The sequence below is a fragment of the Trypanosoma brucei genome, assembly GCF_000002445.2.
Source record: "Trypanosoma brucei brucei TREU927 chromosome 11 chr11_scaffold01 genomic scaffold, whole genome shotgun sequence".
NCBI lineage: Eukaryota > Euglenozoa > Kinetoplastea > Trypanosomatida > Trypanosomatidae > Trypanosoma > Trypanosoma brucei.
In genome coordinates this window covers 5,137,557-5,261,801 of record NT_165288.1, presented here as the reverse complement: position 1 = coordinate 5,261,801, position 124,245 = coordinate 5,137,557, and the positions used below count along the sequence as shown (strand labels likewise).

At 43.0% G+C, this 124,245-nt stretch overlaps 9 protein-coding genes and 22 pseudogenes across 9 annotated transcripts, besides 51 other annotated features; all 31 read left to right on the top strand.

Moving 5' to 3' along the window:
• Window positions 1-9,487: 9,487 nt before the first annotated feature.
• Window positions 9,488-9,511: a microsatellite.
• A 4,138-nt stretch (window positions 9,512-13,649) lies between these two features.
• Window positions 13,650-13,679: a microsatellite.
• Window positions 13,680-15,808: 2,129 nt separating this feature from the next.
• Window positions 15,809-15,972: a microsatellite.
• A 670-nt stretch (window positions 15,973-16,642) lies between these two features.
• Tb11.v4.0044 lies at window positions 16,643-18,094 on the top strand (annotated as a pseudogene).
• A 1,833-nt stretch (window positions 18,095-19,927) lies between these two features.
• Tb11.v4.0043 lies at window positions 19,928-21,397 on the top strand (annotated as a pseudogene).
• Window positions 21,398-21,554: 157 nt separating this feature from the next.
• Window positions 21,555-21,575: a sequence feature (AT_rich).
• A 127-nt stretch (window positions 21,576-21,702) lies between these two features.
• Window positions 21,703-21,727: a microsatellite.
• Window positions 21,728-23,265: 1,538 nt separating this feature from the next.
• Window positions 23,266-24,195, top strand: Tb11.v4.0042 (annotated as a pseudogene).
• Window positions 24,195-24,429: a repeat region.
• Window positions 24,195-29,450: a repeat region.
• Window positions 29,205-29,450: a repeat region.
• A 2,012-nt stretch (window positions 29,451-31,462) lies between these two features.
• Tb11.38.0007 (variant surface glycoprotein) lies at window positions 31,463-32,911 on the top strand (the record flags this gene model as incomplete). The annotated part of the gene is made up of 1 exon (XM_824705.1): window positions 31,463-32,911. One exon carries the CDS (start codon window positions 31,463-31,465, stop codon window positions 32,909-32,911), a length of 1,449 nt encoding a protein of 482 aa, XP_829798.1.
• A 363-nt stretch (window positions 32,912-33,274) lies between these two features.
• Window positions 33,275-33,323: a microsatellite.
• Window positions 33,324-33,371: 48 nt separating this feature from the next.
• Window positions 33,372-33,407: a microsatellite.
• A 1,178-nt stretch (window positions 33,408-34,585) lies between these two features.
• Tb11.38.0006 lies at window positions 34,586-35,978 on the top strand (annotated as a pseudogene).
• A 71-nt stretch (window positions 35,979-36,049) lies between these two features.
• Window positions 36,050-36,071: a sequence feature (AT_rich).
• Window positions 36,072-37,313: 1,242 nt separating this feature from the next.
• On the top strand, window positions 37,314-38,843 carry Tb11.38.0005 (variant surface glycoprotein; the record flags this gene model as incomplete). Its single annotated transcript, XM_824704.1, has 1 exon — window positions 37,314-38,843. One exon carries the CDS (start codon window positions 37,314-37,316, stop codon window positions 38,841-38,843), a length of 1,530 nt encoding a protein of 509 aa, XP_829797.1.
• Window positions 38,844-39,253: 410 nt separating this feature from the next.
• Window positions 39,254-39,653, top strand: Tb11.38.0009 (annotated as a pseudogene).
• A 91-nt stretch (window positions 39,654-39,744) lies between these two features.
• Window positions 39,745-39,779: a sequence feature (AT_rich).
• A 221-nt stretch (window positions 39,780-40,000) lies between these two features.
• Window positions 40,001-40,026: a sequence feature (AT_rich).
• Window positions 40,027-40,968: 942 nt separating this feature from the next.
• Tb11.38.0008 lies at window positions 40,969-41,165 on the top strand (annotated as a pseudogene).
• A 247-nt stretch (window positions 41,166-41,412) lies between these two features.
• Window positions 41,413-41,461: a microsatellite.
• A 1,219-nt stretch (window positions 41,462-42,680) lies between these two features.
• On the top strand, window positions 42,681-44,161 carry Tb11.38.0004 (annotated as a pseudogene).
• Window positions 44,162-44,171: 10 nt separating this feature from the next.
• Window positions 44,172-44,200: a sequence feature (AT_rich).
• Window positions 44,201-44,424: 224 nt separating this feature from the next.
• Window positions 44,425-44,465: a microsatellite.
• A 46-nt stretch (window positions 44,466-44,511) lies between these two features.
• Window positions 44,512-44,540: a microsatellite.
• A 2,060-nt stretch (window positions 44,541-46,600) lies between these two features.
• Window positions 46,601-48,142, top strand: Tb11.38.0003 (variant surface glycoprotein; the record flags this gene model as incomplete). Its single annotated transcript, XM_824703.1, has 1 exon — window positions 46,601-48,142. One exon carries the CDS (start codon window positions 46,601-46,603, stop codon window positions 48,140-48,142), a length of 1,542 nt encoding a protein of 513 aa, XP_829796.1.
• Window positions 48,143-48,203: 61 nt separating this feature from the next.
• Window positions 48,204-48,262: a sequence feature (AT_rich).
• A 168-nt stretch (window positions 48,263-48,430) lies between these two features.
• Window positions 48,431-48,465: a microsatellite.
• A 931-nt stretch (window positions 48,466-49,396) lies between these two features.
• On the top strand, window positions 49,397-50,926 carry Tb11.38.0002 (annotated as a pseudogene).
• A 198-nt stretch (window positions 50,927-51,124) lies between these two features.
• Window positions 51,125-51,146: a sequence feature (AT_rich).
• A 1,599-nt stretch (window positions 51,147-52,745) lies between these two features.
• Tb11.38.0001 lies at window positions 52,746-53,774 on the top strand (annotated as a pseudogene).
• Window positions 53,774-54,027: a repeat region.
• Window positions 54,028-54,031: 4 nt separating this feature from the next.
• Window positions 54,032-59,039: a repeat region.
• Window positions 58,791-59,039: a repeat region.
• Window positions 59,040-60,022: 983 nt separating this feature from the next.
• Window positions 60,023-61,651, top strand: Tb11.09.0011 (annotated as a pseudogene).
• Window positions 61,652-61,880: 229 nt separating this feature from the next.
• Window positions 61,881-62,060: a microsatellite.
• An 811-nt stretch (window positions 62,061-62,871) lies between these two features.
• Tb11.09.0010 lies at window positions 62,872-64,490 on the top strand (annotated as a pseudogene).
• A 201-nt stretch (window positions 64,491-64,691) lies between these two features.
• Window positions 64,692-64,722: a microsatellite.
• Window positions 64,723-64,872: 150 nt separating this feature from the next.
• Window positions 64,873-64,894: a sequence feature (AT_rich).
• A 329-nt stretch (window positions 64,895-65,223) lies between these two features.
• Tb11.09.0013 lies at window positions 65,224-65,448 on the top strand (annotated as a pseudogene).
• Window positions 65,449-65,460: 12 nt separating this feature from the next.
• Window positions 65,461-65,498: a sequence feature (AT_rich).
• Window positions 65,499-67,316: 1,818 nt separating this feature from the next.
• Window positions 67,317-68,808, top strand: Tb11.09.0008 (annotated as a pseudogene).
• A 51-nt stretch (window positions 68,809-68,859) lies between these two features.
• Window positions 68,860-68,912: a sequence feature (AT_rich).
• A 142-nt stretch (window positions 68,913-69,054) lies between these two features.
• Window positions 69,055-69,092: a microsatellite.
• Window positions 69,093-70,217: 1,125 nt separating this feature from the next.
• Tb11.09.0007 lies at window positions 70,218-71,628 on the top strand (annotated as a pseudogene).
• Window positions 71,629-72,965: 1,337 nt separating this feature from the next.
• Tb11.09.0006 lies at window positions 72,966-74,492 on the top strand (annotated as a pseudogene).
• A 296-nt stretch (window positions 74,493-74,788) lies between these two features.
• Window positions 74,789-74,869: a microsatellite.
• Window positions 74,870-75,642: 773 nt separating this feature from the next.
• Tb11.09.0005 (variant surface glycoprotein) lies at window positions 75,643-77,163 on the top strand (the record flags this gene model as incomplete). Its single annotated transcript, XM_824702.1, has 1 exon — window positions 75,643-77,163. One exon carries the CDS (start codon window positions 75,643-75,645, stop codon window positions 77,161-77,163), a length of 1,521 nt encoding a protein of 506 aa, XP_829795.1.
• A 261-nt stretch (window positions 77,164-77,424) lies between these two features.
• Window positions 77,425-77,480: a microsatellite.
• A 510-nt stretch (window positions 77,481-77,990) lies between these two features.
• Tb11.09.0004 lies at window positions 77,991-79,071 on the top strand (annotated as a pseudogene).
• A 465-nt stretch (window positions 79,072-79,536) lies between these two features.
• Tb11.09.0003 (variant surface glycoprotein) lies at window positions 79,537-80,967 on the top strand (the record flags this gene model as incomplete). Its single annotated transcript, XM_824701.1, has 1 exon — window positions 79,537-80,967. The coding sequence occupies one exon, from the start codon at window positions 79,537-79,539 to the stop codon at window positions 80,965-80,967; it is 1,431 nt and encodes a 476-aa protein (XP_829794.1).
• Window positions 80,968-81,666: 699 nt separating this feature from the next.
• Window positions 81,667-81,882, top strand: Tb11.09.0012 (annotated as a pseudogene).
• A 5-nt stretch (window positions 81,883-81,887) lies between these two features.
• Window positions 81,888-81,913: a sequence feature (AT_rich).
• Window positions 81,914-83,844: 1,931 nt separating this feature from the next.
• Window positions 83,845-85,338, top strand: Tb11.09.0002 (annotated as a pseudogene).
• Window positions 85,339-86,998: 1,660 nt separating this feature from the next.
• Window positions 86,999-88,428, top strand: Tb11.09.0001 (annotated as a pseudogene).
• Window positions 88,429-90,121: 1,693 nt separating this feature from the next.
• Window positions 90,122-91,609, top strand: Tb11.v4.0041 (annotated as a pseudogene).
• Window positions 91,590-91,619: a sequence feature (AT_rich).
• Window positions 91,620-91,742: 123 nt separating this feature from the next.
• Window positions 91,743-91,821: a microsatellite.
• A 749-nt stretch (window positions 91,822-92,570) lies between these two features.
• Window positions 92,571-92,599: a sequence feature (AT_rich).
• A 131-nt stretch (window positions 92,600-92,730) lies between these two features.
• Tb11.v4.0040 (variant surface glycoprotein) lies at window positions 92,731-94,212 on the top strand (the record flags this gene model as incomplete). Its single annotated transcript, XM_824700.1, has 1 exon — window positions 92,731-94,212. One exon carries the CDS (start codon window positions 92,731-92,733, stop codon window positions 94,210-94,212), a length of 1,482 nt encoding a protein of 493 aa, XP_829793.1.
• Window positions 94,213-94,777: 565 nt separating this feature from the next.
• Window positions 94,778-95,008: a repeat region.
• Window positions 94,778-100,030: a repeat region.
• Window positions 99,782-100,030: a repeat region.
• On the top strand, window positions 100,012-101,220 carry Tb11.v4.0039 (annotated as a pseudogene).
• A 1,930-nt stretch (window positions 101,221-103,150) lies between these two features.
• On the top strand, window positions 103,151-104,695 carry Tb11.v4.0038 (variant surface glycoprotein; the record flags this gene model as incomplete). The annotated part of the gene is made up of 1 exon (XM_824699.1): window positions 103,151-104,695. The coding sequence occupies one exon, from the start codon at window positions 103,151-103,153 to the stop codon at window positions 104,693-104,695; it is 1,545 nt and encodes a 514-aa protein (XP_829792.1).
• Window positions 104,696-104,708: 13 nt separating this feature from the next.
• Window positions 104,709-104,740: a sequence feature (AT_rich).
• Window positions 104,741-104,916: 176 nt separating this feature from the next.
• Window positions 104,917-104,953: a microsatellite.
• A 977-nt stretch (window positions 104,954-105,930) lies between these two features.
• Window positions 105,931-105,961: a sequence feature (AT_rich).
• Window positions 105,962-107,498: 1,537 nt separating this feature from the next.
• Tb11.v4.0037 lies at window positions 107,499-109,193 on the top strand (annotated as a pseudogene).
• A 208-nt stretch (window positions 109,194-109,401) lies between these two features.
• Window positions 109,402-109,552: a microsatellite.
• A 2,239-nt stretch (window positions 109,553-111,791) lies between these two features.
• On the top strand, window positions 111,792-113,312 carry Tb11.v4.0036 (variant surface glycoprotein; the record flags this gene model as incomplete). The annotated part of the gene is made up of 1 exon (XM_824698.1): window positions 111,792-113,312. One exon carries the CDS (start codon window positions 111,792-111,794, stop codon window positions 113,310-113,312), a length of 1,521 nt encoding a protein of 506 aa, XP_829791.1.
• A 249-nt stretch (window positions 113,313-113,561) lies between these two features.
• Window positions 113,562-113,638: a microsatellite.
• A 17-nt stretch (window positions 113,639-113,655) lies between these two features.
• Window positions 113,656-113,712: a sequence feature (AT_rich).
• Window positions 113,713-114,046: 334 nt separating this feature from the next.
• Window positions 114,047-114,067: a sequence feature (AT_rich).
• A 188-nt stretch (window positions 114,068-114,255) lies between these two features.
• Window positions 114,256-114,304: a sequence feature (AT_rich).
• Window positions 114,305-114,971: 667 nt separating this feature from the next.
• Window positions 114,972-115,192: a repeat region.
• Window positions 114,972-120,188: a repeat region.
• Window positions 119,969-120,188: a repeat region.
• Window positions 120,189-121,981: 1,793 nt separating this feature from the next.
• Window positions 121,982-122,002: a sequence feature (AT_rich).
• A 446-nt stretch (window positions 122,003-122,448) lies between these two features.
• Window positions 122,449-123,855, top strand: Tb11.v4.0035 (variant surface glycoprotein; the record flags this gene model as incomplete). Its single annotated transcript, XM_824697.1, has 1 exon — window positions 122,449-123,855. The coding sequence occupies one exon, from the start codon at window positions 122,449-122,451 to the stop codon at window positions 123,853-123,855; it is 1,407 nt and encodes a 468-aa protein (XP_829790.1).
• A 168-nt stretch (window positions 123,856-124,023) lies between these two features.
• Window positions 124,024-124,052: a sequence feature (AT_rich).
• Window positions 124,053-124,245: the final 193 nt, after the last annotated feature.

Here is a 124,245-nt window from a genome sequence, read left to right as displayed (position 1 = left end):
AAAAAAGAATAATAGAAACAAGACAGAACAAAGGGTAAGATCCTATTTATCGCCGGTGTGCCTTCATTGGCAAACCTAACTCCTCAGAAGGAAACCGTCACAAGCCACGAAGCGCATGACGCATATGATTTCCATCACTCAGGTACATGAGGTGGATTGCATGACGTACCCACCTTTTAGGAACACACCATCCGGATCGCCCTATTAAAACAGAAGAGACACTATAAGGTTTAAAGACGTTTTTTCATGAACCTTCACTTTATTCGCAAGGATGCATGCGCAAACAATGACAACAATGGCAATGCTAGCGAAAACAGTGATGGACCGTGAGGATCCTAGAAAAAAAACACGTACTTTTTACATTAAGGAAACTTAATAAATAACAAAATATTAATGTGTCCCACACAGAGGCATGGAGAACGTTCGCCAACTTCGCAACGCTGGTCAAAAAGTATTCAAATGTATAGACCATTAGTACAGTCAGTTGAATAAGAAGTAACATGCAATGCACACACATATACAAAAAAAACTTACAAAACCTACAGACTCGAATGTCTCATCGTTATTCGCCCACTGAAAGTGATGTTAATTTCATGTTGAACAAAATGGAGACCGATACCGTAAGTGCACCTCGTCCAAAACATATAACGCATACCATTTGAATGGAAGATACAATTTTTGTGCCCACATAATCTGCTTCATGCCATCACGTCAACACAACCAGGTGTCCGAATACTCCACAAATGTCTTCACCATTTGCAAAACTTAGCATTGCTTCACATTGGCCTACACATAGCAGCGTCCACCAAACAACTAGTGTGGGCAGCATGTGATGATCAGAACACTATGCACTCCACTTACGAGAGGCCTTCACCTCTTTAAGAACCAGCATAAATTCAGTGAATCAGATTGGTAACATTGTCCGACGGATTCGCTTGTGAGCTGCACAGATTTTTAAAGCGATGAGAACAGCTATTAGGATACCAGCGGTGTGTTGCATTCCAGTGTCAATGCCAACCAAGGGCGATACAACCGCTACATTTCGACTCGTGGGTGGCATTGACACTAGAAAAAGAACAAACCAAAAACACGGTAGCGTGCACATACACGATTTACCGAACGAACACCGGGGACGGCGGACAGTCGCGTTCAATGGCACATCACTAATCAGTTACCTTTGGGGAAGGTTGAATACATGTTAAAAGCTAAACACATATTGATACTAGGGGACAAGAGAATATCTTTTCATTACACCAAAACGAACAATCTTATCTGCCTTTGTCTTCCGTTTGCAATTTAAAAAGGAGACGTTAAAAAAACATGTCAAAGCGTATGCTACTAATCATCATTTACAAACGTAACCGTGAAATGCTAACACATATAGAAGGTAATCAGCCATGAAGTGTAACCCATGCCTCTATGACGGCATCCACACATACTCGGTGGGACTCAACCTTGAAGGGCGGACAAATTTCGATTGGGACGGGCGCGAGATCACGGAAACACGTAAGGGGTAATTGCAATATTAACCCACTTGTGGTAAATCAGCACAGGATGGCGGTAAACACTGACATCCAAAATAATGTTTGGCAAGCAAATCTGGAATAGCAAGTCATGAAATGATTCAGTATTTATCTCAATTGCCTGCACAACACACTGTATTTCCCCAATATAATCACCTTAGGCGCGACCTACCTCTGCGCTGTATCAAAGGTGTTCCATAGACAAGAAAAAGTGAAAAAATTATAATCTTGCTTGCGTTTCTGTAGCTTTCCCATCGCTAACATTATGCATGCCATATTGATTTTACGCGCATGAACAGGGACCAGAGTTCGTATCACATTTTTTTTTAATCACCATCACCTCTTTCTCTGACTTCGTTTTTCACGTTGATTCAAAAATGCATGAAGGCTACAATTTCCACTTGATACGGAACTTCAGCATCGTACAGTTCCGTGTAAAGCGAGCGAGCAAACAAACGCGTTTCACCTTGATGTTCATTGTAAATGAGAGTCATTGAAGTTTCACAGATTATGAGTCGCCCACGGGAGTTGTGCGATTACTACAGCGGTCGAGGGAGAGAGAGAGAGAGATGCGGCCGCTAGCAGGGGTGTCCGGATATAGTGGAACTAAAACGCATTTGCTACTGTATTTCTGAGGACTCGTCCTCACCTTTCTGTCAAAGTGACGCATGTATCATATGGATTATGGAACAGGTTCGGATGCTCTCATTATAACTATTGCGTGCGCAGTTGTTAAAATGACGTCCACAGCTGTTCAAATCACTTCGACGGCAGTTTCTTTCCTTGGAATAATCAGACATAGTTAGGTGGGTGCTATTTCTTTTGCCTCTTTGGGGTAGATTTTCTGTGCTCCGCGGTGGCATGGTAAATGAATAAATGTATTCCTTCCTTCACGAGCACACATACAGCGCAGTGTTCATTCCACTACTTTTGGTTGGTTGTATAAGCCCTTTTTTTTTAACCATGCAGTCACAAACCCATCACAGTAATGCGATGTGACAATTTCATGCATCTGAGGTTTGATGTTTCTAATTATTTCCTGTATGTGCTGTATCTTTGTAACCATAAATATGAATATCCGCGTGCTGATTTTCATCCACACAAACAGTTATCTGCAACATTCCTGTACTCAAATAACCTTGAACAGTGGAGATACGATTAACACGTGACACTATGCACACATTTCCAACCACCAATGCGCAGGTGCAAGTAAAGAAAGTTAGAGCATTAAGGTCGTTAAAGATGACTTGCTCTCATTGCTTCCAAATCCTTTTTGGAGAAGCAATTGTGATACTGAAACATACAGACCTGGCAAGTAGTACTCATCTGAGCAGCAGAATCTTACCTGGTGTGGCAGCGGTTGGGGTCATCGCAAACGGAATCCAAAACAACACATCGGAAATTCAGTGTGAAACAACAACCTATCTAGTTTCAAAAACAGCGGGCTCAATACATCGCAAGAGGGGAACTGTTGGCACACAACCACCTTCACATGGGTACTTATAAGTTCAAACAGCGCTCCCGAATACGACACTGCATCGCCAATGTCTAGTTTTTAGTGCAGCAAAAACAAAGTAAATTTGCGCGCCGCTTGCCTGTCGGTTTGCAGTGAAATGTCGAAGCCCGGTTTTTCCGCGAAGCTTATGCACGTGCAAGCCTTAACCAGCGTCTGGTGCCTGTCAAAACTTTCGAATCTTAGCTAGGATGCCAAGGAAAAAACATTCGCCGCTCCTTCGCGACTTCAGGCGACGCCTCGGATGAATAGACATCACCAATCGTCAACGCGCTCCGCCGCAACAATGCAACTTTCTTTCCTCCCGAAGTAGAAACGGATGGAGTTTAAGGAAAATACGCCTCCCGCCCGATATGGCCAAGAACCCATTAACGCTCGCTATTCTAAAATGAAAGCTCACGGAGTGTCGACGCTCGTTCGGCACAGCACGGAGATATTCGGGGGCCAGAAGGCGGCGAAACCTTTGAAAGGCACGACTGCTACACTTGCGCCCGCAAGCGGCAACCGACCCTCAGTGACCTCTGGATGCTTTGGACAACCCCTGACGCAAGCACGGAAGGGTTGGGGGCAAGTGAACTAGATCGAGTGCCCAACAATTATTAGGGCAGATGCGTACTCACACTAACGTAACCAGGGCTTCTGCGTACCAAAGGGTTAAGGTTGAAATCCTGACATCGCACTTGTAGCTTGATGGTGGCTTTGCAGTCGCCGGTGACAGAGCTCAAACCCGACACATTAATTGGAAGCCCGTACCCTCTCCCCGCTATTACCGACATTAAAGGATGCGGTGCGACACACTGGAAAGTGGCGAAGACCTCAAACAGCATTCAAAAGACGGATCGCCTTCGGTGCGGCAGTACGAAGCGCCATGGAAGGCTCCGCGCACTGTGAGTTCCGCGTCGCCAAATTTTTGTGGGAAAGGGGATAGATCAGCTAAGTTTTCGGAAACAATGTGCTACGAAGCCTCGTCAGCATTTTCTTTTTTTGAAGAAGAAGAAATCGATAAAGGAAGCGGACGAACTCAAGGGCACCAATACACTTGCCGTTCGTGACGAGGATGTCCAAAAGGCTGCTGAAAACAAAGGCATCACACTGCCTGCAAAAACAGAGGGCTGATCGCGACTGAAAATAGACACCGATGAAAACTTTGTAAAAAGGACGAGCGGTGGGTATATCTTGAGACTGTTCGGCGAATGTAAATAGAGAAACCTAGGGTGCCGCTTGCTTTCTCTAGAGAAAAAAACTTCCTTTCAAGTTAGTTGTCGCACTGCGTCCATCGCCAACCTCAACTTGGGCTGCGCATGGGCGGGCTGATGTCGAAGCACCTGCGGATGCGCTACTTAACGGAAATGTAAAGAAAAGGGATCCAAAGCACACGGACGGGCCAGCCAGTGAACATTCCAGGAGCCGATGACTGACCATTTTAACCGTTTTCACGCCCTGAGTTAGCAGAAGTGGTTTGGGGAGCTTCCCGCCAACTGATGGGGGTGAGGCTTGGTTCTGAAAGCGGTAGGAGCTAAGCAAAGGTGCTGCGCGAAAGCTGACTTATCTTCGTAATCGATGAACTTCGTCTAGAGAAGACTGCTGAAAAATGCCTTCACTGAAGGAAAACTGCTTTTTCATTCCCTAGAGAAATCGACTAATAATGTCGAGTTGTATTGACTTGTCGCTGTGGCCGTTGGAACGTAGAAACTCAACGGAAGGGTTGTCGCCAGAAGGAAAGAACGCGTGCTTGAGCGAGCCGGTGCGCAACAATAATATCTCTTCTGGTGGAAGTTTGCCGTCAGCTCTCTCGAGCAAGCGGCGGTCTACACCAAACTCGAGGGAATGCCTCCAGTGCAAAAGTGGCGCTACCGGATTGTATGTCAGTACATTATTCTTGAGGATGAAGGAGGGGAGCGTGAACGTCTCATCCTCCGCTCATGGCGTTTAGCGTGAATCCACGTCTAACGCAACGGATGTGTGGCTCCTTGTTAGAGAGGGAAAGTTGAGCAAATGGGGATCTTAACGTAACTGACACTGCGAAGATAACAGGCATGACGTTTTAGGGACCTTTGTAGGCCCTTATTGTCATTCATGATCGCAGGAAATATATGGGCGAAAGGTCTGAATAGCAATCCCGGATGTGGGAACATGCGTTGTCTTACTTTTTTTTTTTACGAACTGTGCCGGCCTTTTTGAGATGTACACCATAAGGCGAAAGATATGTGATACAGGACCAAAGAGACTGGACAGTGGAAAGAAGTGGATCCAATAAGTTTTGAAGCCTAATATTCTGATAATGATATGGAATGCATACAATACCGACTGCTTTGTAACAATGATATTGTCACATCACAGCACTGCAGGACATATTACAAATGCGTTCCTTGACAAAAAAAAAACGCTTGAAGTGAACCGACAAGTGCTCCATCCCCCTTTTAGTAAACCAAAAACCGAAACATCAATAGGTAAGCGCCGTTGTCCACTGAAAATAACGGACGCGAGGATGCTAGCAAAGCAACCCGTTGGCGTGTATATGGCGGTTGGAACTGTTCCTCAGAAAAAGTGTATCTATGCGGCAGCTGCAGCATCAAAACCCAAGGTTTGAGCACCGGTGAAGAGACAGAAACGTAAGAGAGCACTGCGGCGGGAAACCGTTCGGTTATTAGCGAGAGAAAGTTATCCAATGAGGGTGGGCTGTCAATGAGGTTTCGTTGATGCATGTGAAGATTAAGCGTCCAATGAAGGAGAAAATGGAACACAGATTGCTGGTGTGGACAATGTCTGTGTTTGAGACCGTTGAGTATTACGCCTCGCTTAGCCGCTTTTTATCTTACTCCAATTTCATATTAAAATGAAAATGAGAAGACTTTGAACCGTGTCTTATTTGCATTATTCTGAGCGGTGGTGGTTCAATAACATCCACCTTTCTCCGTTCCCAGCTCATTCGAAACATTTTTCTGGGGAAAAAAATCCCGGAATGCTGTAACACAGTGAAGCAAATGATACTTAAAACATTGTTATGATTGTATGTGTGTGATTACTGGGAGATGCTCTTATGCTTTCTTTGATATTACAACTTAAGTGATATGCGTGACTCGCATGGTGTAAGTCTGTGCTTCTCCATGTATTGAGCAAATTTCAGAGAATCTGTATATCGCCACCGATGGGCTTAAAATTCCTAAGCACTATGTGGAGGTGATGACAGGCGTGCATATCAAAATTTGTTTTTGCGAAACTCTTCTTTATGCCCTTGGTAATTTATTATGATACTTCTTGTAAGGTTCCGTATACACTTGTGTAGTAGCAGCTTGTGAAGTAAAACAATGCTTAAAATTGCAGCAGTCATTTTTTTGACGCTGAGGACGTGTAACCCCAGTGTTGTTTTCACACGACAACCGGACGTGCAGGTCACATATGGAGACGAAGGGCCGAGAGAGTACTTCGCTCCTACAGCAGAACAGTTGGCACGGGGAAAGATAACTCCAAAACACGAAACTCAGCCGATGGTGGGACCTTTGACCCATGGCAGTATACCCGATGAAAGGAGTGAAGGAGGTGAAAGTGAGAATAAAAGTAGTGAAAAAGTCAGCCCTAAGGCAAGCGATCTTGAGAACGAGGATGGTACAGTGGTTGAAGTATTACACCAACCAGAGGCGAGTGGGGCACCTGTTGTTGCAGGTGAGGAAAGCACATATAGATCAGCACAAAAGTCAGAAAGAACAAAAAAACAACATGGCGAGGACGATGAGGGCAAAGGAGGGAAGAACAGAGAGGATATTTTAGGAATACAAGCAAAAAATCGTAACTACAGCCATGATGCACATCCTGCACCACGAGGTGCAGTCTCGGTGGTTAACCAAGGAAGCACACAAGGGGTGAAAACCGTGAGCAAACGATCAGTCGATGAGGAAGGAAAGGAGATTTCGCAGCAGCAAACGTCGAGGCAGTATGAAAGCTACGTAGCGTTGCCACTGCGAAACGGAATGTCCGAGCATGAAGTGAGTAGACCTTCAGAGGTGGCCTTGGACGATGTGGGTGAACCCTCGTCCTTAAGTGAAAGTGTACCGAGGGGAAACGGTGCGAGTCGCAAAAGGTATGCGATATTACTCTACGCAGGATTAAGTGTTGTGTTCTCCTGAAAATCATTGCCTTGCGCTGATACATAGGCATACAACCAATGAATAAAGTGAGAGTTTGTCGAGGTAGAACTAAGGGTAAGAATAGGTGACTAAGCTGCTACTTTTTCCACCAAAGGGCATGTGTATGTAGCTTTGTGCTGACACATGATAAAAGGATCGAATAACTCCAATATAATTATAAATAGGTTACAGAAGTGGAGCGAGTGACTGGAAGAGGGGAAAAGTAAATCAATGTCCTTCATTGTATAAGCAAAAGGTCACCAGTATTTGAAGTGACACAAATGCAAACCAGAAAACGGTGAACGCCCGTAAGAAAATTGGCCATGAGAATAGTGAACTTAACCTCAATGCTACTGAGGAAATAGTGGGTGATTTATTTTTTAAGATATGTAACGGGAACTGGTTGGCACCCAGAGGGAAACGCACCATGAAGAAAATGGGTAAGGTCTCGGTGAAAGGTGTGGCGGCATCACAAACTTAAAATGTGATGGCAACACAAAATTCCTCGACCACCAAATTGGAAATCGTATCTGTGAATATTTAAGTATTTTTTAGACAGTGCTTGTTACGAGTAACACATAAAGACATAAATGATTTAATCGAGCAACGAATGGGTTGGCGAACTGCTGAGGGTACAGTTATATAAAGATCCTTAACTGATTGAGAAAAATTTGCTAAATCAGGCAATTCTTAAAAAGATATGAAGGACTGTTAAAGCGATGCTTGACGGTATACGATGAATTATCTAAGGTAAACTACCAAAACGGGTACCCCTAGTGTGTGTACTTGTTGTGTTTTTTTTTTTTAAGCTTGTTGTTGCGGTCTATTTATCTAAACGAAGAGTGTACACTTTCTGCAATCAGTTTTCGAAGTAATTACCTTTTCAGCACAGAAACAATAACAAACAATAGTGATGCGACTGCAAAATGGGGGATTTTGGTAAATTTGGTACGAGCACTCGTTTTTTATCTCCATGGTTAGTTGTGTGTTCGTGTATTTAAGCAAAGCTTGGCTGTAATAGGAACCAAGACTTGGATTTTGTTTTCTTTCTTGTAACTATGAATCTTTTACTTTGAATGCTATACATTTTCTAAATGTTGTTGCGTTAATAGGAAGTTGAAGTATTCCGCTTACTCCAGAGGGAAAAAACCGGCTGCTATACGGTTTAGATGGTGGTGTTTGATGATGCTGAGAAATAGATTGGAGCATTGTGGATGCTAAGCTGCCACGTGGCCGCATTTATTACCGTTCAATTTTTAGACGTGCGTGGCGTTCGTCCGTTCCTCAAATTTGATAAGGGATACGCGTTGTTCTTTGGGAACGTGGTTTCCAACGACGAGACGCAGGTAAGGAAATAGTGAAACAGGCTGACTTTAGGTGGTGATTTTTTTCCATAAAATAAAAAGGTTGACTTTTGTCAGTGAACTTGTTATTGCGCGCTATTGTTTCCCACCGAACCAAAAAAGAACGGAGATATTTCTGCAGACTCCCCAGCGACGCGTCCATGGGATTACTATGATGACAGTAGTTGGCGGACGGCGGATGTATTGTGCATTACGCTGTAAAGCAATTACTGTTTTTCCACTTCAACACATTTCTTGCGGACGATATCATAGGTGGTTGGTTTTCCATTTCTGTATGAGTTACAGGTTGCTGCTATCACTTTGAAACCGCTAGAATCACGAGGGAAATGTCATTTTTGTATTGCACTTACATTCAAAACCAATTGGGCAGCGCTTTGAAGGCAGTGAAGTAGCGTATGGAAATATTTGCGTATTGGTGGTTCTTTAACGTATGAGTGTTACGTTCCTAACGGTGATGGAAAAAAAATTAACATATGAATGTGTGTTCAATAATAATTATTATTAAATGCCAAGTTCTCTTACTTTCTGTATCAAACAGTGAGTCTTTTTTTTTATTTTAATCTCACTTTTTCAAATGCGTATCGAGGTTTAGGAGGCACAATGTTGCTTAAAACTCAACTCTCACGAAAATGACACAAATTAAGGGAAGCCTCTATCGCACCCACCATTTCCATGTGTGCAACAGTAAGCGAGTCATCGTAACAATTTTTTTTTGCGCGTGTGAAGTGTGAAATCCTCATGAGAACTCAAAATTCACCACAATAATACTCATTATGCAAGGTGCTTTGAGTGGGGAAGGCGGCGCAGACTCAAATATCCAAAACAATTTATTTTCCCATATGGCGGAGCGAACGGAAGCTGTAGTGAAACACACACTGCAAAGCGAGAAAAGTATATCTCCTAGTGTCGACACTCTCCAACGATGTGAGCACAAAACCCTTCATTTACGAACAGGAGGCTTCAGTTTGTTTATTTGTTTGTTTGTTTTTGAATCCATTCCTCACATCAGCGTCCAAAATTTAATACAGGGAATTCAGAACCTTTATCATGACCATTATTGTTGTGTCTTGTGAGAAGGTACATATTTTATGATAGGAACTTACTGGGCACCAGCAGCCAACAAAGAAATACGAAAGAACACAACAGTGATAAACATATATTACCTTGAAGCTACATGTGTACGTTTGCACGGAATTAGCTCAGTGATGTTTGCGAACTCAGAGAATGAGGAAAAGCGACAGTCAGATGAAATGAATAAAATACCAAATGTCGTGGATCAATTAATATGTTTGAAAATAGAGTCTCATGCTGTATAGTCCTTGGAGGCATGAAAATAGATTTAATAACGCTAAGGCGTGACGGTGTTGAGGCATGTGTTTTTCAACATGCGTTGAAAGGGGTGGGAAATGTCAGTGAATACCTGAGGAAGCGCCAAAACTATTTTTTTTTTTAATGGCCACAAAATGCTGCAGTGGAGCAGTGTGGAAATAATTTCATTGGATAGAAAACTGTGTGTGGAAAGCTTATTAAAATTATTTGAAATTTATAACTGTTCTACCTGAGTAACTGTGTGCGTGCTTTAGTACAGGAATCCCTTTGTAGTAAAGCTTCTGTATCCTTTACAAAGAAACACTAAGAAGCCGAATTAGTTAGAAAAGTAAAGCAAATATTTTCATCAAGAGCAATACTCAACATTTTGCTTCAGGACAAAAAAAACACTCATTCTGTGAGAAAAGCATCTGAGGGGACGTGAAGCAAGAGGTGATAATGTTTTCAGTTTATATGGCTCCGTATGCAATGCAAAGTGGAGTCACATTATAATGGATAACGAAACTCAACTGCTCGGGATGGAGTTTGTAGATAGAACGCGTGGTGGCAATGTAATGTGGAAGGATGAAGAAGTTAATGTTGTCCCCAAAATTGAGGAAGCTGTTGAGAAGAAACCAGAGTGCAGGGAAGAAGTTGAAGCAATGGTTCTAACATCTCAAATGGGGTGATAATAAGCCAAGTTTACCGACGGAAGTAACAAAAACATATTCATCCGTAGAGAAGAGCTCTGTGTATGGAATGTTGTAAGGAGTGGAATTGAATTATGGCGTACACAGCGTGCTTTACCGGAATGTCTTTATTTTCCACGATCATACGCTGCCATTGTTAACCTTGGGATTGGCAAATCTCAGAATTTTGGTTCTTTCATCCTCTACAAGTTATTGCATTGTGATGCGGAAGAGTTGCCTATTGTTGCGTATTTCTGCGGCATGGCAGTACTTATATTTGAAACCAACTGACGGACCCTTCGGCATGATCAAGGGAGATAGAAGGTACACAGCTTTCATGCTGGACGGAAGCATGCCAAGCATTAGTCATTTTTTCTGCTACACCTTTAATGAAAGTGTGCATTTATCTGAGTTGTCTGTGAATTGGGGAAGCGCTTCGACCAGTTCGTTTAATGAGCAAACTCCCATGGCAGAGTGTTGAACACACCTCATTGCGATGTCGGAATCCGGTGCATCTTCGAGAGGGGACGAGATTAAATGTTCGCGCGCATCCCGTCTTAAGGATTGCGGCAGTCGGACGGTAACGGACTGCCAGGGGGAGAAGGGAAAGCGGCGAAACCGTCGGTTTTCGGGATGGTGGGAAGTATCGGCGTGATCCTCCACGTGTGCAAACATGATTCTTTCGGTATCTTTAGAGCGCTCTCAATGTTGAGATCGGTGGTGTTGAGCAGGACGCAGGTATGATCTCAAGTGAGTCGCAGCGGAATTCCGGGGAACTCTCCTCCCCGAAAAGGATCACCTAAGCAAATAACTGCGCGAGAAAAGGGTAGCTGCCACATTTTGTAGTAAACGTTATCATCAGGCCCGGAGGCGGAATCCACAGTGATGACTGGGTGTTGGAAGATTGATATGGCATGGCCTCCTAAGGGTTCATAAGCGTGGAGATTGGCAAAGGATGGGATCGGTGTGTTGAAGGTTTCGCAAAAAAAAAAAAAGACAAGCGAGTACGAAATACGATCGGTTGATCTAGCTGTCGCACCGGAGCCGCTAATTGCATCTGTATCGACGTTTTTACACGAACGAAAACAATAACAAAGGAGGAATCGGGTATACGGTGGCCGACATAACGTTTCAAAACAGCCGGGCACGGGGTTCAGCCACAACATCTATCAACGGATGATGATGTGCTGTGCAATGGCCCTCGCAGTACATGATGGAAATAACCGGTACGAGGAATGACGCGAGAACGTCCCATGTGTAACTGGTTTTCACCTCAAGTCATGGTCTTCTACAGGTTATGTGGGGGGAACGAAAATATCAGGAAATTGCGGAAGACAAGGTTTGAAAAGAGTTTTTCGCTGTCATCGTCATCATTCTTCGGAAAGTCAGTATATGGGTTGTTATTATGGCGGTGCGAACTAGACCAGTCCGACGACGGCCACTGCATTTTCTCCCGGCGACTACTGATATTTTCTCCGCCTTGTCCCTTTCCAAACACTTTTAACTCCTGAAGGTTTCGACATCTTTTCACTTCTTCAGCTGTGCTCGCGTCTTCCTTCTGTTCCCGATGTCAACGACTGCTGTCCTTTTTACCTTTGCAGAATTCGCACGCTCTCAAGAATTTCCTTACATTTTGCACCTCTTCCCAGTTCTCTCGCCCACATCGTGGTCATTCCTATGCCTTCGCCACGATAGCGTGACGGTTTTTACCATACGCCTCGTCACCGAATCTAGCGCCGGTGTTTCCCGCGCCTGTGAACTTTCGCCCATGGTGTCCACGGCAAGTCGTTTCTCAACGATCCTTATTTCGCTGCATTTGCAAGTTGCCGTTGGCTCTCTTTCCCACTTGACGTCATGACAACAATGGCTGCGTTCGGCTTTGGCATATGGCTTGTGCACAGCATCTCTTGTTTTGCTTATTTCTTCCGTGTGTCGAGTGAATGCTGCCGTTGGCATTGACGTTCCTGAACTCAGCAAGCTCCTGCGATCACTCACTTTCGTGAGTTCCATCAGCCGTAACTGTTGTGCTCTCGAGTTTGGCATAGTTCTTTCGCTCGCTTAGCGTCAGTTAAATGCCACGGCCATGGGCGTCTCCTGCGCAACAATGCTTTTCTTTATGTCAGCAGCGTCGGCCTTACATATTTAAGCCGTACGTTGCGTGGGAAGACGCAGCTATGGTTTCAGGGTGGTGAACTCCGTTCGTTTGTTTTATCATCAGCGACGAATTCGATTACACAATTTGTTTTATCCTTCTGTAACTTTCCCTTCCCCAGTTTCAACTGTACAGGTTTTCCTGAAAGCCACTCCCATCTGACAAGTTGGTTTGTTTTTTCCTCCCTTTACCGCTTCCAACAAACAGAACGCCGTCGGCGACACAGCTACATCTCTTTTTCACCTTACCTTCCCCACCGAACAACATCGTTTAAAGATCAATACTTTCGATACAACTTGAGCGCAAGAAGTTTTTCGGCAGAGATGGCCAAGAATAGTCAAGTCTCACTTCCCTATAACATAGTAATAGAAAAAATATACCATAAATATAAGAGTGTTTTCGTACAAATGAGTTTTACTGAAATATGAGTCATATCTCAATTAAACTTTATTGTCACATATTTAATCCATTCCTTATATTACTCACGAAGCGGAAGTTTCTGAAAGCGCAGTTTACTCACCTCCCGTGCTCCCCTTTACTTGCCCTTTGGAGACAGCCGCGTGGTTATCTTTCTGAGATCACGTAACTCCATGCAGAATTAATTCTTCCATCACACAGCACCTTCTCCCTATGGCTAAAGCCTCATGAACCATTGGCATTGGTATGTGTGTTGCAATTCTTACCATATTTTTTAAAATAATAACATGCATCATAGTAGTGTTGTTCACGCATACATATACCAAACTCTTCAACCTCTTTCAGAAGGCAAATATTCACAAGTTAGCTCTAGTTTCACAAGCACCACTTGCAATTAAGAACTTCTTTCTTGAGTTGAGGAATTATAAAACCATCCCCATCATATTTGTATGGAAGCATCCGTTACCATCATGGCCACAGTTGCCGCAACTCGCTACCTGCTCACTGGTGTTTTCTTTACCAAACTTCACATCCATTTTTGCGTCAGCCGTAACGCATATGTATATGTGTGTGTATGTGTGTGTGTGTGGTGGCATGGTTAAATTATTGGGTCGCATCAGGACCGTATTGCGTCATTAAAAATATCACGTTACCATTAAAAAAAAAAAAGTAGCAGTATTATTAAGGAGAAAGCTATTGTTTTTTCTCACTCCTGCTGCCGCGTACATCATGCGTGATACAACAGTTTCCATTTATTCTATGGTAGTTTTTTTCATATAGCAAGGGATACTCGGAATTGCTGTATCACTTTCGTTGTCCCAGCCATACTGTCTGCTTTTCATAGTTAAACTAAAACTCCAATGAAATCACATTGTTGTGTCATGCTTTGCAAATCACCAATGATAGTATGCCCCACATTTCTTCACGTTCGTAACTATTTTGTTTCCACGACATTTAACCACGTCATGTGCCTCACACTGATACATATGTTGCATATCCATGTTTGAGTCCTTAATATTTCAGGGTTCGCTTGCTGCAGTTTCACGACATCGGCGTCTTCTAAAAAGAGCTTTGTAATGGTGTGTGAAACTCCAGGATTCTCCTTTATTGACTGATGGGGAGTTGATTCAAATTCAATAGTTCCTCATTTTCGCTAACGTATCGGAACCTCACCCGAATATCCTCAGGCAACTTCACTTGGGAGAGAAATGACTTTAGATCAAACACTGCCACCGACTGGTCATGGAGAGTATTTAGATACTGGGAAAAGTGACACAATGGGACATATGCCTCACAATCATCCCTGCTCTTTTTAGCCTTTGGTCATGCAATAAATCAACGCCTTCTTCCAAATCTGTGTTTCCTCCATCACAAAGAATAGCACACAACTCATCCTGTCGTATGTCTCTCTGAAACTGGGCCAATGATACGCGGCTGCTTCATTATTTGGGACTTCTTTTTCCACAATGTGCAATTTCAGATTCCCTGTTTGATACTTTCTCTCTTTGTTTCTCTCTTTCCACATCATCTGTGCTATTCTTAATGCTCCAAACCTCATCAAATCGTTTACTCGGTGCTTGCATCATCCTCTGTCAAATCCACGGAAGGAAAATCATTCCCACATTCATTTCCTATTGGAGAGGTGAAGTCTTTTTTTTTCCTCCTCTTCCCGTGAGGTCACCTTTGTTTTCCCTTGTGAGTGTCAAGGAATGTTGTGCCCTTAATAATTTGGAAAGGTATTCCCTGTTATAAGTCCCGTCTTCCCTCACACTGACGCTGCACATTCCTTCCAATTATATCTTACATCAAAAACACTCAAAGAATCGACTTGCTGACGGCAGTTGTCACACATCTGAGATACCGCACTGTGCCTCGTGGAAGTTCTATTGTGTAGATGTGCTTTCCCAATTCTATTAATAATATGTTGTCAATGTCGTGTTCCATTGCAACTACTTCCGCTGCGCGTGTCAGAAGTGCTCTTCTCTTTATGGGATGTTCTATCATTACGTATGGTCGTTTCAGTATGGTGTCACTTTTCCCTTTTGTGGTAATGGCTGTGATTTTTCCTCTTTCCTCCAGAGGTTCCTCCCTATGACTTTTCTCACACTGGCAATATCCTTTTCCCAGTTGATATTTACGCATCGGGTGACTCTGTGGGTATCGCTTTTGAATTTCTTTAGATGGTTCCCTCCCAAAAAAATACACTATTGAGGCTTTTTTTTCGTGTGAGTGTGGTATAACATTTTTCTCTTTTTTGGGAGCTGTATAATTACTTTTTGCCATCGCATGGCTGGGTGTAATTCATTCCATTGATATTGCGGCTGGATACCACTCTGGACGGAACTTCCTGCAAGATATTATCGAACCTCCATTACAACATGTGTTGTGTTTGTTTGATGGGTTCACCTGTTACCGTATTGTAAAGACAGACCCCAAAACAACATCCGCGTCGGTGTGTCCAATAGAAATGATGGAAGAGCTCTCCTGTACTGAAATGGCAATGCTCTTTACGAGTTGTAAACTTACAACAACAAATAGAAGTGCAGTTGCTCCCTATGCTGAAATGCGGTAATGATTTTCCCACGACACATAAAAACTCCACATGACGAATTCCCTGTTGCTCACATGTTTTAGTCCTCGGCCACATTCACTTTGCTATTCTGTGGGGTCCTGAAACCAATGTCATGATGTACGGATGGCTTTGTGTGGGAACTGCAGTAATAATAATAAATAATAATAATAAATAATAATAATAATAATAAATAATAATAATAATAAATAATAATAATAATAATGATAATAATAATAATAATAATAATGATAATAATAATAATAATAATAATAATAAATAATAATAATAATAAATAATAATAATAATAATAGGAGAGTGTTGTGAGTGTATCATTATTGTAAAGAATGTGATAGACAGCTCACGATACCAAGCGGAGTTCAGACTCCAGAACCATTTAGATTTTATTTAGATACGGTTCGCCGCATTAAGAGAGTTGCACCTTCTCGGCCTGCAGTGGTTAAGCCAACCAAACCATACACAGGCAACTGGGGAATGAAACAGCCACGAATAATCAACGTGAATCTAGAGGCGGGGGTGCAGCTGCAGTGTCTCAATAAGTCTCGAAAAATTGGAACTGAAAGCGAACTTAGAAGCTAAAACATCCAAAGGTGTGAAGAAATGGGTATTGCAAACTACTTGATCAGTTCCCGCGGTGACTTCGATTGATGGTAGTCTAGAGAAGTGAAATGTCTAGTATTTTTAACAAAAATATGACATTTTATGGAAACAGATACAGTGAAAGAGCTTAACGGGCTCAAGGGTTGTATATAATAGTACCACAGTTTGAAAGAGTTTTAACGTCAACATTATAACCGTCCCGAAGAAATCATAGAAGACACACGGTAACTTCCTTGGTCAAATACAGAGATTTGGTAAAGCAAAGCAATAGCGTACACTATTTTTTAGCATGTGCACGGAAAACAATACATATTTATACTTGATCAATAACATAGCATACCTTTCAGTTTACCTCTCTGAAGCTTCAAGAGCGCCAGCACATGCACCGCACATCCATGTGGCCCGAACAATCTCAATTGACAACTTATGCACTAACTTTTGCGTATATCTTGCACATAGTGTGCAGCAACACGGAGGCGACGACGAAAAAGCCGTTCAAATGAACCGAGGTTGAAAAGTTGTGCACACTATCGGCGTTTCTAAGCAAGATAGGACAGCATGCAAGTCAAAAAGCGCAGACAATAAAGAACGCAATTGCAGCAGCAAACAAGGTCCAAGTACAAGCACTCGCAGGAGCAGCGGCGACACAAAATACTAATACGAGCCCGGTGTACTATGCCATGGCCATGGCGGCCCAGGACTGCGTAGATCAAGCAACCGAACAGCATGACGACATTGTGAAAAAGGGCCTCGCAGCAACGGCCAGAGCCGCAAGCACAGCGGGCGGCATTGCCGAATTTATCTCTTTACTCAAGGCAGTTTCTAACGGTGGGGCCACGACGGGCTATTGCCTTAGCACGACAAAAAATACGACAGTGACGGCGACAAAAATTGGCGATTTCGAATGTACGGCACCAGAATTCGCGACAACTGGCGAACCGCAACCCTTTGATGACAGGCTAGTATCAGCAAGCGGCTTTCCAACCATGAATTCAGGTAGTTTGCTCGACGGGACAGACAATACAAAATGCATGTTTCTGCGCAAAAGCGGCGGTGTGCCGGCAGCGGCCGACCTATTCCAGTCATCAGGCCCCCACGACTTTGCGTCGCAGCTGATAAAGGTCACTGCGGCTGATAGCGGCAACAACGCAGCAGTATTCAGCTCGCTGCACGCCATAGCATCTCAATGGCAGCTCAACGGTGGAGCGGCCAACACGATGCCGAAAAAGCTTTACAAAGCCCTAGTAGACCTCAAGACAGCCAACCCATCAACATGCGGTGAAACGGCTGCCAACGTAATCGAGAATTAAATTCAGGAAATAAAGTGACATCCATGATAATAATAGTACTACAAGAAAAGCATCCCCAAGCAAAACCGCCAGACGGTGAAGGGTGGGCTCAGCAATTAATAGACTCAATAGCACCAAAAACAGGCCAGCAACCAAAAAAGATCATGGAAGCACTAGAAAAGGTGGCTGTCAAAAAAATCGAGGGCAAAAACACAGCCGATAAAGCAGTCAGCACGGTTGGCGATGATGGTGAACTAAGAAAAAGCATACTTCTTCAGCATATAATGAACAGAGAAGCCGTTGCAAACTTAGCAAATCAATTGCAGGAAGAAAAAGCAAAAAAAACACAGAAACCACAAGGATTACCGAGACAGATGAGAGTTGTCAAAAGAAAGGGCCAGGAGATAACTGCAAAGAAGGCTGCAAAGAAGTCGAAGAAGGTGGAAAAAAGAAGTGCGTAAAGGATTCAAATTACAAGCTAAAACAGGAATATGGAAAAAAAGAAGGTGGGGTAGCAGTCTCAGATTGCAAATCTAATCAAAAAGAGGCAGAATGCACAGAAAATTGCAAATGGAAGGGCAAAGAGTGTAGGACTCCTGTTTTCTTGTCAATAAGAAATTGGCCCTGAGTGTGGCTGCTGTTTTTGTGAGTTTTGCAACATTCTAGCATTTTGAAAATTGTTGCGGAAATTTATTAAATTTATAACAATTTCTTAATAGTGGTAATATCAGAAGGGAAAGAATGTTATGAGTGTGTATATACTAATATAATAATAAGAAGAATCAGAATAAAAGAAGAGTGTTTTGAGTGTGTCTACCGGTATTATAAGAGTATTTAGAGAGCCGAATGGATGCCTAAAACAGAAACACTTACAAACATTGCAAGGGTACAATGGTGGTAAGTGAGTGAGTGCAAGATCAAAATTAATTTTATTCAAGAAAACGCAGAAAGGATATTGAATATTGTGATTTCAAAGAAAGCTTGATTTTGAGCGTCAACATACACAATGATAAGACTGATTGGACGATAATCTAAAGACATAATCTAGTAAAAATTCTAAATGAATTGCTACTGTAGCTGCGTAAGCAGGGAAAGGGGTTTATAAAATGGGATAAAACGGAAGCAGGACAATACAAAAAAGATGATAATAATACTTCAGGATGAGACAATTATTCCATGCATTTTACACAATGATGGATATGTTGTACTGCAAAAATGATGATTCTCACTGTGTTTATTAATCTGACCAGAGATTATGATAACAATATTTGAAAAAATCAGGGGCAAGAGCAGGAAAAAGAGATTTGGGAGGCATAAGGTGCTGTCTAATTCTTCTTTTCATCAGATATAGTACTGACTAAAGCATTTGTGGAATCAACATAATATTGTCTGGAGGATAGTTTGATAACTAGAACTACCAATGAAGTTGTGGCGGGAGAAAAAAAGGAATAAAAACGTTGAATATTCTTGCAGTAGATCATGTATAAGAAGTACTTTTAGAAGTAAACAAAGTAGAAAAGTTTGTAATGATATACCACCACTTCAATGCTATCATAGAGGTAAAAAATTAAATGTATTCAATAATCTAGTGCTACACATTACATGCATTAGAAAAAACATTCAATTGAGCGAACAAAGAACTTACAACACTCAAGAAATTTGCGAATGGCGCCACAACTACCAAATTTAAGTGTAAAAAGGAAGAAAAGAAAGAACAATATTCCAAGGAATCCCAACCAAGATAGCGGATACATACAAAACAAAGGCGTTATATGGTAACAGAATCTGGATGTACCAGCGGCAAGTTGGCGACAAATAAAGTAGATCAGAAGCACCGACATCTGACTTCTTAGGTGAAAAAGTGTGGGGAATTTTCGCAGCATAGTGGTGACAATCTAAAAAGAGCAGAGAGAAATGTTATAGATATTGAAAGCCTAGGTTAAATTTAAATGTAGAATACTCTGCACAACTAACGCATCATTTTTTTTATTTTACCATGGAATTTAAATTGTACCTTAAAAAATATGGTGTACACTACAGAAGGACGAATACAAAGCACAAGAAATATAACGAAGACAATATTATACCAAGGTAGCGCAGTCAATGATATAGAAGCCGTGTAAGAACGCAAAATTTTTCTCGAGAGAAAGTAAATGCGAAACAACAACATGGGTAACTGTGCATTTTAATTAAACATTCAAGTATACGTCACAAAAAGACTAAATTTTGAATTCAAATCAATGGTGCTTTGTAACCGAAGGCGCGAAAATAAACAATTAATATAAGTCTCCTTATCTTGTACTTTAACATAACAAGCCTTGTCGCGAATCGTTAATAGATTGTCCTGCTTCACCTCTAAACCATTTACAGATATGCAATGAATCTCCTTATATTATAAAAGTTCAAAACAACAAGAAAAGACCAGGATAAATGCACATAATCGCCAGGATCATAGCTTTCACATATGTCGCAGTCCTGATGTGTACCCAACGATCAGCCACAACCGGGGCAGCTCTGAAGAAAGCAGCCTGGAATAAAATGTGCGCAACAGAAAAAGAGCTCAGAACGGTACCAGCAACGGCAGAACAAAAGCTAACAGAAGCACAGGGTACAATCGAAGCATTGGAAAACCCAGCCCTTAAGATGGCGGCTGTAGCGGGGGCACACGCAGACGCCGGAGAAGCTCTAATACTGGCGGCGCTGGCGGCGGAACTAAGGAGCGAGGCGCAGACAAAACTGCTGAACCTAAAAGAGCTTCGAAAAACAGCGCTCGAAGCAGCAGCGGTGGCGGCGGCCGTTTACGGCGGTGTATCCGAGTTCTTTACGCTAATGACTGCCGGGCAAAGTGGGACAATAAACGGCTGCCTAGCAGACACGGATGGATCCAACGTCATTAGCGGCAAAAGCGGCCTAGGCGATTGCCCGATAGACCAAGCAATAAGCCTAACAGACACTTCAGAAACACTAACCACAACTTTCACGGAGAACGGCATAAGCTCGCTAAAGGCAGCAGATGTCAAGGACGACTCAACAAACGCGAACAAGTGCGTACTTTTCCAAAACGCGCAGGCAGGAAACGACAGACTCTTCCAGCATGGCGCAGCTTTCTTGGCTGCAGGCGGCACACTCAGCGTCAGCACGGCGGCGACAACACTCAAAACAGGGCACGGGCAAAACATTAAGGCCAACTCAACAGCGACGGGGGCGGCGCTAATTAAGCAAGCGCACTCGGCAACACTCGAACTGCTAAAACATGCAACGACGGAAGCAGAGCACGTAGGAAAGAATAAAGCCAAGGAACTAGCATCCGACTCACATTTTGCCGCTACCGTAGTAAAAAAACTGAAGCTAATAGGCATGAAAGGGTCTGACAGCACGCTAGAAGCCTACGCCAAAAGCAAAATCAAAAGCCTTCTGGCCGATGGCGGCGAAAACTTCGGTTCCAAATGGCAAACCCTTATAGACACGCCAATATACGACGGCAAAAGCGAAGAAGTCAAAACAGAAAAGGCGTCGTCTATTACCTCCACAAAAGAGCTAATCCAATCGGTGTTGTACTACCAGATAGACCTCAAGACAAAATTTAAGCGTGCCAAAGAGGAACTCGAAAAGACACAAAACGATTACGAAAAGAAACCACAGAAACCAGAATGAAATGGCAAAGAAGAGGGAGAATGCGGCACCACTAAGGGTTTCGAATGGAATAAGACAGAAGAAAAGTGCAAACTCACAATAGCCGCACAAAAAGAGGCAAAAAAGCAAAACAGGAAATAGGAAAAGATGGCAAACCCACAAACACCACAGGAAGCAATTCTGTTTTAATAAATAAGGCTCCTCTTTTGCTTGCAGTTTTACTTCTCGCATAACATTTGTAGGATTTCCCTTCACTTGTAGAAAATTAAGAAAATTACTTAATTTTTGAGAATTTGCGGCAATTTCTAAAATTTGAAATATTCTAACACTTTTCGATGAAAGTGAGCAAATCTTTAAAAATTAATAATTAAAACACTGGTAAAAAGTGTATTATAGTGGGCTATGGGTGTAAATTAATAGGGTTATAAATATCAAAATGTTACCGTATTTTAATTTTGTTTATTTTATGGTTATTAGTTAAGGTTATAAAGGTAACGTAGTGATGATGATGATGATAATAATGATACGAGAGTGTTGTCAATGTGTAATTATTAATATATAATAGAAGTATTTGTGAACCATGGATTCAATGACAAAATAGAGGAGCACTTAAAACAATATAACTGTTCAATTGGAGGAAGTAAGTGAGATAGAAAGAGATATAAGATGCACAGGTTCATACATAAATGTGAAAATGACCATCACCATACACATGAAAATGATAAAGGTGAGAGTAAAGGGGAAACAAAGTCCAGTATACAAGTATAATGGAGTCGCTTTTCCATCCGCAGAAGCAACCGATAGGAGAGGAAAAATAAGGAAAGAAAATACAGGATGCACAGATCCGCAGAAAAGTACACAATGTTTCAGGAGTTGGCTGTGCTTCACGGTTAACACAGCAATAGCGAGATGCAACGACTGAGATGGTGCTGCCTGTAAACTTTAATGGGATTATAAATTCTAATGTCCAGCTGTAACTATGAGCAAACCCAAGCAGAAACATACGGCATAAACTAGATAAGTGTAGGGAAATGTCGAATTGTTTTTATTAGATACAGCAATAATGTCAACATTTTAGGCCAACTTTCAATATTATTTGGAGAAACGTTTTAAAAATAGAATTGCTATTAAATTACCGTGGGCAGTAAAATATAAAAATGAGGAAAATGCATAAAATACCGCGCGTATGAAACTACAGACCAACTTTATATGTGGTACTAAGAGCTGCTAGTAATACTCCACCGCCTCTATATTGGTATAACGGTGACACTTTAAGTACTTTAAAACAGTGGGGATTCCATATAAGCATAAGGGCCGACGAAGTCTAACTGAAGCAACAACGTATGAGGAAAAAGACGTAATAGTGCAATTCACACAAAAATTACAAAGTCTTAACCGCAAGCAGGCTTTTAAAAAATGAACCTAAAAAATACTGTATTGCGCATACAACCTAAACAAATACGTTATTTTGTCACCTTAGCTGACTATAGAGCCAAAAATTGAAAAAAAGTTATAAACAACAAGATTTGTAAATTTATATATGGAAATTTGTGCTGTTTTATAAAGAGGTTATGTATTGGGGTTGAAAAACTGGAGAGCTACGGCATAGATACAAATATATAGCGGTCCTATTGTAATAAAGATCTCAAAATATTCGCCTAAAAATAAGTTTTATTTACGAGGCCCACACACGTAGACACATTATTGGATCCTCTCAAGCTGAGATGATGGAGAAAGAACAAAGTAGTCTAAACAACCAATTTCAAACCTCAAAAGATTCAAGTTGAAGAACATAACACCAACAAACTCCGAATAGAAGTTGTCCTTCAATGGAGAAGTGTCTACCGCCGATAAATAATTGAGACAGAAAACAACAAACTTAGTAGACGCAGTGGCGTCCGATGTTGATGCACAGTCCAACAGCGTAAAGATCGAAAAGAAACAAAGTTATGGCATTGGTAAAATATTTATATGTAAATGTTGCACCATCCGTATACACATCCTAGGCGCTGCCAATGACTAAACTTACTTCTTCATACACTTTTTTTGATGAAATTTGAAGGTAGTAGCGGTGGATAAAAAGCTAGTCAATGCGCGCGGAAACCACAGGCTTTGTACTCTTTACTCTAACCGCCAAATTGGCGGCAGCACAACCGGCAAAGAGAACACTCACTGATGCTGTTAATACGCCGTGAAAGGAGATTGGATACCTACAGAAATTAAGCAGCGAATTTAGTACGCAAATCACAATGGCAGACAACAGGCTACCAGAGCTTTCAAATGACATCATACAACTTTCAACAGCAGCCACATTAGCTCAAGATGCCGAAACCAAAACAGAGTACGTGGCACTTTTTGCACTAACAACGGTGGCGGGCGCAAGAACAAGCACAGCAACTCAGCACAGGACTGAAAGCCCTGGAAAACGCGTTTCTAACCCTGAACTCCAGAATAGCACCACTTAAAATGGCCATCTACGCCACCGACAGAGCACAAGCCGTCATCTCAAACGGCAAATCAGGGACAGGGCAAGACAATTTACTAGCGGGCACAGAAAAAAATGCGACATTGCCGTTACATTCCAACAAACTGCAGCCAAAGACTACCAAGCAGATCTTACTAGCGGCCCCCACATAACGGCGGCAACATCGGAGCTAAAAAAATAGGAGTCATGAAGCTACATCCCGACGAGTTGTTTCAACTACCACAAATGAAACTCGATACGCGCGGCAAAGGCGACATCAGCACCTCCAGCAACAACGTCTTCGAAACTGGCGGGTGCCTCAATAGCGCCAAGAGCCTTGGGACGGCAAACGCAGGCTCGGTGTCCAGGAAGCCAAAGTAGCTTTTGCAGCCGAGGAGAGAGCATCAACATGCACGCAGCATATCAAGCAGACAAACCGTCCGCAAACCATGTTATACCGCCAAATGCTAACCACGGCGGAGGCAGTAGCAAATGAGTTATGCCAAGCTAAAGGGATAACAATAAAAATTTTTTTTTGGAATTTTCTCCCTGCCTTCGTGGGAGTTTCCCCTCACTGGCGCGGCCATCAGCCATCACCGTAGAGTCCTGAGATGCTATCGGTCTGGCGACTGTGGCAGAGTCTCCCTTTTTTATTCACCCTAACACACTCTCTATAACGTTTTGTTGTAGCTCCGCAGTTGAACGGAATACAGCAGATGGGGCAAGAAGCCCCCCACTCCGGACTCTCTCAAAGATGTCAATTACCAATCCTTCTGTTTTGATTTTTGTTATTCGTTTATTATTCTCTCCCCCTCTTTCTGTTTCTGTTGCTTGTTGACTGCATACCTCCTCTGTCTCTGAGGGTGTCTGGACTATTCCTGCGTCCGGTGCTTTTCCTGCTAGCTCCACACTCGGCAATAAGGGGGGAAGTTGCAGAAGGGAGAGTGGGTTGTATGACTGTTACATTAGGTGAGGACTTCACCTGCGGCCGGCTCCGTTCAACCGCAATGAGAAACTGCGCCAGCCTTTTAGAGAAACATACATCCTGCACACACACACCTTCTACCGCAAACCTGACACGTAACTCCTTCAAACCGGGACAGCTCATCAGGTGCAGTGACGTTTCTTCGCAGTCGCCGCGTTGGCTGGTAACAGCGCGCTCTACCTTCATACCGTGCATCTTCTTTTGATGTAGGGTGAGGCCAGTTTTGCTAGCACACTGCCTTCCGCATGTCGGGCACACCAAGATGGATGCGTTTGTATGCGGGGAATCAGTGGCACACAATTTTGTGCTTTTGCTGCATTTAAGCTCCACTCCCTCACCTTTGTGGAAAGCCTTACAGTGTCGGATGAGGGAGTCCCTGCAACTGAGCACTTTTTGGCACACACCACACTGCACCTCGCCCTTCCCCGGGACGTCAACGTTTCCCTCACGGGCACGCTTACGAGGGAATTGCACCAACACCACGGTACCGTCCTCCGTCACTATGCTCTTATGTTTGAATTTCTTGTGTAGTGACAGGGAAGAACGTGTACCGAAGCTCGGCTCGCACAGGTCACATTGAAACGGCAGCTTCCGTGTATCCTGAGGGGCTAGCGCTGCTGGGGCTCTACCATCTCCTTGCAATGAGTCTTCGTTCTCTCGACCCCTTTTCACGCGGCAACTACCGCTGCCTATGCCATGTATTGTTCTAAGGTGGTGTAATAGTCGGCCTGGCACTGCGAATTTGGAGGTACAGAGGGTACAATGAAGCAGCTGCAGTCTCATCGGGACTCGTGTGCTCGATGGTAGAGGAACGATCGCCACCACTGGAGGGGACTCCGGGGGGATGTCCACTGCAGGTGTTGCATCGCCGTATTTGATCCTCCTGAGGGCATCAGCTCGCACAAAGCCGTGTTTGTTTACCATGTGCGTTACAGAACTCGAGCGGCATTGGTATGTGGCATCACACTCCGTACATTTGGTCGGTTCGGAGGTTCTCTGAAGAGTGCGTGTCGCAACAGTTGGGGGCATTCGTATTGTTGGCCCTATCGCTGCATGTTGCGGGTTACACCATCGGCACTGTGGAGGCACACTCGGGTTGATCTTTCGCAACATCCATCCATAGTGTCTTGAAGATCCAACCCGAAAGCGTGCCAGTGCCGTTTCTTCCTCCCTCGTCAGTTCTTCTTTCTTAGGTTTTGTTGGAAAGTGGTTGCCCGTGATACCAAACCTATGAGTGTTCTCATAGACTTCTTCCGACCTAAGCACTCGCTTCGCATAAGCAATGATGTCGGGGATCCATGTATTTCGCAACTGTGGTAAATCAGCGGCCTTTTTGGCCATGTCATCGCAAACCTCATTCCGTTTCACGCCACAATGGCCAAACACAAATTGCAGTCGGATACGTATCTTCCTTCTCTGAACTTGAAGCAGAAGCCTCCATAGTCGTCTTAGAATTGGGTCCGTTACGGCTAGGGGGCCTGTCTGCAGTTCTGTTAACATTGACAGCGAGTCAGAGAAGATGGACAACCTGCTCGTTGTGCTTCTGTATGCCGGAAGCCATTTCAGCAGCCGTTGCAGTCCTATCTCTAATGCTACGCATTCCGCTCTGTAACTGCATGAGAGTTCCCCTGCTCCAGTTTTGGGTGCGCAAATCAGCGTGTTGTTTCTATAGAGCAGGGCAGTTGCTCCGGACTTCTCACCGAGGGACACGCATCCATCAGTCCACAATTCGTAGTGCTCTCGCCGCTGTGGCTCCTTCCCCCTCCGTGCAAAATGCCGTGCAATCCACTTTTCGGAAGCCTCGCTTTTGACATCGTCAGGGTCATCAGCGCACACAGGCTTTATCTGCGTGTGAAATAGCGGTCGGCAGCTGTGGCGGAGCGTCGATGTCTCTAGTGGTTGCTCGCGTGGCTCAATGCGGAGGTGGGGGTAGGACAGCATGATGCGGGAATGTAAGACTCTGACTGGGTGTTTGCTGTGGTATACTTCTTCAGCACTGCGCCGCAAACATCCGCCTCGTGACTCACACATCAGCATGAATTTCATGCTGCGCACAAGAGTGGTCGTCTTGAGTGGCAGGAGGTTTGCTTCCAGCAGAGAGTCCTCTTTGCGCGTCCCATGTGGTATGCCGGCTATGATGCGACTGGCTTTGTGTTGTGCTGATGCAAGGAGGTCGCGACTTCGTTCCGAAGCGTCCCAGTACCATACCTCAATGCCATACATGGTGTGTGCCTGTACGAGTGCTAGATAAAAAGCTCTCAGTACTTGTCGTCTTAGCCCCCATGTAGAAGCTGAGATGGCTGCTATCTGCAGTAGTCTGAAATCCATCTTGCGTCTCGTTTTGGCCGCATGTGTTGCCATCCCTTGCAGACTCTGGAATGTTACTCCTAGAAGCTTCGGTGTCCTGTCAGCTCCTATTCTTTCGCCGTCCAGTTGTAATGTAAGGGGGTGACGCTCTATACACCCGAAGAGTGTGCACTTTGTTTTCGCTACGTTGACAGACATGAAGTACTCTTTTGACCACCGTAACACCACGTTTAGACCGCATTGTAGTGTGTGGTTGATGACATCCCTCTCTGTGTGCCTCGCAAGTAGCGTCAGGTCGTCTGCAAAGAATCCGTGCTGCAGTAACGGCACTTCTGCAAGGCGTTGGCTCAACGAGTTCATGACAATAATGAACATGATTGGGCCAAGGACAGTTCCTTGTGGCACTCCTCGCTCAAATGTTCTGCTTCTGGAAAGCTTCTCCTTGAATCTCACTCTGCCAGTTCGGTTACTCAGAAATGATACGCACCACTTCACAATGTGGGGTGATACCTTCATTCTGTGCATTTCCCTCGCAATTTTGTCGTGGTCTACTGTATCGAATGCCTTCTCGTAGTCGACAAATACAGCACCCGTACGAGATTGGTGCGTGGGGAGGCAGAGGGCAGCGTGGACGTGCAGGAGTTGTTCGAGCGTTGAGCATCCGGGGCGAAAGCCTGATTGCTGCGGCGTCAGCTGGGACTCAACAGTGTCTCTAAGCCTCGCGGCAATTATGCGCTCCATGACTTTGCAGAGACAGCTCGTGAGCGTCACTGGCCTGTAAGAATCGAGGTCCTCCGCCTTTTTTCCGGCCTTCAGGATGGGGATGATAACACCAGTCTTCCATGCAGGCGGCACGACTCCCGTTCGTAGGCTCTCATTGAATAGCCTCAGAACAACATTCAACGCTGTTCTACCGAGATGTTGTAGTGCCTCGTTGTATAAGCAATTAGGTCCGGCTGTGGATCCACTCGGAAGTTGTTTGATCGATTTCCGTAGTTCAGCCATCGTGATGGGACTGAACTCACTCGCTATCGTCTTTATTGGTGCCGGTGGGTGTGAGTCGGGGTGCCTTTTTGCGCGGGACGAGTACAGTTTAATGAACCTCTCAGCTTGACAGTAGTCCGTGATGGCCGCGTTATCAACAAGTACCGCCGGTGTGGTTAGTGGTCGTGGCGGATATACCTTCTTGACAATGTGCCAACTGCAGCGGTCTGACACCGCAAGTCTGGAGCATAGCGTGCTCCATTTCTTCTTTGTGGTACGGTCCAGGATCTGCTTACGCGTGGCTACCAACTTTTCCCTTCGGTGGGAGGGTCCGCATCCAGCGATCTCTTCATCGAGTTTCGCGAGCTCAGGTGTCCAATGTGGTGCCGTTGCTCTGCAGCCACGGGGGACGGAGACCTTCGTCGCAATGCGGATGGCGAAGCTCAATTTCTGTTCCAGGGTGTTGACGTTCTTCTCTCTATTAATTTTCCTGCAGAGCTCGTCAACCTTGAGACGGATATTCCTCCAGTCAGCTTTTAGCCATGCGTACATGGGCTTTCGAAGCCGCGGGCAACTCAGTGCATCTGTGTCGTCTCCAACGATAACGTCGAAAAATATGTGATGGTGATCGCTATCGGGAGAATACAGCGATGTCCACGTGTACACTGTGCAATTCCTTGACAGTGTCACATCAGGGGTGGACTCCCCGTGGTGGCGCGCGTACCTGGTGCACTCACCAGTGTTGCAGACCAGAAACTAATTGTCAATGCACCACTGTGTGAGGGTTTCACCCCTTGTATTTGGTGGGCTCGCGCGATCCCATGCCAACGCGTGTGCGTTAGCGTCTGCACCGATGAGCTGGGCACCGTCAGTTGTCAGAAGCGTATCTAGGTCAGTTGCCGTGAAGGTGTGTTTTGGTGGGATGTATGCCGACGTGACAGTCAGCGCCGTTCCACGTGCAAGGTGAATTGTTGCATGCACTTGTTCAATGCGACCAACAACGGCCATACCGGTCTCGACTGGTAGGTCCCCCCTCACTAGTATTGATACACCACCTCCTTTGAAGTTACGAGCTATTCCGTGATGTTGGTAGCCAGCAACGCTAAAGCAAGCCGCCTCTCCAGGCGTCATCCTTGTCTCGCTCAACAGACAAAAGGCGATCCGCTCATCAACAAGGGTTTTGTGGTGTGCTAATCTCTTTTCTTGAGATAGCCCGGCGCAGTTCCACTGCATCCCGCGCAACGATGGGCCGGGATTCTCTTCCACATCACCGGACAGCAGCATCTTAGTGCGGATGATACTGCTGATGGCACGCTGGCACGTGCCCAGGGACCGACAAATGAAAAACGGTGTCCCAGCAAGACGCTGCTGATCCCTGTGCTGTATGATGCCGTAGCCGGAGCACAGCAGTGTTCCCCATGAAAGGAACGCTGCTGGCTCTTGGCTTCCACAGATGATACGGGGTACTGGACCCTGGCACCACGTTGAGGTGGCCGGCATCGCCAGGGGGTTGGATTGAAGGCAAGCGCCAGGATTCCAGTTTCCTGGTCCATAAGAAATTGTTTCTGAGTATGGATGCTACTTTTGTGGCCTTGGTGTTTTAAAGTTAATGAAAATTTTTATAATATTCTCAAATTTGCTATTTTCAGAGAAATTTATAAAAATTCTAAAATGTGAAGTACTTTAACATTTTTTAATGAAAATGTAAAAATTTGTAAATGAGTAAGAAAGTGGCTTAAAGCTACAAAGTAAGAGGGTATGAAAATTGAGCACTATTATAAACTAGTTTATTTTGTTTTTTTATGGATATCAGTAATAGTTATGATAATGAAAATAATAATAATAGGAGAGTGTCGTGTGCGTGTATATACTATTATTATAGTGTCAGTGCTGTTGCAGCACGACTGGAAAATCTTTTTCAAGGTGCAGATTGATGACCATCGTGGCCACCATATTCCAGCGAAGAGGAAGAAATGCATTTATGAACGCCATGACACATGACATAAGGCTGTTGGAATCAGCCTTCGAGAACGAGCCACTGCCGACTAAAACCCTCTTAAGTGAATATTATTTTCAACCCAGTTCTCCAGTACATGGCGACCATGATTCACACGTTGGTCTAAAGGGACGGTCTCCAGTGCAGCCCGCTATCCCTTCCTATATCCACTGTGGCATATCACCCTGTAAATTCACCACTAGCTATACGGCTAATGGCGTGTATACGACTTCGATGGGTTCCCCCTGGACAGAGTACTCAAAAGCGGAACATGAAGTAGAAACTTATTAGCGGATTCATTTGCACTGCATACATATAAATATGTTCAACATCCACAAGTGCACTTGCGCTGGAACAACAGATATCACTTACTGTGGCTGATATGCCAGTGTTCATGTGATAACAGTTAGCTTCCGCAGAAAATTAAATTTTTTTCTGTACTAAACTCTGGCACTACAATGAGGATGCTACCACTAACTACGGGGATATTAAGTGTTCTAAATACAAGTGTTAAAAGGTATATTTTTAGAGTTAAATGTGGAGACTATTTGCGTTAAACTGCGTGTTTTTTGGCAACTTCTCCAACAAACACAGCACTCAAAACAGCGCTCAAAACTTAGAGAATAAAACTAACAGTGGAACACGTAGGCGCTTCGAAATTGGATTATAAAAAATTACAGCAGAATTTTAAAAAGAGGATAAGATAGAATCGGATAGAATGACCAACGGCATTTTCGACTTTAGATGGCAATGAAACGAAACAAACAGAGAACGTCACGGAGAGACAGACTCCCAGCATAACGCGGTGGCAATGTCGATTCGAAGCTAAAAAAACAGCAAATAAAACCCGTGGAAAAGACGTGACTATAAACTTTCTAAAACCTCCGCTACCTCGGCGGTACGCGCTCCATCAGGCCGACAAGACCATTAATAATGCAGCGACTCCCGTCGCCCGTCATCATATTTACCAAAATAAACGACCGAAAAGACCTTGCTCAGCATCTTTTTACTAGATCAAGCGCGGAGAAGCGGTTGAAATCCAATCAAAAGCAAACAGACATCAATAAGCAATACCGCCCCACGGAACGTAACTGTAGTTAAGCCAAAATTGTTTTGTTAGAGGATATTGCAACAACTCAACTCACGACGCAAGATCACCTTGGAACAAAACAATTTTTTTTTTGGAAGTCAGGTGGTGAAGATCCAGCGGAAACTGCACTGAATACTTGTTGAGGCGGCAACAACGGCACCTGTATGCACTGCACTGCACTGTTTCACAGACCGTGACTGCATCCAGCGGTGGCAGTGCATAACGACGACCACTGCTGTGCGTGAAGTTGACGACAGAGGAACCGAAAAAAACAAACTGAATCAGACCATTACAAACCAAACAGTCAGTGAGCAAAAGAACTCACCTGACAAACGGCAGTACGAAAGTTGCTGCACAAGCGATGGCGACTTGACAACAAAAAACAAAGCAACGAACTCTGCCCTCTAAAATTATATCACTAGGAAGAAGCAACGATGCTGCAACGCGCAAGCGACAACCGAAGTGTGCCAAAAGCCTTACTAATAGCCACAGCGGTGGCACAACTAATTATAAGACACGGCAGCGCAGAAAGCACCCAAGAAGCCAAACAGGGAGATGCCTGCAGTGCCGCGGTTTACATAATGCAGCTAGCAAATTCGATAGACGAACAACGGAGCGAACTCATCAACGAAATATCAAAAGCCAACGCAGACCTGCTTCAACTAGAAACGGCACTAGCACTGCCTCAATGGAACACGAAACCAACTGCGTTGACCCCGCTGATAGGCCTAGTACTAGCGGAGCAGCAGAAGCTGATTTCAAGACTCGCAACATGCAACAAAGCGGCGGCCGACGCGGCACGCTCAGCCAATATCCAAGCAGGCAGAAACTGGGCAGTGGCAGAACTAGCAGAAATTACAACGGCTTCGTCTGCAGGAACGGCAGCAAGCACGTTAAGCGCCGGCGGAAAGGTACAAGATACGGCGACATTCGAGACAATACACGGAGATACGTGCACTAACAAAGAAGCCGGCAGCATAGCAAAAGCAGCAACGGGTGTAGCCATATCAGCACTCAAGACGCTAACCCTCTTCAAACTAAAAGAACACTCGACACCTGGCAACCGGCAGATTTGCCTAGGGCACTGCGACGGCCAGGGGAAAGCGTGCACGGCACAAGCGGCAAGGCACAAAACCAAGACTCAAAGCAAGAAATTTCTCGAAGAAGACACAAGAGACACGATCGATATGCAAGCATCAGCCCACAGCCAACCAGAGAAGGCAAGCGAGGAAGAAAACGGGAAAACGTATCTCAAAGCCCACAAGCGCCACCTTAACTGGCGTCTATACAACTTCAACCTAAACAAGCCCTGCAAAGCAACGTACACAAGCCTAGACAAAGCGGCCACGACACAAACGAATGAGCCACTACGGCGCAGTGTACTAGCAGTCGTAAAAGGCCCGAACGAAAAATACGACACGGACAGCAAAGAGCAGCAGAAAGTAATCAATACCTTTATCGAATCAAACTACGGCAAAGAAGAAAGCGACTTTAAAGAAAAGGTATGGAATAAAATAAGAGAACCTGATTTTTCTTGCAGTATAGGAAGCAAAGACTTCAAAGGCAAGATTACCGCTATCACAACTAGTGATCATATAACAATAGCAATTGGAGCAAGTGGATATACAGCTCCAACAAGCAAAGAGTGCAAAGAAACATCCCTACAAGCTAAACCAACACCAGAAAAATGCCAAGAAGAAACAGAAAAAAGTAAATGTACAGCAGATAAAGATTGCGAACACAGCGATGGCAAATGCAAACTTAAAGAGGGAGTGAAAGCGGAAAATGATGCCAAACCTACAAATACCACAGGAAACAACTCATTTGTCATTAATGAGGCCCCTCTTTTGCTTGCGGATTTGTTTATATTGCTAGGTTTCTAAGTGATTATTGTTTAATTTAAGGAAAACTATGAAATTTTAAATTTTTGAGAAAAGTTTCTAGATTTTACAGAAATATGATATAGTTAAACATTTTTTATTGTTTAAATCGGTACAAATGAGTAAAATATGTTAAAAGTGACGCATTGATGTAAAGAAATAAGATGAAAGGATAAAATGTGTGCCATTATGATTTTCTCTATTTTTTTATTTTCTTCTTCAATGGATATTAGCTAGATTCAAAATAATAATAGTAATAGCAGTATAATAAGGATAGAGAGGGTCGCTATACTTATATAAACAACAATAACGTCTAAAATTATCGTGCTTGTGGGGCTGTGTTCTAGGTGCGTGTATACTAATTTGATAATAAGAGCAGTAATAATAATAATGATAACGATAATAATGATAATAACAGGAGAGTGTTGTGAGTCTGCATATACGAATATTATAATGAGAGCAGTAATAATAATAATGATAACGATAATAATAATAATAACAGGAGAGTGTTGTGAGTATGTATATACGAATATTATAATAAGAGTTATGCTAAATGCTAAACGCACTGTTGAAATAGTAAAAGTTAAATAAATGAAATGGGGAAATGAGAGTAAGTGAGTGGGATTGACAGACAATAAGGAGAAAGTGGTGGTGTAATATGCGCAGCTTTAACCACAGAAATGACAATAGACATCATTATATACAAAGAGATGACAGAGAGAACATTCTGAAAAGACGTAATGCAGTGCCCTGGATAGATGGACTCGCTATATGATCTGCAGATTCAACAGAATAAGACAAGGGACAAAAATGCGAAATTAAATGAAAGAGCACCTAAAAATACAGTGAGTAACAGGGGGAAAAGATATAAAGGGAGCCAGTTATGTCACGTATTTAAAGGAAAAAGAATAAATTATACTGCAGAAATGATGACGTCTACTGTAGCTTTTTTTTGATGGTGGACATTCCGCTATACATTAATGACAAAAATCAGCAATATTTATGTAGAAGCGTCATGCATTTATTTTCTGTGTGAACGCTGGCATAACTAGAGGATTTCAATAGATTATGCTGATAAGTTCGTTATAATTTTATTAAACTGCGTAAATTAGGAATTGAAGTGCGGCAACTTTCAAAGGAATATAATTCAGTGAGCATACTACACACAGTCAAACGAGACATTCTAGAGGTTCATCAAGGCAATTGTCCTAATGGTTCTGTTACTCGCAGTGAAAGCTCTTCATTTCCGCACAACTTATTGTCGAACAGCTTGGAAAAAACAAAACCTAGAATAAAGAACAGCAGATATGGTAGCCACTGCTTCAACCAGCGGAGTCACCGCCGGCAGACTGCTGCGAAAACAGGAGTTCAATAGCTGATCAATGTGGCGTTGAACTGGAACAAAATGGGGGTTCCCTTCTGCCCTTTTTGTGCCCGAAGGACCTGTCCGACGGCAAAAGGAGAGGGAGTGTACAGTAGACTAGCCCAGCACAGCAAAAGATTCATACCGATGTCGAAAAGTATAATCTTTTGCGACAGCGATAAGGTAACACTAACAGTAGGCGTGTAACGCACATCCTGGAGACCAACTAAAATGTGTCCTTTCACTACGAAAAACTATGCAGATTACACCTACAGGATAAAATAGCAGACATACACTAAAATATAGCGAGAACAATGAGAGTGAAGAGAAACATCAATAAAGGTGAGGTGTCGCTATGGATATTGATAACACTAGTACAGGTAAACATAAGCGAAGCGAAAACAAACGGTGCCTGCTCAACTCCATGCGATTGCAAAGAACGACTGGAAAAAATAATAAAATACTACGACATACGCATAGCAAGCGCCCGACAGAATTCAGAAGATAATTTGAAACAACTGTTAAAACTTCAAATAGCAACGTTAAGCGGCGACAGGACTCTTGCTAAAGCAGCGGTGCCAGTAATAGGGGCAGCCGGAGACATCTTGGATCAATGCAAGGCAAAACTGGACGACGCCCAAAAAAAATTTGACACGGAAGCACGGATCGCCGCCAAGGTCGGAAAAACTTACTCCATAATGCAACATTTTGTGAAAGCGACTTCTCAACTGAAGCTGACAGCGGACGGCAGTGGCTACTTTAAAGAAAATGCAGCAAAGACCAAGACACTGGGCAAAGTAGATAAAAGCAATTGCGACGGCCCAACAGAAGAAGAGAGGGGAGCCGACATAACAGACACAACGGCCGGCGACGAACCGGACATAAAGGAGTTCAAGCTAAAGACGAAGACGCAAATAAAGTGTTCGTCAGTCACGTCGCCAAAGACCTGTCATAACGCAGCGATCAGAAACGGCGGCTGGATTGAAATTGACGTAACACATACGACAGCCACCGTAGCAGACACAACAGGCGCCTGGCATTCAAACACGCATACCAGGAGCGCGGATTTTGGCAACGAAATTGCGCTTCTTGATGATAATATAACAAACCTAAACGCTGCTCTCAGGAAGCTAAAAGAAGTGGACACGAGCACATCGTGTGAAGCAAAGATTACAGACTACAGTACCATAGCAGGAACAGGACTGTTCAAGCGGCTAGCAATAAAGACCCTATTGCAAAAACAGGGCAACGAAAAAAAGAAGACAAGCCCGGCCGAAACCTTAGAGAAGGCGCTCACCACAGCATACGGCGAAGGCGGCAAAAACTTCAACAAAGTAGTGTATGAGACCCCAGGAAATAAACAAACCGAAATCTCCGCCGACGGCAAAAAAAAGACAGAGCCGCTGACAAGCGTAGAAACTTTCACCGACCTTGCTGACGCTTTAGCAAGGGAGACACTCAAAAGACTGGCGATAGAAACAGACCCACAAGCGAGCGGCGAACCGTCTCTCAAAGGCGTCCAAGGATGCAGTGACAAAAAGGGTGATGCGTGCACAGGAGAGTGTGGATGGGAAAAAACACAAGAAACTTGTAAACCTAAGAAAAATAGTGGGAGAAAACAAAAAAACTGGAACCACAAATACCACAGGAAGCAATTCATTTGTCATTCACAAGGCCCCTCTTTTGCTTGCAGTTTTTATTAAATAATCAAATTTTAAGAATTGTTGGTAAAAGGTTTTTGTTCCATTTTGTGAAATTTACAAAATTTTGCTATTATGATAAAAATAAATAAATTTAATACGATTTGATACATTCTAAAACTTTTTGATAAAATGTGTAAATATAGAGAATTTGAAAATTTTTAATTTTTTGTATGACTGTGGTCTATGGATAAAACTTTGTAGGGTGATAACGTATGAAAAATTGGTGTCACTAGGAAATTTTTCAATTTGCTTTATTTTGTTTACTTTATGGGTACTTGGTACGGTTATAATTTATAGTAATAAAGGTGATGATAATAATAGGGGAGTTTTTGGAGTGTATATACGAATATTATAATGATTATGGCACCGAAAACTAAGTGGATGAGAAAAATATAAGAACTTAAAACAATGGGAATAGTGTAACATAAGTTAAATAATGAGGAAGATGGAACGTGAGTATTTACATAAATGAGCGTGACAATGGGAATCATTATACGAGAAGATAATTGATTGGCCAATATGGATAGACAGAATGCAGTAAACAGTCTAAATAATTTTTTTATGTCATTCGTACAAGTAGCGACAGAGATTGAAAAAAGGGGAAGAAAATACAGAGTAAAACTACAGAATACGTAGTAGCTCATCACGTAAAAAATGATATAGGAAGAGGAGATTTTACACCACATTTCCCACAAAAATGAATATGTGCTACTCTATCGATAATTGTTCCGAATGGGGTTTTAAATTTATGGCAAGTTCCTATCTTAATCGACAAGACTAAGTCTGTGGCGACAGATAGATTGAATGTGGTTTTTTTTAATGGTATGAGAATGGAACATTGTAGATGGGGAAAAGGTGACAAAGATGTTTTCTGACTGTGTCAGACACAAACCCAAGGACAGTAACAACTACTAAAATAAGAAGGAACGTAACCACCGACTATTTATCGTCATTTCGAAACGAGTGCATACAAGTAACAACACAAGACACCGTAGCAGGACCGCACACACACCTTAACACCGCGGCGGACGGCAACGACCAGACCATAGACGACAACACCACGCGAGCCACTAACTTCAGCTAAGCAGATACCAAAATGCCATTTGACATGGCAGACCAACAACTTCATACGGCTTTGGAACAGGATGCTCTAAATAGGGCTTGTAGCTAAAAACACGACCAATCATAATTGCTTTTCTTCTGTGTTTCGTAGATTGCACAAGAAAGTTCCGGTGAAAGCACCTGCAAGCGGCAGTAAACAACTTTTAACCAAGTATAGCGGCGAACAACTACGCCGAGGACAACTGTAAAGCAGGTAAAACAAAAAACGAAAGCCTAAATGACGCCCCAAGCGACGGCGCTGCTGGCCTTAGCACTAACGGCAGAGCAAGCAAGAGGCAACATACCGGCAGGAGCAAACGAGCAGGAATTTGGTGCATTGTGCGCTATTGTCGATCTTTCACGATCGGACATAACCATTAACCAATTTCCGGATCAGACAGCTGCCCTAGAAGGGGCCGTTCTAGCCCTTAACATGAGCTTAGCAGATGAGTCGTGGCAGAAGCGGTTCAGTAAGGACGGGGCGAAAAAAGAGTGGATAAAAGAGCTTCCGGCAGGCACAGCAGACCCTGGCCACTGGAAAAAAAGTTGGCCAAAGTGGGCCGCCGCCGCGGCCAGGTTAGCCGACCAAGGAACGGCAGCAGAGATAAAAAGCAGCGGCTTCGAAACCTTAAACCCAATAGAAAGGGCAGGGGCCAAAGCAAGTGTAGCACAAATAGCAGCAGAAGCACAATTCCTAACACAACAAATCGCCGAAAAAGAGAACGTAGGCAAAAAGCATACAGCGGCCACCGTTAAAGCGGCGCTAAACGAAGCTATATACGGCGTCAAACAAGAGGCACCACCAGACTTTGAGCCAACGAGAAACTATGACGGTCTGAACACACAAGCAAGGGAAGCGATCTGCGTCGGGCTAGGCAGCGAAGCTAAAACAACAACAATCGCAGGCGCTATTTACTGTATCTGCGGCCAAGACAACGCCCAAGCAGAAAAAGTGTGCGCAAGAAACCAGGCAGATACTCACAAGTGGACATCGATCACCAACGCCATGACCAAGGACGGATTCGAGGAAATAGTAAAGCACTGCGCCGGCCCAGCAAAAACGCACCTAACATCCAGCCTATTAATGGGTCTCATAACCAAGATCAAAAACCTAATAAGAAGAGTAGGCGCCAACGCCTACATGGGGGCTCTCAAAACAGGAAGCAGCTGCAACGGCGACAAAACACAAGGAATATGCATAAAGTACGCTGGCTATGACGGGACGCCCACCAAGGATTTTGCGGCGATCCCCTGGGCCCAGAAGTTGCTAGCTCTCCACGACGATCTGCGCCAGCAAGAAAAAGCAATCGCAGAAGCGACGGCACTCGAACAGCAACTTGCTGTGGCCAAAAATAAAGCCTATGCGGCAGCACTGCTACAGAAGACCGCACCTCCAACAGCCGGTCAGACAAGCAGCGACAATGTCAACCGCAAAGGCGACCAGGGGACTCAGCCGACTAACAAATGCAATCAAATAGTTACGGAAGAGACATGCAACAAAGAAAATGAATGCAGTTATGAAAAAGAAAGCGATGGTACAAAAAGGTGCAAATATAATGCAACGAAAGCCACAGCAAATGGTGTCCCTGTAACACAACCTCAAAAAGGACCGGCTAAAACAACAGAAAATAAATGTAAATGGAAACCGGAGAAAGATTTCAAATCTCCTGACTGTAAATGGGATGGAAAAGAGTGCAAAAATTCCTCTATTATAGCAAACAAACAATTCGCCATGATTGTTTCTGCATTTGTGGCCATGGTTTTCTAAAAGAATTTCCCCTATACGTAAAAAATTTGCTGTTTGATATATTTTAACACCTAAATTCAGCGGAGATTTTTTGTTTGTTTGTAAAAATTCTGATTCTGTAAATTTTTTGTTGATGGCTCAAAAATTCCCCTTTTATCTATTGAGTTTTTTAAAGGTTTTAATTTTCCTTTTTTTTTGGTATTTTTTGTAATTTGCCATGCCTTTAATGTAATGCAGCGGCTCTTTCTTGACGCGGACCCTAACGCTTATTTGCCTTCCGCACGTGAAGCGGTGCTTAATTTGTTTTTTAAAAAACTCTTGTACGTAGGCGAAGGCGCTGCACGCTGTTCTTTTTAAAGCTGGCACGCGGCAATTTCGTTGCGCAGAACGATTTCCTTTTAAAGGGAAAATTAAGGAAATAGGGAAATATTCGTCACCAGCAGATTATGACAATAAGCAATTAACCCTCAGTGGCACAATCTGTGGCTGGCGCCAGACGTCTAAAGCCGCTCAACTGTCAGAGGTGTGTTTTTAACGGTGTCAGAGACAAATGTGAGTTGAAAAAGGAGTTGACACAAGAACTAGAAAAGGCAAGCCAAGAATCGTGAGGGAAAGACTGGCAAACTAATTTCTCTAGCCACCAGGATCAGACATCTGGTGAAAAACAAGAATGAAGGACTGCCAGTTTGTGCCCCTTGTAAATGTGGTTGGATAACTTTCACAGACAAAGAAGGCAAACTTCCCAAACCTGAGTGACTCTCTTTCAGTATCCTTGTCAATAAGAAATTGGCTCTGAGTATGGCTGCTGCTTTTACTGCTTTGATGTGTTAATTCCCCTTTTTTTCTTGTTAAAAATTTAATGTATTTTAACACATTTATCAATCTCCTAGAAATAATTATTTTTTTAGGCTTCCTGCGCGTGTAAAATATTTTTATGAATAAAATTATCATTTTTTAGTTGTTGGTTTTTTTTGAACTTTTAAGGTTAGGATTTTAGGTTTTTTCCAATTTTCAATTTTAACAAATTTTTAAATCTAAGTTTATTTTTTCTTGTCGAATTTTTTTCCAGAAACCAAAGAAGGTAGAAGAAAACGAATAGTTAGAGAGGTTAGGGTTAGGTTTTTAATTTTCCTTTTTAATTTCAATTTTTTTATTACCCGATTTTCCTTTGCAAAAACAATTTAATAATTTTAATTTTATTTTTGACCGCTGCAGCGCTCCTTTTTTATTCAAACCATAACCCTTGTCCGCTACCAGCCGTGAATCGAACATTAAAATTTTAACTGTTAATTTTTTACATTTTTAAAAAAACTTGATTTTCGTGTTTTTCGTCTTTTTTTTCTAATTTTTTTGGCTTTTTGGGGAGGGGGTGACGGATTTAGAATTTTTTACCATCAACTTTTATTCCGCCCACTTTTTTCAAGCACCTGCAGCGGCTCCATTTGTTTTTCCCTATTTTTTGATATTTTTGGTTTTGGATTTTTTGTTTTTCGGGTTAATTTGGAATTTTTAAGATTAGGGTTTTTTAGGGTTATTAGGGTAAATTTTTTCTTTATCTTTTGACATTTTTGAGTATATTTTGTTTTTTGTTTGGTTTTTTCATCAATTTATTTTTTTTGTTTTACGCTGGATAACTAATTTTTCAAAATTTTTGAATAATCTGCCCGAACAGCAATTGGACTGGCAAAAGCGAAAAAGAAGAAAGCCAGGAAGGGTTATCCTGGTTAGGGTTGGGAATGTTTCTTTTTTAAGTGATGCAGCGGCTCTTTTTTGGTGCGGACTCTAACCTTTGTTTATCCTGAAGACATCTTTATTTTCATATTTTTTGCCTAAAACATCTCCTCGATTTGTTACGTTTTTGTTCATTTTTCTTTTGTAAATTTCAGCTCTGCATTTTGAGCTGCAATTTTTTTGTTTCAAACTTACTTTTTTCCGCCGTCTTTAATTAAATAATGACACACCGTTTTTTTTAGACGCAAGCCCAAGCCCTCGTCCGAGCAGCAGCTGATCAACCTTTTTTTTCTAGACTAAACTTGACAAAGGCAACAGCAGCTTAACCAACGCTCGAAAGTGGGCCAGCCGTCCACACAATATTCAGGAAACAAAGGAGGAGAAAATAAAGAAGGGGATAAAACATCACGGGTAAATTGCTCTAGTTACGACACTCCTGAGAAATTCAACGGTGTCCGGGCACTGCTCCTGCTGGCAAGAAAGCTTTTTGTTGAGTGGATTACCTACAACGAGTGACAGGGCCCAGTAACTCCAGCTTGCCGCTCCTCTAGTTTTCTCGTAACTAAAAAGTTTGCTCTGATTGCCGCTGCTTTGGTGGACTTTCTGTTTTAAGGATTTTAGTATTATAAGAATTTTCGTTCAGTTTTATGAAATTTATGAAATCCACTAAATTTCGGAAATTTTTCTGAAACCTCCAAAATTATTACATTTTAACACTTTTATAAAATCTTTGAGAATTTTTTAAAAAAGTAAAAAAATGGAATATGGGTTCAAATTAGTGTGATTTAAGACGAAAACTTCGTAAATTCTCATTTGATTAAGTTATTTTATTATATTTTCTTGTGAATATTATTTAGATTAATAATAAGAGCAGTAATGATAATAATAATAATATGATAATAATAATAGAAGAGTGTTGTGAGTGTGAGTATGCAAAAAATATAATAATGGCTCTGTTGGAAACTAAATTCATGGACAAAATATCAAGCACTAAAAGCAGTAAATCATTTAGAATGGAAGGAAGTAACTTAGTAATGATGAATGTGTGGGGATGGAGAAGAGAAATGTCTAAAAAACTAGAAATAGAGTATATGCAGCGTTTTTAGTAGAGCTAGTGTGGATATCATCATCATACGGAAGAATAAGGATGCAGAAAGCACGAGGACGCAAGGTCGATCCTCTGTGACAAAGTAGGCTTACCTCGTCACCTGTATAATACCAGCAGAAAAGAGTAAGAAATCGCGTCTATTAAAAAACGGAAGATCTCTGTGCTGTGGCGAATATCAGCGGAGATACTCCTCCAACTTTTTGTTTGTATATTTCATAGTCACTAAGACTTTTCAAGGAACAAGTAACTCATATAGAAGTTGCTGTTTATACGAGCAAACCAGTCGTATTAACAAAAGAAAAGTCAGCGAAAAAGCGATGCCTGGATCCATTTTACTTAGTCTTAAGCACAGGTTACAAGTAGCGGAGAAACAAAGTCTAATACAGAAACAGTAGACGAATCGCATCCGTGAAAATCCCAATCTTTACTTTGTTATAACTTTATCATGTGGTCAATGTTAGCCGCAATGTAGAAGCAATAACAAAACATAAACGTTGAATTTTTGTGTACAGAAATGTATAAATTATTTTCAAAATTTAACATAATGATCGTTAACATATGAACAGTAAATTTGTGCAATAGGTTCTGAGAGGAATTAGGAAAACATTAATAACAGACTGTTTAGAAATAGAAATCAAAAGTGAAATCTAAGCGACGCTCCCATACATGTGAAGATGAACTTGAAAAACGTTTTTTACCCGTCACGAGGTTGAAAGAACTGCAGTGACAGGACAGCGCCGCTAACATTTTGCAGTAAATGAGCAGACACCTATTCGATGTGCAGCTTAGACAACGGTGACCTGTCGACAGAGACCGGTGCCCAAGGCAACTATAACACAGACACAAAGCAAACAGCACAATCAACAAGCAAGCCATTGTAACTGAAAGACGCCAGCCGACACAAAGGCCCAAGACTATGTAAGGTGAACATAACTTATATCATCAATAGCGAACGAGTGCGTCTAGCCATTCTGTCTTTCCCCAAAGGAAAACATAGCAGTAGCCGCGCAGAGACTTAAATGAACACAAAGGCCGTCGTTTCCGCACCGGTGATCGTAACGCTATTGCCCTACAAAGGAAGCGGCGCGGCAAACGTCAACGTCCGCGAATACGAAGCGTTCTGCAATCTTTTTACCATTATATCGGCCCGTAACACGCTTGATCAACTGAAAATATCAGAAGAAGAGCCGAAAGAACACAAAGAAATAGTGTATTACAATGTTTCAACGTAGACGGAAAGCTATTACGCCGACAAGGACGGCACATTGCCAAAAGGACCCGACGGCAGCATACAACAAGCAGCTGCAGATTCTTGGAAAACCGAGAAGACTAAAATAGAGGCTCTGGGTCCAAAAGAAGACAAAACATACGAAAGGCTAAAAGATACACCGGCTAGAGCCGCCGCCAATGCGCAAATTCAGCACTACGCAACTGCGGCGAATATATTAAAAGACGAATGTAAAAAAGCTGTCAAAGACATCAATAGCGACGTTGAAGACGCCAAGAAGCTTCTGGCGACAGCACTCTACGGAGACAACAATACCGATCTCGACAGAAACAACTGCAAAGGCAACTGGCAAGAGAAGTGCACAAAAGCAGCAAAACAAGGGAAATCAATAGCAGAATCACGAGCGGTAGCAATTTGCTGCATCTGCTCCAACACAGCCAACAGCCATGGTCACTGCGGGGCCGGCATAAGCACCCAATGGGAAGACGCAAGCAAAAACGACGGTAGCAGATGCCTAAAAATCTGGGAGCAAGTAAAAACCGGCTGCGAGGGAGAGCCACACCAAAACAGCTAACAGTAGGATTAATTAGGCAGGCCCTTACAAGACTAACGGCGGTTTGTGGCATGGGGCAGCAGAAGGCACGAAAACGGCAACACTCGTCTTAGGCAAGGCCGAAGCTGCAACCTGAAAAGATGGCATACCTAACAGCAAATGCATTTCGCTAGCACCGTTCCTTAGGTCCGGTAAAAACGGTATAACATGGGAAGCGAACATCCTAGTAGCTGCTGAGAATATTGACAAACTGCACACAAAGAAGCAGCGTCTAGCAATATTAAAACAGGAGCTTTCGCTTCTTAGAACACAAGCCGCTGCCGCGTACACACTAGCAAAGCTCGCCATCGCCGCCCCCTCACTGCCTGTTACAGTTCAGAGAGTAAATTCAGCGGAACTAAACCACCAAGCAGAAAAATTCAAAAAACACACAACTAACAAAACTGCGTGCGAAAACTCTGGTAAATGCAAATGGGAAGGAAACACTGAAACAGAAGGGAAGTTAGTAGCAGATAAAAGTAAATTTACACAAAAAAACCACATGAACAGGAGATGAAGTCGAAACAACACAAATAAGCAATGGTAAGAAAAAGGATGACTGCAAATCTACGGATTGTAAGTGGGAAGGTGAAAGTTGTAAATATTTCATTTTTCTTGTAAATAAAAAATTTTCTTATGGTTGCTTCTCCTGCAGGTTTGGTAGCATGGCAGCACTTTAAGGTTTTTTGCTTAATTTTATAAAAATATATAAAATTATTGTTTTTGAGAGAGTATTCTATATTTGGTAAAATATGCTATATTTTGATACTTTTTGATAAGAATATGAAAATAAGTGAAAGTGTAAAATTTGAAGAATCTGAAAATTTTGTGTGATGTGCGTGGCTGTGGTCTATCAGTATAAAGCAGTGGAGTAAGAAGGTATGGAAAATTTTCCTCTATGGCTTACTATGTCTCCTTGCTAACTATAATTAATTTGCGACTGTAATAGTAATGATAATGATAATGATAATGATGATAATAATAGGAGAGTGTCGTGTGCGTGTATATACTATTATTATACTAAGAGCAGTAAAAATAATAATAATAATGATAATGATAGGAGAGTGTTGTGAGTGTGCATATACGAATATTATAATGAGAATAGTTGTAGTTATAAAATATTGGATAAAAAATGGAAGTAATTAAAATGATAGTGATGGTGTAATAATAGTAAGTGAGTAAATGAGAAGTGAATGAGTTAATAGGAAAGAGAGATAACGAAAAAAATATTGTTGGAGGAAACCCTAAAGGACAAAGAGATGGGGATGGAAAATGCGCTATTTTAAACATAAACATGACGAAGGAAATTATCTGTCACAAGGATATGATTGAAGGGAAAATCATGGAGAGGCAGGGTCCTTTTCCGAAGGCAAATGAAATTGCTACGCCATTTAGGAAAAACCGCTAAAGTATAAAGAAGAAGAAAAGAAATTTTGAAAAGAGACATTAGACTACACGAAGTCACAACACAAAATTACATGAAGCAGAAACCAGTAATGGTTTGTACTTTACTGAAAATGGATAGATGCCATTGAAACAAAAGCAGTAGCATATGTAGTTTTAAATATAATACCGTACGCTAATATCCAGCTGGAAAGAGAAAAATTAGAGAAAGGAAAAGTGAGCAATTGGATAAGTACAAGGTAATTCTGATGTATTTTTATCATTAATTATAGTGATAGCCGCTAAACTTTGCGGGAAAGATTTATTAATATCAGGGGGAGGATTTCAAAAATGAGACTACCAATGGATTACTGTGGGCACCAAAAGAGAAAGAAAACTCGGAAGCTGCTTAAAATGGCACATATACAAAGCTACAAAAAATCTATGAATTGTGGAGAATCAATGGTGATATTGATACAATTCGGTATTGTTATGTATGTGAGGAATTAACAGTGGTCAAGGAACGTATAATTCATATGAGAGTACGATCTGACTCAGAGTTAACCTGGACACATAATCATAAGAAAAGAAGAAAACTGATAACCTGAGTCGGCATTGCAAAATTTGTCCTGTCCACCACCAAATCCAGAGAGGCCTGCCACAAGTGTAATAATAAAAACAGCCAAGGAAAACCAGAAATAAAGTTGTTATTTCACCAAAAGGAAGTGCAGAAACAGCAACCATTAGCGGCCTCTCCCGCTAGTTGGAAAATTTACTATATAAAATTGAGTTCCTCTTTGTTTAGAATGATGTCAAAGGGAGCTGTGTAAGTAGAGTTTAAATGGAAAATGTAGTATGTTAGAACATGCAAGAAAAAAAAGAGAAAGCAGCAGAAAGCAATTCTCAAGCAAATAAAAACCAAATATCACTCTATTGGCACGAGTATTTCATCTTCTTTTTATGTTTATGCTTCGTTAGCAAACGTTACCACCGCAGCGACGAGGAGAAATTTGAGAGAAGGAAGAAAGAACAGGTTATATTTAGAAAAGGTCAACCAGTGGCATTTAGATTAGTCACTTATATCACATCGAGCACTGGAAAAAACAGGAAAGAAAACGTCTGACAGCATATAGCAAGGACGGTCGCGACTAGCCTTCCTTACCAGCACCAACGTAACACGCGCACACAGTGTTTACAAAAAATGGTAAAGAGCAGCAGCGGATGTTCAGGCAGACCTTGCACGTAAAAACATAATATTGGCGGACTGTTGAGTGAACAAGAGACTAGGATTGGCAGGACTCCAAACCAATGAGGATAGGACCAGCAAAAACGGAAACAATATAAAATTACAGCCAAAGACAAAGTATGTATGTAGTATTTTTTGTAAATAATGGGAATATACAATGGGCAATTACAGCTTAAAGCCACAATTGTGCAAAATATACACGTGCAACCTCCATGTAGAGGATAAAAATGAAATATGAAGAGCCAGTTGGCAGGCCAACTGCATGTCTGTGCAAAAGGTACAAATGACTGAGGGGCTGTGACGATCATGCTGGAGAAAAGAAAAGAACGCAATGAAGAGAGTTAAGATTGGTAACGCATGTAATTTGTTCATTTTCTGTGTTTTATATGCGATCAACCGATCAGTTCTGATTCTATATTGCTGAAACAGGAGGAAGATTTTGACTCGATTCAACCTACAATCTCGAGAAAGTTCAAAGATAGCCAGAGAGATGCACCAGAAATTTAAAACAGCCGCAGTTGTGTTAGTTGTGGCAGTCGCAACGTGTAACAGAGCTGTCGAAGCAGGCGATGTAGCAAGCGGCGACAACCGGCACACGTTTGAGGCCCTTTGCGCGATCTTCCGGGCAGCCGAGGCGACAGTAGAGGTGCCGGCAACATCTGTTGACCCACAAAAATTGTACCAATACATTCAGAAGTTAAACATGAGCGTTGCAACCAAAACTTGGCAGGACATGTTTGTTTCCAAACCGGACCCGCTAGAATTGCACACAGACCCAACAAAGGCATCCGTCAAAGGACGGGGTTTCGAAGGCAGCTGGCAAGACTGGATGGCCGCAATAACAGCTGTGAAAGACAAACAGCCCGACGAAGAGTTAAGAAACAGCGGCTTCCTTAAGCTAAACGACGACGACAAGTCGGAAGTGAGGGCCGTAATGGCAGACGTAACACGACAAGCGGAAGCCCTAATAAGCCACTTCCGCGCCCAAACCAAACCAGAAAGCGAACCGACAGCAACCAGCATCGAGGCAACACTGAAGGAAGCGGCATACGGCGACAGCTCGACAACAGCAACGTCAGTAACACTCGCTCAAATGTTCGGGACGACACCAGCAGGAAGCGCCGCGCGGGAAGCCACATGCAAGGCAGGTAACGGCGGCGCCAACCCAAAATCCATATCGGCGGTCATAACATGCATCTGCTACGACAATAACGCCGGGCTAGCGGACCCCTGCATAGTAACCAAGACGGCCGGGACACCATGGAACGCAGGTGCATCTCAGCAACCGGAGCCAACACAAGCTAAGGACATAATACAGCTTTGCGGCAAACAAGATACTTTCATAGCAACGGCCGCAAGTGTTGAAAAATTAATTCACGGGGTTACTAACGGCATAACAACGGTCAGCACAGCAGGATATATCGGGACATTCAAAAACACCAACTGCAACGGCGCAGCGACCAACGGAGTTTGCGTCGAAATACCAAATTACGCAGCAGGACAAGCGGCAGCACTCAAACAGATGAACTGGTACATTAAGCTAACACAAACACTAGAACAATTAAAAACAACAGAGGCTCGACAACAACAGGCACAGCACGTAGCAATACAACTAGAAGCACTAAAACACCAAGCCAAGTACCTCGCCACCAGACCAAAAATGCCGTTGGCGGCGTCGAAACCACACGCAAGCGGAGCAGCATCAAAAGAAACCAAAGAAGACGCCACGGATTGCCACAAGCATGACAATAAAAATGCCACTTGCCCAAAAGACAGATGCACGTACGATGAAAAAGAAAAGAAGTGCAATCCAATCAAAACGGTAGAGGGATCAGAAACACCAGCAACAGGAGATGGAACTGCAGGAGGAGCGGCAGCAACAGAGAAATGCAAAGGGAAACTAGAACCCGAATGCACTAAGGCTCCTGAATGCAAATGGGAGAATAATGCTTGCAAAGATTCCTCCATTCTAGTCAACAAAAAATTCGCCCTCAGCGTGGTTTCTGCTGCATTTGTGGCCTTGCTTTTTTAAAACAAAAATTTCCCCCTCTTTTTCTTAAAGAAATTTTGCTCAATATAATAAAATTTCCCGGAAATATTTTTTTTTGTAGAATATATAATATTTTCTAAAAAAAAATAATATATTATATTACTTTTCATAAACCTTTAAAAAATGTGAAACATTTTTTAAAAATATCTGAAATTTTCATATGAAAGTGACATCTTGGAACAAAAGTGTACCGAAATATGGTAATGTGGTTTGAAAATGAGTGCTACTCTAATTTAATTTGTTTGCCTATTTTATGGATATTAACTAGTGTAATAATAGTGATAATGATAATAATGATAGTGATAGGAGAGTGTTGTGAGTGTGTATATACGAATATTATAATAAATATGGGAAACTAAATTGAGTAACGGTGTAGAAGAAAATAAAACAGTATAAATGGTTGAATGAGCGAAGAGAGTACTTGAGGCAATATAAGAACCTGAATAATTCTATTAACGGAAGGGCGGAAATGGAGATTAGATATATGAACAATTCCAAACACGAACATGACAATTGTAAATACTATAAAAAGGAGGTTGAGAAAGGGGACAATCAGTAAGTGACTAAAAACAGTGTACAATCATAATGAAGTTTCTTCTTTATCAACACAACTACTGACATAAAAGCAAAAAATAGGTACAAAAAACACCGTATAAACTGATAAATAATGAGCAGCACAACATACAACAAAATGATACAGGAAGAGAAAGAAGTGATGCGCTAAATGTTATGCGGAATGAATAAGATGCTGCAGCGGCAATAGTGTGCGCAGTAGTTTTCAATCTCATAGTCTATTAAAATGTTAAACTTCAAGGTAAGGGAGTTGTACGAGCATAGAGAGAATTTGATCTTTTTATTTTAGCGGTACAGTAGAGGGGATATAAAGGGAATTTTTAGATTAGAGGGAAAGGTGGGTAGAGTAGTGCAATCGTTAAATGATTAGAATTTCAAAGGAAAACGCATACTTAGCGAGCAAAAGTAGCACTTTCCGGTCTTTGAGGGGCGGCGCTAAATATAGAACAGGTGGAAGACCCGATGACTCTTTGCAGACAGTATGCTAGACTATAGTTTCGCGATAACGTGGCTATGCGGTAATTGTCCCTTGAAAAGTAGTCTAAATTGTAGTTTGTTTCATGCTTGTGGTACCTTACTGCCTGTTCACATTCATTCATTACCCACATTTAATTGTCACCTAAATAAAGTTTCTTCATCGAAGATACGATTGCAAAACAAGGGATGAAAGCGACGGTGGCCCAAGCAGCAGCGGCACTGGCGCTTTTAGTTTTTATGTACAGCAACCATGCCGACACAGCCCAGCCTGCTCTTATAGACAAAATGTGGAAACCTTTATGTAGGATCGCCGGCGAACTAAGGAAAATCCCAACAATAGCACATGGAAAAATAAAAAAATTACAGGAAAGCGCCAAGGCAGGACGGGAGCTGGCACTAAAACTGGAAATACTAGCAGAACAAACAGCACCAGAAAGCAAAAACACGGCGTTCGTGGCTCTTGCCGCAGGACTGACAGCACAAGCAGATGCAAAGGCGTCAGCAGTAGAAACTTTCACGACAGTGGCGATGAGGGCAACGGCCACAGCAATGGAAGCAGTGGGCGGGATTGAAGACGCGATCCAACTACTAAAAACGAGCGCAACCGTGGGAGAGTATTGCCTCGGTGCGGACGAAACGGCAAGTAGCAGCGGCTCGGCTACAACAAAAGCAAACGGCTGCGAGGGTGGCGAACCGCAGCTTGACGGCACTGAACCGAGCATAACAGATACGGTCCTGTCAGCCACAGGGTACGCACAAATTGACACAGTGACAGCAACCAACGGAGTCGCAGACTCCGACAAATGCGGTATGTGGAAAAAGCAGGCGCTCAGCGGCGGCGCGGGACATTCAACGGCAGCCACGCCGCTCCTCGAATTTGGCCTACTAAAGGTCACGGCAAACGAGCAAGTAACCCGGAACAGCCTGCAGCAGATAAACAGAGCCAATCGCCAAGCAGCAACAACGCTTCTAGAAAAGGTACATTTTGACCGCCTAGCAGTGCAGGCAAAGGAAACGACAAGCGCATCAACCGATGTCGACACCCTCCTAAAAGCAGCTGCACTCGACGCGGCAGCTCTAGCGGAGGTAAAACGCGCACTTAAAGACACAAACCCAGATATAACAGTAGCAGGCTTGGAAACGGCGGCCCCCAAAAAACTAACAGAGTTATTTAAAGCTGATGGAAGCAACGCCCCAGAAATATGGAAAGTAGCAAAAAAAACACCAGTAGCCGATATAACCGCAACTGGAGCCAAAGCCAAAGAGATCGATGCGGTGACAGGAATAGAAACACTGCAAGCAACTATGAGTTACTACATGCGAGCAAAAGCGGCCGAATTGAAAAAACTGGAAGCTGAACTTAAAAAGCTAAAAGAGGATAAGGAAAACAAGAAAGCAGAAATAAGTGAAGAGAAAGAGTGCAACAAAGCAGAAGACGATAAAAATGAATGTAGAAAGAAAACAGGATGTACTTACGACGAAAAAAGAGATAAACCAAAATGTAACTTGACAAAAAGTGAAAAATAAAGAAAATAAAGGCAAGAAACAGGAAAAGATGAGAAAACTGACCCTAAGTGCACATAAAAATTGGAACCAGACTGCACCAAAGCTCATAAATGTAAATTTGGGGGAAAACAATACAAAGATTACAGTATTCTTGCAAATAAGAAAATTTCTGCAAATGCTGCATCTTACATGAGTTTCTTAGCATATTGAGGTTTTTTGCTCAATTTTATAAAAATTTACGTAATTTTGCTGCTTTGATAGAATTTAATATAATTAACAAATTTTCCAAGATTTGATATGTTTTAACGCTTTTTAGTAAAACCACTGAAAAACTCAAATTTAAAATTAGATATCATTGTGGCCTGTGTCTGTAAAGTAGTAGCGCTATATTGTATGAAGGATGAGTGCTATTTTAAATTTTTAATTTAATCAACATTATTTAGGGTTATAATAAGTAGTGAAAAACGTAAAGATAATGATATGAATGTGTTGTGAGTGTGTTTATACTAATATTACAAAGGTGGTGGTGAAGATCAAATGGAAAAAAGTACAAAAACTTAAAACAATGACAAGAGCGCAATCAGAGTAAGTGAGTAAGTGAACGGAAAAGTGAAAAATATGGATGGATAGGGTCCAGGATAATTATTTTTAAAGGAAATGAAATGAAGGAGATGTAATATGCATACTCTCAAACTTTAACATGATGATGGGTATTATGATACACAACGTAACCCCGAGGGGACAATGATGATTGGAAAAACGCAATGTATAGACCAACATAAAGCGCTACATGTTACACAAACAAGCACTAGGGGTACAAAAGATATAAAACCACTATTACTAATATGTTCTCAATAACTCTTTGAAAAATACATTATTTTTACTGAAATCGTCGTCATGGATGCAAACCGATCTAATGTAGAGAATTTAGCTTATAAATTGTGCACAATTCTTGTAAAAGTGCAGCTATGAACAGAATTTGGAACTTGAGAGAAGTGAACAAACAAGCAGCTAATGATTGTACCTAAACATACGTGTAAAGCTCAAAAAAATATCACAACATTTAAAGATGTTGAAAACTATCCGGAAAACCATAGAAACGGCAAATGAAAAGAGACGAAAATAAAATTATTGCATTGAAAGGCAGTGTAGAAACATTTAACCTTATTAACACCCTATAAAGTAGAGTTGGTAAAAATATTCGATAGAACTAAGAATTTCATTGTTTTTCTATGGCCAAGCCATTAGAGGTGTGTAGGCACAACTTGAATAGCTTATTTAGTAGATTAGAAATGAGGTGACGTAAAACAATACAAGCAAATCTAACACAGAGGGAATAAATCACCATAGTTGAGCCATTTCTCATGAGACTTTTATCCTGTTGCAGCTTTCTCTATCGTTTATCTTCGAAAAAGCACCAAGTATCAGATAATTATTTAAAGTAAAACAAATGAAACAAAAGTGACAATCTAAGTTACAAATGTAAGAAGTTTCTAGGAAGATAGAGTCAAATACCCTTCCTCAATGCTCATAATTGTCCATACACAAAGCACAGCATAAAGCACATAAAGTATAAAGGGGGATTGGCGGCACAACTGGGGGCCGAAATTGCAAATTAACATATGATGCGGCGGATGGAAGTACCATGTGCACTCAAAAGAAAACACCACATCACAAAAATGAATGGGCGCAACAGCGACGATGGTTGTGACTGTATTTCTTAATCTATTATTTGATTCTCATGTTATGTATTGATTTCAAGTGGGGGAAAGTAATAGTGAGCATATAAAGCTTTTATTTTAGTGGAAAAATAGGGTGTCGAAAGAGGATATTTCGTAGATGAGGGGTATAGGTGGCTAGAAATAATGTGAATGGATATAAATCGTATTCATCAATCCAAAAGCAACGGGCGATAATCAACAGCAGCTTGCAAGAAAAGCAGTGGACTTTCTTGTAGCCACTAAGGGCACTCGATTCTTACTTTGTTTCTGAACATCCAGAGTTAAGAAGTCACGACTGAAAGGTAGGGATGATCAGATACGGGTATGCAATGTCGGGATGCGCTATATTCGCCATATCAAAAGCATTGGCCCTTCTACTATTGGCAGCTCAACTTGGCGCCGCAGCGACCACAAAGAACGGCAAAGAATTCTCTGTATTTTGCGAAATTTACAAGCTGTGCACATCGGAACCAAACACAACAGACTTAACGCGGAGCGACACACCTGAACCGCCAGACGACATAGAGGATTTGTACATTGTAACGCTGCCAACAGTTAATTTCACAGCAAAAATTTTTTCGACGTTCAACAAGCAAGCGTGGGAGCAAAAAAAGAAAAGTTTGCTGGAGGCACATACACCAGAAGCAAAAACAAAATATTTACGTATCGGAGACGAAGAAACCCGGCAGCGTGTACAATGTGCGATGGACAAAATTCGAACAGCAGCAGCCGAAACCAGAAAACGGCTCAACGATGCACAACAAGCAATAACAGCTTTGGCTGGCGGTGTAAGAAGCCACCTGAAGCAAGCGCTAACGGGTGATACAAACAAGGAGACTACGGACGACAGCATATATGGCAACCACGCGAACAGGTGCAAAAAGGACAGTCCGGCCGAGCAGGGAGCCAGCCTAGCATCGGATTTGGCTTGCCTGTGTTCCTCAGCGGGTGCGACCAACCTGTGTGTGGCAGGCGGCAACGAACAAAGCTACAAAAACAGCGGTGGAGACACAGCACAGAGCGCTAAGAGAGCACTACAAACGATAGTAACAAAGTGTCCACCCTCAGCAACCCAGCGGCATGTGACACCATCAACCATCGACGCGGCGCTTGCCCAATTCGCAAGTTTGTTTGGCACAGCACCATCCACCGGCGCAAACACAGAGAACGTGATAGGAGGCGGAGAAACCAACAACGACTTCGACGGACAAGACGAAGCATCCGCTTGCATAGACTACAATGGCGTCGTACGGAACAAGGATATTACAAAACTCCCCTGGGTGGGACAGTTTCTTGCTGCCCAAAAAATGCTCGTCGAAGCAGAAAAACAGAGGCATTTTTTTTTTGGAATTTTCTTCGTGCCTTCGTGGGAGTTTCCCCCCACTGGCGCGGCCATCAGCCATCACCGTAGAGCACTGATATGCTATCGGTCTGGCGACTGTGGCAGAGTCTCCCTTTTTTATTCACCCTAACACACTCTCTATAATTTTTTATTGTAGCTCCGAAGTTGAACGGAATACAGCAGATGGGGCGAGAAACCCCCCACCCCGGACTCTCTCAAAGATGTCAATTACCAATCCTTTTGTTTTGATTTTTGTTATTCGTTTATTATTCTCTCCCCCTCTTTCTGTTTCTGTTGCTTGTTGACTGCATACCTCCTCTGTCTCTAAGGGTGTCTGGACTATTCCTGCGTCCGGTGCTTTTCCTGCTAGCTCCACACTCGGCAATAAGGGGGGAAGTTGCAGAAGGGAGAGTGGGTTGTATGACTGTTACCTTAGGTGAGGACTTCACCTGTGGCCGGCTCCGTTCAACCGCAATGAGAAACTGCGCCAGCCTTTTAGAGAAACATACATCCTGCACACACTCACCTTCTACCGCAAACCTGACACGTAACTCCTTCAAACCGGGACAGCTCATCAAGTGCAGCGACGTTTCTTCGCATTCGCCGCGTTGGCTGGTAACAGCGCGCTCTACCTTCATACCGTGCATCTTCTTTTGATGTAGGGTGAGGCCAGTTTTGCTAGCACACTGCCTTCCGCATGTCGGGCACACCAAGATGGATGTACATGTATGTGTTTGTATGCGGGGAATCAGTGGCACACAATTTTGTGCTTTTGCTGCATTTAAGCTCGACTCCCTCACCTTTGTGGAAAGCCTTACAGTGTCGGATGAGGGAGTCCCTGCAACTGAGCACTTTTTGGCACACACCACACTGCACCTCGCCCTTCCCCGGGACGTCAACGTTTCCCTCACGGGCACGCTTACGAGGGAGTTGCACCACCACCACGGTACCGTCCTCCGTCACTATGCTCTTATGTTTGAATTTTTTGTGTAGTGACAGGGAAGAACGTGTACCGAAGCTCGGCTCGCACAGGTCACATTGAAACGGCAGCTTCCGTGTATCCTGAGAGGCTGGCGCTGCTGGAGCTCTACCATCTCCTTGCACTGAGTCCTCGTTCTCTCGCCCCCTTTTCACGCGGCAAACTACCGCTGCCTATGCCATGTATTGTTCTAAGGTGGTGTAATAGTCGGCCTGGCACTGCGAATTTGGAGGTACAGAGGGTACAATGAAGCACCTGCGGTCTCATCTGGACTCGTGTGCTCGAATGGTAGAGGAACGATCGCCACCACTGGAGGGGACTCCGGGGGGATGTCCACTGCAGGTGTTGCATCGCCGTATTTGATCCTCCTGAGGGCATCAGCTCGCACAAAGCCATGTTTACCATGTGCGTTACAGCACTCGAGCGGCATTGGTATGTGGCATCACATTCCGTACATTTGGTCGGTTCGGAGGTTCTCTGAAGAGTGCGTGTCGCAATAGGTAGGGCTGTTTGTATTGTTGGCCCTATCTCTGCATGTTGCGGGTTGCACCATCGGCACTGTGGAGGCACACTCGGGTTGATCTTTCGCAACATCCAGCCATAGTGTCTTGAGGACCCAACCCGAAAGCGTGCCAGTGCCGTTTCTTCCTCCCTCGTCAGTTCTTCTTTCTTAGGTTTTGTTGGAAAGTGGTTGCCCGTGATACCAAACCTATGAGTGTTCTCATAGACTTCTTCCGACCTAAGCACTCGCTTCGCATAAGCAATGATGTTGGGGATCCATGTGTCTCGCAACTGTGGTAAATCTGCGGCCTTTTTGGCCATTTCGTCACAAACCTCATTCCGTTTCACGCCACAATGGCCAAACACAAATTGCAGTCGGATACGTATCTTCCTTCTCTGAACTTGAAACAGAAGCCTCCATAGTCGTCTTAGAATTGGGTCCGTTACGGCTAGGGGGCCTGTCTGCAGTGCTGTTAACATTGACAGCGAGTCAGAGAAGATGGACAACCTGCTCGTTGTGCTTCTGTATGCCGGAAGCCATTTCAGCAGCCGTTGCAGTCCTATCTCTAATGCTAAGCATTCCGCTCTGTAACTGCATGAGAGTTCCCCTGCTCCAGTTTTGGGTGCGCAAATCAGCGTGTTGTTTCTATAGAGCAGGGCAGTTGCTCCGGACTTCTCACCGAGGGACACGCATCCATCAGTCCACAATTCGTAGTGCTCTCGCCGCGGTGGCTCCTTCCCCCTCCGTGCAAAATGCCGTTCAATCCACTTTTCGGAAGCCTCCCTTTTGACATCGTCAGGGTCATCAGCGCACACAGGCTTTATCTGCGTGTGAAATAGCGGTCGGCAGCTGTGGCGGAGCGTCGATGTCTCTAGTGGTTGCTCGCGTGGCTCAATGCGGAGTTGGGGATAGGACCGCATGATGCGGGAATGTAAGACTCTGACTGGGTGTTTGCTGTGGTATACTTATTCAGCACTGCGCCGCAAACATCCGCCTCGTGACTCACACATCAGCATGAATTTCATGCTGCGCACAAGAGTGGTCGTCTTGAGTGGCAGGAGGTTTGCTTCCAGCAGAGAGTCCTCTTTGCGCGTCCCATGTGGTATGCCGGCTATGATGCGACTGGCTTTGTGTTGTGCTGATGCAAGGAGGTCGCGACTTCGTTCCGAAGCGTCCCAGTACCATACCTCAATGCCATACATGGTGTGTGCCTGTACGAGTGCTAGATAAAAAGCTCTCAGTACTTGTCGTCTTGGCCCCCATGTAGAAGCTGAGATGGCTGCTATCTGCAGTAGTCTGAAATCCATCTTGCGTCTCGTTTTGGCCGCATGTGTTGCCATCCCTTGCAGACACTGGAATGTTACTCCTAGAAGCTTCGGTGTCCTGTCAGCTCCTATTCTTTCGCCGTCCAGTTGTAATGTAAGGGGGTGACGCTCTATACACCCGAAGAGTGTGCACTTTGTTTTCGCTACGTTGACAGACATGAAGTACTCTTTTGACCACTGTAACACCACGTTTAGACCGCATTGTAGTGTGTGGTTGATGACATCCCTCTCTGTGTGCCTCGCAAGTAGCGTCAGGTCGTCTGCAAAGAATCCGTGCTGCAGTAACGGCACTTCTGCAAGGCGTTGGCTCAACGAGTTCATGACAATAATGAACATGATTGGGCCAAGGACAGTTCCTTGTGGCACTCCTCGCTCAAATGTTCTGCTTCTGGAAAGCTTCTCCTTGAATCTCACTCTGCCAGTTCGGTTACTCAGAAATGATACGCACCACTTCACAATGTGGGGTGATACCTTCATTCTGTGCATTTCCCTCGCAATTTTGTCGTGGTCTACTGTATCGAATGCCTTCTCGTAGTCGACAAATACAGCACCCGTACGAGATTGGTGCGTGGGACGGCGGAGGGCAGCGCGGACGTGCAGGAGTTGTTCGAGCGTTGAGCATCCGGGGCGAAAGCCTGATTGCTGCGGCGTCAGCTGGGACTCAACAGTGTCTCTAAGTCTCGCGGCAATTATGCGCTCCATGACTTTGTAGAGACAGCTCGTGAGCGTCACTGGCCTGTAAGAATCGAGGTCCTCCGCCTTTTTTCCGGCCTTCAGGATGGGGATGATAACACCAGTCTTCCATGCAGGCGGCACGACTCCCGTTCGTAGGCTCTCATTGAATAGCCTCAGAACAACATTCAACGCTGTTCTACCGAGATGTTGTAGTGCCTCGTTGTATAAGCAATTAGGTCCGGCTGTGGATCCACTCGGAAGTTGTTTGATCGATTTCCGTAGTTCAGCCATCGTGATGGGACTGAACTCACTCGCTATCGTCTTTATTGGTGCCGGTGGGTGTGAGTCGGGGTGCCTTCTTGCGCGGGACGAGTACAGTTTAATGAACCTCTCAGCTTGACAGTAGTCCGTGATGGCCGCGTTATCAACAAGTACAGCCGGTGTGGTTAGTGGTCGTGGCGGATATACCTTCTTGACAATGTGCCAACTGCAGCGGTCTGACACCGCAAGTCTGGAGCATAGCGTGCTCCATCTCTTCTTTGTGGTACGGTCCAGGATCTGCTTACGCGTGGCTACCAACTTTTCCCTTCGGTGGGAGGGTCCGCATCCAGCGATCTCTTCATCGAGTTTCGCGAGCTCAGGTGTCCAATGTGATGCCGTTGCTCTGCAGCCACGGGGGACGGAGACCTTCGTCGCAATGCGGATGGCGAAGCTCAATTTCTGTTCCAGGGTGTTGACGTTCTTCTCTCTATTAATTTTCCTGCAGAGCTCGTCAACCTTGAGACGGATATTCCTCCAGTCAGCTTTTAGCCATGCGTACATGGGCTTTCGAAGCCGCGGGCAACTCAGTGCATCTGTGTCGTCTCCAACGATAACGTCGAAAAATATGTGATGGTGATCGCTATCGGGAGAATACAGCGATGTCCACGTGTGCACTGTGCAATTCCTTGACAGTGTCACATCAGGGGTGGACTCCCCGTGGTGGCGCGCGTACCTGGTGCACTCACCAGTGTTGCAGACCAGAAACTAATTGTCAATGCACCACTGTGTGAGGGTTTCACCCCTTGTATTTGGTGGGCTCGCGCGATCCCATGCCAACGCGTGTGCGTTAGCGTCTGCACCGATGAGCTGGGCACCGTCAGTTGTCAGAAGCGTATCTAGGTCAGTTGCCGTGAAGGTGTGTTTTGGTGGGATGTATGCCGACGTGACAGTCAGCGCCGTTCCACGTGCAAGGTGAATTGTTGCATGCACTTGTTCAATGCGACCAACAACGGCCATACCGGTCTCGACTGGTAGGTCCCCCCTCACTAGTATTGATACACCACCTCCTTTGAAGTTACGAGCTATTCCGTGATGTTGGTAGCCAGCAACGCTAAAGCAAGCCGCCTCTCCAGGCGTCATCCTTGTCTCGCTCAACAGACAAAAGGCGATCCGCTCATCAACAAGGGTTTTGTGGAGTGCTAATCTCTTTCCTTGAGATACCCCGGCGCAGTTCCACTGCATCCCGCGCAACGACGGTCCGGGATTCTCTTCCACATCACCGGACAGCAGCATCTTAGTGCGGATGATACTGTTGATGGCACGCTGGCACGTCCCCAGGGACAGACAAATGAAGAACGGTGTCCCAGCAAGACGCTGCTGATCCCTGTGCTGTATGATGCCGTAGCCGGAGCACAGCAGTGTTCCTCATGAAAGGAACTCTGCTGGCTCTTGGCTTTCCCCGATGATACGGGGTACTGGACCCTGGCACCACGTTGAGGTGGCCGGCATCGCGAGGGATAAAGCCAAAACTAGACCACGGCGAAACACATCGAAGCGGCGCAGGCAATGCATATAGCACGGCGGGTACGGTGAATACTTAGGAGTAGGCAGCCGACCAAACCCCCGACTGGCAGAAGCAATGAGGGAGGAATAATTCACGCAGATGGAACCGCAGCCTATTTCTATAAAGTATAGAAAATTAATGGCGATACCAAAAAATCCGTGTTGATATACGGGCCGACGATAAAACAGTTTAAAACAAGCGTATCTTATATAAGGCTAGCCGCAAGACCAAGATTAGCAGTACGCGTCAGCACATAAATTTCCAATTTCGAACGTCTGAGGAACTCAGTATCACCATCCAAAAAAAAAGAGGGAAAGAGGGGCCACGTGTGCGAGAAGCAACAGTGTTATCTTGTTCTTCGAAGTTCAGGAAAAACATAGGAGGAATAAGTTGATAGAAGAGAGTGAAAATCATAAATTCTAATTTTTTTACATTTACAGACCTATCTAAACTTTTTTAAAAGCAAACAGGTAGGAAATTGGGAATGTGAAGGAAAGATGCAATAGTTATAGATATAGAGTGACGTATATTAGAATTAAGAGTTAAAATATACCTAAAACCAATATTTAAGACGTTTGTGAGTGTAATTTAATAAATCCAGTGTTCAAAGGATGCGTTGGCTGCTGTAGGTGTAAAAAAGACACCAAAAGCTCAATTAGTTTTTAACTTATGGAGATTGCCCATAGAAGGTCACATTTATCTTCTTTAATGCGGCAAGATCATCTTACTAAACCAGCACAAAAGATAAGCACTTCCATTTTATAATAGTTACCGATTCAGCGTTAAACAAAAGAACTCTAGCTGTGGCTGCTCTAAAAGGTTGGCAAGGCACTGAACAGCAAATGGCAATCTTCTATAGCACCAAACTGTAACAAAAAAACCAACGACTCAGCTTGAACGCACATCCTTTAAAAAGAAGAAACTAGTAAACGTCGTAATGCCGCCACTGCCACAAAGACGCGGCAGTCATCTACAAGTGGCGATACTTATTGCCATAGTTCTAACAACAGACACCGCGCGAGGAAACGTAGCGGCGGGAGACAATGAGCGGGAGAGAGGAGCCCTCTGTGGCTTAATCGAGTTAGCAAATGGACGCGCAAAGCTGGAATCGGCGGAGACAGCGCTCGATACAGACCTGGCAGATCTGCTAGAGCTAAATATGTCGCTGGCAGATAGCGTCTGGCTTGACATTTTCCGGCAGCCAGACGCCAGGGAAAAGCCGCGTGACTTTCCGCAAGCAGATTTCACGGACCACAAAGATTGGCCCGGAAAGTGGCCGATCTGGAAAAAGGCGGCTGAACCGCTATTAAAGAAAACCGGAGACCAAAACGTCTTAAAAAAGCACAAACTACAGGGACTAACACAGGACCAGCGTCTGTCAATACGACCGGCAGTCACTAGACTAGCCGCCGAGGCTGAAGCAATAGAAACGTTAGCATTAGCCAAAGCCCCGGAAAGCGATCTACTGACAGATGATAAGATCAAAACACTCATAAACCAGCACGTCTACGGAGAAACACCAGCAGCAGAACCACCGGTGGCTGGTACAAAGCTGTTCACATCAACGGGAGGCAGCCGAACCAACACATGCTCGGGGACGGCAGCAGCCAACCCAGCCAAAACGGTCGCCGGTACCCTGATATGCGTGTGCATCGCCGACAACAGTGCAAGCAACAACGAAGTCAAAGCGTGCGAATACCAAACAGGACTAACGAACAAATGGACCGCCTCCACCGACCCAGGAACCGCAGCAATCGGGGCTGCCCTTAACTTATGCGACCTCAACTCCAAAACGCAGCTAACGAGCGAACTACTGCAGACTCGGTAGCAGCGGTTACAGCGCTCATTGCTCGACGTTCGGGAGCAGCGACACTAGGAAAGACCATAAACGGGAACTGCGACGGAAAACAGGGAGGAGGCATGTGTGTAAAATACACTGACCTCGGCACGGGCGCCACGGCAAAAGTGACGGACATCCCGTGGATCAACGGACTCTCTGCAATAGCAAAGCAACTGCGCAAGCACGAGCAAGCAGTGCAAATAAGGAAGGAGGCGGCAAGACAGCTGAAAGCCAAAAAGCAACTAGTGCAAACACTGCTCTACAGCGAGCGCCAGCAACAAATAGAAACGCCAAAACACGACAAGAGCGCGCCCCAAAACGGCAAAAGCAAAGGCAAACTGCGCAGTAATAGAAAAAGCAACAGACTGCAAAAACAATGGAGAGTGCAAATGGGAGGGAGGTGACGCGAAAGATGGCCCCCACTGCAAATTGAATGCGACAGCAGCAGAACAGCAAGCAACCCAAGCAGGAAAAGGAGAAGGAGCAACAAGCGGAGAAGACCCTAATTGTGGCCAGTATAATGACCCCGAAAAATGTTCCAAGGCGCCAGGTAAACCGAAGGAGGGAAAGAAATCTGTTTGCGGATGAAGTGATTTCATTGATGGAAAGGGAAAAGCTAAAACAAAATGCCGTGATTTCAGTATCCTAGTTAATAAGAAATTTGTTATCGTGGCCCCTTCTTTTGTGAGTTTGGTGGCACTTTATAATTTTTGCTCAGCTTTATGAAATTCAAGAAGATTTTCTTTAAAGAGAGAAAATACCAAATTTACTAAAATATGAGTTACTTTAACACTGTTGTAAAAACATTGCAAAATCTGAAAATCTAAAATTTTATTAAGACGTGTATAATTGTATAAACCTGGTGAAAAGTGGTATTGAGATAGGATAAAAAATTAGTGATATGATAAGTATTTTTTGTTTGTATCCATTATTTTATGCATATTAGTTATGTCTATAATAATAATAATAATAATAATAATAATAATAATAATAATAATAATAATAATAATAATAATAATAATAATAATAATAATAATAATAATAATAATAATAATAATAATAATAATAATAATAATAATAATAATAATAATAATAATAATAATAATAATAATAATAATAATAATCATTATGATAATAATATTGATACTAATGATAATAATAGGAGAGTGTTGTGAGTATGTATATGCTAATACTATAGAGGAGGGAAGCAATTATAGTCAATAGAAGAAATAAAATAAAAGCACTTAAAACAACGGTTAAAGTATATTAAGAGTAAATGAGCTGGTCGGACAGTGGGTTATCCTGGGAGTAAAGAAGAGTAGAATGAAGATTATTAAGGAATATGCAAAAAGAAAGAAAATGAGAGAGAAGAGTGAATACGTGCGTTTTAAACACATATATGATGTTTGGCATCATTATGCACAAGGAAAATATGTGGAGAATTATTACCGAGAAACAGATTCCGTGTATAGGTCACGTCAAGCCCCTACATCATCGGCGGAAGAAGCGAGAGATGACCAAAATGGAGGAAATTAAGACTGAGGTGACTGTATATTTTTCATAACAGAAATAATACATCTAGAGACAAACAGGAGATAATGATGACAATGATGCACCGTATTTTACTCAGAATTGACTCGTATCGCAGTTGAAATGGCTGTATCAATGGCAAAAATGCGATAGCAGACTCAAATGTGCAAAGGAAGACGGATGTAGCCGCTACTCTGGCAGAACATTCCCTATTTGGAAAAAAAGACAGAATGAAAGTGGCAGAGGGGGATTTTAAATAAGGGGTTGTCAATAGGGAGTCGAATTTTTTAAATGTGTATTTATTTCCGTTTTACCTATGTGCTGTTTACCGTCTCATGGAATGTGACAGCAGCAGACGCAGACCGTTTTTGTTTCAACCTATACCATGTAAAAAGCACAAGCAATCACTATAATACATGTTTGCAGTCACAGGCACTGAACTAGCCCAACATGCCGGAAAAGACGACGTGGAGCGAAAAAGCATTAACAACTGGCGACAGCGGAGCAGCAAACAGGCGAGACTAGTGGCTCTAGTCCTTGCGCTGCCGACCGGTATCGAAGGCGCGACCGACAAACGCCCAATCAAAGCCAGTGTTGGGACAAAGTTATGTGCCTTTTCGTCCAAAGCCAAGGCCTTAGCCGCGTCCCTAGCAGACTCGATCAAGCATGGCAAAGATGCAGTGATCACCGCCAAGCACGCGTACCTTCAGCATTCGCTAGCAGCACTAAAAATGCCGGCGCTGAAGCTTGCAGCAGAAACGTTCAAGCTGTATGCGGCGACAAACCTAGACGAAGCGACCAGCAACCTCGTCAACTGGGAAGGCGAGAACACCAAAATAGTAGGACAAGCAATGTACGCTTCAGGCCGTGTCGATGAACTGATGCACTTACTGCAAAACCACCAACAAACGACACCAACAGCACAAAATGGGTGCATTGGCGGTGACAACGACGGCAACGCTGCAGCTAAAATCGTTGACACAAAGTGCGGCACGGCAGACACGACAACACTAACAGCAGTTATCACAGATCTGGCAACCGAAATCAAAACAACCCTTCAAGACACAGGAATCCCTGAAACAACCGGAGCAGCTGCACCAAAATGCCGAATATCGGAAAACCCAAACACAGCATACAGCAGTGTAACGCAGCCAATACACCCACTAAACGGACTAATACAGGTAGCAGCTGCTGGAGACTTCCAGAACATGCCATCGATACACACGGCCGCAGTCACAAATAACCTTCTCAAGGCGCTCAGCGAAAAGCGCGCTGCAGTAGCAAACAAGCTGCGGCAAGCAGTAACAAAAACACCAACGGACGAAACGGCAGTAAAGGGCCTACTAAAAGACAGAACAACTCGGGCAGCACTGGCAACAGCTGCACAGAAGGCGCAGGCGTGGCAAGCGGCAGCTGAGGCAAACAACGCAGACGAACTAGTTAAAAGTTTTTTCGAAGTCAACGCAGATAACGAAGAAGGCGGTTACATAATGGCGATCAAAGCCATAAACGCGGAGGTACCGACGCAGGGCAACACAAAACAAACCAAAAAACTGTTTCAAATTAACGACGATCAACTACAATATGCAATAGCGGAGGCAATAGAAAACATAAACGCTATGAAAACCAACAAAGCTGTTTTCCCCAAAACAACTGGAGCAAAGACACAGTCAGATCAACAGGCAGCGGAGCTTTGTGCCGAGCACAATGGAAATCAGAAGTTATGCCCTAAAAACAAATGCAATTACGATGAAAAGAGAACAAATGCAAACCTAAAGATAGAACAGAAGACACAGCAGCAGGAGAAGGAGAAGGAGCTTCAGGGGGAAAAGATAAGTGCTCTGCCGCACAAAAATTCTAAGAATTGCGCCAAAAAACTGGCCCGATCCCCCAAGGAAAGAAAGACTTTTGTGGATGGATTACCTATATTGATGGTCAGGGTCCAGTAACTCCTGGTTGCCGCTCCTCCAGTTTTCTAGCAGAAAAGCAATTAGCCCTCATGGTTTCTGCATTTGCGGCCTTTCTTTTTAAATTTTTCCCCCTCCCTTTCTTAAAGAATTTTGTTGTTTGGTATATTTTAACACGTAAAAATATCCCGGTAATATTTTTGTTAAGCTGTCTAAATCTGTAAATTTTTTTCTGATAGCTGAAAATTTTTATCCTTTTTTTTCTTTTTGAATTTTTTTTGTACAGCAAACAAAAAAGGTAGGAAGGAGGTACGTTAGGGAAGTTTTCCAGGCTTAGGTTTAGGGTTAGGGTTAGGGTTATTATTTTTATTTTTTCTTGTTTTCTACTACCAGTGACCCGTCATGATTTTGTCCTTTTTTTTTAGATGTGGCCTTAACCCTTATTGACGCAGCAGACATTTTTGTTCACGTTTACATCTGCAGCTTAAATTTCCATCTTCACATCGACCCATTTTTTAATTTAATTTTTTTTCAGTGGCACAGTAGCTCTCTTTTTGGTGAAACCCTAACCCTTATTTGGACGGCAGCCATCTTCGCTTAAATTTTTCTCATATTCATTTAATCCCCACATTGTTACAATTATACTCTTGTAGCTTTCGAGAGTTTCGCTTCTGCACTTTTCGTAGGGACAGGCTTCAAACTTTTTTTTAAGACCCTGGTGCGTGGCCTATGGCGCTGCACCGCCGTTTTTTTAGAGCTGGTAAGCATTGCAACAAGAACAACTTCGGGAAGACAATGGCTTATTACTATGTTCAGAAAATGCAAAAACTAACAACAGCTGTAGAAGGAGCCAAACAAGAAGGAGACAAAAAAATACAGGAGACGAAACAGGAGAAAAGAAAGACGGGGATAAAACAACTGCAACTGCAAATTGCACTAGCCACATTACATCGGATGCCTGTACAAAAGGGCGATAACTTCAAATGGAATAATAAAGCTTGAAGTGATTATAGTTTACTTTTAAATAACAAATCGGCTCTGATGGCTGCTGCTTTTACTATTTTTGTAGCATTCAACAACTTTTAAAACCTTTTCTTGATTTTATAAAATTTATAAATTTATCTAAATTTTATATACCTTTACACTTTCTGATGAAAATGTGAAAATGAGTGATATTCTAACTTTTCTTGTATTTTTTTAATGCAAATTATTTAGGGCTATAATAATAATAATAATAGAAGTGCGTTGTGAGTGTGTATATACGAATATTATAATGAGAGCAATAATGAGAGTACGAAGTGGATTCGATAAATAGAAACATTTTTAAAAATTCCAAGGATGCAATGAGAGTAAGTAGAAGAGTGAAGAGGAGAATGAGGAGATGAAATATAGGCAGTTCATACTCAAACATGATTATGGATATTATTATACATAACTAGATGGTAGAAAGAACAATCAGGGAGAGTCGAATTCCAGTGTATAAGCTAAGGAGAGTAACTACGGAATCTGTAGAAACAGTGACAGAAAGCGGAAAGGAAGAAAGGAATATAAGGAATATAATACCTTTGTACCTTATAGCAACATTGGAGGTAATTGACGAGATAAAGAGCGTATAACTCATCTTAAAGTGCTTTTGGTATCTGTATTAACGACAGCTAGAAAGTTTATTCAGGGGCAAGCGTACAATGGCCACAGTTGAACTGACAGAAAGAAACAAAAGTAGCGCTAAATTAGTAAAAATAGAAGCAGATAAAAAAATTAGTAGAAACCGACAAGGTATATCGGTGATAAAAGCGTTTTTGAGTGAGAAGATAGTGTGGAAACACCGAGTCGTTGTTCTTTTGAGACGTAGCCAAATTGGCAAGGTATTGTATGGGCGAAAATATTTCTTTATTTTCTGTATTAGCATCCAAAACGTAAAAAGCAAGTCTAAGCTGCAGATTTGGCATACTATAAGCTAAAAAACATGGAAAAGTGCAAGTGGTTCGAATCAACCAGTAAGAAAACAGTAAATAGCATCGACTTCCCATATGTATTTCTTGACCCTGCAGCTTTCTGTATCGTTAAGTGAGAAAGAAGAAAGTAAGTAGCGAAGACAAATACAACTAAGAGCTAGTGTTAGTTTGTACTTGTTAAAAACTCTTTGTGTTAAAAGATTTGCAATCACAGAGTCTGAAAAAGCAGCAAAAGCCACGGATCTGCGTCAGGGCGACTGATGCCGCGTGTAGCAATGTTCGTACCAACTTTAGTCGGCAGGCTGTCAGCTGCAATACTTTGAGAACGCGAGGCAAAGAGGCGATCGATAGCAAATTTGACAGATCCACAAACCATCTTTGAACAAAATGAACGCGGAAAATAACGCAGATGTTTGCAGCACTAGTACAAGAAAATTTTTGAACGGCGAGCTTCTGAGTGTCAAATATGGTTCGAATAGTCAGAAGCTGTACAAAGAACAAGTTGTGATGCATTTGAAAACAAATATCAAAGAAAGGGAGGTATATGCATTTACATTGTGCAGAGAAGAAACAAGGAGAGTACTTTAGATGTAATTTTGGATCAATATCCGAAATAATGTTGGCAACTATGGAAAATTTTTGGATGGAGGCTGGACATGAAATAATTGATGTTAGCAAAATTTTTAATTCAATACCGTAAATTTAAGTGGTCTCATAAGAAGGCAGCTACCAGAATGCGGTTTTGGTGGCACAGCAGGCTGCTTCTGAAAAGCGTTGACAGCCGAATATATCGAGCTTATCGACAGCTGTACCGGGCGGCGTGGGCTGCAATCCACAAGCTGCAAAAAAAAATCTAATAAACTTCTCCCAATTGAACGGTAGTAAGCCAGAACAACAATCAGATCAATCAACTCCACTGTGCCGATCTAAAAACCATCTTTTCGCAAATATTACATAGACAAACACACAACGCACAATAATCCAGTAAATAAAAAAATAATGATAAGCTCAAAGCCAGCGGTGCGCAGCTACATAGGCCTCATGGCAGCGCTAGCGACAGCAATTCAGCTTGCGGAGGCGTCAGCAAAGGCGTTTGACGAAGCGGAGGTACAAAAATTTGTAGGGTCGCAACTGAGCTCGAAAAAATACCTTCAGTAGCACTACAAAAGCAAGAGGCTCTCATAAAGGAAGTCAAAGCTGCTTATGAGGCGGAGCTGATCACTTTTCTGGTAGGCGAAGCAGAGGCGATGCTGATGCGTAAACAGTCTACAAGGCAGCAGCGGCTGCTTCGGGCGCATGCGGAGCAGCAACAGCGGAGCAACTACAGGAAATGCAGAAGGTGGCTTTATTGGCGACAGTTAACGCGAGCAAGGCGACAGGAGCGATAAACGAATTTGTCGATTTCTTAATAGCGGTCTCCGCAGGAGGAAGTACAGAAACTTGCTTGGCGGCGGCGGGTGGAAACTCAAGCGGGACTAACACATAAACACGACTTTGTAACCCAGCTAAAACAACCGACGACGTCAAAGCAACAGAATTCCTAGAAAATAGTGCACTAAAGCCGACCGGGTATGACGAAATGACCAGCGGCACAGCACATAAAACCGAGGGATCTGCTTACACGAAATGCTTTCTCCTGAAAACTAACGGTGCCACATCGGCCGTCAACGTCTGGCAGACAAATACAGTATTGTCAAAGCCAATCATGTTTGGGTTTCTCAAAGTAAAAGCACACAACAGCGCAGGCTCGGAAACGATCACGCAACAGAAGTTTGACAGCATTGGAGACAACTGGGAAAAATCAAATCCACAAACAGCACCAGAAAAATTGTTCAATGCCATCGTCCATCTAATCAAAGCCGAGTATAACGGCTGTGGCCAAACAAAGGACGACATACTAACTCACGTAATCGGCGAAGGCAAGGCAGCCCAGCTTATAACAAGCGTTCGACAAGGCGCCAAACTAACGGCCAAAAATAGCAAAAACGACTACGGAGCAGCCACGTTGCTAGACAGCGTAGCCGGGGACTCTAAGAACCAGGCCGAAAAGATAAAAACCAAAATAGACAGCCTCCCTGTAACACAGGTCCAAGTGGACAAGATGGCAGAAAAGACAATAAAAACTAACAGCGACCCCGAAGACATGAGAAAAAGTTTGCTTCTCAGACACATAAAAAACAAGGAAACCTTTGAAAACTTGAGAAAGCAATTTCAGGAAGAAATAGCAAAAAAGCCAACACAGCAACCACAAAAATAACTAAAAACAGACGCAACTTGCAAGAAAAAGGGGCCAGGGAATAAATGCACACCCCCATGCAAAGAGGTTGAAGAAGAAGGTGGAAAAAAGAAGTGCACATTGAGTGAGGAAGCCAAACAAGCAGCAGAAAAAGCAAACCAAGAAGGGAAAGATGGTAAATCCGCAAACACCACAGCAAGCAATTCTTTTGTCATTAACAAGGCCCCTCTTTTGCTTGAAGTTTTGCTTCTATAATTAAGTTCTCAAAAACGTTTTACTAAAGTTTGTAAAATTTTCTATTTGGAGTAAATTTACTAAATTTTAACTTTTTTATTAAAATGTACAAATTAATAAAAAATGTGAGGATATTGAAAACCTTTAAAATATGAAAATTTCGTATGATACTGACCTGTGGGTGCAAAGCCGAAGGGTGAAAGGGGATGGAAAATGAGTGCTACTCTAATTTAATTTGTTTGCCTATTTTATGGATATTAACTAGTGTAATAATAGTGATAATGATAATAATAATAGTAATAATAGGAGAGTGTTGTGAGAGTGTGCATATACGAATATTATAATAATAGTGGTGATCAAGGCTAAATCTACGGCAAAATAGAAGCAATTAAAGCAATTTCAAGTATACAATCAGATTAAGTGATTGAATGAGACAGTAAGCAAAAGAGAAAGTAAGAGGAGGTAAGAAGAATATGATTAAGGCAGAGGTGGAAGGATAGTGAAGGATATAGAATATGTGCCGTTTCAAGAAAGCGTAACGATAGGCAGCATTATACGGAAGGAAATGATAGTGGGTTCAATGTGGAGGAGACATAGTTCATAGTAAAGACCAAATGCTGTCGGTACGTTATCCGGTGAAGGAACGAAAAAGGAAAAAAAGAAAGCAAAAAATGCATAGTGGAGGAACGAGATACGTAGCAGCACCAAACAGAAAAAATATGATATCAGAAGGAGCGGATTATTCCAAATATTACACTTAAAAATGCATAGATTCTACTGCAGCGACGATGACGTCAAGCGTTTTTAAATCTGATTGCTAATACTTACATTAGACACTGTGTCAAGGGTACGCTGTGTATATAATAAATGTGGGGTATTTTGTTTAGGTGTTATCAACCGATGACGCAGGACTTTTTATAGATGACTTGGTAAGCTTATTTGGCTATTGTACGCGGGCATAAATTAGACATATAACTCTGAGTTCAAGATCAATCAGAAAGAGTACCATGTTTTGCGTTGCAGCGCTCGACAAACCTCACGACGTATATATACCCTTTTGTTACTACTACTAGTAACCCCTGTAAACAGAAACAGACAACTTAACAGTGTAGTACGGAAGATGTAAAACAGCATAAAAGTAACCACAAACTCGACGCGAAGCCGGTGTAACGAAGACAATAGCAGGACACTAGGAAACTCTTCCTAAGCTTGTCAAAAGCAGCGACTCGACCGAAGGTTAAGCGCAAGCTTACTCAATGTTGTCATCCCACGGCGGTGCACCTCGCAGCGGCCGCCTGTGCAAAATAAGTGGAATTCATTGTCGACGAAGAAATGGAACAGCTAACCAAGACCCCATATACCAGAGGTGAAACTCGTAATTTTTAACTCACTCTTCTTAAAGCAAGGCAGCCCGCATATAAGAACAAAGAATGAAAAAAACAGCAGCCAAAAGTTTGGTCCGAGGTCTACAAATGAAGCTGATATTTTTAGTTGTCAGCGTTTTTGCCAACACTGCCACGGGGCACAAAGGGGCACTGAAGATCAGCGGCATGAGCAAAATTTGCAGCTTTAACAACGAGCTAAAAAGGTCAGCCCCTCGTGCGGCAACGGTTTTAAGCATCTACGTGGGTGTAATACAGAGACTTCAGAACTTAGATGGTGACCTGCAAATGCTTGTAACAGAAGACCACATCAACGGTTCTGAATGGCTGCAGATAATATCCCTGGCAGTTAAGACGACGACGGCGGCCATGATAAAGACACTCCACACAAATGCTGCAACGGCAGTCTACGCACCAGCAACGTGCAATTTGTTCGCGGGCAGGGTAGACGATTTTGTCGGCATATTCAAAGCGGCAATTGGATCGAGCAACTACTGCATCGCTGACGAAAACAACGCATACAACCATCAAGGGGTCAATAAGCTCGCAGGTTGCCTAGACGCCAGCGGCAAGCAAGTAACTTTTGACGAGAAAGCTCTAGAAACAGCGATAAACTACGACACCGCGTTCAAAGGAGCGATGGCAACGCAAGCAGACTTTCAGAGCGCAGACGGCAAAAACTGCAAACTAACACAACACGGCACCAACGGCGGTGAAGCTTACGCTGCAGACAGCCAAGAACAGGAGACGGTCTGGGGCAACGGACTATTTAAGGTCGCCGCTAAGGGCGCAACAGCTACTCACACGGACTGGCCGGCCTATAGCAAACAAACAATAGATAGTACTGACTTCAACCCGTGCAAAACAAAAATGGAGCAACTAGAACAGCAGCTCGCAGACCCTCCAAACCTGGCAACGCAACTGCTGCGGCTAGACAGCAAGAAACCAAAAATAACAGGCAAACTCCAAATACCGAAATCATTTTTCGACACTAACGATCCAGCAAGCAACTACGACGTTGAAGAGGCACAACTTCAACACCTACAAGCAGCACTGGAAACAATGCGGGACGGCAACGAATACAAAAGCAAGAGAAAGACAAAACTTCTCACTTCTTCAAAATCACTGATATCCAGCGCAAGTAAAAAGTGTCCGGAGACACCAGCAGCAACGGAGGCAGCCAAAAAAAGTAATACAAACACGCAAGCAGATAAAGGCTGCGATTCAAAGGGTAAAAGTGAGTGCAATGAGCCTTGTGTATGGAAAGGAACAGACAAAAATGGAAAGTGCGAACCTAAAGAGGGAGTGAAAGCGGAAGAAAAGAAAGAAGAGAAATATGCAGTTAAAGCGGAGGATACCAGCACTGAAGGACACCAGCTGCAAATGGGAAGATAACAAGTGCAAAGATTCCAGTTTCATCATCAATAAGAAATTGGCTGTGATGGGGCTGCTCTTGTGAGTTTTGTAGCATTTTGAGAATTTTTGCTCAAATTTATTAGACAGATGAAAATTTGATATTTTGAGAGAATTTCGTAAATCTTACTGACATTTGATATATTTTAACACTTTTTGATGAAATGTGCAAATTTTCAAAAACTCCAGAATTATAAAAATATGAAAATTTTGACAATGTGCGCAATGCTAGCATATAGGTATAAAGTATCAGAGTGATAGAATATGAAAAATTAATGCTATTATAATATGATTTATTCCGTTTATTTTATGGATACTAGGATAGACTAATGATAATGATTATGATGATGATAATTATAGGAAAGTATTGTGAGTATGTATATACGAATATTATAGTAAGAGCAGTATTAATATAATGATGTTGTGAGTGTGTGTCATTGTTGGAATAAAATATCCTGTAATACAAGAATTGAAATGCGAGGTGTATGTGAAAGAAAATATCATGCTTAATTTGAATACGGACAGCGTATAAAGAGATGTTCAGCTGCAGATTGTGAAAGTCCTGCAGCAACTAAATGGTAGGAAATATGGTACCCGGCAAAGGAAGTAGCAACTTTTGAGTCGAATTTTGCAGCGAAAAGTACAACCGCTATAGCAAAGGAAGTGAAAAAACCATAGGGACACCAACGCAGATGCGAATCCCGTAAATAAGCGTTACCTCAACCTGGGTGAGACATACAGTACGGTTAGTAAGGTACCTTATTTTCAGAGACATAATGCTTACACGCTGTTAGTTAAAAAAACAATAGAACAAAAAAAGCAACCGTGGAAGCGACATGTGAACTACGAAAACGTATGGAATCAGCGGCTGGTAGGATGACAACAATTAGGCAGCATCATAAATTTTTACAAGTATACTTATTAGTATCGACAGTCTTTTGATGTTTTCTAGAATAACTTACAAATGCGCGTAACGGTAACATGGCGTGATTTAATAGGTTTTCACCGGTGATGCCTCAGAATTTTATAGCCTACAACAGTTTAAAATTTGAAGTTTAAATAGAAAACGCGGCAAACACAGAGAGAGTTGCTTCGAAAGAACGTCGAATAGATGTGGAAGTAAACCCACCACACTGCAGATACGACATCTGAAGGATAACCGGTGAAAAATACAACATGTATAACAGCTGACGGCAAAGCAAACTGGGAAGAAAATTGAAAACCAGAAGTTCCTTCAACGAAATATTCCAAGCGCAATAAGGTACAAAACTCCCTCTATATTTTACCATTCTACACTAAATTCATGCCCGCGACCTCAACAGCTCACTGCTCCTAGCATCAAAAGCTGTCATCAATAACAGAAAAAGCAAATAAATAAAACAAATGTATACAAAAACAGCAGCACTAATAGCGGTGCTTCTAGCGCCAGACGTAGCGTTCACAGCTAACGACCACCATGTGAACGTACTAGAACTACAAACCCTGTGCCAGCTGGTTATCCTCGCCGATGCGGGCATAAGCGATGAACTGCCAAAACCATTAACGGAAGAGGTAAGAGACGAACTCTAAAGACTGAACTTATCGGTAGCACCAAACTCGTGGCGGGGAAAACTGAAGGCAGTGGCTACAACACCCACCAAGGAGCCGGACCCTTGCCTTCAAACACCCAAAGCAGAGACCTGCTCAACACAATACAAGCGCTGGGAAGCACTGAACATTGCGATGCATAAGCCAGACAACAGCAAGAAATATAAGAAATTTAGCGACGCCAAGCTTTTTTCACCCGCCGGCATAGCGGCCACCATCGCTGTCAGTGCAGCACTAGAACAAGCAATAGAGCTAAAAGACAGTTACAACCGTGAGCTAGCGGAAAGCCCACCAGAACTAGCGGCGACAGCAGCAGAATACGTAAAGCAGGCAGTCTACGGAACAAAAACGCCGACGGCCGGCCCGGCGCCAACCTGCGCCCCGACGCTCACCGGCACAAAAACGACCGACTGCAAGCTACCGAAAGCGGGTGAGGCAGTATGTATTTCGATGTTATGTCTGTGTGCACAAGACGGCACACAGAACAAGGAAGTCTGTGGCACGACCGCGAGCCCAAATCCGAATGGCTGGCAATGGGCAGAAACCGGAAAACCGGCGATCTGGGGCCACATACACAGTGTGTGCAAAACGGCACGCCCGACAGCGCTTACCGAGCACTCACTAACAGCAGCCATAAACGCAGTCCAAAGGATAATCAAGCATCACAGCCACAGCAACGGTGAATCGCTAGTAATCGGCACACCAGACAACAACCCAAACTGCGACAAAGCAGACGGTAAAGCATGCGTAAACCTCGAGGACATGCAGATAAAAACAGCAACAGCGCCAACCCAAGACCTAACGTGGCTCCGAACCTTAGAAACTGCAAAGAAACGATTAGAACGGGATGCCGAGCTCACAAGGGAAAGAAAGCGAGTAACAGCCGCCATAAAGGCGCTTCAGAAACAAGCGGCAATGATTGTCGCACACCTCGACCGGACTGATGATAAGGCAGCCGTATTGGCAGCTCAAGGGCAACAAGTGGCCGACAAAATCAAAACACCGGAGGAGCAATGCAACAAAATGAAAGATGAGACTGAATGCAATACTGATCCTAAATGCAGTTACAATTCGACTGAACTTGAAACAGGTAAAAAGTGCAAATATAATGCCTCAAAAGCCACAGCACAGGGAGTCCCTGAAACACAAACTCAAACAGGAGGGGCTGAAACAAAAATAGAAAAATGAAAAGGGAAATCGCAAGCAGACTGCAAATCTCCGGATTGCAAATGGGAGGGCCAAACTTGCAAAGATTCCAGCTCTCTTGTCAATAAGAAATTGGCTCTAGTTGTTGCTTCTTTTGTGAGTTTTGTAGCATATTAAGGATTTTTTCTCAAATTTGTGAAATGTATGGACTTTTGTTTTTTTACACGCTTTGCTAAATATATATTTTATAACACATTTAATGACGTTTGAAAACTTTTTTTAAACAAAATATGCATGCAAATATCCTATGGGTGTAAAGTAGTAAGGTGATATGGTATGCAAAGGACTGCTATTCTAATTTGCATTACGTATGTTTGTTAGTAAAATAAATAGTAATGGTAAAAATGGAAATAACAACTGTCATAACCATAATAATGATAGAAGAGTGTTGTAAGTGTTTATATACTAATATTATAATAAGAGCAACAATAATAATAATAATAATAATAATAATAATAATAATAATAATAATAATAATAATAATAATAATGATAGAAGAGTGTTGTGAGTGTGTATCATTTTTGTAACGATAGTGATTCAAATCCAGGACTAACAGCCGAATTGTAGGTGATAGAAACTGTTGAATCACACTTTTATGACACTGATAGTATTAGAAAAGTAGTACCTTCTGCTCTTTCAGAAAACAAAGAAACCAAAGCATATACACCAAAAACTCAGCGAAAGAACTGCAAGTGATGGAAGCGGCTTTGGAGGATAGATTAATAGCGCCAAATCAGCTGTAATAGGAAAAAACTAAAAATAGCGGCACAGGTACCGGTCAAAACAGCAATGTTAGAGCAAAAAAGCCAGAAACCAATACGGACTCAACAATAGAACGTGTTTTTGCGGATATAATGTACCTATATTGTTGGCTGTCAAAACTGCTGGGATCTCCAACAGAATTAGGCAATGTCTATGATGTTTCAAACAGATGACAGTAGAAATGCATAGAGGGGACCCTCAGATGTGGTAGAGTTTATTTTGTGAATTTGTTTGTGTAAGCATAAGAAATTCCATAAAAACTAATAGCAGCGGACACCAAGGGCAGTTCAAGCAGGCACAGGCATCACAGCACAGCACGGAGATCAAACTTCCTGCATGAAAAAACAACACCCTCTTTTTTGCCTAAAAATCTTCGAAAAAGAAGCTCACCGTTCGCTGTTGAACCCAGATACCAAACACCGCTGATGGGACATCGCAAAAAAAACACTGAGCTCACAGTCTTGGTCCAACCCCTTCTTTCTGAACAACAGCCAACCTTCTGTACATGTTTATTCAAAAACAAAGAGCAAAAGAGATGACCAAGCTCATGTACCTAGCGGCAACAGCCGCAATGATATTCCACGGATCGAACGTCGGACAGGCAGCGGATGACCAGGAGGCCGAAAACGCCCAAGAATTTGGAGCGCTCTGTAACTTAATTCAGCTAGCCTCTAAGGGCTTCGATAGTACAGAAATAAAAATTAACAACAAACTAACGGAGCTAGAAACCGACATACAGCGAGCGGAAATACTAGCTTACGACAACAAAACAGAAATCGAAAAAAGGGCAAAGGAAGGCACAGAAGGACTCAAAAAAGGTGACAAGGCGCTACCACAGACTGCGGATGGCATAGCAGCAGCACAGAAAATAAATGAAACGGCAAAGGCGGCAGCAGCCTTGATATCGGCACTGAAGGACAAGATCAAAAAGGTCGAAGCGGACACGGCCACGGCAAACAAACACCTTTACAAGGCAGTGTGGGGCAAAGAGGAAAAGCCTCCGGCACTCAAACCTGGAGCTGCCCTCTTTGCAGGGGCCAACGCCAGCAGCATTTTCGGCGACACCAGCTCAAACACACGAACAACCAACTGCGGCGGCAGTCAGTTCAGCTCCCAAAGCGACACGAACGTCGGCAAAACACTAATTAACGACTTAGTATGTATCTGCATCGACGGCCAAACCGGGATGAAAAACTGCGCGGCAACACCACACGGCGTAACCACAGCACAGAACAACTTCCGGACGCCACATAGCGCAATAAACAGCGCATGGGACGCACTGATAGACGAATGCCCACAAGCGCAAGCGAAAGTCAATCCAGGTGCGCTACAGGCAGCGCTTACAAGCCTGCTCTCGCTCATTGGAGGAAACACTCACAGCAAAACAACACCAACCCAAAACAACAAATACATTCTCGGCTGGGCAGATGCGACGGCGACAGGCTGCAACGGCGCGACCAAACAGATTTGTGTAAACTATGCACCATGGAGAAAAACGGCAGCAAACACCGAGATACGGTGGCAAGAGGAAGTCCGCGAAGCGATCGAAGCAGCGCCGACAGCAACAACCGAATCAGACATTACTGCCACCATCAACACGCTAACGACAATGAACCTAAGTGTTTGGCACCTATATGAAGCTGGTTTTGCGAGTGCCAGCACAGTGAAAGGCGAACCAACAAAGGAAAAAATTCCGCCTATAGCACAAGAAGAATGCAATAAGCACAAATCCAAAAAGACCTGTGAAGAAAAGAATTGCAAATGGGAAGCAAAAGGTGGAAAATCTGAAACAGAAGGAACATGCAAACCTAAAGAGGGAGAAGGAGAGACAAGTGCAGCTGGAGCAGGAGATGCAGGAGCATCAGATACGGCAGCCAAAAAGTGCTCCGATAAAAAAAAAGAAGAGGAGTGCAAATCTCCTAACTGCAAATGGGATGGAAAAGAATGCAAAGATTCCTCTATTCTAGCAAACAAACACTTCGCCCTCATGGTTTCTGCTGCATTTGTGAGTCTGCTGGAACTTTGAGAATTTCTTGAAAATTTACAAAAATTCGCAATTCTTGAATATTTTGATATATCTTAAAACTTTCATAAACCTTTGAAAATTCTTGACAATTTTGAAAACCTCGAAAATATGAAATTTTTGTATGAAAGTGGTCTGTAGGTGTAACATAATATAGAAATAAAGTATTTAAAGTGATTACTGTCCTAATTTGCTAAATATGTATTTTTTTTATTTTATAGATATAGTTGTAATGTAGTGTTATAGTCGTAATAGAAGCTGAAGTAATAATAATAATAATAATAATAATAATAATAATAATAATAATAATAATAATGATAGGAAAGTGTTGTGAGTGTGCATATACGAATATTATAATGAGAGTAGTAATTATAATAATGTAGATGATAATAAAAACCAGACACGCTTTATACAATAACAAGGTTGCGGTGTAAGTATGTGACCGTTTGGAAGGTCAAGAATATTATTAAAAGAAAGACACAGAGGGAGCGGAGAAATAAAATATACGCAGTTTTAAACACATAAATAAGTGTGGTTATGATGATACCAAAAGGTATGATAATTGTGATCATAAGATTTAGACATAGTCTAGTGAAGAAGCCTTATGAAATTTCTATCTTTGGTATATGTGGATAAGCAACTGACACCGCTAAATGTTGATGTTTTACTTTAGATACAACAAGGTGTGTTTTGAAATTGAATTTTTAAACTTATCGAAAATAAAAATATACGTTGTGCTGCTCACTTCTTTCCTAAGTTTTTTTCATTTTTCCTCATAATGCATTCAAATTTTAAAGTCATATTAAGAAATGAAATATAGTTTATGTGAACTTTATTTGTCTTTTCTGCATTTCGTGTGTTTAGGCTCAATGTCTCTTGATGGGGATGAGCCAAATAGAATAACAAATATGACAAAGACAGACCGTAAGGACCCAAGGGTCTTTGTCGTTGCAGTTCAAACTCATGCAACTCAAGGATGGTGCAGACTCATACTGAGCGCCAATCTAAGCCATGTTGAAATTACTACAATTGCAATAGGAGGTTTGTACAGCCATGTTAAGAGGAACTAGGTGGGTTATGCAATATTTATAATGACAGAATGGCAGTGATGAGGATATTGTAATTCATTCAGGCGGATCTAATGTTATTGTTTCTGACAGAGAAAAATATGAAAATGCGGTGGAATATTTTATACATAATACTGCGGCAAATGAAGGTAAGTTTAGGGAAGATGAAATAGTTAAAGAAAATCAAATATCTCCGGTTCAGTTTATCACAACCCCAGATTGCACAGCACCTCAATTGGATTTGCTTATTAATTCAGATCACAAAGAACATGTGGAGAGATGCTACTGGCTTTTTAATGTTGGTTACCAAAAAGAGGAGGATAAAAAATTACCCCATTTACTAAAATCACCTCCTAGCGGAAAACCTTACCTTGGAGGTGGTAATATAATCGCAAGAGTTTGGGCATTCAGGAGCTTAAACGTAGCATTTAATGAGTTATTGAAAACAAGTGACGACTGGTGGTCTGATCAAAGTATTTTCATGCCTTTGTGGTTGTGGAGCGTAACTCAGGAAGGAAGCATCAGTAAAAGATTTATTTTACGCAGGGGTTTGATTTCCTTGGACTATAACGAGAGATTTTTTTCGGTGCCGACCGCGCCAGTACCTGGAAATGCGCCTTTCATCCACTTCCCTGGCATCGCACTGGCATGGCGGGAGTTTGCAAAGCAGCTGTTCCAGCACCTCGGTTGTTACAGAAATTTCAATAAATCTAATTTTACTATTTCTAACTTAGGGGCGACAGAAGTCTATACAATAAATGGAAAATATTTAAGCCTTGTATATGAGAAAATTTGTGGCGATGCTTTCAAAAACGGGGATTTGTTTAAAGCAAAGAAATTGTGAGACGAAGCACCGAATACAACTGACTAACGGCGGCGCAAAGTGCGGCTTATAGTTTTTAATACACTCTTCGGAGAATTCTTGCATCTCTTGCAATATCACAACAGGTGCGACCAGACAATTTCCCAACCCAGTGGTATCGAAAAAGTTTATTTCACAACATGTTTATGCTTTTAATGCATATAGTGTCTCTTTTGGGAAATAAGCGACAGATGGAATACACAAGGAGCGAGTTTGAAACGGAGAAAGGTAACTGACGTAAAAACCTCAATTTATTGTTACGCCGCAACCGCCGAGCACAATTGCGAAATTAAACATAATATCGACAAAACGTCTGTCACACTTTTCACACAGTTGGCTTTATACCTGACTAAACACTCAACTCTAGGCAAAAGCAAAAGAAGGAGTGCAAAATAAAGAGCGGAAACCACCACCAACGCAAAAACAGAAAGAGCCGAAAGGACTTAAATGACCGCAGTTAGCAATATAATTGCGACTTTTATTGGCTTAGTTGTGGCAACACTGCTGCTAAGTCGCGGCACACAAGCTGACCCCGCAGCGGAACTCACAAAACAAGACACGCCATGCAAATCGGCGCATTACCTAATCAAGCTCGCTGCGGCAGCGGAGGGGAAACTGAAGAGTCTGCTGGAGAAAACAACGGAAGCGGTAGATGAGCACAGGGCGCTTGAGGTCTACGCAGCAACAACAGATACGGGGGCAGCCAACGCAGCAATAGCCGGGCTGTCAGAATACGCATCAAGGCGCACAGCGACTTTAGCAAAAGCGGCTGTAACGTGCGCGCAAGCAGTAAGCCAACTAACACGAACGCTCAACATCGAAGCCGGCAAAAACTTGGCGCTATCATCTGCAACGGAAATCAAATCAGCGACAGGGACAGCTCAGGCGATGTCAAACACCGGCCAAGGGCAGTCAGTCTCAGGTCACCTAAAACTGGACAAACTGACCGACGATTCATGTGCAAAGACATACACGGCGACGGCGGCAAATACAGATAACGACCCAGACACGCGGCAGCTAGAGTCGATCAGAATACACAAACTGGAAGGCAAAACCACCGCAGACACCGCCGCCGGTGTCTGCCAGGTCGCATGTGTAGGCGCTGCCTGCAGCACAGCCGAGACCAACATCAAAGTTTCATCAGCGGCAGCAACACTTTTTAAGGCAGGAGAACTTGCGCAGCTAGCGGTGAAAACAACCGACGCTAAGCCCAAACGCTCAGACACACCGCAAGGACTAAAAAAAGAATTGGAGAAACACCAAACGAGCATAGAACACCGCCTCTACGACTTTCTCAAAAACAAACCATGCGACGCAGATATGGCCTCAGTCCGTAACATGGCAGTTGTACAAAACGACGAAGGCGTGAGAAAAGCAGTTCTGATAGAATTACAAGGCCCGGCAGCCAAATACGACGCAAGCAGTGATTCGCAAAAGAAAGCCATAACAGACGGCATAAAAGCCATGTTCGGAGGCACTGAGACAGAATTCAATGCTAAGATATGGGAGAAGGTGAAGGCAAACTCAGTAAAGCAGAAAATAGCGGGAACAGACATTGACAGCAAAATCGAACAACTTTCTACCGACACTAACAGAGGATTAGTTTTAGCATACCATGCCTCTCAAAGAAAAAACAAGCCTAGCTGTAAAACAGAGACCTCCACACAAAAACCACAACAATGTGGAAGCCAAACAACCCCAGAACACTGTCAAAAAGAAGGCTGTTATTTGGATGAAAACAAAACGCCAAAATGTTTTCCGAAAAAGAGCAAAGACGACAAGAAAAATGGGGATTATGCCAAAGCTACAAACACCACAGGAAGCAATTCTTTTGTCATTCACAAGGCTCCTCTTTTGATTGCAGTGTTGCTTTTCTAAATTTTCCCCTATTTTTCTTGCTAAATTTTTGCTAAAAATTTTTGCTATTTGAAAACTTTTGATATATTTTAACACGTAACTTACCCGAAAAAATTGAACTGTTTTTGTAAGTTTGTAAAATTGTGACTCTGTAAAAATATTTTGTGTTTTTCTGGCAACTAAAATTTTTTTCCTTTTTCCCGTTTTTTGGAGTTTTTGTGGGTAGGTAGGTTAGTTAGTTAGGGGGTTTTCCGGCTTATGCTTAGGGGTAGTGTGTTAGGGTTAATTTTTTCTCCTTTTCTTTTTTTGTTTTTTTAGTCTTTTAGTGATGCAGCGGCTCCTTTTTTTTTATGTGCCCCGCCGCTGGTGATACGATTTATTATGCTTTTTTTGTACCTGGTTGATGCTTTTTTATTCTTATAGTCATGCAGCGGCTATTTTGTTATGCGGACCCCAACCCTTATTTACGCGACAAACATCTTTGCTTAAGTTTGCCGACTCAACCTCTCTGCAGATTTGTTATAATTTTACTTTTACACTTTTGTGAATTTCATCTCTGCATTTTGCGCTGTGCGACTCTTAAATTCTTTTAAAAAGCTGGCGCGTGTCCTATGGTTTTGAACGCGGTTTGTTTTTTAAAGGGGGAAATTAAGGAAATATACTAATATTTAGGGGATAGCCGCTAATTAAAATAAGCAACTAAGGAGTAGCTACACACTCTGTCTTTGGCACCCACCATCCAAAGGTGCTAGACTTCCGGAGGTACGTTTTTAACCCAAAAGCCGTCTAGGGTAAACTGTGCACATTGAGTAAGAAAACAAAGAAGGAAGTAAAAAAAAAAAGTGAACTGGTGGAAATGATAGAAACCCTACAGGCTCCACAGGAAGCAATTCTGCTTTGATTAATGCCCCTCTGTTGCTTGAATTTTTTATTTAAGGATGAAAAATATATTTAAATTATTTAAAAAGAAATCTAGGATACGAAATTTTATGTGGAAGTAGACTTTGGGTGTATTATAGTATAGTGATATGGTTAAAAAGATAGTACCATCATAAAAGTTCCTATTTTGTTTATTTTATTGATGATAATAAAGGCACGTAAGTATTGTAATTGTGTATATAATACTAAGTGAAGTAATAAAGACTAGAGTTGTGACCCAAAGTAAAGCACTTAAACAATCGAAAGATTGTATTATCAGTTATAGGTAGCTAGAGGGAAAAAGAGGAATATTAGTAAAGGAGATACAGAAAGGAAAAGAAATGGAAATAAATCGAATATGCGCAGTTATAAACGCAGTTATGACAACCTCTATCATTGTGCGCGAGGAGAAAAAAATTAGGGAGAACAAAACGTCATTTTCCTAGCTAAATGGTGTTGTTACGTAATTAGTAGCACTAGTAGTAGACAAAAAAGAAGAGAGAAAAATAAAGATTCGAACAAATGAACACAAAACAGAATAACAGCATAACAAAGAGAACAATAATACGTTAGAAGGATGAAGAGGAAAGGCAATGCTTCCCCGTATTTGATTTTTAAAATGTATGTATACTACTGTATAGATGAATGTATAGACCGTTGTGTTTGATCTTATTGTAGATATTAATAACCAGATGTAAAGAAAGACAACAAAAAGGTCAACAGTGAGAAGGGATTGGGTAAATGTGAGGTAACATCTAAAGCTTCTAATTATATATATATAGTAATAATGAACGCTAATGTTTGTATGAAACAATATGATGGGATCTGGCAAATGATTTTAAAGCTGGGAGAACCAATGGATTACAGTGATGAATAGAAGATTGATAAAAATGCGAAAATTTGTTTAAAATATCCCATGTATGAAACGTTGGGTTGTTCTTTGAAGTGGATAGAATTGGCAGTGATACACCAAAAATGCCTTGTTTATATACTAGCAAGACACATTCACCTTTCAAAGAACGAACAATCCATATAAATGTAGTCTCTAACAAAAGAAAACTAGCAAAAATTAACAAAGAAAAACTGCAAGAAGGCCACTTCTACATCTGGAATTACTAAGCGTTAAACGATAAAGAGCTAAACAGACGAAAAATGATTGAGGTCACAGGCAGAAAAGAAATCACCACCTGTAAAAAGTTCACTGTTACTTTGTTATTCCAGAAAATGCAAGCATATATGAAAGTGTAAAAAAACAGAACGGAGTAATAGACATAAATATTAAATTTTAAGGTGTAAAAAGTTTCTTTAATAATTTAGACACAGGGTGTGCTTGAATGCCGGAGCACAAATGGGAACTTCATAGATAGATATGGATGAAGAAGGGTTAGATTTTTATAAAGTGAGGTACATTGGAGTTTAAATTACAAAAAAAAAGACGTAATCTTCCACCTATTGGTTCGACGGTAAGAAACATATGAAAAGGAGTCCAGCATCAGTATCACACACGACAGCAATAGCATATGAAGTCAAAGTGAATTCAAAATATAAACAATATATGAGGTACAGCTAACTGTAGAGTTGGATCCAGCATGAGCCTGGGAGCTCCAAGTGAACAAGAGAATAGCAATACAGGTAACTGGAAAGCAGCTGTACGTTATTTAGCACTGGGTAACCTGAGAAGCTTAACTCGTTTGGATACTATTACTCAGAAAAATGGTAACTGCAAAAGGTATTCCATCAGTACTTCGAAGAGAAAGTGGCACGGACTGAGTGTATTTCACATACAGGTGCAGGCGGGATAGTGTAAAATTTCTCGTGTTGATTTTTAGGTGTATTTGATAATAGTAAGCACATGACGTGCGCAACAGAGATTTACCGCGGCAGCAGCTAGAAATGTAATGCATAAGCTTCAAAAGAAAAATACTTGTTGAAACCCACAAAACAGTAGCTCAGCTATGTATAACACGAAGGAAGAAACCAATGCTAAGCAAGAAAGCGGCTAAAACTACAACAGTGTCCGCAGTACTATTACTTTTGCTGCTGAAACCGACAGAAGCCCTAGCTTCCAACGAACTCAGCAGCGAAACAACAGATGCCTGTGCCTCAGCATCAGTTCTGAATGTCATCATCGCAAAATTAGAGGGGAAGCTCACAACGCGGTTAACACAAAACGAGCTACTGCTAAAAAGGACGAAGCAGGCGACAGCGGCTGTTGTTCAACCCTATAACCCGTCCCTGGCCAAGGCCGCAAGGGCCATGCTACCCACTCTACAGAGGGAACTGCAGGTGGCCACTGCTACCAGCCTGAAACACGCACGGCAGTCCATTCGCGGCGTAGTAGCCGCTGCAAATATAACAGGCCACCAGCTGGCAACGGCTTCAGTAGAAAAACTAGAGATAAAAACAGCGGATGCGTGGCAGACCGCTGCAGCATCAATCACCGGTGTAGCGGGCTCAATAAACTTCAAAAACTACAAAAAAACGGCCTCGCAACCTGTCAACGCTCAGTAAACGCCAAGAATGCAGCAGAGTTCGGAAGTTGGGCAACACCAGCAAAACTTAAGAAATTCACGATTTTCGTAGCGTCGCCGGTAGCAGATGCAGCAGGGGGCGCAACAAGGGCGCCGGCGGTAGGAGCCGGCCAACAGAACTCCACTAACACGTGCACTCCGGCAGGCGGCACAGCGGTGGCAGCAGCAGTAGCAAGCAACGACAATATCTGCATAGCAGGCGGTAAAGTATTTCAAGCAACACAAACGTCCCTAGACGCAGGTCAAGCAGGCGACTACGGCCTAAAGAAACTGGCAAGCTATAACGAAACCAACCAAGATCACTATTTAAAACAAGCGGCAATCGACATCACAGCAGCAGCTACAACACTAGGAGCAGCAGCGAGCAGGTTTAACCCTGACGATCTAAACAGCTTTATAAACGATGACGACTTCATAGCGGCTGTCGGAAGCATCTACGCCAATTTACCCCGAGACAAAGAAACGGGAGAGGAAAAAAAATACAGTATCCAACCTTATCACAAACAATTTTGGTAAACAAGAAAACTTCAAAACCAAGATTTGGGACGAAATTAAGGAGCTGAAAGTGCCAGCAACAGTCCTTGGAGAAAAGAAAGAGATGACGCTAAAGGACGTTGACAGCATAGGATTAGCTACGCGAATAATGGTACAACACATTACCGACAGCTTCCAGAAGTCGACATCTCAAGCAGACAAACAGCCATATACCACAGAATCCAATGCAGGAAAAGCGTCAGAGCCACCCAAAACAGCAGACGAATGCAAAAAACATACCACAGAAAAACCCTGCAAGGATGAAAAAGGCTGTGATTTTGATGAGAAAAAAGACCCGAAATGCTTTCCTAAAGTTTTAACTGACAAAAAAGCTGAAAAGTCGTTTTTTAGTAATTTGAGAGTTTTTGTTATTCATATATTTGTCATGATTTTTCTTGTAGAATTCTAGAATTATAAAGATTTGTACTCAATTTTATGAAAACAATTAAATATTTTATTTTGAGACAATTTTCTAAATTACATAAGATATGATACATTTTCATACTTTTGTAAAATCTTTAGGAAATATAAAAACTCTAAAATATGTAATTTTTACTAAAATGTTCATAATTATGGCTTATGGATGTAAAGTAGTGGAGTGAGAGGGTATGAAAAATAAGTGTCATTTAAATTATGTTTCTTTTTTTTCTTTTATGAATATTAAAAAGAAATAGTAATAATAAGGAAGAGGAGAGTGTGTTGTGAGTGTGTATAAAAGAATATTATAATAAAAGTGGTGGTGATAACGAATTACAATCCCAAAATAAAAGAAGTTAAAATAATAGAAAAGGCGAAACGAGAGTGATCGAGTAAATTAGTGGGAGAGGGTAAAAGAGAGAAGTAGAGATGGAATGTGCACGGTGATCAACATAAACATATTGATGGCCATTACCGCACACAAGGAGATGGTGGAGAGGACAATATTTGATTGCCAAATAGAGTTACTAAGTAGCGCGCCGTCTTCAGGTACAAAAGAAAATAGTAGAGGAAGAAGGCATTGTGGGCCGTATTTAACTCAAAAATGGATAAGTGCTGCAGCCGAGATATTGGTGGTATTTGTGGTTTTTAATCTTATGGTGAATCCTAGTGTCCAGCGCTGAAGTAGAACAAAGAAATGAAAAGGATTGTGTAAATTTTCGGTACTATTAAAATTATACTCTCATTGATTATAGTAAAAGTTGTCAATATTTGGGTGAAACAATATTATATTATGGGAGGAGAATTTTAAAACTGAGACTATTTGATTACTGTGTAATTAAAAATGGAAATAAAAACAAATCTGAAAATGCTTAAAATAACAAATATATAAACTAATGGATAATCCATACAAAGTGGAGAAGATCAATGAGAATATGCCATCAATTGTGAATATATACTGTCCAGTGACTATGAGATTTCAACGAACCAGTAATCCATATCGAAACCAAGTCCAAGCCACATTTGATAGAGCGTATCAACCACATAACAAAGTTTCGAAAGTTTTGCAGAGGGCTGACAACCACGGGAACACCAAGGGAAGAGAGAGGAATGTTCTTTCAAAGGATCGTAGGACTGGATTTACGTAGTAATAGATGCAAACTCAATAACTCTCAACTGAGATGCATAAGACCGATAGTAAGACTAAATCAAGTAAATTTAGAAGAATGAACCGCGGATTGCACTAAAACTCAAGGGAAACCAACCCAGTAAATGTAGGTGCACAAGCTGATTCTGGTTGCAAGCAAAATGTCGGGTTGTGCAGCCGCTTTGATAATAGCTAGCAAGAGACAGGTAGGCTCCCAGATGAGATTTGTACTTTCAGATACTAAAAGACAGGCCAGAGATTAAAGCGATATTCGCCAAGCGGCATCCACGCTCTTCAACACCATAATAATGTACTGCTGCCGGTGCGGACGCATAGATTGGAATACATAAAATAGAACCAACGGGGCATACCGAACAACTAAAGGGAGCAACACAACATTTCTTCGCACCCCCATAAAAATTATGACAGGGTCAGGAAAAAGGCTTATACAACTCCAAAGGCTAAATCAAGAAAGCGTTCAGTAGATAGAAACAACGAAAAAGCGATGGCAAAGGTGCAAAATGTAGTATTTCTAGCGGTACTGCTAACAACAATGCTGCATACTCTCGTCGAGGCGAAACCGGCGAAGCTGAAGGCAGTCACGCCATGCGATGCGACGGCACAACTGAGGAAGATAGCCAAATCTGCGGAAACCTTGCTAACCAATGCCCTAACCACAGCCCTAAGGCAAACTCAGGAGGCAAGCCGACTACAGGTAATAGCAGCAACGCGTTCTGGTTACTACGGCGCCGGCGCAGCGATCCTAGCACAAGCAAAGCAACGTGAGGCACAAAAGATCATGAAGGCGGTTGCTGCTGACGCTAGAAAAATATTGTCAGGGCTTATAGCGGCAGGGAACTTAGCCTGCAGCCAGGAGACATTGCAAGAAATTGGCAACGCCAAGATACAAGACGCCGCCTTGAAAACGGCAAGTGCGGCGGTAACGGACACCACAGACACCAAGATAACACCACATATCAGCATGCAACCCCATGGAGTGTGGATGAAAAACGAAGAGGCAAGAGCGGCTACAACACTCGCCGACACGCCTGCTCCAGCACAGCCAACAGTCATCTTATACACAGCAGTTGAAGCGACGCCCGGCACTAACGCCTGTGACGACCTAACTTTGTGGGGAAGGGCAGCACAAGCGGCAGTGTAACTGGTAGGAGCCGCTGTACGTCGGGAACAGCAACCGGGATAGGCATTAAAGGCGGCAAGCTCTTCAAAAATCAGCAGGTAGAGGTGAAGCTGCAAGCCAGAGGCGGCACCCAGGCCTACAGCGAAGTCGGATTAAAAACCGCGATCCCATCAGCGAAAACAATAAAAATGGAACTGGCAGAAATATTAAAGATGCAAAACGCAGAAGCGGCACTAGAAGCTGCAACAACAGAAACACCGATTACAACGTTAGCCACTGAGCAGAAACTAAAGGAACTAATAGCCAAGGCGATTGACGGTGACGACGCAACATACTCAGATAGCAAAAAACACCAAAAGTCGACGCATTCCTTAAATCAGCGTTCGGAAATAATAACGAGGCTGTTAAAAATACAATAATCAAAGAACTGAACGACCTAAAACCCGCAAAAGCGGCAGTTGGAAGAGATGGAAACAAGCAGCTGTCAACAATAACTGACCCCAAAGAACTAGCGGCAGCTCAAACTTATCACACTGTCAAAAGCCTCATCGTCGAAGAAGAAAAAAAGAATTAAAAACAGGAAAGTTTCTCTTGCCCAACCAAAACAGCAGACGAATGCAAAAAACATACCACAGAAAAACCCTGCAAGGATGAAAAAGGCTGTGATTTTGATAAGAAAAAAGACCCGAAATGCTTTCCTAAAGTTTTAACTGACAAAAAAGCTGAAAAGTCGTTTTTTAGTAATTTGAGAGTTTTTTCCTCAGGTGTTTGCTGCGTTAGTTTTGGCAGCATTTAAGAACTTTAAAGTATTTTTTCCCAATTTAATGAAACTTTATGATATTTATCAAAAATTGCTATTTTAAGATAATTTTGGATAATTTGATACAATTTGACATATTCTTACACTTTTTGATTAAAATGTGAAATTTTGAAAATTTTGAATAATAAAAGTAATATGTGTAAAATTGTGGCCTGTGCGTGTATAGAAACAAGGTGTTAGTGTTAGCAAAATTATTACTATTATTAATTTGAGTCTTTTATACATATTAGTTAGGTTTATAATAATAATAGGAAAGTTTTGTGAGTGTGTATATACGAATATTATAATAAGAGCGGTGGTGGAAAACAACTGGAAGCACAAAGTTGAAGCACTTAGAACAACATCGAGGTGTACTGTGAGTATGTGTGTCAGCTGTTGAGTGGGAAGTGAAGGCATGAGAAGAATTTGAAAGAAAGAGTAGAGTAAAGGTGGAGGAGATAGCATATGCGCATTTTCCAACATAAAACATGAAGCTTCCCAAAATCACACATATGGAGCTGATGGAGGTATGAAAAAATATTTAGAGTTAAAACAAGTGTTCAGACAAAATCGAGTCACTACGTTATTTTCAGAACTAGAAATAGTAAACGATAAAGGAAAGAAAATGCAGAGTGAAGTAACAGGATGAGCTGTAGTGTAGCGGAGAAGTAATACGGAAGGATGTTGTGCTCTACATTTTCCCCAAAGATGGAGAGATTCAACAGCGGAGATGTTGACAACTGTAGTTTGTTAATGTGATGGCGGGCCATAATGTCCAGAAACGAAGAAGCTAACGCATAAAAGTGTTGTGTAAATACGAGGTAACGTCTAATTTATCCTTCCATCAGATATTGTAATAATGTATACCATTTATGGAACACAATATAATTTAGTCATGTGGGACATTTTATAACGGAAATATAAATGGATTACAGTGCAGAGAAAAAGAGGAAAGAGAACTCGGACAATGCTTTGAATTGCTCATATATGCAGTTTCTGGCGAACTTTGTATGAAGTGCAGAGTGTTGAAAATTGCACTCTATCCGCGCTCCATTGATACAGAGAATAGACGCTCCAGCCTTTCAATTAACAACTAATTAACGTTAAAATATACCCTGATACGGCAGTAAAGGACTGTAACAACAAATTAAAAGAGAATCACTGCAAAAAGGGCCCCGGTGATCGACAAGGAAGCTAAAGAGGCAAAAAACAGTCAGAGAGGCTGCGTGAAATACTCAAGCTCATTCGTAAAGACAAAGCGTCACTGTTATATAGTTATTGATGATACATCAACACAACACGAGTTGAGACACATTAGAGGAACACACCAAACATAAATTTTACTTGTTTCACATATAAATGTGGGGTGATATTGGTTGAGTTTTAAAATGGAGATTCTGTGTCTTAACTTATTTCCATTTTTTTCACGTTTTAAACCTCCAGCAAAGCAAACACTAAGAACCTCGAGCGCATAGCAGTAGAATACGAAACCAGCAAAGAACCAACAACCGAGGTAATTGAATAAGGTAAGTAAGCCAGCGGCTTTGGTGGCCTTACAGAAACCGTAGCACGGAAAGTCGGAGCAACGTTTCTTCTAAAATTGTCTGCTCTAAGACAGAGGAATAAGACCGAAATCCAAAGCTTAAAACATGGATAAGCCGCTAGACAGCAAAATTTCCTGAAAATCGCCTTCGTCACGCTGATTTTTTCTGATGCATCGATCACAAGGTTCAGAAACTGCTGCAAAAGCGGAAACGAATGGCTGCCAAAAAATCAAGTTCCTAGAGCACATCGAAACGAACTTCCAAGCGCGGCTAAGCGCCGCAGATTAGCGCGCCAGAGAATTGCAGCAGGAAGCAGTGGCGTAGCAAGCGGCGGCATGTCTGGCCAGCAGTGGAAAAAATAAAATCATGCGGACCGCTCTCGCGGCGGCAGCGACAAGACGGGAGAACAGGCTACAACAAGATGTCAGCGACAAGGAACCAAATCTACAATCGACGATAAACAGAGTACATGTCAGAATCGCACAGCTTAAAGCAGCGAGTGGTCTGCAGTTTTCACCAACGTCAAAGCTGACCCATGCGAGCAGCGTACCAAGCGGTTCTAACATCGGAGGAGCGGCAGGTAAACTCTGCACGGTAACAATCAGCCGGAAAGCACCCATACCACACAATTGCGCCGATGAACCCTCAACCGATGCAAAAAAAAGAGAATGCGGACAAATCACCAACACTGACGCACTTCGTAGCAGTAAAAGATGAAGGCTTCAGGCAAACAGGGCTGAGAGCCAAGATTTTTACGATAGGGAAATTCGGCACCGCAATAACCCCACAAACGCCAGACAACGCGGCATACGCGCAAACCGGCGCGGCGGACATCAGCAGGGTCGAAGACGGCCTGTTGCTATAACCGCTAACGAGAACGGCGGCCTGGGACACTGTCAGCCGTTTAGAACTCAGACCAACCGGCGCTGGCGTGGCTTGCTAGCACGACGAAACCAAAGACAAACAATCGTATGTCAGCCAAAAAGCATCAGCCTTCGCAATATGCACAGGCAAGATCATAACCTTAAATCTACTAGACAAGTTATCCACCAAAAATTAGGGGACCTACACAGAGAAGTAGATGTTGCAACGGCGGCGTTTCTAATAACAGCTCGGCCACAAGAATCAGCACTTCAAAGTAAAGCCTTGAAGAAAGCTGTCTAGGAGCTCCTGGGCTCCACCGATGGTACAGTGAATGAAAGATTTTTAAAAGAGCTGGAAGACAACAAGATGGACTTCTAAATCAGCAGTAAAAAAATTAGCAGCGGTTTAATCTCATTAAGTACATGCAGAGACTACGCTTGGGCAATGGGGTTTTTTTTAGGAGACTAATACAGAAAAGAGAAAGCGCAGAATAAATTTGAATCAAACGCAAAAAAAACACGGACAAAGAACAAGGAATGCAAGGAATGAATAGACGAAACTAAATGCAACGAAAAGGATGGCTGTGAATTCAAAGATGGGGAGTGCAAGGCTAAAGTGGAAGGGACAACGGGGACAACAGGTAAAACAAACACCACAGGAAGTAATTCGTTTGTAATTAATGAGGTGCATCTTTTGCTTGCAGTTTTGCTTAGATGATAAAAAATGTGTTAAATTTTGCTTTTTTGAGAAATTTAAAAGTATTAAAAAATTATAATTTCAGTAAAATTCGTATGATAGTATCCTATGGGTGCAAATTAATATGGTAATAGTCATGAAAAATGAACGGTTTTTTATTTTATTCAATTCATTTTTCATGACTATTAAAATAAAATTGGGATAAAATAGTAATAATAATAATAATAATAATAATAATAATAATAATAATAATAATAATAATAATAATAATGATAATGATAATAGGAGTTTGTTGTGAGAGTGTATATACAAATATAATAAATTCAGTAGGGAAGGTAACACTGCAGCTGAATGTCGAAACGACAAGCTGAATGATCAGTAAACAACGAAGATGAGTAACTAATACTATGTGGAACACCAGGTGCAAGGACTATTAGGGACGATGCCGCAGAGTAACACAGAGGAAAATATATATGAAATTTGTGAGGTGTCAAGTATAATCTTTGAAGTGGGAGTAATGAGGGCGGAGGCTGCAGTGTGAAAGTAAGGCGACGGAGCTCCGCTAATTGTAGCGAGTTAAGCGACAGGTAAAAAAAGGGGACATATAAGGCAACCGCAGAACTTGCAAAAACTCGGCAAAGAAGATAATAATACATGAGGATATTGTGCCTCAAATTTCACTTACAAATTGACAAATTTCATTGGCGAGATAATGATAATAACTGCGGTTTTTAATCAGGCGTCAGTACAAACGTTAAAAAGCGGACAGCAGAGCCACAGGCACTCAGCACATACTCTGTAAGTCTGGTTAAGGTTGAAACAGCAAGACAAGGTGGAGTAAAAAATTCGGGGGTTTAAGCGGGGGCTTATGGGTAAGTTAAAACATTATTGAGAATGTACAAAAGGAAGGGTAGTAGATCGGCAATATGTGAGTGTTTGTTCAAACTCAAGCGACAAGCGGCGTGTATACAGGGAAAAGCAAAAAATGACGGAAATGTGTAGCTAACGAAGCAAAGTGGATGTCAAATAGCTGTTTTTATATATTTTTATTCTTTTAATATACATTTCGGAAACAAACGGCGTACCTAATGGTTCACGGCATGCGCAGGCCAGCCGCAAGTCTTTTTACTTGAAGGGCAAAACTAACAGCAAATACAAGCAAGCGAAAAAAATAACAGCCCGACACGACCGACATGAAGCCGCACCAGGCGATGGTAGCAACTGCGCTAGTGCTCGGTATAGCGACCAGGCGCGGTGCAGCAACAGGCGGCAACGGCATCTCAGCAGCGGCGTGGAAGCCCCTTTGCGACATTTCAGCGACGCTGGCAGGCCTGACTCAGAAAGTACGAGCCGACGTCAGTAGCAAGCTCGACCAGTTACATAACCAAGCGGTGGCCGACTTAAAGTTGCGCATATACGTAGCCAGGCAGCCGGCGCAACAAGCACTGGAGCTCTTTCCAATTCTGCTAGCTCAAGACGAACTACAAGGGACCTCTATCGCGGACCTTAAAGATGGCGTAGACAAGGCAATCAAGTCAACTGCGCACTCAAATTTCCTTCACGGCGGAATAACTGAATTTCTAACAATAGCAGCACAAGCTCATTCGTCCAGCGGTACGCACGGCTGTCTTATAGAGGCCGGGACGGGCGACGCAACCCAAGGGGCGGCCAACCTCGGGCAATGCAAGCTGGCTGTTACGGAAGGAGCGACAGAACCGCCCCAAGACTACGGCCACACGCCAGAAGCGCTTTTCAAAGCCGCTAGAATAACCGGCGCCGCCGGCGGCCACACAGACGCTAGCAAAAACTGCGCCCTAACGAAAGGGCAAACCGGCGGCGGCGGTATCACCAACGGCGGACAGACAGCCGCGGCCGTACCTTACGCCGGGGGTTTCTTTGAACTGCCGCCAAACGGCGCCGACCTTTCAACCAAAGACCTACAAACCTTCGACAAACAGGCAACCTCAAACACACCGGTGCTTTACTTTAACGCCAGAAAGGCACTGGCTGAACACCTGCAGAGCAGAATGCTACAGCTCAGCACGCAAGAAAAAACAGAAATTAGCAACTTGAAAAGAAGTAAGCGAACGAAAGCCGCAGTGCACGACAGCCTGCTCAACAACACCGACGACTACAGCGACGTCAGCCACAAAACTGCAGCGGAAAACACAATTACCAATACGTACGGCGCAACGAAAAAACATGACCTAGCCAAATTGTGGGCCACAATTGACAGCAACTCAATACCCAATAGCCTATTCACAGACCAAAAAGACGGAAACACAGAACTCGGTAAGATAAAAGAGCTTAGGCAACTAAACCTAATATTAACGCACTATGAGAGACAAAGAGTTCAGGAGCTAGCTGCGAAGGGCAAGGAATTACAAAAGGCAACGGAAAATTCTAAGTGCAAAGTTCCAAGTGTGCAAGACAAGGAGAAAGTTTGCAATGCAGCAGGAGATGACCAAGAAGCATGCGAAAAACTAAAGGATAAGGAGTGCGTTTTCAACAAAGATGGCGAGAAGGACAAAAAGTGTACATTGATCAAGGAAAGAAAACAAGCACTAGAAAAAGCAAACCAAGAAGATAAAGATGGAAAAACAAACAACACAGGAAGCAATTTTCTTTTAATTAATAATGCCCCTTTTTTGCTTGCATTTTTTATTATAGTATAACACTTTAAAGAATTATTTTTAAAAGATTTTTGCTAAATTATATGAAAATTGTGGAAACTATGAAAGTTTTCGTTTTTGAAAGAACTTTCTAAAATTACTCACACTTGATAAATATCAATAGTTTTTCATATAAAGTGTAAATTAGAAAACATTTTCGAACATGACTTATTTTCCTTGTGGATATTGTGTAGCGTTATAATAATATAGTAACCGTAATAATTAGAGGAGCGTGTTTTCATTACATATTAATATAATTATAAAAGAAGCAGGAGAAATCGAATGATAGAACAAAAAAGCACGTAAACAACAGTGAACTCGTAACAATCTTAATTTAGTGATAACGATTAACATAAAAACAGGAATGTTTATTGATTATATGCAATTTTAAACGCTCAAATGGAAAAATGATCATAATAACAATAAGCATACATGCTGTAAGTATTACGAAACAGATCACAACGGCAACCGAGCGTATGTACCTACAAAATCTACCGGTAAAACGATCTCTACATCACCGACGGAAAAAACACAAAATAAAAAAGGAAAAGACGAAGACACAGAAATATTTTTCAAATTTTCTTCGTGCCTTCGTGGGAGTTTCCCCCCACTGGCGCGGCCATCAGCCATCACCGTAGAGCCCTGAGATGCTATCGGTCTGGCGACTGTGGCAGAGTCTCCCTTTTTTATTCAGCCTAACACACTCTCTATAATTTTTTGTTGTAGCTCCGCAGTTGAACGGAATACAGCAGATGGGGCGAGAAACCCCCCACCCCGGACTCTCCAAAAGATGTGAATTAGCAATCCTTTTATTTTGATTTTTGTTATTCGTTTATTATTCTCTCTCCCTCTTTCTGTTTCTGTTGCTTGTTGACTGCATACCCTCTCTGTCTCTGAGGGTGTCTGGACTATTCCTGCGTCCGGTGCTTTTCCTGCTGGCTCCACACTCGGCAATAAGGGGGGAAGTTGCAGAAGGGAGAGTGGGTTGTATGACTGTTACCTTAGGTGAGGACTTCACCTGCGGCCGGCTCCGTTCAACCGCAATGAGAAACTGCGCCAGCCTTTTAGAGAAACATACATCCTGCACACACTCACATTCTACCGCAAACCTGACACGTAACTCCTTCAAACCGGGACAGCTCATCAAGTGCAGCGACGTTTCTTCGCATTCGCCGCGTTGGCTGGTAACAGCGCGCTCTACCTTCATACCGTGCATCTTCTTTTGATGTAGGGTGAGGCCAGTTTTGCTAGCACACTGCCTTCCGCATGTCGGGCACACCAAGATGGATGCGTTTGTATGCGGGGAATCAGTGGCACACAATTTTGTGCTTTTGCTGCATTTAAGCTCCACTCCCTCACCTTTGTGGAAAGCCTTACAGTGTCGGATGAGGGAGTCCCTGCAACTGAGCACTTTTTGGCACACACCACACTGCACCTCGCCTTTCCCCGGGACGTCAACGTTTCCCTCACGGGCACGCTTACGAGGGAATTGCACCAACACCACGGTACCGTCCTCCGTCACCATGCCCTTATGTTTGAATTTCTTGTGTAGTGACAGGGAAGAACGTGTACCGAAGCTCGGCTCGCACAGGTCACATTGAAACGGCAGCTTCCGTGTATCCTGAGAGGCTAGCGCTGCTGGAGCTCTACCATCTCCTTGCAATGAGTCTTCGTTCTCTCGACCCCTTTTCACGCGGCAACTACCGCTGCCTATGCCATGTATTGTTCTAAGGTGGTGTAATAGTCGGCCTGGCACTGCGAATTTGGAGGCACAGAGGGTACAATGAAGCACCTGCGGTCTTATCAGGACTCGTGTGCTCGATGGTAGAGGAACGATCGCCACCACTGGAGGGGGCTCCGGGGGGATGTCCACTGCAGGTGTTGCATCGCCGTATTTGATTCTCCGGAGGGCATCAGCTCGCACAAAGCCATGTTTGTTTACCATGTGCGTTACAGCACTCGAGCGGCATTGGTATGTGGCATCACATTCCGTACATTTGGTCGGTTCGGAGGTTCTCTGAAGAGTGCGTGTCGCAACAGGTAGGGCTGTTTGTATTGTTGGCCCTATCTCTGCATGTTGCGGGTTGCACCATCGGCACTGTGGAGGCACACTCGGGTTGATCTTTCGCAACATCCAGCCATAGTGTCTTGAGGACCCAACCCGAAAGCGTGCCAGTGCCGTTTCTTCCTCCCTCGTCAGTTCTTCTTTCTTAGGTTTTGTTGGAAAGTGGTTGCCCGTGATACCAAACCTATGAGTGTTCTCATAGACTTCTTCCGACCTAAGCACTCGCTTCGCATAAGCAATGATGTTGGGGATCCATGTGTCTCGCAACTGTGGTAAATCTGCGGCCTTTTTGGCCATTTCGTCACAAACCTCATTCCGTTTCACGCCACAATGGCCAAACACAAATTGCAGTCGGATACGTATCTTCCTTCTCTGAACTTGAAACAGAAGCCTCCATAGTCGTCTTAGAATTGGGTCCGTTACGGCTAGGGGGCCTGTCTGCAGTGCTGTTAACATTGACAGCGAGTCAGAGAAGATGGACAACCTGCTCGTTGTGCTTCTGTATGCCGGAAGCCATTTCAGCAGCCGTTGCAGTCCTATCTCTAATGCTACGCATTCCGCTCTGTAACTGCATGAGAGTTCCCCTGCTCCGGTTTTGGGTGCGCAAATCAGCGTGTTGCTTCTGTAGAGCAGGGCAGTTGCTCCGGACTTCTCACCGAGGGACACGGATCCATCAGTCCACAATTCGTAGTGCTCTCGCCGCGGTGGCTCCTTCCCCCTCCGTGCAAAATGCCGTTCAATCCACTTTTCGGAAGCCTCCCTTTTGACATCGTCAGGGTCATCAGCGCACACAGGCTTTATCTGCGTGTGAAATATCGGTCGGCAGCTGTGGCGGAGCGTCGATGTCTCTAGTGGGTGCTCGCGTGGCTCAATGCGGAGTTGGGGATAGGACCGCATGATGCGGGAATGTAGGGCTCTGACTGGGTGTTTGCTGTGGTATACTTCTTCAGCACTGCGCCGCAAACATCCGCCTCGTGACTCACACATCAGCATGAATTTCATGCTGCGCACAAGAGTGGTCGTCTTGAGTGGCAGGAGGTTTGCTTCCAGCAGAGAGTCCTCTTTGCGCGTCCCATGCGGTATGCCGGCTATGATGTGACTGGCTTTGTGTTGTGCTGATACAAGGAGGTCGCGACTTCGTTCCGAAGCGTCCCAGTACCATACCTCAATGCCATACATGGTGTGTGCCTGTACGAGTGCTAGATAAAAAGCTCTCAGTACTTGTCGTCTTGGCCCCCATGTAGAAGCTGAGATGGCTGCTATCTGCAGTAGTCTGAAATCCATCTTGCGTCTCGTCTCGGCCGCATGTGTTGCCATCCCCTGCAGACACTGGAATGTTACTCCTAGAAGCTTCGGTGTCCTGTCAGCTCCTATTCTTTCGCCGTCCAGTTGTAATGTAAGGGGGTGACGCTCTATACACCCGAAGAGTGTGCACTTTGTTTTCGCTACGTTGACAGACATGAAGTACTCTTTTGACCACTGTAACACCACGTTTAGGCCGCATTGCAGCGTGTGGTTGATGACATCCCTCTCTGTGTGCCTCGCAAGTAGCGTCAGGTCGTCTGCAAAGAATCCGTGCTGCAGTAACGGCACTTCTGCAAGGCGTTGGCTCAACGAGTTCATGACAATAATGAACATGATTGGGCCAAGGACAGTTCCTTGTGGCACTCCTCGCTCAAATGTTCTGCTTCTGGAAAGCTTCTCCTTGAATCTCACTCTGCCAGTTCGGTTACTCAGAAATGATACGCACCACTTCACAATGTGGGGTGATACCTTCATTCTGTGCATTTCCCTCGCAATTTTGTCGTGGTCTACTGTATCGAATGCCTTCTCGTAGTCGACAAATACAGCACCCGTACGAGATTGGTGCGTGGGACGGCGGAGGGCAGCGCGGACGTGCAGGAGTTGTTCGAGCGTTGAGCAACCGGGGCGAAAGCCTGATTGCTGCGGCGTCAGCTGGGACTCAACAGTGTCTCTAAGTCTCGCGGCAATTATGCGCTCCATGACTTTGCAGAGACAGCTCGTGAGCGTCACAGGCCTGTAAGAATCGAGGTCCTCCGCCTTTTTTCCGGCCTTCAGGATGGGGATGATAACACCAGTCTTCCATGCAGGCGGCACGACTCCCGTTCGTAGGCTCTCATTGAATAGCCTCAGCACAACATTCAACGCTGTTCTACCGAGATGTTGTAGTGCCTCGTTGTATAAGCAATCATGTCCGGCTGCGGATCCACTCGGTAGCAGTTTGATCGATCTCTGTAGTTCAGCCATCGTGATGGGACTGAACTCACTCTCTATCGTCTTTATTGGTGCCGGTGTGTGTGAGTCGGGGTACCTTCTTGCGCGGGACGAGTACAGTTTAATGAACCTCTCAGCTTGACGGTAGTCCGTGATGGCCGCGTTATCAACAAGTACAGCCGGTGTGGTTAGTGGTCGTGGCGGATATACCTTCTTGACAATGTGCCAACTGCAGCGGTCTGACACCGCAAGTCTGGAGCATAGCGTGCTCCATCTCTTCTTTGTGGTACGGTCCAGGATCTGCTTACGCGTGGCTATAAACTTTTCCCTTCGGTGGGAGGGTCCGCATCCAGCGATCTCTTCATCGAGTTTCGCGAGCTCAGGTGTCCAATGTGGTGGCGTTGCTCTGCAGCCACGGGGGACGGAGACCTTCGTCGCAATGCGGATGGCGAAGCTCAATTTCTGTTCCAGGGTGTTGACGTTCTTCTCTCTATTAATTTTCCTGCAGAGCTCGTCAACCTTGAGACGGATATTCCTCCAGTCAGCTTTTAGCCATGCGTACATGGGCTTTCGAAGCCGCGGGCAACTCAGTGCATCTGTGTCGTCTCCAACGATAACGTCGAAAAATATGTGATGGTGATCGCTATCGGGAGAATACAGCGATGTCCACGTGTACACTGTGCAATTCCTTGACAGTGTCACATCAGGGGTGGACTCCCCGTGGTGGCGCGCGTACCTGGTGCACTCACCAGTGTTGCAGACCAGAAACTAATTGTCAATGCATCACTGTGTGAGGGTTTCACCCTTGGTATTTGGTGGGCTCGCGCGATCCCATGCCAACGCGTGTGCGTTAGCGTCTGCACCGATGAGCTGGGCACCGTCAGTTGTCAGAAGCGTATCTAGGTCAGTTGCCGTGAAGGTGTGTTTTGGTGGGATGTATGCCGACGTGACAGTCAGCGCCGTTCCACGTGCAAGGTGAATTGTTGCATGCACTTGTTCAATGCGACCAACAACGGCCATACCGGTCTCGACTGGTAGGTCCCCCCTCACTAGTATTGATACACCACCTCCTTTGCAGTTACGAGCTATTCCGTGATGTTGGTAGCCAGAAACGCTAAAGCAAGCCGCCTCTCCAGGCGTCATCCTTGTCTCGCTCAACAGACAAAAGGCGATCCGCTCATCAACAAGGGTTTTGTGGAGTGCTAATCTCTTTCCTTAAAATAGCCCGGCGCAGTTCCACTGCATCCCGCGCAACGACGGGCCGGGATTCTCTTCCACATCACCGGACAGCAGCATCTTAGTGCGGGTGACAATGCTGATGGCACGCTAGCCACGTGCCCAGGGACCGACAAATGAAGAACGGTGTCCCAGCAAGACGCTGCTGATCCCTGTGCTGTATGATGCCGTAGCCGGAGCACAGCAGTGTTCCTCATGAAAGGAACTCTGCTGGCTCTTGGCTTCCCCCGATGATACGGGGTACTGGACCCTGGCACCACGTTGAGGTGGCCGGCATCGCCAGGGGACCCTAGGCAAAATAGCCGGCGGAGAGCGATTTTCTGTGGCTAGCAGCAGTATAGCATTCATTCACCTGCGCAGGATCAGCAGCGGACGGCAAACCGGGCAAAGGCGGCGGCTGCCTTGCAACGAATATTGTATGCCTATGCGAAGGAAGCAAGGGTCAAACGGCAAACTTTTGTTTCTCAGCGGCATTAAGCGGCCTAACAACAGGAGGCACACAAACAGCTGCAGCCAACGACTGGAAAACAAAAATACACGGCGAATGCATCAAAAGCATCAATGAAAAGGACCCCGCGCTCACCGCACAAACAGTGGAAAATCAGATCAGCATAATCTTCGCCAGCCGAGGGAAAGGAGCGATAATCTCGGAAACGGCCCCTAACGCGCAAACACAATCGGGAAGCGTATCAAACACAATTCTGGTGGCACACGGACTGCACAACGGAGAACCAGACTGCGTTGATACTCAAAGTAATAGGGATGTAATAGGAGCGGCGAGCAAAGGCATCTGCGTCAACCACAAGAAGTTTCTGGGAAGCCAGACTGGCATACCTTTGGTGGAAGCGGCGCGGACAGTAGTCGCGAAGCTAGGTGAAATACATTATATAACGCAGAAAGCGACGGCGTTGGTAAGTGCAGCAAACGATCTGGAGCAACAAATGATAGTAGCTCTGATGCTGAGAAATTTGTTAGAACGAGCTCAAAGTTCAGTCGAAACAGCAGTCAACAAGCAACCAACAGCAGAAAAACAGAATAAATGCAAGGCTGCCACCAACAAAACAGCAGAAGGATGCACAGCCGCGGGCTGCGAATGTGACACCAAAAAATAGTGCATAGCTAAAACCGTAGAGAGCATCTGCAAGAACGGGTGGAAAAATAGAGACAGCAGGAGCATTTAGTTGTGCAAAGAAAGGCACTGATAAGACAGCTTGTGAAAATGACAAAAAAGGAGACAAACAAAATTGTGCATGGAGAAAGGAAAAATATGGTGAAGATGAAAAGGAAACAGAAAAGAACCGTAATGGTAGCTTTAATTTAAATAAGAAATTGGCTCTGAGTATGACTGCTACTTTTCTGGGCTTCATAGAATTTAAGAGTTCGAAGGATAATACGAATTTTCGCTTAATTTTTTTGAAATCTATGAAAAGTTCTATTTTGAGAGAATTTGCTAATTTTTTCTAAAATTTTATACAACTTACGATTTTTTAATTAAAGTATAAAAACTCGAGTTAAATATGCATAGTTATGACCTATGCATGTTACGTTGAATCTTGATAGGGCATGAAAAATTAGCGCTACTCTAATTTGGTGTATTTTGTTCATTTTGATTATGTCATTAAAATTAGGAGTAATTTGGGGTTATAATAACAAAGATAATGACAAAATGATAGAAGAGTGTTGTGAGTGTGTATATACGAATATAATAATAAGAGGAGTAAAAACTATATGAAAACACAAACCAGACACGCTTTATAGAATAGCAAGGTGGCGGTGTAGGTATGGCACTGTTTGGCAGAACAAAAATATTTTTAAAAGAGAGGCAGAGAAGAGGGAGAGAGGAAATAAACTATGCCCAGTTCAAACACAAAAAAACAGTCAACATAATGATAAAAAACGGTACTATGGATGTGATAATAAGATTTAGATATAGTCCAGTAAGCAAGGCTTATGGGATCTCTATATTAATTACAATGGTAGAGGCCACTGTCAACGCTAAATGGTTGGATTTTACATTTAGATTAAGAGTGGTATGTTTTGCAGTTGAGGTTCAAATCTTGTTGAAATTTAAAATTCTTCTTGGGCTTAAATCTTCTTTCATAAGTTTTTTTTAAATTTTCCTCATAATCCATTTAAATTTTAAAGTTTTATCAGCAAATGAAATATAGTTTATGTGGGCTTTATCTGGCTTTTCTGCACTTCGTGTGTTTATACTCAATATCTCATGACGGTAATGAGACAAATAACATAACAAATATGACAAAGAATAATAATAAGAAACATAGAGTATTTGTGGTTGCCGTTCAAACTCACGCAACACAAGGATGGTGTATCCTCATATTGAGTGCTAAACTAAGCCATGTTGAAATTATTTCAATTGCGATGGGAGGTTTGTATAAGCATGTTAAGAGGCCGCAGTTGATTATGGAATTTTTAGAAAACCAGAATGCAAGTGATGAGAATATTGTAATAACTGCAGATGGATCTGATGTTATTGTTAGTTAACAGAAGTCTGAGAATGCTGTGTAATAGTTTATGCAAAATACTGCGGAAAATGAAGAGAAGTTTAGTGAAGAGGATACAGTAAAAGAGAAGCATATTTCCCCTATTTTATTTATAGCAACTCCGGAGTGTTATGCTCCTCAGTTGAACTTGCTCATGAACTCAGATCACAAGGAGCATGTACAGAGATGTTTTTGGTTTTTTAATGTTGGTTACCAAAAAGAATATGATAAAAATTACCCCATTTACTAAAATCACCTCCTAGCGGAAAACCTTACCTTGGAGGTGGTAATATAATCGCAAGAGTTTGGGCATTTAAGAAATTTGAATATGCTTTTGGAGAATTGCTTAAAGGGAGCGAGGAGTGGTGGTCAGAGCAGAGTATCTATACGCCATTGCTAATATGGAGTGTTACACAGGAGGAAGCTGTTGGACAGAGATTTGTTTTGAAGAGAGGAATGATTGAATTGGATTATAAAGAGATATTTTTTACTATTCCCAGTAGTGGTGTGATTGGAGAAGCCCCATTCATTCATTTTCCCGGACAGCCTATTGCATGGGAGGAAAAAGCGAAGTTAATTGTGAAAAATCTTACTTGGTATAAAAGGTTGAAAGGAGGAGAATTTAATTCGAAGGATATGGGGAAAATAGAAACTTATGCAGTGTCCGGAGAGAATTGGCATTTTCGATATGAAAGAATTTGTGGGGACGCGTTTAAAGAAGGGTATTTGTTTAAAGCTAATAAAACGTGATAGATAAACAAAGACCTACACAAAGCAATGAAGAAAGGCAACCAAAAAACACCTTACTTATGCAGGCGCAAGAGCCACCAGCATATGTTGCAATCCTTGCCGACACAAGGTGTCTGCCATCAACCATCCGCACTAGGGCTAAACAAAGGAAATGATCAAAACAAGCTACCTTATCCGAGTATCTGCGATTGTCGCGACGCTAGCTTATCTGGCCAGCAGCGCCCCGGACGACGGCGAGCACGGCCACCTTTTCCGACAGCTGTGCGAGCTCGTCAACCTAGCAGAGCGACCAGCTCCGGCAAAAATCACAGATGCACAAGCGCAGGTTTCTTATCTGGCCATTGCGAAGCTCAACGCCTCCGTAGCACCGCAGAGTTGGCGCGACACAATCGCAAGCAAAACCGAGGGAGCGGCGCACAAACAACAGATCGCATCAGCACCCGCACAGCCAGCAGCTCCGGACCCCAGAGAAGAGTACTGGAAACAAGCAGCAGCCGCGGTCAAAGACAGCGATACAAGACGACAGATTTTACAGACCGCGGGACTGGCCGACGTAACGGAAGAACAGCTAGCAAACTACAGAAGGCAGCTAAACCCGATAGCGGAACACGCTTTTCAAGCGCTGCAACACGTCACACAACTAGCGACCGGTCCCGAAAAGGACAAAGCAAACGATGCACTCAAAGCGCTGAAGATCGCCGCCTACGGCCGTGACGATTTTACCCCCGCCGGTGCGAAAGACACCGACTGCAAAGGCCAGGGAGGCACCGGAACGACCAGACAATTGCTGTGCGGAGCCCCAAACACTGACGCCAAAGCAAACACAATAGCACAGTTTATGCTGTGCGTTTGCGGAGTCGACGGCACCGACAACAACAAGCTCTGCGAAAGCAGTCAGTCGTCAACGGCATTCAACCCGAGCAGCACACCGGAGCAAGTTCTAAAAGATCTTCTAAGCAAGTGCCCACAACCATCGCCCAAAACGCCAGCCACGGCAGCCGAAGTACAGGCAAAAGCAACAGCATTAATCAACGCATTCCAACAGAAAGGCAAAGACACTTACTACGGCTTTTACACCGGAACAGGTTGCTCAGGGAAATCGAACCAAGGCATCTGCGTGATGTACAAAGCAGGAACAAAGCAGGAACTGGAAACTCTAGCAACTCACCCATGGCTAAGCCAACTGCAGACAGCAGCCAAGCTGCTACATGAACACGAACAAGCTCTGTCGAAACTAGCAGCCGTGGAGCAGACCATAGCGGCAGCGGCGAAAACAGCCTACGCACTAAAATCGGCAGCCATCACCGATGAAAGACACAGCCCAGCCTCGGAACAAAAGCAGCAAGCAGACAAGACCGAGGAAAAACAGCCGACAAACAGCAACTGCAGCGACACAGCAAAGAAAACCGCAACAGAATGCAAAAGCCTTGGCTGCGAACATGACGAAAAGGAAAACGAGTGCAAACCTAAAGCAGGAACAGAAAACACAGCAGCAGCAGCAGGAGGGGCAGAAGACCCTAATTGTGGCCAGTATACGGACCCCGACACATGCGCCAAGGCCCCAGGAAAAAAGAAGGAGGGCAAAAACGCTGTTTGCGGTTGGATTGAAGGAAAGTGCCAGGATTCCTCTATTCTCCTAAACAAGAAATTCGCCCTCAGCATTGTTTCTGCTGCATTTGTGGCCTTGCTTTTTTAAATTTTTCCCCCTCAATTTTTTTTTTTAATTTTTCTAAAATTTTTTGCTACTTGAAAACTTCTGACATATTTTAACACCTTTAATTTAACCGAAAAAATCGAACTGTTTTTGTAAATTGACTGTCTGATTCTGTAATTTTTTTGATTTTCTGATAACTTAATTTGTTTTTTCTTTTCCCGTTTTTTTTTGAGTTTTTGTGGAAGTTGGGGGTAGGTAGGAATGGTTAGGGTTAGGGTTAGGGTTACTTGGTTAGGGTTACATTTTTTTTACGCAGCTCTTCCGTATTGGATTGCTTCTCTTTGCAATTTTCTTAATGATACAGCGGCTGTTCTGTTTTTTTTTTTGCAGCACATTGTTTTTTTTAATTTTTTCAGTGATGCAGCGGCTCCTTTTATATTCAGAAACTACCCGCGCAGTGGTGTTTGTTACTCTTTCTGCTTTGGTGAATTTCATCTCTGCATTTTGCACTGCGCGCGACTTCAAATTTATTTTAAACGCTGGCTTGTGGCAGTTTCGCTCCGGTATACAATTTTCCTTTCAAGGGGCGCTAGCAAAACAATCTTAATATTTAGAAAGGGCAGAATATGGAGTTTGGCGGCTAAAGCCAGCCGACATAGCAGCCTGGCCAAAGCAGTCGGGTGCGGCGAGCAGTTAACTTGTGTGTCAGCAGGCCAATGCGTGCACATTGCCATGCCGCAACAGCTCCGGCAGCAGATGTAAAGCACCTTAATGCAGGGCTCCATAATCACCACGGGCATAAATCCACCGCAAAAAAAAAAAAGCAACAATCCAACAATAGAAGAACAGAATAAATGCAAGCTAAAAAACACAACAGCTGACGAATGCCCAAGCGAGCACTGCAATTATGACGGCAACAAAGAGGAATGCAAATCCAAACCAGGAGCAGAAAATACAGCAGCAGGAACGAAAGAGACAAGCACTGTGGTAGATTAAAATAAACACCGATCCCAGAAAGCATGTGAGGCAAAAAAAAAAGGATGCCAAACCGGGTCAGAAAGCAGTATGTTGATGAATTGACCGTGTTGATGGTACGGGAAAGCTTCTCAAGTCCGAGTGCCGCTCTTCCAGTTTTTCTTGTCAATGAGAAATCGGCTATGAATATAGCTGCTGCTTTGACGGGTTTGGCTGCACTCTATAATTATAAAATTATAGTACTTTAATGATTTTTTGAATTTCATGAATTTTGTGAAACTCTTCTATGTTGAAAGGATTTGTTAAATTTTTATGAAATTTAATATATTATATCACTTTTTTTAAACCTTTGCGAAATATGAAAAATAATGAATTGTTTTTAAATGAATACGTAATTTTTATACGAAAGCGACCTCTAGGAACAAAGATGTAACAAAGTAAGGTAATGTGGTGTGAAAATGAGTGCTATTCTAATTTAGTTAATTTTTGTTTATTATTCTTCATTTTATAGATGTCAATTGAGACTATAAAGGTGATAACAATAGGAGTGTATTGTCAGTGTGTCTTTACTAATATTATAGTAAGGTTAGTGGTAGAGACTAAATAGATGACAAATATAGAAGGGCTTAAGACAACGACAGTGGTGCAGTGTGAGTGGGGCAGTGGATGAGCGAGAGAGCGCGAGGAATATTGTTATGAAAGGAAATGCAAAAAGACAAATGGAAAAAGATGGAATATGCAAAGTTTCAAACACATTAAAGGCAATGTACATTATTACACACAAAACGAAGGATACGTAAATCATTAATGACAAAAGTAAACCTTGCAAAAGTAGTTGAGTTACTTTTTTGTCAGAAACTGAAAGGAAATGAAGCAAAAGAAAAAGCTGACTAAAGATCCAGTAAAGACCGGCGATATAAGAAGAAGAACACACGTATATGAAATAATGAAGGATCTATATTAAGTAAAGACAATCAATGCTGATACTCCACAAATTTAAGACATGTATAAAGGCCAGACATTAAGACCTCTCAAGAAACGAATAATTAACGTAAGAGTTTTGATTGATGCAAAAATAATGTATCGTATTAACAAGGTGGAAGCAGTAAGGAAAGCACTTTCTTTCTCCAAAATTCCAAGTCTTAAGAAAAAGTGAACCATATCCATACTAAAAGATCTAAAAAAGAAGCACAACACCGTCCGACTCAAAGTTAAGCAACAGCGGTGTCTGGTCACTCGGAGTCATGAGGATACATTGAAACTACTAGATGGTAGAAGACATTTAAAAACACAAATATAAAATGTCTTAGGTATGCCAAAATCTGCGGTATTTTAAAGAATGCCAGAAAGAAAATTCTAGTCGTGTATGAAAGAACTATATAAATGAACACAGTATGATATAGGTTGAAATTAGCAAAAGACATTAGCAAAAAACAAAATTTACGTTAAACGTTTTTAGAATTTTCACCTCTTTCTACGGTGGAACTAACCTTTTTACAAGTTAAACACGTAAAAAAACGATACCATTTAGTGTGGTAATTTACATATGTATGTATATCTTTATGCCAATTTTTTTATTTTGCGTTTTTTTCTTTTAATACATGCTATTCACTTGTTTGCAGCGGTTTTATCATTTTGTTTTGTGCACTCACCAAACTGACAGCGATATAGAGACCGATCCTTGGTTGAAAATTTATATAAATGGAGTGGCGGAATTTAACGTCGCCACAGCATAGAAAGGAAGAACACCACGGCCACATAATCAAATGTTGCTTTAAAGGCAAAAGATCCAGACATATGACAACGATGTGAAGTCTACGAGCTTGTTTCTGGAACTGACATGGGGAGGCAACCAGATAAATCGCTGCAACGCAAAGGCGAGTCGCATAACTGTTTACTCACTTACATGATTAAGGAAGACACAAGGATTCAAGCCATGTATTCTATGCTAAAAGTAGCGGTATTTGTGTTACTACCGACGACTTTCCAGACACCGCACCAGACAGCGGCAAATTCGCAAGCCGACGAAAACGCTCAAGAGTTCGCTCTGCTATGCGACGCATTTCACACAGCAACAGCAGCACCCGACCTAGCACCGGCAACAGACAGCGCTAGTGCAGTAGCAATTAACATAGGTTCCATAAACATGTCAATTGCAGCCAGCACTTTTAAAGCCGACATCGACCACACAAAGGATTTAAGTGAACTGCAAGACAAACCTGCCGTACCCAAAACAGGAACCGAAAATGGACGGTGGGAAAAATACTATACCTTCTGGAAAAAATATAAGAATGCAATCGAAACAGACCCCAACAAAGCCGACTACGCAAAGTGGTCGACGAAAAAGCTTAGCAAGGGCCAGCTCGCGAAATTACGTTTGAACACCGAAAGGGCCTTTGAATTTTACAAAGCGGCCCAGACAACACTAAAAATCGCCCAGGAAACAAACATTCTGACACTTTTAAATAACGCCGGCTTCGGAGCGGGCAACACAGAAGCAACAACAAACTATGGGCCAGGCAACCGCGCAGTCATTTGCTAGGGGACAACAACGCCTACTCACCTCAAAGCAGGGAGCTCACTCAAACTAGACCTTCTTTGCCTTTGTGCATATGACAATGGTGACGCGACCAATGGCGCCAAGGTGTGCGGGACAGACACAGCAGCTACCGGGAGCGGCAGCAACGATAACTGTGGAGGAAACTCAAAGACACAAGCAAACTGGACACCTTTGAAGACCGCTTGTCAGAAGAGGAAAACGCAGGTAAAATTAACTCTGGCAGCCGTAGAAGCGATCAGACTCAGACTGGCAGAACTGCTCGGGCGACAAACGCCGGCAACGGCGAAAACTCATAAATATGTACTGGGCTCAATAAGAGGCGACGGAAGCGAAGGCTGCAAAGGAAATAAAGATAGCAATGGCGGCAGGTGCGTGAAGTACAAAGAGTCAGATGTGACCGGCCCAGCCAAAGAAATAGAGTGGCTTAGAAATCTACGCGACGCGGCGTTAGCCAAAGAAGCAGCGGCAGACGCCAATAAGGAAATGACAGCCATTACACGCAGTTTACAGCTACTCAATGATTCCACCAACCTACTATTCGACGAGGATGAGACAACACTAGCACCGGCGACAACACCAAACCCATCACCAACAGGAAGTAAAGCACAAGAGCAAAAGCAAAAAGAACAGTGCTAAGCGATAAAAGTGGCAACTGAGTGCAAAGGAAAGAAACCAATCTGCGAATGGAAAGGTAAAAATGACGAGAATGGAGAATACTGCAAATTGAATACGGCACACACGTAGCACAACAAACAACACAGGCAGAAACAGCTGAAGGAAATGGAGAAACAAAAAACAGATAAGTTTGGCCAAGCAAAACCCCTGAAGAATGTGCTGCAGTGAAAGGTGAAATTCCGAAAAATGAAAAAGCTGCTTGTGGATGGATCGAAGGCAAATGTATGAATTCCAGTTTTCTTGTCAATAAAAAAATTTCACTGATTTCTGCTTCTTTTATGAGTTTGGTATCATTCAAGCATTTTAAAGATTCGTATTCAATTTTGCTAAATTTATAAAGCTTTCTAATATATTTTCAACCATTTGTTATACTTTAACACTTTTTTTATGAAAATTTGAAACACTTGAAAGTCTAAAATTTTTATAAAACTGAGTGTGATAGTGACCTATAAGTGAAAAGTGATAGTGTGACATGGTATTTAAAAAAATGCTACTCTACAATTTTGTTGATTTTGTTTACTTTGTGAATATAAGGGTTATGACAGTAATATTATAATAAGAGCAGTAATAATAATAATAATTGTAATGATAATAATAATGATGAGAGTGTGTTGTGAGTGTGTTTATACGAATATTATAATAAGAGCAGTAATAATAATAATTGTAATAATAATAATAATAATGATAATTACAGAAGAATGTTGTGAGTGTTTATTTTCCGGCATATAAATAAACGTGGTGGTGTGAATAGATCCACGACTAAAAGAAAAGTACTTGAAAAATGAAAAGTCTTATGTGGCATTAAGGCAATATGACAGGCTAACGCTGGTGGAACAGGCATATTATTATTAAACGAAAGCAAAACAGGGGCCAAGATTATAAGTACTCTCAAAAGAGGAGCTGAGAAGAGACAGAATCATCTTGTAAAAAAGAATGATGTGGATATAATGAGGGCAAACAGTGTCCGGTGTGTAATCCAATGGGCCTCCTAACGTTATTCGAAAAAGCAGAAACAATGGCAACAAACAAAGCAAAAAAATACGGAGTCAACAGGCTCCATACCGTTCATAAAACACAGAGCGAAATGGTACAGGCAGAGATGCTGCTCTACATTTAACACGCAACTGACCAGACGGTACTGCACAGAAACTTTTAGAAAAAACAGTACCATGTATTTCATGAAGCAATATTCACGGGTTTTTCATAATAAGAACTGATGGCCGGGGTGGGTATCACAAATACGTAGTAAAATAAATAGTATATCTAAAAGAATCTGTGCTAATGGCAGCTGTAACTTCCACAATAGTGTACAAGAGAAAATGTGTATTCACTTAAGTAGCAGAATTAAGAAGCGTGAGTCACCGGTTTATTAGAGGAAAATACCATCTATAACGGCAAACTATGCGTTTGTGCTAACATATAAGATATACACTCTGAACATACACTATTCAACAGCTATATCATAACAGTATTGAAGCATTATATATAAATGTAAACACAATTTCTCAAATAAACACCTTAGTGGCACAACTGGCTTCTCTTTTAATAAACTCTACGATTTTATAAGATATTTAACATTTTCATTAGTATGTTAATAGTATCTTATGAAGTGTATAAGATGTATTTATGCGGCTGTAGGTTGCTTATCTTTCATTGTTATGGAGATTAATCTACTCGTTTCGCTATACAGCTTGTTTAGTGAAGGAGATACTATTTCACTTGACATTGTCGAGGATGAGTATATGAGATTTGTTACCACTGATGTAAGGCAAAATTGGAGAACTGAAGATTATTTGGTTGTAGCTGGAATACCTTCAATAGATAATGCTGAGAGGTTCAGAAGAAGGAATCTACAGGGGGAAACGTGTTGGAGTTATTCTGAAGTGGCAAGAAAGTCAAATAATTTTACTGGGAAGTTGCTTATAGTATATGCACTTTCAGCTCACACAAATAACAGTTGTGAGCTAAGAGAAGTTCTTGGAGAAGAAGGGTATTTATATCAGGATGTTATTATTTTACCCGTGTGCGATGTGAACCCTACAACAGATAAAGAAGTTGGAGATGCGGGTAATTGGGGCTGGGAGGCAGAACTCACTAGGAGTAGAAATACATATTTGTAATTCAAATTTGAAGTTGAAATATTCAAAACAACTAATCCTTATATAATGAAAGCAGATGATGATATTTTTATGAGAGTGCCACTGTATCTAAAATATCTAGAGCTGCTTCCAAGAGAAAAATTGAATATGGGGAGAGCTGTTGGATATCCTAAAGAATTTAGTGATGAAATTACATGGCACACGATAGGTTATGCGTCCACTTTATCTAGGGATGTAGTTATGGCAATTGTTGATTATGAACCTTTGAAACACTCAGTAAAGTCACCACTTAAATTCAGACATTTTGAATCATATATGGATTTCAGAGCACTTAATGAGGATATTATGATTGGCGAAGTTATAAGGACCAAATTGAAACTTGATGGTTTACTGACAGTCGATATGCAAGATTGTCATTATGTAATGAATGTGAAAAGGCCACTCGACAAATTTGTAGAAGAAAATCCCAACCTTATTGTTTTCCACCACGTAAAAATAGATGAATACATTCAGTTGAGAAGCCAACTAAAAGAAAAAAATAAGGACAGCACAGTACTGTTCAAACTCGAGCGACTCGACAGCACATGGTCAGAGTTTAGCTGCCACAAATTGCAGTAAAATAGAAAGTAAAAGCACAGACGCTTGAAGCGAGCGGCCATGCCAAACGTTCTATTTTGCCTTTGCTGTCCCCAAAACTCTGATTTAAAAACCAAGACCAAAACGACAGAAGTAAACTTAACATTCCTTTTCGGCAAAATAGGGGCAGCAGGAAACAAAATCAGGAGAAAACACCAATTTATTTCCCCTTTTCAATTATAGAAGCAAGACTATGCGAAGTTACACAAGGTATTTCTTAACTTTTTTGTATGTTATAAAACTTTTGATGCCAGGAGCAGAAGCGGCAACAAGTGCTGGAAAATCAGCAGCCGAATACAGGACGCTTTGTAAGCTAATAAGACTAGCGCAGTCAGATCCAGAACCGCTAAAATCCGACGACAGTGTTGCCAGTGACGCATTCGAGATCGACAAACTTAACATGACAGCAGCCAGCGCTGAATGGCGCACCAAATTCGGCGGCGGTGGCGCAAGCCACGACTGGCAAGCCTCAAAAGGGAATTTCACAAACCAAGAATTTGAATCATACTGGGGCCAAAAATGGCCAAACTGGCTCAAAACAGAAAAGGCAACATATCCGAACGCTGCTAACAAAAAATGGCTAGAACAAAACCCACCACCTAAACAGGGCCCGGCGCAAGCCAAAACGGCGAAGCAACTAGCTGTCTACGCCGAAGAGGCAGCCGCTCTCGCGCGCACCTACACGGAGGGCATCACCGCTGCCAACGGTCGAGAACTAAAGGCGATAAAAACAGCACTGCGCGCAGCTCTGTATGGTGACAAACAAAAAGACGGCGAGGGCCTTCCGGCGCTAAAGCCACCGAATGAAGCGGAATGCGGGCAGGACGACTGCAAAGGAACCAACGTCGGCGACAACCTAGCCTATGACGTCCTTTGCCTTTGCGCTGGGAAAACAGCAGCAGAAAGCAAAGGCTGCACACATACTCAGCTAACGACAGGCTGGACCAGCGGCGCAACAAACGTAGAACAAACCGCGAAGAAACTGCTCGACAATTGCGCGGAGGTATCGCAGCCGGAAGCCACGGCAGCGAACATAGCATCGGCAATAGCGAACCTGGAGCAAATGATAGGCAGGTACCACGGCGACACAGCAAAAAATCAGATACTAGGGAAGTCAACCGCCAACCACTGCAGCGGAGACGATGACCACATTTGTGTAGACTACGAAAGCTACTATAACATGGACTTGACGCCCAAAACAACAAGAATAAAGTGGATGCAGCAGCTCGAAATAGCTGCGCGACTGCTAAATGAAAGAAAAGAAAAAAAAGAAAAACTACGGACGGCAGCAGCGGCCCTTAAGACCTTAAGAACAGCCGCCGAAGCCACTTATGCAGCGAGGCAAATCCACCAACTAGCGAACCAACCGTCACACAGTCAAGCCAAAGACAAAGCAAAATCAGAAGTGGAATGTAACACTAACACAACAAACCAGACTTGCACCAAAGCTAACTGCAAATGGGAAGAAAAAGGTGGAAAGGGGGAGTGCAAATCCAAACCAGGAACGGAAACACCGGAAGCAGCAACAGGAGAAAAGAAAGACGGGGATAATAAAGCAAGCGCAGCTGATTGCAAAGCCTCGTCCGAAACTAATTGTGACACGACAAAATGCACTTGGAACAAGGAAAAGAATGAGTGCAAAGTCAAAGAGGGAACGGTTTTTATTTCAGCTGTAATTAAGGTCCCTCTTTTGCTTGCATTTTTGCTTTTTTAACTTCCCCCCCCCCCCCTCAACTTTTTTCCTTTGCTAAAATTTTACTATTTGAAAACTTCTGATATATTTTAACACCCCAAAGTTTCCCGAAAGTTTGAACTGTGTTTATAAGTTGACTGTCTGATTGTCTAGAAATATTTTCTGGCAAGTAAAATTTTTTTTCCTTCTTTTTCCCGTTTTTTTTTGAGTTTTTCTTTTTGCAAATGGCGAGGGGGTGGGGTCGTTAGGTTAGTTAGGTTAGTTAGGCTAGTTAGGGTTAGGGTTAGGGTTAGGGTTAGGGTTAGGGTTAGGGTTAGGGTTACTCGGTTAGGGTTAGAGTTAGGGTTTTTAATTTTGGGGATTGTTTTTTAATTTACTTCTTTTTTTATTCTTTTATAATTCACAATTTTTTAAATTATTAGCGATGCAGCGTCTTTTTTTTACGCGGGAGCTAAGCTTTTTTCGGGCACCTCAGGTTTTTCGTTACCACGCACGTGCAACGAAGCGGCAACAAAGAGGCAACGCACAACCGCAAAAAATAATAGAAAAAGACGAAACTTTCAAAAAAAGGAACAGGAGATGACTGCAAAGGTGGCTGCAAAGTGGAGGAAACAGGCGAAAATAAAAAGTGCGTAAAAGATCCGAATTACACACTAAAACAGGTAGATGGACCGAATCAAGAGGGAAAACAAACGCCAGAGGGATAAATTCTTTTGTGATAGAAACCCAATTTTGCTTGCATTTTTGCTTATAGCATAAAAATTTTAATAATTATTGGTAAAAACTTTTTGCTCAATTTTAAGAAATTTATGAATTCTTTTTTATTTTGAAAGAGATTGTTTAAAATGTTAGCTCTTGACATATTTTAACAATTTGTTGTATAAATGTAAAAATTCGCAAAATGTACGTGGTTGTTACCTCTGTGTGTAGAGTAAAATTGTGATATTGTATGGAAAATAAATGGTATTATTAAATATTATAATTAAATGTATTTGATTTATTTTATAAAAATTGGTGTAATTTATGGTTATAAAAAAATAATGATACTTATAGAAGATTGTTGTAAGTGTGCATGATTATTGTAAGAACAGTTATTGTAAGCCAGAAATGGCAGGTATAGTGAAGACAAAAGAAACAATTGGGAAGCACCCATGGTACAATAGACGTAAGAAAGAAAATATATTAATTATATCTCTATCAAACTCGTTATATAGGAGCCATATGTCGCTTAAAGGGTAAGCAACACAAACAGAAACATTTAAGACTAATTTGGTTCCAAGGAAAGTAGAAGCTGTTGCACATGAGTCCGTAGAAAGGCGGAAATCAGCACCAGAAGTAACGGAGAACCAAAGTATATTTGCGCAACTCTTGGTAACAACAACGCAACGTAACGCCTGTAGCCGGTACTTGCGCATAAAGACATGATAATAGAACTGACCGTTAAGGTTGTAGCATTGGAACTGCTAAGAATCATCGCGACAACACGTCGCACAAAACTGTATACAAGACTTTATTAGTAGCTCCCGTGATACCAGACCTACAAAAAAGCAAGTGGACGGGCTGCTGCAGCTAAAATACGGATATATAAAAGCGAATTTTATCCTTTAAGCACTATCACAAAAAAAGCATGAAATAGCATCGCCCTTACTGAAAAGATACTTACATAACATTTTTTACGTTTTTTCTTCGTGCCTTCGTGAGAGTTTCCTCCCACTGGCGCGGCCATCAGCCATCACCGTAGAGCCCTGAGATGCTATCGGTCTGGCGACTGTGGCAGAGTCTCCCTTTTTTGTTCAGCCTAACACACTCTCTATAATTTTTGTTGTAGCTCCGCAGTTGAACGGAATACAGCAGATGGGGCGACAAGCCCCCCACCCCGGACTCTCCCAAAGATGTCAATTAGCAATCCTTTTATTTTGATTTTTGTTATTCGTTTATTATTCTCTCTCCCTCTTTCTGTTTTTGTTGCTTGTTAACTGCATACCCTCTCTGTCTCTGAGGGTGTCTGGGCTATTTCTGTGTCCGGTGCTTTTCCTGCTAGCTCCACACTCGGCAATAAGGGGGGAAGTTGCAGAAGGGAGAGTGGGTTGTATGACTGATACCTTAGGTGAGGACTTCACCTGCGGCCGGCTCCGTTCAACCGCAATGATAAATTGCGCCAGCCTTTTGGAGAAGCATATATCCTGCACACACACACACCTTCTACCGCAAACCTGACACGTAACTCCTTCAAACCGGGACAGCTCATCAAGTGCAGCGACGTTTCTTCGCAGTCGCCGCGTTGGCTGGTAACAGTGCGCTCTACCTTCATACCGTGCATCTTCTTTTGATGTAGGGTGAGGCCACTTTTGCTAGCACACTGCCTTCCGCATGTCGGCCACACCAACATGAATGCGTTTGTATGCGGGGAATCAGTGGCACACAATTTTGTGCTTTTGCTGCATTTAAGCTCGACTCCCTCACCTTTGTGAAATGCCTTACATTGTCGGATGAGGGAGTCCCTGCAACTGAGCACTTTTTGGCACACACCACACTGCACCTCGCCTTTCCCCGGGACGTCAACGTTTCCCTCACGGGCACGCTTACGAGGGAATTGCACCAACACCACGGTACCGTCCTCCGTCACTATGCTCTTATGTTTGAATTTCTTGTGTAGTGACAGGGAAGGGCGTGTACCGAAGCTCGCCTCGCACAGGTCACGTTGAAACGGCAGCTTCCGTGTATCCTGAGGGGCTGGCGCTGCTGGGGCGCTAACATCTCCTTGCACTGAGTCCTCGTTCTCTCAGCCCCCTTTTCACGCGGCAACTACCGCTACCTATGCCATGTATTGTTCTAAGGTGGTGTAATAGTCGGCCTGGAACTGCGAATTTGGAGGCACAGATGGTACAATGAAGCACCTGCGGTCTCATCGGGACTCGTGTGCTCGATGGTAGAGGAACGATCGCCACCACTGGAGGGGGCTCCGGGGGGATGTCCACTGCAGGTGTTGCATCGCCGTATTTGATCCTCCGGAGGGCATCAGCTCGCACAAAGCCATGTTTGTTTACCATGTGCGTTACAGCACTCGAGCGGCATTGGTATGTGGAATCACATTCCGTACATTTAGTTGGTTAGGAGGTTCTCTGAAGAGTGCGTGTCGCAATAGGTGGGGCCGTTTGTATTGTTGGCCCTATCTCTGCATGTTGCGGGTTGCACCATCGGCACTGTGGAGGCACACTCGGGTTGATCTTTCGCAACATCCATCCATAGTGTCTTGAAGACCCAACCCGAAAGCGTGCCAGTGCCGTTTCTTCTTCCCTCGTCAGTTCTTCTTTCTTAGGTTTTGTTGGAAAGTGGTTGCCCGTGATACCAAACCTATGAGTGTTCTCATAGACTTCTTCCGACCTAAGCACTCGCTTCGCATAAGCAATGATGTTGGGGATCCATGTGTCTCGCAACTGTGGTAAATCTGCGGCCTTTTTGGCCATTTCGTCACAAACCTCATTCCGTTTCACGCCACAATGGCCAAACACAAATTGCAGTCGGATACGTATCTTCCTTCTCTGAACTTGAAACAGAAGCCTCCATAGTCGTCTTAGAATTGGGTCCGTTACGGCTAGGGGGCCTGTCTGCAGTGCTGTTAACATTGACAGCGAGTCAGAGAAGATGGACAACCTGCTCGTTGTGCTTCTGTATGCCGGAAGCCATTTCAGAAGCCGTTGCAGTCCTATCTCTAATGCTACGCATTCCGCTCTGTAACTGCATGAGAGTTCCCCTGCTCCGGTTTTGGGTGCGCAAATCAGCGTGTTGTTTCTATAGAGCAGGGCAGTTGCTCCGGACTTCTCACCGAGGGACACGGATCCATCAGTCCACAATTCGTAGTGCTCTCGCCGCGGTGGCTCCTTCCCCCTCCGTGCAAAATGCCGTTCAATCCACTTTTCGGAAGCCTCCCTTTTGACATCGTCAGGGTCATCAGCGCACACAGGCTTTATCTGCGTGTGAAATATCGGTCGGCAGCTGTGGCGGAGCGTCGATGTCTCTAGTGGGTGCTCCCGTGGCTCAATGAGGAGGTGGGGGTAGGACCGCATGATGCGGGAATATAGGGCTGTGACTAGGTGTTTGCTGTGATATACTTCCTCAGCACTGCGGCGCAAACATCCGCCTCGTGACTCACACATCAGCATGAACTTCATTCTGCGCACAAGAGTGGTCGTCTTGAGTGGCAGGAGTTTTGCTTCCAGCAGAGAGTCCTCTTTGCGCGTCCCATGCGGTATACCGGCTATGATGCGACTACCCTTGTGTTGCGCTGCTGCAAGTAGGTCCCGACTTCGTTCCGAAGCGTCCCAGTACCATACCTCAATGCCATACATGGTGTGTGCCTGTACGAGTGCTAGATAAAAACCTCTCAGTACTTGTCGTCTTGGCCCCCATGTAGAAGCTGAGATGGCTGCTATCTGCAGTAGTCGGAAGTCCATCTTGCGTCTCGTTTCGGCCGCATGTGTTGCCATCCCCTGCAGACACTGGAATGTTACTCCTAGAAGCATCGGTGTCCTGTCAGCTCCTATTCTTTCGCCGTCCAGTTGTAATGTAAGGAGGTGGCGCTCTATACACCCGAAGAGTGTGCACTTTGTTTTCGCTACGTTGACAGACATGAAGTACTCTTTTGACCACTGTAACACCACGTTTAGGCCGCATTGCAGCGTGTGGTTGATGACATCCCTCTCTGTGTGCCTCGCAAGTAGCGTCAGGTCGTCTGCAAAGAATCCGTGCTGCAGTAACGGCACTTCTGCAAGGCGTTGGCTCAACGAGTTCATGACAATAATGAACATGATTGGGCCAAGGACAGTTCCTTGTGGCACTCCTCGCTCAAATGTTCTGCTTCTGGAGAGCTTCTCCTTGAATCTCACTCTGCCAGCTCGGTTACCCAGAAATGATACGCACCACTTCACAATGTGGGGTGATACCTTCATTCTGTGCATTTCCCTCGCAATTTTGTCGCGGTCTACTGTATCGAATGCCTTCGCGTAGTCGAAGAATACAGCACCCGTACGAGGTTGGTGCGTGGGACGGCAGAGGGCAGCGCGGACGTGCAGGAGTTGTTCGAGCGTTGAGCATCCGGGGCGAAAGCCTGATTGCTGCGGCGTCAGCTGGGACTCAACAGTGTCTCTAGGTCTCGCGGCAATTATGCGCTCCATGACTTTGCAGAGACAGCTCGTGAGCGTCACAAGCCTGTAAGAATCGAGGTCCTCCGCCTTTTTTCCGGCCTTCAGGATGGGGATGATAACACCAGTCTTCCATGCAGGCGGCACGACTCCCTTTCGTAGGCTCTCATTGAATAGCCTCGGAACAACATTCAGCGCTGTTCTACCGAGATGTTGTAGTGAATCGTTGTATAAGCAATCAGGTCCGGCTGCGGATCCACTCGGTAGCAGTTTGATCGATCTTCGTAGTTCAGCCATCGTGGTGGGACTAAACTCACTCGCTGTCGTCTTTATGGGTGTCGGTGGGTGTGAGTCGGGGTGCCTTCTTGCGCGGGACGAGTACAGTTTAATGAACCTCTCAGCTTGACGGTAGTCCGTGATGGCCGCGTTATCAACAAGTACCGCCGGTGTGGTTAGTGGTCGTGGCGGATATACCTTCTTGACAATGTGCCAACTGCAGCGGTCTGACACCGCAAGTCTGGAGCATAGCGTGCTCCATTTCTTCTTTGTGGTACGGTCCAGGATCTGCTTATGCGTGGCTATAAACTTTTCCCTTCGGTGGGAGGGTCCGCATACAGCGATCTATTCATCGAGTTTCGCGAGCTCAGATGTCCAATGTGGTGGCGTTGCTCTGCAGCCACGGGGGACGGAGACCTTCGTCGCAATGCGGATGGCGGAGCTCAATTTCTGTTCCAGGGTGTTGACGTTCTTCTCTCTATTAATTTTCCTGCAGAGCTCGTCAACCTTGAGACGGAAATTCCTCCAGTCAGCTTTTAGCCATGCGTACATGGGTGTTTGAAGCCGCGGGCAACTCAGTGCATCTGTGTCGTCTCCAACGATAACGTCGAAAAATATGTGATGGTGATCGCTATCGGGAGAATACAGCGATGTCCACGTGTACACTGTGCAATTCCTTGACAGCGTCACATCAGGGGTGGACTCCCCGTGGTGGCGCGCGTACCTGGTGCACTCACCAGTGTTGCAGACCAGAAGCTGGTTGTCAATGCATCACTGTGTGAGGGTTTCACCCTTGGTATTTACTGCGCTCGCGCGATCCCATGTCAACGCCTGTGCGTTAGCGTCTGCACCGATGAGCTGGGCACCGTCAGTTGTCAGAAGCGTATCTAGGTCAGTTGCCGTGAAGGTATGTTTTGGTGGGATGTATGCCGACGTGAAAGTCAGCGCCGTTCCACGTGCAGGGTGAATTGTTGCATGAACTTGTTCAATGCGACCAACAACGGCCATACCGGTCTCGACTGGTAGGTCCCCCCTCACTAGTATTGATACACCACCTCCTTTGCAGTTACGAGCTATTCCGTGATATTGGTAGCCAGCAACGCTAAAGCAAGCCGCCTCTCCAGGCGTCATCCTTGTCTCGCTCAACAGACAAAAGGCGATCCGCTCATCAACAAGGGTTTTGTGGAGTGCTAATCTCTTTCCTTGAGATAGCCAGGTGCAGTTTCACTGCATCCCGCGCAACGACGGGCCGGGATTCTCTTCCACATCACCGGACAGCAGCATCTTAGTGCGGATGATACTGCTGATTGCACGCTGGCACGTGCCCAGGGACCGACAAATGAAGAACGGTGTCCCAGCAAGACGCTGCTGATCCCTGTGCTGTATGATGCCGTTGCCGGAGCACAGCAGTGTCCCCCATGAAAGGAACGCTGCTGGCTCTTGGCTTCCCACGATGAGACGGCATACTGGACCATGGCACAATACTGAGATGGCCGAAATCGCATGGTATATTAAAGATATAACCCACCTTCGTGTTATCTTAGAACAATATCAGGCAAAAAGAGGAGGAGACATAGTGCTAAAAAACTATGACTTAAAGAAATCGATAGCTAACTCTAAATGCATAACTCTCTGCATAGAATAGAAAGAGAAAGAATACAATAAAGAAGGATATAGGGGGAAAAAAGGAGAAAAACTGTTTCGTTTTTAAACTCAAAGGAGATGTAAAAAGTGCACGTTCAGCGTGTATGTTGAAAAACAATCAAAAAAACAGAATGCAAAGACGGCAAAACTTTGAATACCACAGGGTGGTATTCTTTTGTAATTAAAGCCCCTTTTTCTCTTGCTGTTTTGCTTCTAGAATAACATTTTTAAGAATTATTGGTAAAAGTTTTTCGCTCAATTTTATGAAATTTGTGAAAATTTCATATATTTAAATTGTTTTTGAAAAACAATGCACAAATTAGTGAACATTTGGAAATTTGTAATTTTAATAAAATGTGTGTGACTGTAGTTTATGTATGTAAAGTTGTAGCGTAAAAGGATATGAAAATAGGGTGCTATTTTATTTTGGATTATTTTGCTTATTACATGGATATTAGCAATAATTTATTGTTTTAATTGTAATAATAATAACGATAGGAGAGTGTTGTAATTGTGTATATACTATTATTATGTGAAGGTTGATGGAGAGTAAGCACTAAGCCAAAAACAGGCACACTTAAAAATGGTGATGGTGTAATGAAAGTAAGGTATTGAGTAGGACAATGAGTCTCATAGGAAGTTGCAGGGAGTGAAAGAGAGGTGTATGAATATTATTAAATGAAATGCAGAAAGAGAAGAAGCGGAGGAGATGTAATATGAACGGTGAAAAATAAAAACATGGGGATGGTCATCATTGTACGAAAGAGCGTGATGGAAGGAACATTCACACACGGATAGAGTGCACTTTTTGTGGAAAAAGAGTTTCCACGGTGTCCGCATAAACGACGGTAGAAAAGGAAGGTTAAAAAACAAAATGTGGAGTGAAATAAAAGAATGCAGGGTAGCAGAATGCAGAAAAAAGACACTGAAGGATGTTGTGCTCTGTTTTTCATATAGAAGTGGAAAGATACTACTAAAAAGATTAAGCTGTCGACTATGATTTTAAATCTAAGGGTGGATTCTAACGTCTATTTGTGAAGAAGTGGAACAAGAAGGATAATAGTGAGAATGTATTGAGAAAGTATGAGGTAATGTTAAAGTCGAGTTCTCATCAGATGGTATAACAAGCACTAACATTTGTGTCACCCAATATAATATTATCAGAATGAAATATTTTAAACTAGGAGTGCTAATATATTACAATGGAAAGAAAACAAAGAACTTTAAAAAACGCGGAAAGTACTTTTAAAAGCCCATAAGTGAGTTGATAGAAGATCTCTACAAAGTAGTGAGAACCAATGACGTCATTCTTCCAATTCCTTGATCGTATACAGGTGACATATTGACGCCATTCAAGGACCGAATAATTTTCATATAGGTAAGAGGTGACTAAGCCTTACTGCAGTGACTAAGGGCACTCAAAAGACTTTACAAATGTAATCAACACCACAATGACCATGTTTAAAGCGTGAAAGGTATATAATCAGGCAGGATTTAAGCACAACCAGGCGAAGAAAATTTTTCTTGACAAGAAGCAGTGCTGCATGGTTATTATGCCGACATACCCTGTATGAATTGTCGCCAAACAGAATCAATAACAAAGCATAAACTTTGAAGTTTCAATGGTAGTTATAAAAATAATATTTTAAAGGCGCAATAAACATAATTTTAAGAAGATAAATTCAATAGATATAGACGGAAGTGGAATGATTTAAAACTGTAAACTTGCGAAAAAAACTGTATTTCGGTTGTTGCCATAAAGGTTCAGGCCCTTTAAAGTGTAAAATATAGTTATTGCATTTACAAAAGAGATTCTACAATTTTCATCGACGGAGGTTGTGGTTCAAAGCCCAAAACACCTAATATTTAAACGATAAAATTTATATGATACGGTTTCTTTACGAAAAGTCTTTAGCAAAGGTAGAATGTGGAAGCAATGTCGGTATGGAGACATCCAAGAGGTTCCCTTTCTATACCACAAACTTCAATATTCATTAGTTTCTCAGCTCACAGAATAACAATGATGAATTTACAACTGGCATTCAGTCTTCTTGAAATTTATATTTCTATTAAAACCCAACCCCCGAAGAAAAACAATGAAGGAAGTTACCGCACGGCAGCTGGTTGTGGGATTGGCCGTACTACTAACTAATGTCCTCCAGCGCACGGAGTCCGCCGCAGGCGACAATGTGGCCGAATACCTTGTTGTCTGTGAACTAAAACGACTAGTAGACGCAGCGGCGGCAATTCCAGACGGACCAACAACGGAAGACATTACCACGCCGCTTGAGGACATAAACTTGCTGAACCTCTCGACAGCGACAAGCAGCTGGTACAACGACAAAGACGGCAAACTGAAGAAAAGCGACGGGAAAATAGACGAAGCGCTTAAGACCGAATGGGACAACCTGAAAAAAAAAATTACAGAAGCCACCGACACAACCGGCAAAAAAATTTACAAGCGTTTGCCGGTCCAAGAATGGCAGCTAACAGCCAACAAAAAATTGGATCGGATAAGCAGGGCCGCGGAAGCTGTCAAAATTAAGCACTCAGCAGCTGTGGAAGCAGCTAAAACAGCTTTTAAAGAAACAAAGGGTCACCTCACTAACGCACTGTACGGCAAAGGCCACAAAGCCTTTGACAAGGCGCCACTGAAAACCTCCCTAACCAACAACTGCGGACACGCCAACGTAGGAGGCGACTACGGCGGCCTAGGACAAGCCCTAGCTTACGACGCGATTTGCATTTGCAGCACAAGCGATGCGAGCGGCAAAACGTGCGGGACGGACGCGAGCACAGCCAGTTTAAGCGACCTGCAAAGCGGCGACAGCGCCAAGCAGGCCTGGGAAAAAGTAGCGACGGCCTGCCCCCAACTCAAGCCGCTACAACAACTGACGCCGCAGCAAATCAGGGGGGCCGTAAGCAAATTTGCCGCGATACTCGGACGCGGCGAACCTAGTGGCACAACAGCAAGCCACAAGAATATTTTCGGCAAAGCCGCCAACGCAGGGACATGCGACATGGCAAACGCCGGGAACAGCTGCGTCAAGTACACCGGCATACTAGATGGCAGAACCAAGCAGATACCGCGGATACAGGAATTTGAGGATGCCGCAACGAAACTTGAGCTAGGATACGCCAAACAAAACGAAATAAAAAGCTACGAGCATCACATACAAATCTTACAAGAACAGGCATGGCAGCAATACATTGGCGCCGAAGAAGAGCTTGAGCTACGTGCAAAAAAAATTATAAACCAACTCCCCAAAACTGACCCCAAGCAGAAACAAGAAGAAGATGAAGCAAAATGCAATAACATAGACAAAGAGCCAGAATGCACAGCCACCCCAAAATGCAAATGGAACGCCGAAGCAAAAGATCCCAAGAAAAAGTGCACATTGAGTGAGGATGCCAAAAAAGAAGCAGAAAAAGCAAACCAAGAAACAGAAGGGAATGATGGAAAGACAAGCATAGATTGCAAAGATAAACAAAAGAAAGATTGAACTGTAAACTGCAAGTGGGATTGAAAATAGTGCAAAGATTCCATTTTTCTCGTCAATCAGAAAAATTCTTTGAGTACGGCTTCTGATTCTGCGAGTTTGGTATTATTATAAGTATTTTTGCTCATTATTATGAAATATATGAAAATTTGCCATTTTGTAAGAATTTTCTTAATTTTATAAAATTTGATATATTTTAACAACTTTTGATAAAAAATTTGCAAAATGTCGAAAAACGTTGAAAATTGTGAAGATTTAAAAAATATTAAACATATGAAATATGTATGATAGTGGCCTATGGGTGTGAAACAATTGGGAGAAAGGTATAAAAAAGAGTGCTATTACAATTTGGTTTATTTTGTATATTTTCTGGATATTGGGAATAATTTAGGT